Source organism: Neoarius graeffei, chromosome 1 (assembly GCF_027579695.1).
Source record: "Neoarius graeffei isolate fNeoGra1 chromosome 1, fNeoGra1.pri, whole genome shotgun sequence".
In the NCBI taxonomy this organism is placed as follows: Eukaryota; Metazoa; Chordata; class Actinopteri; order Siluriformes; family Ariidae; genus Neoarius; species Neoarius graeffei.
Genome location: NC_083569.1, coordinates 127557102 through 127701280, shown reverse-complemented (window position 1 = coordinate 127701280; position 144179 = coordinate 127557102). Strand labels below are relative to the sequence as shown.

The 144179-nt window shown below is 43.0% G+C and overlaps 2 protein-coding genes across 2 annotated transcripts; both read right to left on the bottom strand.

The window, feature by feature from the left end:
* Window positions 1–35181: 35181 nt before the first annotated feature.
* LOC132883462 (HIG1 domain family member 1A, mitochondrial-like) lies at window positions 35182–49068 on the bottom strand. The gene is made up of 3 exons (XM_060917133.1): window positions 49004–49068; window positions 35507–35655; window positions 35182–35325 (listed from the first exon to the last, which is right to left on the bottom strand). The coding sequence occupies exons 1-3, from the start codon at window positions 49066–49068 to the stop codon at window positions 35237–35239; spliced, it is 303 nt and encodes a 100-aa protein (XP_060773116.1). The 3' UTR covers window positions 35182–35236.
* A 6896-nt stretch (window positions 49069–55964) lies between these two features.
* Window positions 55965–95350, bottom strand: LOC132886253 (deoxynucleoside triphosphate triphosphohydrolase SAMHD1-like). The gene is made up of 10 exons (XM_060920814.1): window positions 95252–95350; window positions 94864–95024; window positions 94411–94526; window positions 93933–94003; window positions 76920–77077; window positions 76743–76838; window positions 76000–76114; window positions 72612–72703; window positions 66892–67007; window positions 55965–56182 (listed from the first exon to the last, which is right to left on the bottom strand). Exons 1-10 carry the CDS (start codon window positions 95348–95350, stop codon window positions 55965–55967), a joined length of 1242 nt encoding a protein of 413 aa, XP_060776797.1.
* Window positions 95351–144179: the final 48829 nt, after the last annotated feature.

The following is a 144179-nucleotide window of genomic DNA, read 5'->3' as shown; positions in this document are numbered from 1 at the left end:
TGTGTTGAGCCAAGCGCCTGTATAGCGGTTGTTTCATTTCCCCAATATAGGAGTCCACGCAATCCTCACTGCACTGAATTGCATACACTACGTTGTCCTGTTTGTGTCTGGGTATTCTGTCCTTAGGGTGGACCAGTTTCTGCTTCAGGGTGTTACTGGGTCTGAAATGTACCGGAATGTTGTGTTTGTAGAAGATCCTCCTGAGTTTCTCAGATGGACCAGAAATGTAGGGAATGACAATGTTCTTGCATTTGTTCCTGTTATCATCCTTATCAGTTATGTTCCTTTTTATGCTCTTTAGGAAAGCCCAGTTGGGATAACTGCAATTCTGATGTGCTTTCTTGATATGATTCTGCTCCTTCTCTTTTCCCTCTAACATTGTAGGAATGTTCTGAGCCCTGTGTTGCATGGTCCTAAAAACCCCCAATTTATGTTCCAGTGGGTGGTGAGAGTCGAAAAGTAGGTACTGGTCTGTGTGTGTGGGTTTCCAGTAGACCTCGATACTAAGGCTTCTGTCTTGTCGAATGTGTACATCACAACCCAAGAAGGCTAGATTATTCCCACTGACATCCTCCCGAGTGAAGTTGATGTTGCTATCCACTGCATTGATGTGTTTTGAGAAAGCTTCCACCTCATGGATTTTGATTTTAACCCAGGTATCATCCACGTATCTAAACCAATGGCTGGGAGCAACTCCTGAAAAAGTGGTCAAAGCTATATGTTCCACTTCCTCCATGTATAAATTGGCCACAATAGGGGACACCGGTGATCCCATGGCGCATCCATGCTTCTGTCTGTAGAAACTTTCATTAAACTGGAAATAAGTGGTAGTCAGGCAGAGGTCAAGCAGGGTGCAAATCTGATCCGTGGTGAGTTTCGTTCTATCCAGTAAGGAGCTATCCTGAAGGAGTCGTTTTCTTACAGATTCGACTGCTTCTGTGGTGGGAATGCAGGTGAATAGAGAAGTGACATTGTAGGAAACCATGGTTTCATCTGAATCTAGTTTGAGGTCTGCAACTTTAGTAGCAAAATCTTGAGAATTTTTGACATGATATGGTGAATTCCCAACCAGAGGAGCCAAGATGGTGGCTAGGTGTTTGGCAATGTTATATGTGACCGAGTTTATACTGCTGATAATAGGTCTGAGAGGAGCTCCTTCTTTGTGAATCTTGGGGAGTCTGTATATGAGAGGCACGGCTTCCCCAGGGTACAATCTGTAGTAAAGAGATCGGTTGATGGCTTGGTCCATTTCTAGTTGTTGCAAACAGCTAACAACTTTCCTTTTGTAACCACTTGTGGGGTCCCTCCTCAATGTTTCATAAGTGGTTGTATCACTGAGGAGACTGGTCATCCTGGAGTGGTAGTCCGCTGTGTTTAGCACCACTGTGCATCTCCCTTTGTCAGCAGGAAGGATGGTGATGTTCTGGTCTCTTTGAAGCACTGTAAGAGCCCTCCTTTCTTGGCTGGTGAGGTCGGAGGGGGGTGCTTTCACACTGGATAGAGCAGCTGATATCTTCAGTCTAAGTTGTTCTGACTCTGTGTTGGTCAGGTTGTTGTTCCTGATGGCTGTCTCTGTGGCTGTGATGAGTTCTACTACCGGTATCTGCTCAGGTGAAACTGCAAAGTTAAGACCCTTGGATAAGACATCTCTCTCTGGTTGGGTGAGTACCCTGTCGGATAAGTTCTTCACCCATTTCTCTTCTATGTCCTGTTGTTTAGCCTGGTCAGATTTCCTCCTCCAAGTCAGCCCTTCTGTCTTGCCAGAGGAGGTGGTTTTAGACAACAATTTTTGAAATTTACGCATCTGTCGTTCCTTACCTTTGGTGTGTTGTGAAAGCTGTGCCGTCTCAGTGAGATCAGAGACTTGTTCCAAAACTTCACTGGGAAGAAGGGCTGTCAACTCCTCAAACCTCAGTTTAGTCTTATTCTGGAGAGCATCGATGGTGAAATGTACTTGTTTCACTCTCTCAATGAGAAGCTGCTTTGGGCTTTCTGCAGGATTATCTCAGTTCTGTGTCCTTTAACTGTTGAAAATAGGCGTAGGCTAGTGGGGATAATGGTGGATTGTCGGCATCTCAGATTAAAACGCAGGTGGTTTCTGTAGTCTGCCAGTTTTCTGGAACACTTCTCATACTCCCGCAACAGTCAAAGTGTTCTCATCCCAAAATGCGTGGAAACATGTCTGTGAAGATTCTCAATCATCCAGGTCATAGTAAACTGTGGGTGGTAGAAAAGGGCAACTGGATTTGCTTGAAGATTCTTGAAAATTTTTCACCTCTCGTCCGAAAGGCTTCCTCAGTTCTGTCTGACTAATAGGGAGTATCAGATATTTATCCTCTCCTGGATCAGAATTGTCTAATAGATGAGCTGGTCATCAGAATTCTGATTCTGATTCTGATCCAGGAGAGGATAAATATCTGATACTCCCTATTAGTCAGACAGAACTGAGGAAGCCTTTTGGACGAGAGGTGAAATGTTTTCAAGAATCTTCAAGCAAGTCCAGTTGCCCTTTTCTACCACCCACAGTTTACTATGACCTGGATGATTGAGAATCGTCACAGACACATCGCCATTACTGTCATTACCATCACAATCATCACTGTTGTCATCACTGTCACCATCACCAATACTGCCATTACCATCACAATCACCATCGTCATCACTGTCACCATCACCAATACTGTCATTACCATCACAATCATCACTGTCACCATCACCAGTACTGTCATTACCATCACAATCACCATCGTCATCACTGTCACCATCATCAATACTGTCATTACCTTCACAATCATCATCACTGTCATCATCACTGTCACTATCACCAATACTGTCATTACCATCACAATCATCATCACCATCATAATCACTGTCACCATCACCAATACTGTCATTACCATCACAATCATCACTGTTGTCATCACTGTCAGCATCACCAATACTGTCATTACCATCACAATTATCTTCATCTTTGTCAGCATCACCAAAACTGTCATTACCATCACTGTCATCATCAGCAATACTGTCATTAAGATCACTGTCATCACCATCACCAATACTGTCATTGCCATCATCACTGTCATCATCATCATCATCATCATCATCATCATCATCACTGTCATCACCACCATCACTGTCATTACATCACCATCATCATTACCATCACAATCATCATCACCGTTGTCATCACTGTCACCATCACCAATACTGTCATTACCATTACAATCACTGTCGTCATCACTGTCACCATCACCAATACTGTCATTACCATCACAATCATCATCACCGTCATCATCACTGTCACCATCACTAATACTGTCATTACCATCACAATCATCACTGTCGTCATCACTGTCACCATCACCAGTACTGTCATTACCATCACAATCACCATCGTCATCACTGTCACCATCACAATCATCATCACCGACATCATCACTGTCACCATCGCCAATACTGTCATTACCATCACAATCATCATCATTGTCATCATCACTATCATCAGCAATACTGTCATGAACATCACAATCATCTTCATCTTTGTCAGCATCACCAACACTGTCATTACCATCACCGTCATAATCAGCAATACTGTCAATAAGATCACTGTCATTGCCATCATCATCACTGTCATCATCATCATCATCATCACCATCATCATCATCATCGTCATCATCATCACCACCATCACTGTCATTACCATCCCAATCATCATTACCATCATCATCACTGTCACCATCATCAATACTGTCATTACCATCACAATCACTGTCATCATCACTGTCACCATCACCAATACTGTCATTACCATCACAATCATCATCACCGTTGTCATCACTGTCACCATCTAATACTGTCATTACCATCACAATCATCACTGTCGTCATCACTGTCACCATCACCAGTACTGTCATTACCATCACAATCACCATCGTCATCACTGTCACCATCGCCAATACTGTCATTACCATCACAATCATCATCATTGTCATCATCACTATCATCAGCAATACTGTCATGAACATCACAATCATCTTCATCTTTGTCAGCATCACCAACACTGTCATTACCATCACCGTCATAATCAGCAATACTGTCAATAAGATCACTGTCATTGCCATCATCATCACTGTCATCATCATCATCATCATCACCATCATCATCATCATCGTCATCATCATCACCACCATCACTGTCATTACCATCCCAATCATCATTACCATCATCATCACTGTCACCATCATCAATACTGTCATTACCATCACAATCACTGTCATCATCACTGTCACCATCACCAATACTGTCATTACCATCACAATCATCATCACCGTTGTCATCACTGTCACCATCTAATACTGTCATTACCATCACAATCATCACTGTCGTCATCACTGTCACCATCACCAGTACTGTCATTACCATCACAATCACCATCGTCATCACTGTCACCATCACCAATACTGTCATTACCATCACAATCATCACTGTTGTCATCACTGTCACCATCACCAATACTGCCATTACCATCACAATCACCTTCGTCATCACTGTCACCATCACCAGTACTGTCATTACCATCACAATCACCATCGTCATCCCTGTCACCATCACCAATACTGTAATTACCATCACAATTACCATCACAATCATCATCATTGTCATCATCACCGTCGTCATCACCAACACTGTCCTTACCATCACCGTCATCATCAGCAATAGTCATTACGATCACTGTCATCACCATCACCAATACTGTCATTGCCATCATCACTGTCATCATCATCATCATCATCATCACTGTCATCACCACCATCACTGTCATTACATCACCATTGTCATTACCATCACTGTCACCATCATCATTGTCAGCATCACCATCACAGTCACCATCACTGTCATCATCAGCAATACTGTCATTACATCACTGTCATCACTATCAGCAATACTGTTATTACCATCACCATCACTACATTATCATGTCATCACCACATCACTGTGATTACCATCATCATCATCACTGTCATTACCATCACCATCATCACATCATCACTGTCATCATCATCACTGTCATCATCACCATGTTCATCGCCAATACTGCCATCACCATCATCACTGTCATCACTGTAATCCCCATGTTCATCATCCCTATCACCAATACTGTCATTACCATCACCACCACCATTAGTGCTGCCATCACCACCATCATTATCATTACCTTCACCATCATTATTACAGTCATAATCATCCTCATCACATCAATGTCATCACAATCATCACCCCTTTCAGTCCATCATCTTCAACATCACCACCACAGGAGGCAGTGTTTTGAAGTTCCTGCTGTGTTCCACACCCAGTTTTAACATGTTTATATTTCTGTGAGTGGAGTATCGTGGTATATCACTGACTCTCAACACCCTGCTGTGTGACACTGAATAAAACACATCCAGAGTCGAGTGTAATCTCACCAACGGGGACGAACGGGTTCTCCTTGGCCTTCCTGAGGAACTTGGATCCCTCGGACTCATCATACGATATGAAGGACATCTTGGTGGAATTGAAAGGAGACACATTAAGTCTTAGATTGAATGAACGCTGTTAAATACTGCTACGCTACAGTCAGATACCATGGAATGAAGTGAAGCGCAGAACTTCCTGGATTGTGTAAGTGTTAAAAAAAAAATAAATCACTTCTTTCCTGGTGTCCAGGTGACAAACACCAACATCTGATCTGATTTATCATTTCATCAGACACCAGGAAGTGCTCAGCGTCAGTACAAAACACTGTGGGTGCGTTTTACGGGAAGGTACGTGTGATGTAATGAAGCAGAGACACCATTACTACCCTGAAGTTGATTTTCCGAGAACAGCATGTTTTCCAGTGTTTTACTCCTTTAATACCACAGCAACCATCACCACTTCTTACCTTTATTACAGAATTGACTGTTACAAAGCACTGACACTGGAGACTCCTCTTACAACTGTTCATCATCTCAGAGCTGCTGTTAGAGAGAATTAATCAACTACTAACTGGAGAATTAATCACTAATCTTCTGGAATTATTTTGAGGAAATTAATTATACAGATGGAAGTCTTTTATTTTATCAGATGGAGAAATTTATTTTTCGGATTTTTCGCGTTCCTAGACGCGGCGTAATACTTCGCATCGTCCTTGCATGGGCGCAGTCCTTAAATAGCCCAAACATAGTTCATTGATTAAAGACAGGTGTTCTTTGTTAACGGTGCGTGTGCCGGAGCTCGTTAGCTGGTGCATGTGCACTATATATTCCTATGTAAATATGAACATAAATAAATATAGAGATAAAGGGGAGGTTTGATAGTGTCAAGTATAAGAATGTTGTTCACTCTCTTTCTTAAAAAAACTGCTTTGGGTTTTGGATTTGTACACACACACACACACACACACACACACACACACACACACACGCATGGCGCAAAATCATAGACAAATCCAAGAGCAAAGTACACTATATAGTACTACACCTTGGGTTAAAAACTGTTTACACTTTAAAACTCTTGCATTTAAAATATTAGTATGTCTTTAAAACAGCAGTAGAACATTCCATTCTAATTACTAAGCTTAGCCATTTAAATGAAGAAAGACCAGAAAGACCAGAAAGTTTGCATCTCATAGTTTGCATTTGAAAGCAAACTTCTGTAGAGGTCATGTTTGGATAGTGTTGGAACATACTTGAGAGACACCTTTTTCAGTGTCCCATAATTCCTTTAACCAGAGCCAACATGAGACTTTATGTAGTCGTAATGAGTCTATTTTAAGCATTGTTTACAAAGGACTTGTGCAAATATAAAATTTATTTAATATTTCCATATTCGGGGCGGCACGGTGGTGTAGTGGTTAGCGCTGTTGCCTCACAGCAAGAAGGTCCTGGGTTCGAGCCCCGGGGCTGGCGAGGGCCTTTCTGTGTGGAGTTTGCATGTTCTCCCCGTGTCCGCGTGGGTTTCCTCCGGGTGCTCCGGTTTCCCCCACAGTCCAAAGACATGCAGGTTAGGTTAACTGGTGACTCTAAATTGACCGTAGGTGTGAATGTGAGTGTGAATGGTTGTCTGTGTCTATGTGTCAGCCCTGTGATGACCTGGCGACTTGTCCAGGGTGTACCCCGCCTTTCGCCCGTAGTCAGCTGGGATAGGCTCCAGCTCGCCTGCGACCCTGTAGAAGGATAAAGCGGCTTGAGATAATGAGATGAGATGAGATTTCCATATTCCTCTTGTTAAAGTTATAAACATTGTCGTTGGCAGTGGCTGTCCATTGCTAGTGATGATGACTGCTTCATTTGGATGTGCAGAAATGCAGTTGGGCCATGAGGCCTGTACCAGAGCGACAGAGTTGCCTGCAGCAGTGGCACAAACGGCCTGGCTGAGCTGCCATGGAATGTCTGGCCTTGTGAGCTCTCGCATACTATTCTCCTCTCCTAACGAAATCCCTTGCACAGTAAGGTAAGACAAACGATGTCATGCCCCCATTGTGTTGTCTCTCTGGACCACCAGACATGATGCCAAGTGCTGCACAAAAGTGCCACAGACCTGATTGGTATGGAAGTTGCCCCACAACTGACAACTGACTTGCTGAGTGATGCCATCCATTGGCCATTTGAGTGGCACTTCTGTAGGCCATCTGGTGGTATGCCATTGACCCTGTTAGGTCCATCTGCCACAATGCCCTGAAAAGCGCCCTGCTGCCAGCACCTTATTGGTGATGCACTCTGTTTAATGCATTGCTGGAACCCAGGCAGGTGCTACCACTTTGGCTCAGAGCAGACCTTGGAACAATGGTGATTAAGGGGTAACTCCATTTTCCCCAATACTCAAGTCCTCCTGGACCTGAGACTCACCACTGGTTGCAGTTTAAAATCATACGCAGGACTCAAACATTAAACATCACTGCTTATCTAACCAGCATAGTAAACAGTTTAGTTGTGTTCACCAGCCAAAAAACAAAACAAAAAACAACCCCTACAGCATTAGTTTTCATTATCTTATTAACTCACTACCTAGTTGTCCAGCTAACATGAGCAATGAAAAGTGTTTATGGTCTGTAGACATTGCTGTCTGCAGCAGAGCTTCAATGGGGGCCGTGGGGGCCGCACCCTCACAGCCAAGCCCCACTGCTAGCAAAAATAAATTCTGCAAGCAGCAGTGTTTCAAAATATGTTCAACAAATGGGTTAATCAGAAAGTGTCTGGTGCATTTTAATCAAGGATTTTTTTTTTTATCAAGTGTTACTGTGTCCCTGTGTCCCTATAGGCCTTCTCCTGTCAGTGCATGGGCAGGTTGGGCTTACATGGGCAAATTAGTTAACTTGGCACACCTGTAGAAGGGTGTGGATATAAAAGGGGCTTTTCTTTCTTACCTGGAGGGACTTGCCTTTCTTCGTGTAGGCACACAATTTGATTTTGGCTTTTTACCAGCACAGTCTCATACTCTATTTATCCCTCTCCTCCTTTCTTTTGTTTCTGTTTCTCTCTCACATAGCTGACAGACTGACAATTTCATTTGCATCCATGCATGCATGCCATCTTTCACACCTTTACCCCTTGACCTGAGTAGTGATTATTGGCTCTTTTTAATAAACATTGCTTGTTTTACAATAGATTTTTAGTTGTAGAACTCATTTTATGTTGTGTTCTGCAAGCTGGCCATAACATGTGTTGGGGGCTCATCTGGGATAACAAAGACCGGTTGTGAGATTGGACCGCAATTCAGATGAGAACATCTTCTGTTTTTTTGTTTAAATACAGTCTGGAGGGGCACCCCCAGTTAATTTTAGCCATTACCCTACTAACAAGGCAGAGGTTATTGGCTTTTATTGTAAGATGGTCGGGCATAAGGTGTCTGAGTGTTCACAAGAAGCGTAAGCCTGCAAAAACTATGGCCTTGATATCATCTTGTGAGTCTGGCTTGTCTCCCAAAAGTGTTAATGAATATTGGGAAGACTCCTTTGTGACTACCAGTCGGTGTGGAGATGGCTGGGGTCAGCCTGATTATACTCCTTTTATTACAGAGGGCCTCATGTCTTTGCCTGATGGGTCACATGGTGTGTGTGTCTGTATTTTGCAAGACACAGGGGCTGCTCAGTCCTTTTTTTTGGCTGATGTTGTCCCACTATCAGACCGCACTGCGACAGGTTCCCATGTGCTAGTTCAAGGGTTTGATATGACCTCTGTTCCAGTTGCTTTACATGAAATCCATCTTACATCTAAGCTAGTCACCGGTACTGTCTTAGTTGGGGTGTGTCCCTTGCTCCCAGTGCCTGGGGTTTCTTTTATCTTGGTTAACAACGTAACTGGGGGGAATGTGGGGGGTAATTCTGTGGTATCTTCACTCATTGCGGTGGATGTGCCGGAGGCACTGCCGAAACCTGATGAGTGTTCACATAAGCATCCAGATGTGTTTCCAGCATGTACTGTCACACAGCTGATGGCAAAACTGCTTGATGCTAGTGTAGATTCAGAGTTTGTAGGGTTAAAAGACACCTTTCTTGCTGCACCTGAGGTCGAGGAGTCTAAATGGAGTAGTTCTCCAGATTCTCTTGTGGGGCAGGTAAATACAGGTCCTGTTCTCACAGCTAATTCCACTGAGGGTTTGGAAGCATCAGGGGTGGTGACTAAGCTTGTCAAGACACTACCTCCAGTGGAAATTGTTGATGGTGAGGTAAATTCCATCATAGTAGAGTTTGATAGAATTGACACCTATTCTTTGTCTGATCTATTTAAGATCACCGAGTGAGGATCTGATGAAGGAGCAACTAGTGGATAGCACTCTTAAGCCCTTGTGGGATCTAGCTTCATCGAAGTAAAATCGGGGGGTGAGTTACCTTACTACTTCATACAGGATGGCTTGTTGTGTAGGCAGTGGGTGACCAAGAAAGATGCCTTTTCCAACACTGTGGTACAGGTTGTGCTTTCTGAATTTGGAATCCGAGGACCTCAATGCCTGAAAGGTGGTGATTTCTGGAATCACTTGTGGAAGGGTGAACTCAGGCTGAAAGCCAGGTGTCCAAATGTTCTGTTGATTCCTGTGGCCAACGCAGACACATCCTCCCATCCTCCCAGGAACCATCATTGGAGGTACAGCTCCCCCCATCAGTCCTGGTCATGTGGCTCCCTTGCTTGCCACCTGGATCCCTGGTGGGGAGCCAAGTGGTGTGGATGAGGACTGTGCATCCTTCTCATCACCATTAACAACAGATCCTTTGTGCAGGCTATGTCCTCCCCCCTTTCATCTGACTCGTTCTTATTCTCTCTGAAAGCCATGTGGTGATGGACAATGTGTGACAGGGCAGCTGCTGGATGGCAGTGGAAGCCCTCAGCTCAGAATTGAGATCCTCACCAAGGACCGCGTGAACTGGAAGCAGACTGTATCCCAGGGAGTCCACCACTTCAAGGAAGAATGGACCAGGCTGTGGGATGAGAAATGAGCCCAGGTTGTGGTTCCCTGTCAGCTGAGGGGGTCTTTGTTGGAACTGGCCCATAATGGGATAGCTGGACATATTTGGGTACGTAAAACCTGTGACAGGATTGTGCAAAGGTTTTTCTGGCCAAGATTGAGGAGGGATGTTTCCTCTTGCATAAAATCATGCCATCTTTGCCAGTTAACTGGTAAACCTAATCAGAAGGTTCTTGTCACCCCTTTACAGCCCATCTCTGCCATCTCAAACCCATTTGAACATCTCCTTATTGACTGTGTTGGTCCATTGTCCCATTCCAAGGCTGAACATAGTTTCTGCTTGACTGTGATGTGTCAGTCAGCATGTTATCCAGCTGCCTATCCTTTGAGGTCCATTACTACTAAGGCAGTATTGAAAGTTCTTACAAATTTTGTCTATTTTTGGAATACCTAAGGTCATTCAGAGTGACCAAGAGTCTAATTTCATGTCAAAATAGTTCTTCAGGGTGTTGTGACAACTTAGAGCCAGGCATGACCTCTCAATTGTGAATCATTCACAAAGTCAGGGTGCCCTGGAATGTTTCCATCAGACCTTGAAGTCCTTATTAAGCACTTACTGTGTAGAGCTCAGATCTGATTGGGAAGAGGGTCTCTCATGGCTACTGCTAGCAATCAGGGAGGTTGCTCTGGAAAGCACTGGCTTTATTCCAAATGAACTGGTTTTTGGACATATAGTAAAGGGGCCAAATGCTGTCTTGGCAGATGGATGGTGCACTTCAGAGGGACCTGTCAATGTTTTAGACTATGTTAGCAGGCTATCGACTTTATGAGGCTAGGGCTGCTGGTAGATGCAGACTTGGTAAGTCTCAGTCAAGGATGTAGCATTTAAATGGAAAGCTGAACCGTGGAGTTTTAAACCAGGTGTCCTGGTGTTAGCATTGTTGCCCATCTTGAACAGTCCTTTCCAGGCAAAATTTAGTGGACCTTATGACATTGCTAAATGCCTCTCTGACCATAATTATCTAATTAATACCCCTGATTATAGGAAGAAGGTGCAGGTATGCCATGTTAATTTATTGAAACCATATTTTTCTTTGATGCAGCCTGCATCAGTTGGGTTAATAGCTTCCACTCCAGTTAATGAGAACCCTGGGTCTGACTGTGCCTTGTACCCTGTGGTTAAGAACTCCGAGGAGATAGATGCTGTTGATTAGGATTCAGAAGCTGGAGTGAATAGTCCCTCTCAGGGTATTGCAGAGGGTCAGCTTAGGAACTCAGAGGTTCTAGCAGATCTATTTTTACATCTCCATCACTTGATTTCTGTGGAGAAATCAGATATAATTGGGTTAGTGGTGTCTTTTCCTTCTCTCTTCCCTGATGTTCCTACTCATACATACTCATAGATAGACAAGCTCTCATTAGTTTTAAATGCAGCAGCAAGAATCCTTACTAGAACTAGAAAATATGACCATATCACCCCTGTCATATCCACACTGCATTGGCTCCCAATCAAATTTCATATTGTTTATAAAATACTATTACTGACCTTTAAAGCACTGAATGGTCTCGTGTCACAGTACCTGAGTGAACTTCTGATCCTTTATGACCTGCCACACCTACTTAGATCAAAAGGTGCAGGCTATCTGCTGGTACCTCATATAGTGAAGGCTACATTGGGGGCAGAGCCTTTTCTTACAAAGCCCCACAGTTATGGAATAGCCTTCCAAGTAGTGTTCGGGAATCAGACACAGTCTCAGTGCTTAAGTCTCAGCATGCCCGTGTTACCTTCTGGCTCTCCATTTTTAGTTATGCTGTCATAGTTAGTTTTGCCAGAGTCCCTGCTTGCACTCAGTGCAAAATGTATACTGTTCCTACTTATCAGGTGACATTGGGCATACCTAACAACCTGTGTCCCCCCTCCCCCCAAAATCTGTCCCTCTGAGTTACATGTCAATCCTGAGATTGAGATGCTGACCTCTTCTGCTCCTCGGACCTGACTGATTCATCCTGATGCCCTATGTCTGGTTGGAGTGTCATCACATCGCTCCTGTGGAGGATGGCCTCATATGGACAGTTGAAAGTCACACTTGGAAGATGCTCTGGACACTTACAGTAATGCTTTTATGGCTGAGGACAAAAGTTGACTTGCTAACTTTAGGACTGCAGTAGTCATGAACAGTTTTGCACTCAAGTTTCCATCAATGTAGAGTTTATAACATCAGTGAAACAGACTTCATGTTAAAACTGTTAATTTTATAATCCATTGTCTGTTATCACCCAAATGAGGATGGGGGTTCCCTTTTGAGTCTGGTTCCTCTCAAGATATCTTCCTCGTGCCATCTGAGGGAGTTTTTCCTTGCCACTGTCACCACAGGCTTTTCATTGGGGATAGGTTAGGGATAAAATTAGCTTGTGTTTAAAGTCCTTAAAATACTGTAAAGCTGCTTTGCGATAATGTCTATTATTAAAAGCGCTATAAAAATAAACTTGACTTGACATCCCTGATCAAACACAATACTTATGTTGATGGGGCACTGCCAAAAAAACCAGCATGCGTACCATATCAATCCCAGGAAGAGAGAACAAATAAGTAGGGAAGTTGACTTCCTCCTAATCCAGCTGAACCCAGTTTCAGTGCTTAGAGCACCTCTTGTCTGCTGGTAAACAAACCAGATGCAGAACATGTTGAATCAGCTCAGTTTACCAGTAAGTTCAACCTTCTTAAAGAATATTGGCAGGCACCTTTAACATCTAGGGCTAGGGAGTTGTCTTTTTACTCCTGACAATTTCCTACAATATGAGGTTATGCACTTTGGGCTACGAAATGCACCTGCCACCTTCCAGAGACTCATTAATCATGTCTTATCTGGGATGTGTGGTTGTGAGGCCTACCTTGATGATGTTGTCCTCTACAATGCTACCTGGACTGAACATACAGAGCAGATTAGAGAACTCTTTTCTCAGGTCACTGCAGCCAACTTTATGATCAATCTGGCTCAATGTGAGTTCGGGAAGGCCAGAATTGCATATCTTGGCAAGGTAGTTGGGGTGGACAAGCTCAACCAGTGGAAGTGAAAGTTGAGGCCATATGTGACTTCCCTGTGCCCAAAACTCACTGGGAACTCTGGAGGTTTCTTGGCATGGTAGGATATTACAGGGTATTTTGTAAGAATTTCGCTCCTGTAGTTGCACCATTAACTAATCTCCTCAGTCCCAAGATACAATTTGAATGATCCGAAAGATGTCGAGAAGCTTTTGACAATGCAAAAACAATGCTTGCAACTGTACCTGTATTGTTGGCTCCAAATTTTGACTGACATTTCAGTGTTCCCGTTGATGCCAGTGAGAGTGGCATAAGTGCTGTTTTATTACAGCTGAGTACTGATGGGGTGGGGCCATTACGTTGGTCTCTTATCTTGTAGACTTGTAAGACATCCCTGCCAAGGAGTAGGAGAATCTGCGCATCAGGGTCAAGTTCAGGTATGAGGTGAGCAATAGGCTTAAAGTGGGAGTGGTGTTTGGCAGCCTCAGGAATAGGTATTTCTGGCCTATCATCCGGCATATGGTCGCACTCTGAGTGTGGGAAGAGCCACGCTGAGACTTCCATCTAAGGGCTGAGCGATAAAGCCAGTTCCTCTTCTTCCAGACATCTCTGTGACTCCAGCACATGTGCACAGAGTGTAGGGAAAATCTGAGCCTGTGAGGTTGAACAGGTCAAAGAACTCGAACTGAGTAAGAGACCTATTGCTGTGGTCATTGAGTACAGCATAGACTTTTATCGATCTGTCTGGTTGTTCTTTTGAATGCACCTTTATGAGGCAGATTTTGTAGCAGGAATGGGAGGTGTTGAATTTACCACACACTTCTGTGCATTTGGAGATTAAGTCAGGAGAACCTTCTTCCCTTTCCTCCCTGCCATGCTCTGAGTTAGGCTCTTTAACGGTCCATGGAGCTGGTCCTGGGTGAAGAGCTGCCACATGTTTATTGCTGTCACACTCTTTGCACTTAATGACTGTTTTGCAGTCTTTAGCCATGTGATTTATTTTATATAAAATAAAATATAAATATTCACGAACACTTATCTATAAAGATGCAACATACAGTATAAACTCACGAACAAAGCTTCTCCAAGGCTTAACACTGGCAGATGTGATGGATTAAACAAAGCATGCTCTGGGGCACATTACTATGTAGATCACAAAAACAAGATGGCTGGTCTGAACTATAACCCCGACGGAGTGATCACAAATGACCAATAGCAAACCCTCTATACCAAACTGACATCAGTCTTCAAAACAACCACTAGGAGGCACTGCAATGCACTTCACCTATATATGTGACCTTACCTTATAGCTGACTGACTGGCACCTTCATTTGCATCCATACACACTCAGACCAACATTCACACCTTTACCCCTAAACTTGAGTAGTGATTATTTGCTTTATTTAATAAAGATCACTCATTTAACAAGAGATTTTTGGTTGGCCACCTCATTTTATGTTGTGGGCTATGAGTCAGCCATAACTATAGTCCCCTCTAAAACACACACACACACACACACACACACACACACACACACACACACACACAGGTGAAGTTAGATTGGCAGAATGGTCACCCAGCCAATTCAGCAGAGTCAGAGAAGACAGAACAAATTCAAAGTCCATTGATGTAGGCTACAGAACTAACCTTAAATATGTGAAAAAGCTTGAAGCCATCAACAAATTTAAGGCCAGAGATGATACTGTATCAGGCTGTGTAGACAGTAATGTTGAATTTACTTTGCAGTGTTTTGCTTCATGATTCCAGCTCACATCCATGGAAGGACACAAGTTCCAGAGGCTGAGGGGCAGCCTCTGGTCTACTGCCAGTGCCAGAGACTGACAGGTTGGCCTCTGCTCCACTGCCAGCTCCAGAGCCTAGGCCAGAGGCTGACAGGGCAATTCTCCCCCACTGCCAGCTCAAGAGCCTACACCATAGGTCAACAGGATGGCTTCTGCTCCACTGCCAGCTCTAGAACCTACACCAGAGGCAGGCAGGGCAGCCTCTGCTCCACTGTCAGCTCCTGCGGCAGCACCAGAGGACAACAGGGCAGCCTCTGGTCCAGATTTCAATGCAGATTCAAGTTTTGTCAAGTTTATTTTTAGAGCACTTTTAACAATAGACTTGTTGCAAAGCAGCTTCACAGAATTTTAATGACTTTAAACATGAGCTAATTTTATCCCTAATCTATCCCCAATGAGCAAGCCTGTGGTAACAGTGGCAAGGAAAAACTCCCTCAGATACACAAGGAAGAAGTGTCGAGAGGATCCAGACTCAAAAGGGAACCCATCTTCATCTGGATGACAACAGCCAATGTGATCATAACATTTTTAATATGAAATCTGTTTTGTTGAAGTTATAAACTGTTCACTGATGGAAACTTGAGTGCAAAACTGTTCATAGTAAATGCAGTCCTAAAGTTAGCAAATTAACTATAGTCCTCAGCCATAAAAGCATTACTGTAAATGTGCAGAGTGTCTTCCAAGTGTGACTTTCAACTGTCCATATGGGGCTGTCCTCCACACGAGCTATGTGATAAGACTCAAGTCAGACGTAGGGCATCAGGATGGATCAGGCAGGTCCGAGGAGCAGAAGTGGTCAGCATCTCGATCTCAGGGTTGACATGTAACTCAGAGGGACACATGGGGAAGAGAAAAGAAAGAGAGAGAAAACACAGGTTGTTAGGTATGCTCAATGTCACCTGATGAGTAGGAACAGTACACATTTTGCACTGAGCGCAAGCAGGGACTCTGGCAAAGCTAACTATGACAGCATAACTCAAAGGGGAGAGTCAGAAGGTAACACAGACATGAGGGCGCCCTGAGACATAAAGCAGCCAGCACCATCAACAAACTCGAGTGAGCAAGTGAGTGGGGGACTGACAGCATCCATACATCCCAGTTTACTAAAACACTCTTTGCCTGAGGACCCTCCAGAACTACTCCCTTACCTAATAAAATTAACAAAAGGCTTGACTAAACAGATAAGTTTTCAGCCTAGACTTAAATGATGAGACTGTGTCTGAGTCCCGAACACTACTTGGAAAGTTGTTCCATAACTGTGGGGCTTTGTAAGAAAAGGCTCTGCCCCCGATGTAGCCTTCATTATATGAGGTACCAGCAGATAGCCTACACCTTTCGATCTAAGTAGGCATGGCAGGTCATAAAGGACCAGAAGTTCACTCAGGTACTGTGGCGCTAGACCATTCAGTGCTTTAAAGGTCAATAGTAGTATTTTATAAACAATACGAAATTTATTGCCAGCATTGAGCTCTTCACCCAGCTGCCTGGCTTTGAAGATATCATCTCAACGTCTGGCTTTGAAGACGTCACCGCCATACCACCTAGCTTAGGCTTTGAGGAAGACGTCACTATCATGCTGCCCGACTTGAGCAAAGACAAGAGCATTGCTCAGACAAAGCCACAAAGCCAATGACTTTCCCTGAGCCCATGCCAACACCTGCACCCATGCTGATGTCAGTGTCCATGCTCAAGCCCATGTTTGAGTCCATGACTAGTCCTGAACCCAAGTTCATGCCTACCCCGGAGCCTGAGCCCATGTCCAAGCCAGAACCCAAATCCTATCTCGAGCTCAAATCTTATCCAGAGAACATGTCCATATTCAGTCCAGAGCCCAAGTCCTGTCCAAAGCCCAAGTCCAGTCTGGAGCCCAAGACCTGTCCAGAGCTTGAGCCCATGTCTAGGTCCTGTCCAGAACATGAATCCAAGTCTCGTCCAATACCCAGGCCTCCGTCTGAGTCCTTGCATCTATTCAAGGCTTGACCTTAGTCCAAGCCCCCACCTGAGCCAAGAATCCGGGGCCAGGTCCAGCCAGAGCCAGAGCGGAGCACTGATGGCACAGTGTCCAATGCCAGGCCCTCATCCCCAGGGCCATCAAAGATGGGTTTTATCTCCTTGAGGGAGCTCTTTGGGGGGGGGTTCTGTCACATCCACACACATTGGCGCACACAACAGACTTTCACTCACACACTCTCTGTACAGTGCATGCCTATAATGACTAACATCTGCCCGAGATTAAGGCACAATCAGCATGCACATAAAAGGACACTGCACACACCTAGACTTTGTGAAGTATTGCATTGTTGATCACCATTACCGAGCCTTTGTAATCTTACTGTCTTTTTGATTTCCTGACTCTTGCTCTGTTTTTTTTTTCCGATCTAGTCTTGCCGAATCTAGTCTGTTTGTGCCTTGCTCGACCTTTTTGCCTGTTCATCGATATTGATTCAGCCTGCCATTTTGGACTATATGCCTGTATGTTTATTTTATAATAATGACTCTCTTCCTGCATTTTCTTACAATAAGTCAATTGTCCAGTTACTTTTTAGTCTGTGAAAATATAGGGACTATGTAAAAAAAATGGCTGTAATTCCAAAAGGTTAATGTGATATTTCTGTTCAACCCAGTGAATTAGAGCTGAGAGGCTACACATCATTAACATATTAATTGTGAAAGACCTTGTGGTGGTGCACAGAGGCAACGTTACAAAACTTGTCACTGTTCAAACACTTATGAACCTGACTGTATTTGTGATGCAGATGACCTGTCTGCAGGCTATTTTGGAGTCTGATAGCCTGCAGGAAACACTGTTCTTTAGTTGGCTTTTCCATGACTGGATGCTCTGAAAATGGTTTACAGATGGCAATTCAAAGAATAGACTGTGTGGGTGACTGAGGTCTGAGGTGGTTTATTTTGTGCCTTCCTCAAGCACCATGACTGTTAAAGGTCCTGTAAAGTTAGGAGTTTGTTGGCTGTGATGTGTTCTGCTATTCTCACCACTCTCTGGAGAGCCTCGTGCTTGTGTATAGAGCAATTCCAATACCATACAGTAATACACCCAAGCAGGGTGCTCCCTGTGGTATACTGGTAGAAGCTGGTTAAAATTTGTAGGTTCCATCCAAACTTCTTCAGAAGTAGTGCCTCTAATGTGCTGGTCTTGTGATCCTCTCGGTGTGGAGAGACCAGCTGAGGTCATCAGCAGTGATGTGGACACTGAGGAAATTGAAGTTCTTGACAGTTTCCACAGCAGCTCTATTGATGTGAAAAGGGATCTGTATTCTGCTCTCGGACTTCCTGTAGTTGACTATCATTTCCTTAATTTTCTTGATATTAAGAGAGAGATCATTGTCATGGCACCATTCTGACACACCTCTGATCTCCTCTCTGTAGGCTGTCTCATCTCTGTTTGTGATGAGGCCCAGGATGGTTGTCTCACCAGTAACCTTGAAAATGATGCTGGAACTGTGATTGATAACACAGTCATGAGTGAACAGACAGTAGAGCTGGGGGCTGAGTACACATCCCTGTGGGGTGCCTGTGTTTAGCAGGCATTAAGTGTGGATCAGGTTGAGTTGCAGATTCTCACAATTTGGGGTCTGCCCATCAGCTGACAGCCTTAGGGACAGATTAAATATGTCTGGGAAGACCTCTGCTAACTGGCGCATGCTTTAAGGATCTGGCCATGGATGACATCAGGTCTTGGTGCCTTGTGTGGATTTACTACGGTGAAAGTGTTGACCATGCCCTCACTCCATTGGTAAACTGTGCAGGTAACCAGTTTATCCTGTTTGAGTGTTTATACAATTCTAAGCAACTGGCACCCAGTTTTTCCTTTGTTAATTATGGTACCAGTTATTCCTGCTTGGGTGCTAGGTTGTTAAAATATTCTTTTTCAATAACAATAATGGGCAGCATGATGGTGTAGTGGTTAGCACTGTCGCCTCACAGCAAAAAGATCCTGGGTTTGAGCCCAGGGGCTGGCAAGAGCCTTTCTGTGTGGAGTTTGCATGTTCTCCCTGTGTCCGCGTGGGTTTCCACCGGGTGCTCCGGTTTCCCCCACAGTCCAAAGACATGCAGGTTAGGTTAACTGGTGGCTCCAAATTGACCGTAGGTGTGAATGTGAGTGTGAATGGTTGTTTCTCTCTGTGTCAGCCCTGCGATGACCTGGTGACATGTCCAGGGTGTACCCCACCTCTCACCCATAGTCAGCTGGGATAGGCTTCAACTTGCCTCTGACCCTGTACAGGATAAGCGGCTACAGATAATGGATGGATGGATGGAATAACAATAATTGAGCTGACATCCAGAATTTTCAGCTGAATGGCTAACATGAATATTATAGACATATATGAATTTACCTAAAAAGTAGTTTTAAAATCCTGGCAAGTTAGCTACTTTTAGCAGTCAAGATTATAGATGTAGGAATATATTCTGAACATTATTTTAGAAATCCTGTCAGGTGAACTCAGGTACACATCATGGTACACATCAGGTACACTCCTTTTAAACCTGCTGAGAAATTATTTAAAAATTATTTGGGTTTAAAACAGTTTACACTTTGGGTTCAAAACCATTTACACTTTAAAACTGTTGAGTGTAAAATAGTATTATGTATTTTTAAAACAGCAGTAGAACATTCCACTCTAATTACTAAGCTTAGCAATTTAAATGAAGACTAGAAACACTAGAAAGACCAGAAAGTTTGCATCTCATAGTTTGCATTTGAAAGCAAACTTCTGTAGAGGTCATGTTTGAATAGTGTTGGAACATACTTGAGATTCACCTTATTCCCTTAAGGATTCCCATAATTCCTTTAACCAGAACCAACATGAGACTTTCTGCAGTTATAGTGAGTCTATATTAAGCATTGTTTACAAATGACTTGTGTGAACATAAAATCTCTCTCATATTTCTGGATTCTCATCTTATCTCATCTCATTATCTCTAGCCGCTTTATCCTGTTCTACAGGGTCGCAGGCAAGCTGGAGCCTATCCCAGCTGACTACGGGCGAGAGGCGGGGTACACCCTGGACAAGTCGCCAGGTCATCACAGGGCTGACACGTAGACACAGACAACCATTCACACTCACACCTACGGTCAATTTAGAGTCACCAGTTAACCTAACCTGCATGTCTTTGGACTGTGGGGGAAACCGGAGCACCCGGAGGAAACCCACGCGGACAAGATGCAAACTCTGCACAGAAAGGCCCTCGCCGGCCACGGGGCTCGAACCCAGACCTTCTTGCTGTGAGGCGACAGCACTAACCACTACACCACCGTGCCACCTATTTCTGGATTCCTGTAGTTAAAGTTACAAACATCACAGCTTATCTAGCCAGCATAGTAAACAGTCTAGTTGTGTTCACCAGCCACAAAATAAAAACCACCCCCCACAACATTCGTAATCAATATCTTATCAACTTGCTACCTAGTTGTCCAGCTAACATGAGCAATGAAAAGTGTTTATGGTTTAGAGACAGTGCTGTCTACAGCAAAGCTTCAATGGAGGCCATGCCCCCACAGCCGAGCCCTACTACTAGCAAAAATAAATTTTGCAATCAGCAGCATTGGTCTTTTTAAAAGATATGTTCAACAAATGGGTTAATCAGAGTGTCTGGTTTAGCACAGTTTCTGGTGCATTTTAATAAAATATTTTTGATTGCAGCAAGCACACTATTGTTCTTAAATATTCATTCATTCATTAATGATCACTTAATTTTTGTACCTGCTACTCCTCCTACAACTTTTGAGATAGCAACACACTCCAGATTTCCTATGCCTATGCACACTCCATTTCCTATGTCTATGCACACTCCAAATTTCTGTTTTTAATAATAATAATAATAATAATAATAATAATAATAAGTCCACCAAAAGAAGGTCAGGATGCCATTTCAATGGTGTAGCAGCCACAGTCCCACCAAAATGTGCATGAAAATAAGTCCCATACCGCCTGCACAGGTGCTGCGATGCTACTGGGCAACATAGCTCAGAACACTGTGCCAAGTACAAAAGCACTGCCACACACTGACAACCACGATGTTAAAAGAGCAATGATCTCACTGCAGTCCATAGTTAGGAGCACAGGCATCACCAACAGCGAACCAAGGCCTGGAGGGAACTGACACCCAAAACTGGGTCTGGAGCTACACCACAACCGGCGGACAAAACACTCAAACATAAACAAAAAACAAATGTCAAACTACACAAACACAAAAAAGAAAAACAAAAGGGAAAATAAAATAAAAAGCTCTGGTGAGAAGCGGCAACCAGAATGCGCAGTGTACTCTCAACAGGAAACGGGAACATGAACTGTTTTTTCATCTTAATTATTGTTTGTGTCACAATAAAACAATTTTCACCTTTAAAGTAGGAGGGATGTTGTATGTTTCAAATGGTGTTAACCCTCCAAAAATCCATTTTAATTCCAGCTTGTAATGCGACAGAACAGGACAAACACCAAGGGAGATGAATACTTTTGCAAGACACTGCATATGAATGATATTACTGTAATTGTTAGGACTAGGACTGTTTTGGCCTCTAGAGTCCGCTGTTATTTCCTTTTCGTGTCATGTTTGTTTTGGCCTCTAGAGGCCGCCACTGTTCCTGTGTTTTGTGTTTGTTAATTGCCTGTTTAGTCCTGATTATTTTCACCTGTGATCAATTTAGTTTGTGTATTTATACCCCCTGAGTTCAGTCCTCTTGTCACGGAGTCTTTGTGCTGTTATATGTTTATCTCCAGTTTCCTCTGTACCGTGTTCTTTGTTTTGCACTTTGGTTTTCTTTTGGACCTAGTAGTGACTGTGTTTTTGGATCTTCTGAGCTTTGGTATTTTTGCCTTTTCTTTTCTGGTTTTTTGGCTTTTGTTTTGTACTTTTGGATTTTTTTTTTCCCTTATATCTTCTGAGCGTTTTTGGATTATTACTTTTTGGATTTTTTGTGTATATATTGTAAACAAACCTTTTGATACTTTTTCTACTTCTGCCTCATGCCTCTGCATTTGAGTCATCCCCCTGGTGGCCTAGTGGGGGTTTGCTGGATTATCACACCAACGAACCAGGTTGTAATCCCAGCAAAACAGTAATCAGCAGATACACAAATTGGGGTTTGGAACTGATCCATTGTTCTAAGTTATTTACATTTTTATTGTTTGCCTCTGTTACTTCTTATTTTTGATTGTGTTTTGTGTTAAGTGGTTAAGGCTTTGGGTTACTGACCTGAAGGTTCAAGCCCCAGCACTGCCAAGCTGCCACTGTTGGGCCCTTGAACAAGGCTCTTGATCCTCTGCTAACCCTCTCTGTATTATGGTTGACCCCAACAAACTGGTGATATGAAAACAATTTTACTGAACTGTAATTTCCAGGGTGTCCCAAAAATCTCCATATATAGAGGAAATTTATTTATTTATTTATTTATTTATTTATTTATTTTTGCAGCAGCACGGTGGTGTAGTGGTTAGCATTGTTGCCTCACAGCAAGAATGTCCTGGGTTCGAGCCCCGTGGCCGGCGAGGGCCTTTCTGTGCGGAGTTTGCATGCTCTCCCCATGTCCGCGTGGGTTTCCTCCGGGTGCTCTGGTTTCCCCCACAGTCCAAAGACATGCAGGTTAGGTTAACTGGTGACTCTAAATTGACCATAGATGTGAATGTGAGTGTGAATGGTTGTCTGTGTCTGTGTCAGCCCTGTGATGACCTGGCGACTTGTCCAGGGTGTACCCCGCCTTTCGCCCGTAGTCAGCTGGTATAGGCTCCAGCTTGCCTGCCACCCTGTAGAACAGGATAAAGCGGCTAGAGATAATGAGATGAGATTTATTTTTACAAAACAGCAGGTGTGTGAAACCGAGTTCATCCTGAGTGGGAGAGATGATTCTTTGTGTATTTCCAAAGAAATAGCGATCATGTAGAGAGGAAGTTACCAATAAATTATATTTTGAAGACGCATTTATCTGTCACAAAGTCTTGCAAAAGTATTCACCCCCTTAGTGTTTGTCCTGGGTTTTTTTTTTTCGCATTACAAGATGGAATTAAAATGGATTTTTGGGGGGTTAGCACCATTTGGTTTACACAACATGCCTACAACTTTAAAGATGAAAATTGTTGTTTCATTGTGACACAAACAATAGTTAAAATGAAAAAACAAATCTGGAGTGTCAAGTTGTCAAGTTTATTTGTATAGTACTTTTAACAATAAACATTGTCGCAAAGCAGCTTTACAGAATTTGAATGACTTAAAACATGAGCTAATTTTATCCCTAATCTATCCCCAATGAGCAAGCCTGTGGTGATGGTGGCAAGGAAAAACTCCCTCAGACGACATGAGGAAGAAACCTCGAGAGGAACCAGACTCAAAAGGGAACCCATCCTCATTTGGGCAACAACAGACAACATGACTATAATATTAACAGTTTTAACATAAAGTCAGCTTCGTTGATGCTAGAAACCCCCCACCGATGGAAACCCGAGCGCAAAACTGTGCATGACAACTGCAGTCCCAAAGTCAGCAAGTCAACTGCAGTCCACAGCCACAAAAGCACCACTGCAAGAGTCCAGAGCGTCCTCCAGGTGCGACCCCCAACTGTCCACATGGGGCCGTCTTCCACAGGAGTGATGCAATGAGACTCCAGCCAGACACAGGGCACCAGGATGGATCAGGCAGGTCTGAGGAGCAGAAGAGGTCAGCATCTTGATCCCAGGACCGACATAACTCAGAGGGACAGATTTGGGGGGGGGGAAGAAAACACAGGTTGTTAGGTATGCCCAATGTCACCTGAATAAGTAGGAACAGTATACATATTGCACTGTGTTCGGTTATCCCACCAAAAGGGGGCATCAAGACGCAGTAGATCGTAATAACTCTTTGTGGTTCTTTATTCCTTTTCAATTCAAGTTTAGTTCCACGTTTTCTTTAGTGGTTTCACACTTTTTCATTAGCTGAATTCATGTTCATTTCCACATTTCTTTAGTTGAATTTAAGGTTTACTTCCACAATCTTTAGGTTATTAACCTATAAACACAAGAGGCCATAAGGCCATGATGTAAGTGAAAGCTAAGTCCACTAAACAACAACATCAGAGTACACAAACATATATAGCAATAGGCTAAAGATGAAATATGTACCCAGAATTATAAATATTAGTTAAATTAAATCGCATTATACTACATGTCTATAATGTCAACATATCAGTAAATGCACATTTAACTGAATAAGGAAAAGGCCACAATACAACAACAGCCTTGCTCTTTAACTCTAGCCACACAAGTTTAGCATTTCAAATAAACCACATAGCATAGCAGAGTTAGCACAGCATAGCAGTTAGCAATGTAAATAAACAGCATAGCACAGTTAGCACAACATAGCAGTTAGCACCATAACACATAGCCATAGCCAGTAAGTTTAACACTATATTTACACAAGACAAGCCCACAAATAATACTTATCTGCGCATCCAAGAACACAAAGCCATAAATGCAATTATCAGTAAACTAATTCATTGTCAACGCAAACGTCGGACCAAATCAGATACCGTGACCAGCGCCAAGCTTACAAACAGTGGATTTCACCCAGTGGACTAAAACAGTGGATTAAGGCCAAAAGTACAATTTAAAACCGCAGCTTGAATGGATGAAGGAGAGATGACTTACCAGTGGTGTACTGCTGTCTCGATGGAACGCCATCTTAAAACTTTGGATCTTGCGCCGGTTTAAAGCACATGTGCAGCTCCAATTGGATGCCAAATTGGCAGCTTCAGATCGCATTGGCTCGCGTCACAACAGTTAAATTTGCCCTGCACACCGACCAGGGAAGACATCTCTCTCGCTCATTTTCTTGCATTGCGTTGTTTTCAATTTCATTTGCCGCGTGCAACCTAGTGAACCCCACCCACTATCTCGGCCATGCACCGTGAGCAGAGCAAAACAAAACACACTGAGTACAAGCAGGGACTCCAGCAACTAACTATGACAGCATAACTAAATGGGGAGAGCCAGAAGGTACATAGGTATTCACCCCCCTAAAGTCAATACTTTGTAGAGCCACCTTTTGCTGCAGTTCCAGCTGCAAGTCTCTTGGGGTATGTCGCTCTCTTCGTTTAGCACATCAAGCCACTGGGATTTTTGCCCATTCCTCAAGGCACAACTGCTCCAACTCCTTCAAGTTAGATGGGTTGCATTGGTGTACAGCAATGTTCAAGTTATGCCACAGATTCTCAATTGGATTTAGGTCTGGGCTTTGAATAGGCCATTCCAAGACATTTAAATATTTAATAATAACAACAATAATAATAATCAGTTTAATTTATATAGCACCTTTCTCATACCCAAGGTCGCTTTACAATTAGGGAGAACAAAAAGCCCACCAAAATAAGGTCAGGATGTCATTCTAATGGTGTAGCTGCCACAGTCCCACCAAAAGGTGCACAAAGATAAATCCTAAACCACCTGCACAGCCGACACAACGCCACCGAGTAACATCGCTCGGAACACCACGCCAAGCACAAAAGCACCGCTGCATAGAGCACTGGACAACCACAATGTTAAAGGAGCAATGAGCTCACTGCAGTCCATAGTGAGGAGCACAGACATCATCAATGGCGAACCAAGGCCTGGAGGGAACCGACGCCCAAAACTGGGTCTGGAGCTACACCACAACCAGTGGACAAAACACTCAAACAAAAACAAAAAATAAACATCAAACTACACAGACACAAAAAAGAAAAACAAAATAAAATAAAATAAAAAGGTCTGGTGAGAAGCGGCAGCCAGAATGCGCACAGCATACTCTCAACTATTTCCCTTTAAACCACTTCAGTGTAGCTTTAGCAGTATGTTTAGGGTCATTGTCCTGCTGGAATGTGACCCTTCAGCCCAGTCACAAACCTCTGGCCAACTCAAATAGGTTTTCCTCCAGAATTGCCCTGTATTTAGTGCCAGCCCTCTTTCCTTCAGTCCTGACCAGCTTTCCTGTCCTTGCAGATGAAAAATATCCCCATAGTATGATGCTGCCACTATTGTGCTTCACTGTAAGAATGGTGTTCTCAGGGTGTTGGGTTTGTGCCACACATACCGTTTCCCATGATGGCCAAAAAGATCAATTTTTAGTCTCATTTGACCAGAGAATCCTCTTCCATGTGTTAGGGGAGTCTGCCACATGCTGTTGGGTAAATTCCAAACGTGTTTTCTTCAGCAGTGACTTTTTTCTGGCCACTCTTCATAAAGTCCTGCTCTGTGGAGTGTATGGCTTAAAGTGGTCCCATGGACAGTGTGGCAACAGGGGCATGGTCAAGTGGCAGTTTGTGAATGGAGGGCAGGGTTGGGGAAGGTAAGTGGCTCAGTCATTACACTTGGTGTCAATTAATGTGTGTGTGTGTGTGTGTGTGTGTGTGTGTGTGTGTTGCAGGGATGGAGCATAAAAGGAGAGGGAAAGCAGAGAAGAGCTGACTCCTGACCAGAACGTGTGTGACTGAGTGAGTGAGTGAGTGAATGAATAAATAAATAAATAGCACAAGTGAAGCTAAAAAGCTAAACAAAACAAAGTTTGCAAGAACTTCAGTTCCCACCTGCCGTGCTTCTGTACTCCACCCACATCAGGGATTTACTACAGTGGTGCCGAAACTTGGGAGTATGGAAGGGAACCACCCCATGGAGTCCTCCCCATTTATGGAGTTCGTCCATGCCCTTGCTGCTGCCCAGCAGAACCAGCATCAAGCGCTGACTGCCCTCCAGAAGGACCAAGAGCAGTGCTTTGAAGCTTTGATGCTGGCCCAGCGGGAAGCTCGCCAGGCATTCTGGCATCTGCTGGTGTCGGCGGGGCATCTACTGTCACCACCATGGACTCCCCTCACGTCACCCTCACGAAGATAGGCCCACATGACGAGTGGAAACCTTCATTGCTCTCTTAGAGCAAGCAGCCCAAGCGTGGGGGTGGCCACTTAAGCAGCGCATGGCCTGCCTCCTCCCACTCCTGACAGGCAATACGCAGCTCGTGGCACAGAAGCTCCCTGCTGACAGCTGGCTTATCTACACCAACCTCAAGAAGGCCATCTTGCAGCGGGTCGGCCACTCCCCGGAACAACATCGCCAGCAGTTCTGGAAGCTGACACTGGAAGAGGTCAGCCGACCATTCGCATTTGGCCAACAACTCCGGGACACCTGCCGGCGGTGGCTGAGGGCGGAAGACTGCGATGCCGACGGGATCATTGACCTGGTGGCACTGGAACAGTTCATCTCTTGGCTTCCAGAAGGAATGGCAGAATGGGTCCAGTGTCATCGCCTGGCATCACTCTAGTGAGCCATCGAGTTGGCAGGGGACCATCTGGCAGCGGTTCCGATGGCAGGCAGATGAGGCGAAGGCGCCTCTCCTCGTTTCTCTTCTCTCACCCTCGCCCCATTCCCCCACTGCAGAGGTGGGGGCTGGCTCCTCCCCAGCTGGCCCATCGCACCCATGGTGTCCTCCCGTCTTCCTCTTCTGTGTCTGTGTCCTTCCCCCCTCAGGTGAGTGATGCCCATAACACCAGTGCAGAGGGAAAGCCTGGGCCAGTATGCTGGCACGGCAGGGAGCCGGAGCATCTCCAGAGTCAGGGCTCCACAAGGGAGGTGGAAGCTGTGATCTGGATCCCCGATGCGCCAGAGACTGCCCCTGATCAGGCCGGAACATATCGCATACCAGTAAGTGTTCAAAGGGATACACATCACGCGTTGGTGGATTCCGGTTGTAATCAGACCTCAATTCACCAACACCTGGTGCAAGGTGAGGCACTGGGGATAGCACAAGATGTGAAAGTGTTGTGTGTGCAAGGGGATGTTCACAGTTATCCCTTAGTGTCTGTCTGTATTCTATTCCAGGGCCAAATGCATCGAATAAAGGCAACAGTTAATCCTCGTCTCACCCACTCACTGATTTTGGGGACTGATTGGCCAGGGTTTAAAAAGTTGATGAAACATTTATCACGTAGTGGGTCCTGCACTAGTAGGTTACAGGAAGATCCTGATGTGGCGTTGACTGGAGAAACTGTCACAGAGCCGTCTATGTCAACACTGCATTAGAGTGACATGAGGAGTGAGGAGCAGCCCGCTCCCCCTCCCTCTTTTGGGGATTCTCTTGAGGATTTCCTGTTTGAGCAGTTCCGAGACAAGACTCTGTGGCATGCGTTTGACCAAGTGAGAGTAATCGATGGTCAACCTCGTCAGCCCAGTGCAACCCTGACCTTCCCATATTTCACTATTATTAAAGATAGATTGTACCGAGTGACGCAGGACACTCAAACTAGTGAACAAATAACCCAGTCATTGATCCCAAAGAGCCATAGGGAACTCGTATTCCATGAGGCTCACTTTAATCCCATGGCTGGACATTTAGGGCAAGATAAAACACTAGCCTGAATAATGACCCAGTTCTATTGGCCAGGGATTCACGGGGATGTCTATCGGTGGTATGCGGTGTGCTGCGAATGCCAATTAGTAAATCCCGCGGCCACTCCAAAAGCACCTTTGTGCCCTCCCTCTAATCGAGACCCCATTTGAGAGAATTGGTCTGGATCTTGTTGGGCCATTAGATCGGTCAGCACGGGGATATCGCTTTATTTTAGTTATGGTGGACTATGCAATGCGATATCTGGAAGCAGTACCTCTCCACAATATCTCAGCACGCAGTATTGCGGAGGCACTCTTCCGTATTATCTCCCAGGTCAGGATTCCAAAAGAAATCCTGACAGATCAAGGCACTACATTTATGTTACACACACTATGCGAACTGTATGGGTTATTGGGGATTAATAACAGGGTTTTCACTATTCGAATTATTATATGGGTGTAAGCCGTGTGGCATTTTGGACATGCTATGGGAAAATTGGGAGGAGGGACCTTCGCCTAGCAAGAATGAAATTCAATACGTTCTCGACCTGCGCACAAAACCCTCACACACCTAACCCAGGAGAATTTATGGCAGGCACAAGAATGTCAAATCTGGCTGTATGACGGGGCATGCACCTTAGAGAGTTCACACTGGGAGACAAAGTGCTCATATTATTGCCCATGTCAAGCTCCAAATTAATCACCATGTGGCAAGGACCCTTCGAGGTCACACGACGAGTTGGGGATGTCGACTATGAGGTGAGGTGAATGGATAGGGGTAGGACATTGCAAATTTACCACCTCAACCTGTTAAAACGGAATGAGTGGATCCCTGTGGCATTGGTGTCGGTAGCCCTGGAGAAGGCGGAGCTGGGGCCGGAGGTAAAAAAGGTAACATCTCAAACCCCTCCAGTCCCTTGTGGAGACCGCCCAACTCACGGAAGTGGCCAAGTTGCAAAAGAAATTTTCCAATGTGTTCTCACCCCTTTGCGGTCATACCCACCTCATAGAACACCACATTGAAATGCCCCTGGAGGTGGTAGTGCGTAACCATCCTTACCACTTGCCCAAACACAAGAAAAAGGTGGTTTGGGATGAACTCAAGGCCATGCTCAAAATGGGCATAATTGAGGAGTCCCACATTGACTGGATCAGCCCAGTGGTCCTGGTTCCCAAGACCAACGGGTCAGTCCGGTTCTGTGGACTATAGAAAGGTCAATGCAGTGTCTAAATTTGATGCATACCCAGTGCCTCGCATTGATGAGTTGCTTGATTGGTTAGGTGCTGTTCGCTTTTATTCAACACTGGATCTAACAAAGGGATATTGGTAGATCCCCTTGACTCCTCTATCCCCGAGAGAAAACTGCCTTTTCCATGCCGTTTGGATTACACCAATTTGTCACACTCCCTTTTGGGTTATTTGAGGTTCCCACTACGTTCCAGTGGCTCATGGACAGAGTCCTCTGCCCTCACACTGCCTACGCGACCGTATACCTAGATGACATAATAATCTACAGCCATGATATGCAGCACCTGGAACATCTGAGGGCCATTCTAAAGTCACTGAAGTGCACGGGTCTCACAGCTAATCTGAAGAAGTGTGCAATTGGGTGGGTGGAAGTACGGTATCTGGGGTTCCACTTGGGTCATGGGCAGGCGTGGCCCCAAATTAAAAAGACTGCAGTGATTGCGGCCTGCCCGAGGCCCAAGACCAAAAAGGGGGTGAGACAGTTCATGGGGCTGGCTGGATATTATCGTAGGTTTATACCTAATTATTCAGATGTCACCAGCCCATTAACCAATCTCACTAAAAAGGGGGCTCCAGATCTGGTCCAGTGGACAAAGCAGTGCCAACAGGCTTTCTCTGAGGTAAAAGCTGCACTGTGTGGGGGGCCACTTTTGCACTCCCCTGACTTCTCTCTCCCCTTTATTTTGCAGACTGATGCATCAGAGTGCTGGGGGCAGTTTGGTTCCAGAAGGTGGAGGGTGAGGAGTGCCCCGTGCTGTACATCAGCCGTAAACTCTCGATGTGTGAAAGCAAGTACAGCACCATCGAAAAAGAGTGTCTTGCCATCAAGTGGGCAGTCCTTGCCCTCTGATACTACCCACTGGGGCACCCTTTCACTCTCTGTTCAGACCACGTGCCCCTCTAGTGACTCCACCGCATGAAGGATGCCAATGCACAGATCACCTGTTGGTATCTCGCCCTCCAGCCATTTAAGTTCGAGGTGGTCCACAGGCCGGGGGCACAGATGGTGGTGGCGGACTTCCTGTCCTGTCAGGGGGGGGGAGTCTGTTTCAGGCCAGATGCCTCCCCAGCCTGAGTCAGGCAGTAGGGGTATGTGGCAATGGCAGTGTGGCCAAGCAGCAGTTTGTGAATGGAGAGCAGGGTTGGGGAAGATAAGTGGCTCAGTCATTACACCTGGTGTCAATTAATGTGTGTGTGTGTGTGTGTGTTTGTTGCAGGGATCCAGCATAAAAGGAGGGCGAAAGCAGAGAAGAGCTGACTCCTGACCAGAACGTGTGAGAGAGAGAGAAAAAAAAAAGAGATTGAGAGTGTGAGTGAATAAAGAAATAGCACGAGTGAAGCTGAAAATCTAAACAGAATAAAGTTTGCAAGATCTTCAGTTCCCACCTGCTGTGCTTCTGTACTCCACCCACATCAGGTATTTACTACAGACAGGTACTCCCATCTCTGGATACACCCGCTGTGGATCTCTGCAGCTCCTTCAGTGTTATCTTTGGTGTCTTTGTTGAATCTCTGATTAATGCCCTCCTTGCCCGGTCTGTGAGTTTTGGTGGGCAGGGCCTTCTCTTGTCAGGTTTGTAGTGGTGCCATATCCTTTCCATTTTGCTATAATGGATTTAATGGAGCTCCATGGGATATTCAAAGTTTGGGATATTTTTTTATAACCCAACCCTGATCTATACTTCTCCACAACTTTGTCTCTGACCTGTTTGGAGGCTCCTTAGTTTTCATGTTGCTTGCTTAGTTGTGTTGCAGAGTCAGGATCCTTCCAGAACAGGTTGATTTATACAGACATCATGTGACAGATCATGTGACACTTTGATTGCATACAGGTGGATCTTAATCAACTAATTATGTGATTTATAAAGTGAATTTCTTGGACGAGCTCTTATTTAGGGGTTTCATACAAAAGGGGGTAAATACCTATGCACACTCCAGATTTCTGTTTTTTTATCTTAATTATTGTTTGTGTCACAATTAAACAACAAATTGCACCTTTAAAGTGGTAGGTATGTTGTGTAAATCAAATGGTCCGACCCCCCCCCCCCCCCCCCAGTTCATTTTAATTGCAGCTTATAATGTGACAAAACAGGACAAACACCAAGGGGGATGATTACTTTTGCAAGACACTGTATATATTAGAGCACAGTGAAATTTGTTTTCTGCAGTTAACCAGTCTGAAGCAGTGGACACACACACACACACACACACACACACACACACACAAGTGAATACATACATACCCAAATCATTACATTACATTACTGTCATTTAGCAGGTTAGAGAAGCAGCTTTGGGACCAAAAGGTTGCTTGTTCGATTCCTTGGGCCAATAGGAAAATGTGTGGGTGGGGGAGTGAATGAACAGCACTTTTCCCTCCATCTGTATGAGCAAAGCAAGCACTGAATCTTATCCAGAGCAACATACCCAGGGCAGCCCAGGGAGCAGTTGGGGGTTTGGTGCTTTGCTCAAGGGCACTTCAGCTATTCCTGGTGGTCCAGGAAATCAAACCAGCAACCTTTTGGTCCCAAAGCTGCTTCTCTTACCATTAGACCATGGCTGCCCAAAACAAACAAACAAACAAACAAACAAACAAACAAACATTTTGATAAAAAGCATGAATTTCCCAGCATATGGAATCTTTTGGGACACTGTGAAAATGTGACAAATAAAGGCTTCCTCGTTTTCTTCAGGCTCAAAAAAAAAAAAAACATTCGGAGTAGGCATCTTTGAATTTTAAATAATTAAGAAACAAATGTATTTCGTTCACCAAAAACGTTAAAGCAGATTTTTTACTGACTGAAAATTTCAACAACTGAAAATTTCAACAACCTCCAACATTTAGGAAATCATCACATAGCAATTCATTTGGGTTTATTTACATGTGTTATTGATAGTAACAGTACAGTACACAATGAAATTAAAATGCTAAATTGTTTTAATAAGCATTTTTTCACACCTGAAAATTACTTAAAATGACAAACTCATCTGGCTCAAATGATCTTCACATAAATAGGATTTTATCCCCTTTAAAGTGCCTGAAGTAACCTAAAGCACTGAGGAAATTTAATCCTTGAAAGTCTACTGGTCCAGAAGGTTTAGATGCTCAGTTCTTTAAACACTCTTCTGACTTTAGTGCAGAGCCTTTAACTTACACATCTCATCTAACAATCAGAAGAAGAACCCCAATAAAATGCGAAAAATCTCTCCAGCTGTTAAAAGGTGGAAAACTTCATCTTTCTTTCAAGCACGAGGGACCTGATTTATTAACTGTACATATACATGGCTGTGTGTGTAAACAATGCAAATATACTTTCTATCCTCTGATCAGGTTTTGCTTCTGCCTGTGGATGTGTATATACAGGAACCCCTAGTGGTACAAAGGTGTAGTAGCAAGTAAACTGAGATGAAGCAATGCATCATCAGTCCATTAGTTGATCTCGATTGCAGGGCTTTTAGCTCTGAGGGCATTTCCAGTAGACTTTGGAGATGGATCTGGCAACCAACTGTGTGTTAAATAATGACATGTCTTACCTTCATTCATGTTTCTAAGACTCTCTGTATACAATACAACTCAGGAATAGTTTGTCAAATGCAAAAATACATATATTGGTACAATACATTTTTGGCAAAAAAAAAAAAGTCTGACAGTTTCCTTCACTGGGTGGAACTGGGGTGATTTCTTGATAATTATTTAATTTCTGTGAACAAAATTTATTCTGTTCTGAGGTGAGGGTTGTGTGTGTTTTGGTTTATTTACCTCATGGTTGGCATGCGTTTTCTAACTGTCTACAATCTTATTAATTCTGAAAAAGAAATGTAGAAATGTTACCGAGTTCATCAGGTAGTTCAACTAAGCTCATTCAAACAAAGCAGACAGCTAAAAACAGCCACCAGCCACAAAGCTTTCATCAAACTCTCAGAGACCACACCAAGTCATAATACTGACCTGCTATAATTCAGCCAGTAATTCAGTCAGATCACTCTTGTCTTTTCAGTTTATGGGAAACAAAACCTAATCTAGACTATTTAAAACCATCATGGTGCTAGCATGCTCCTTTAGCTAACAGGAACATTTATTTGTAGACTCTGATAATCAGATGATCTTATATAATATTGATCATTTTATAAAGAAATGTCAACATATCTGACCTCAAGGCAATGTTAACGTTAACATGTTCATGTTTTGTTATTGCTGTTGTCCATTTTCGGTTCTTCATGCAATGAAGTGTTTTTCTTGTTTAATTGCGTTTTGGATTTATTAAAACATTTTTATTTACATCCTGATGTTTTTATAATCTTTACAGGAAAAAAAATACATTTCCTTATCTTTTTGACCAATGACAGTTGAATTGGACTTCAGTCTTGTTTGTTTTTGTAAATAATATTCTAAAAAGTTTTAAACAAAGAAATAAAAGTACTTTACCCTGTGGGGGTAAGAGAGTCCAGGGATTTGTGATCAGTAAGTGGGTGAATGTGAACATGAGAACCATGATTTGGAGTCTATGGCAGCTATTATCTCCATTCACACCTACGGTCAATTTAGAGTCACCAGTTAACCTAACCTGCATGTCTTTGGACTGTGGGGGAAACCAGAGCAAACCCACGCAGACACAGGGAGAACATGCAAACTCCGCACAGAAAGGCCCTCGCCGGCCACGGGGCTCGAACCCGGACCTTCTTGTTGTGAGGCGACAGTGCTAACCACTACACCACCATGCCACCCGCTATTATTATTACTGATTGTGAACCATCACTTTACCTCTGTGATTCTGAATCATGAGCAGTCAGACAATGGTGGTGGACATTTGTTTGAAACGGACTTGAATATGATTTGCACCTGTTTGGTGTAGAATGCCGAACGATCAGGGCATCTTGTCACTTGTGGATGTCGCCACATTTGGAAATTAAACTTTTGAAGATATACTGTACTTCCTCATGGTAATGAACTTTAATCTGAGGCCACGTGCCTCGTGAAACAAATCTCAGTTCTGAATCACACGTCATATCCCTTCATAGTTTATCAAAGACGTGTACAGGGTGTATTTTATTCTCCAAATGTTCCTTAAAGTACAGTTTCTCATTAACCAACAGGATATACAAACACAAAAAAATATTAATCTCAATCTCACACATACACACTTAGGAACGCTGAATCAGGACTAGCAGTGATGCTTTTATGTTTTGCTTTTCAAGATCTGAGTTCTTTAAAGTGCTGTGGCTTGAGAAAAATGTTACTGCAGATGGATGCTGATGATTTCTTAAGGCAGAGCCAGTGGAACACACACACACACACACACACAATGATGATATCATCACCAGGGTGCAAAACTAAAACTGAATTAAAGTAAAGTCAGTCTTGGTGCCGTTGCTGTGATCAGTTGTTCTCGTGCGCTTTCTGTTCCAGTGCTCTCTGGGCTTCAGCCGGCTCCAGAACATACTCCTTATACATGGAGTACACCACACCTGCAATGACAGCGCAGACTGATACACACCGATACTTATGATCATACCGTTAACATGGGCAGACAGTGATGTCACCACGACAATCTGAATGTCTCTGGAGCACTGTATCAGGAACGTGGTGTATTGTTCCTATTTCAGACAGTGTTAATGTGTGTGTTCAGGTTCTTGTGTAGAACCGTACCTAAGGTCATGGCTCCCACCAAGAAGCCCTGCGCTGCCACACGCATGTGGATTAGGTGCACCAACATCTTCATACTGCCTCTGTGCTTCATCTTATACAGCCTGTGGGCCACAATGGCAAAGAACCCAGCCATCCCTGTGGACACAACAACACTAATGTCATAACTGTTGTCATTATCATCACTGTCACCATCACCAAGACTGTCATTACCATCACAATCATCATCATTGTCATCATCACTGTCACCATCACCAATACTGTCATTACTATCACCGTCACCATCACCAATACTGTCATTACCATCACAATCATTATCACTGTTGTCATCAACGTCACCATCACCAATACTGTCATTACCATCACAATCATCATCACCATCATCATCACTGTCACAATCATCAACACTATCATTACTATCACTGTCACCATCACCAATACTGTCATTACCAACACAATCATCATCCCTGTCGTCATCACTGTCACCATCACCAATACTGTGATTACATCACAATCGTCATCACTGTCACCATTGCCAATAATGTCATTACCATCACAATCATCATCACCGTCACCATCACTGTCACCATCACCAATACTCTCATTACCATCACAATCATCATCACTGTCACCACCACCAATACTGTCATTACCGTCACAATCATCACCATCGTCATCACTGTCACCATCGAATACTGTCATTACCATCACAATCATCATCATTGTCATCACCATCACCAATACTGTCATTGCCATCACAATCACCATCACTGTCGTCATCACTGTCACCATCACCAATACTGTCATTACCATCATGAACATCATTGTCACCATCGCCAATACTGTCATTACAATCACAATCAAAATCACCGTCATCACTTTCACCATCACCAATACTGCCATTACCATCACAATCATCATCACCGTCATCACAGTCACCATCACCAATACTGTCATTAAAATCACAATCACCATCACTGTCGTCATCACTGTCACCATCACCAATACTGTCATTACCATCACGAACATCACTGTCACCATCAACAATACTGTCATTACCATCACAATCACCATCACTGTCGTCATCACTGTCACCATCACCAATACTGTCATTACCATCACAATCATCATCACTGTCACCATCGCCAATACTGTCATTGCCATCACAATCACCGCCATCATCACTGTCACCATCACCAATACTGTCATTACCATCACAATCATCATCACTGTCACCATTGCCAATATTGCCATTACCATCACAATCATCATCACGATCACTGTCACCATCACCAATGCTCTCATTACCATCACAATCATCATCACTGTCAACATCACCAATACTGTCATTACCATCACAATTATCATCACCATCATCACTGTCACATTGCCAATACTGTCATTACCATCACAATCACAGTCATCATCACTGTCACCATCACCAATACTGTCATTACCATCACAATCATCATCACTGTCACCATTGCCAATATTGTCATTACCATCACAACCATCATCACTGTCACATCACTGTCACCATCACCAATACTCTCATTACCATCACAATCATCATCACTGTCACCATCACCAATACTGTCACTACCATCACAATTATCATCACCATCATCACTGTCACATTGCCAATACTGTCATTACCATCACAATCATCACCATCGTCATCACTGTCACATCAAAATACTGTCATTACCATCACAATAATCATCACTGTCACCATCACCAATACAGTCATTACCATCACAATCATCATCACTGTCGTCATCACTGTCACCATCACCAATAATGTCATTACAATCACAATCACTGTCGTCATCACTGTCACCATCACCAATACTGTCACTACCATCACAATTATCATCACCATCATCACTGTCACATTGCCAATACTGTCATTACCATCACAATCATCACCATCGTCATCACCATCACCAATACTGTCATTACCATCACAATCACCGTCACTGTCATCATCACTGTCACCATCAGCAATACTGTCATTACATCACAATTATCATCACTGTCACCATCGCCAATACTGTCATTACCATCACAATCATAATCAACGTCATCATCACTGTCACCATCAACAATACTCTCATTACCATCACAATCATCATCACTGTCACCATTGCCAATACTGTCATTACCATCACAATCATCATCACTGTCATCACCGTCACCATCGCCTATACTGTCATTGCCATCACAATCACCGTCATCATCACTGTCACCATCACCAATACTGTCATTACCATCACAATCATCATTACTGTCACCATTGCCAATATTGCCATTACCATCACAATCATCATCACCATCACTGTCACCATCACCAATACTCTCATTACCATCACAATCATCATCACTGTCACCATCACCAATACTGTCATTACCATCACAATTATCATCACCATCATCACTGTCACATTGCCAATACTGTCATTACCATCACAATCATCACCATCGTCATCACTGTCACATCACAATACTTTCATTACCATCACAAACACCATCACTGTCATCACTGTCACCATCACCAATACTGTCATTACCATCACAATCACCATCACTGTCATCATCACTGTCACCATCACCAATACTGACTTTAGCATCACAATTATCATGACTGTCACCATTGCCAATATTGCCATTACCATCACAATCATCACCATCACTGTCACCATCACCAATACTGTCATAACCATCACAATTATCATCACCATCATCACTGTCACATTGCCAATACTGTCATTACCATCACAATCATCACCATCGTCATCACTGTCACATCACAATACTGTCATTACCATCACAATCATCATCACTGTCATCATCACTGTCACAATCGCCAATACTTTCATTACCATCACAATCACCATCACTGTCATCATCACTGTCACCATCACCAATACTGTCATTACCATCACAATCATCATCACCGTCATCACAGTCACCATCAACAATACTGTCATTACCATCACAATCATCATCACTGTCACCATCGCCAATACTGTCATTGCCATCACAATCACCGTCATCATCACTGTCACCATCACTAATACTGTCATTACCATCACAATCATCATCACTGTCACCATTGCCAATATTGCCATTACCATCCCAATCATCATCACCATCACCGTCGCCATCACCAATACTCTCATTACCATCACAATCATCATCACTGTCACCATCACCAATACTGTCATTACCATCACAATCATCACCATCGTCATCACCATCACCAATACTGTCATTACCATCACAATCACCGTCACTGTCATCATCACTGTCACCATCAGCAATACTGTCATTACATCACAATTATCATCACTGTCACCATCGCCAATACTGTCATTACCATCAAGAATCACCGTCAGCATCACTGTCACCATCACCAATACTGTCATTACCATCACAATCATCATCACCGTCACCATCACCAATACTGTCATTACCATCACAATAATCATCACTGTCATCATCACTGTCACCATCACCAATACTGTCATTACAATCACAATCACTGTCGTCATCACTGTCACCATCACCAATACTGTCATTACCATCACAATAATCATCACTGTCATCATCACTGTCACCATCACCAATACTGTCATTACAATCACAATCACTGTCGTCATCACTGTCACCATCACCAATACTGTCAATACCATCACAATCATCTTCACTGTCACCATAGCCAATACTGTCATTGCCATCACAATCACAGTCATCATCACCATCACCATCACCAATACTCTCATTACCATCACAATCATCATCACTGTCACCATCACCAATACTGTCATTACCATCACAATCATCATCATTGTCATCATCACTGTCACCATTACCAATACTGTCATTACCATCACAATCAGCATCACTGTCATCATCACTGTCACCATCACCACTACTGTCATTACCATCACAATTATCATCACTGTCACCATCACCAATACTGTCATTACCATCACAATCACCATTATCATCACTGTCACATCACAATACTGTCATTACCATCACAATCATCATCACCATCATCACCGTCACCATCACCAATACTGTCATTACCATCACAATCATCATCACTGTCGTCATCACTGTCACCATCACCAATAATGTCATTACAATCACAATCACTGTCGTCCTCACTGTCACCATCACCAATACTGTCATTACCATCACAATCATCATCACTGTCACCATTGCCAATATTGCCATTACCATCACAATCATCATCACCATCACTGTCACCATCACCAATACTCTCATTACCATCACAATCATCATCACTGTCACATTGCCAATACTGTCGTTACCATCACAATCATCACCATCACGATCACCAATACTGTCATTACCATCACTGTCATCATCACTGTCACCATCGCCAATACTTTCATTACCATCAAGAATCACCATCATCATCACTGTCACCATCGCCAATACTTATTACCATCAAGAATCACCATCATCATCACTGTCACCATCACCAATACTGTCATTACCATCACAATCATCATCACTGTCACCATCACCAATACTGTCATTACCATCACAATTATCATCACTGTCACCATCACCAATACTGTCATTACCATCACAATCACCGTCATCATCACTGTCACATCACAATACTGTCATTACCATCACAATCATCATCACCACCATCACCGTCACCATCACCAATACTGTCATTACCATCACAATCATCATCCCTGTCATCACTGTCACCATCACCAATAATGTCATTACAATCACAATCACTGTCGTCATCACTGTCACCATCACCAATACTGTCATTACCATCACAATCATCATCACTGTCACCATCGCCAATACTGTCATTGCCATCACAATCACCGTCATCATCACTGTCACCATGACCAATACTGTCATTACCATCACAATCATCACTGTCACCATCGTCAATACTGTCATTACCATCGCAATCATAATCACCGTCATCATCACTGTCACCATCACCAATACTGTCATTACCATCACAATCATCATCACTGTCGTCATCACTGTCACCATCACCAATACTGTCATTAACATCACAATCACCATCACTGTCGTCATCACTGTCACCATCACCAATACTCTCATTACCATCACAATCATCATCATCATCATCACTGTCATCACCACCATCACTGTCATTACATCACCATCATTACCATCACTGTCACCATCATCATTGTCAGCATCCCCATCACTGTCACCATCACTGTCATCATGATCAGCAATACTGTTATTACCATCACCGTCACTGTCATTACCATCATCATGCCATCACCACATCACTTTGATTACCATAATCACCATCACCATCATCATCATCATGTCATCACTGTCATTACCATCAGCATCATCACATCACTGTCACCATCACCAATACTGTCTCATTACCATCACAATTATCATCACAGTCACCATCGCCAATACTGTCATTACCATCACAATCACCGTCATCATCACTGTCACCATCACCAATACTGTCATTACCATCACAATCATCATCACTGTCACCATCACCAATACTGTCATTACCATCACAATCATCATCACTGTCACCATCACCAATACTCTCATTACCATCACAATTATCATCACTGTCACCATCGCCAATACTGTCATTACCATCACAATCACCATCATCATCACTGTCACCATCACCAATACTGTCATTACCATCACAATCATCACTGTCACCATCGTCAATACTGTCATTACCATCGCAATCATAATCACCGTCATCATCACTGTCACCATCACCAATACTGTCATTACCATCACAATCATCATCACTGTCGTCATCACTGTCACCATCACCAATACTGTCATTAACATCACAATCACCATCACTGTCGTCATCACTGTCACCATCATCAATACTCTCATTACCATCACAATCATCATCATCACTGTCATCACCACCATCACTGTCATTACATCACCATCATTACCATCACTGTCACCATCATCATTGTCAGCATCCCCATCACTGTCACCATCACTGTCATCACGATCAGCAATACTGTTATTACCATCACCGTCACTGTCATTACCATCATCATGCCATCACCACACCACTTTGATTACCATAATCACCATCACCATCATCATCATGTCATCACTGTCATTACCATCAGCATCATCACATCATCACTGTCACCATCACCAATACTGTCTCATTACCATCACAATTATCATCACGGTCACCATTGCCAATACTGTCATTACCATCACAATCATCGTCACTGTCACCATCGCCAATACTGTCATTACTGTCACAATCACCGTCACCAATACTGTCATTACCATCACAATCACCATCATCATCACTGTCACCATCACCAATACTGTCATTACCATCACAATCATCATCACTGTCACCATCACCAATACTGTCATTACCATCACAATCATAGTCACTGTCACCATCACCAATACTGTCATTACCATCACAATCATCGTCACTGTCACCATCACCAATACTGTCATTACCATCACAATCATCATCACTGTCACCATCACCAATACTGTCATTATCATCACAATCATCGTCACTGTCACCATCACCAATACTGTCATTACCATCACAATCACCATCATCATCATCATCACTGTCACCATCACCAATACTGTCATTACCATCACAATCATCATCACTGTCACCATCACCAATACTGTCATTACCATCACAATCATCATCACTGTCACCATCACCAATACTGTCATTAACATCACAATCATCGTCACTGTCACCATCACCAATACTGTCATTACCATCACAATCATCATCACTGTCACCATCACCAATACTGTCTCATTACCATCACAATTATCATCACGGTCACCATTGCCAATACTGTCATTACCATCACAATCATCGTCACTGTCACCATCGCCAATACTGTCATTACTGTCACAATCACCGTCACCAATACTGTCATTACCATCACAATCACCATCACGGTCACCATCACCAATACTGTCATTACCATCACAATCATCATCACTGTCGTCATCACTGTCACCATCACCAATACTGTCATTAACATCACAATCACCATCACTGTCGTCATCACTGTCACCATCATCAATACTCTCATTACCATCACAATCATCATCATCACTGTCATCACCACCATCACTGTCATTACATCACCATCATTACCATCACTGTCACCATCATCATTGTCAGCATCCCCATCACTGTCACCATCACTGTCATCACGATCAGCAATACTGTTATTACCATCACCGTCACTGTCATTACCATCATCATGCCATCACCACACCACTTTGATTACCATAATCACCATCACCATCATCATCATGTCATCACTGTCATTACCATCAGCATCATCACATCATCACTGTCACCATCACCAATACTGTCTCATTACCATCACAATTATCATCACGGTCACCATTGCCAATACTGTCATTACCATCACAATCATCGTCACTGTCACCATCGCCAATACTGTCATTACTGTCACAATCACCGTCACCAATACTGTCATTACCATCACAATCACCATCACGGTCACCATCACCAATACTGTCATTACCATCACAATCATCATCACTGTCACCATCACCAATACTGTCATTAACATCACAATCATCGTCACTGTCACCATCACCAATACTGTCATTACCATCACAATCATCATCACTGTCACCATCACCAATACTGTCTCATTACCATCACAATTATCATCACGGTCACCATTGCCAATACTGTCATTACCATCACAATCATCGTCACTGTCACCATCGCCAATACTGTCATTACTGTCACAATCACCGTCACCAATACTGTCATTACCATCACAATCACCATCACGGTCACCATCACCAATACTGTCATTACCATCACAATCATCATCACTGTCGTCATCACTGTCACCATCACCAATACTGTCATTACCATCACAATCATCACCATCATCACTGTCACCATTGCCAATACTGTCATTACATCACAATCACATCATCATCACTGTCACCATAATACTGTAATAACCATCACAATCATCATCACTATCACTGTCACCATTGCCAATACTGTAATTACCATCACAATCATCATCATTGTCATCATCACCATCGTCATCAGCAATACTGTCATTACCATCACAGTCATCTTCATCTTTGTCAGCATCACCAACAATGTCATTACCATCACCGTCATCAGCAATACTGTCATTAAGATCACTGTCATCACCAATACTGTCATTGCCATCATCATCACTATCATCATCATCATCATCATCATCATCCTCACGGTCATCACCACCATCACTGTCATTACATCACCATCATTACCATCACTGTCACAATCATCATTGTCAGCATCCCCATCACTGTCACCATCACTGTCATCACGATCAGCAATACTGTTATTACCATCACCGTCACTGTCATTACCATCATCATGCCATCACCACATCACTTTGATTACCATAATCACCATCACCATCATGCCATCACTGTCATTACCATCAGCATCATCACATCATCACTGTCACCATCACCAATACTGTCTCAATACCATCACAATTATCATCACGGTCACCATCGCCAATACTGTCATTACCATCACAATCACCGTCATCATCACTGTCAACATCACCAATACTGTCATTACCATCACAATCATCATCACTGTCACCATCACCAATACTGTCATTACCATCACAATCATCATCACTGTCACCATCGCCAATACTGTCATTACCGTCACAATCACCGTCACCAATACTGTCATTACCATCACAATCACCATCATCACTGTCACCATCACCAATACTGTCATTACCATCACAATCACTGTCACCATCGCCAATACTGTCATTACCATCGCAATCATAATCACCATCATCATCACTGTCACCATCACCAATACTGTCATTACCATCACAATCATCATCACTGTCACCATCACCAATACTGTCTCATTACCATCACAATTATCATCACTGTCACCATCGCCAATACTGTCATTACCATCACAATCACCATCATCATCACTGTCACCATTGCCAATACTGTCATTACATCACAATCACCACGTCATCATCACTGTCACCATAACAATACTGTAATAACCATCACAATCATCATCACTATCATCACTGTCACCATTGCCAATACTGTCATTACCATCACAATCATCATCATTGTCATCATCACCATCGTCATCAGCAATACTGTCATTACCATCACAGTCATCTTCATCTTTGTCAGCATCACCAACACTGTCATTACCATCACCGTCATCAGCAATACTGTCATTAAGATCACTGTCATCACCAATACTGTCATTGCCATCATCATCATCATCATCACTGTCATCACCACCATCACTGTCATTACATCACCATCATTACCATCACTGTCACCATCATCATTGTCAGCATCCCCATCACTGTCACCATCACTGTCATCACCATCAGCAATACTGTTATTACCATCACCGTCACTGTCATTACCATCATCATGCCATCACCACATCACTGTGATTACCTTAATCACCATCACCATCATCATCATGTCATCACTGTCATTACCATCACCATCATCACATCATCACTGTCATCATCAGCAATACTGTCATTACCATCACTGTCATCATCACTGTCAATCACCATGTTCATCGCCAATCACTGTCATCATCACTGTAATCCTCATGTTCATCATCCCTATCACCAATACTGTCATTACCATCACCACCACCACCATTAGTGCTGGCATCACCACCATCATTACCTTCACCATCATTATTACAGTCATAATCATCGTCATCCTCATTACATCATCAATGTCATCACAATCATCACCCCTTTCAGTCCATCATCTTCAACATCACCACCACAGGAGGCAGTGTTTTGAAGTTCCTGCTGTGTTCCACACCCAGTTTTAACATGTTTATATTTCTGTGAGTGGAGTATCGTGGTATATCACTGACTCTCAGCACCCTGCTGTGTGACACTGAATAAAACACATCCAGAGTCGAGTGTAATCTCACCGATGGGACGGTCAAGATGGCGGTGCTCATGGTTGCACTGGCTTACGGCTCTCCTTTTCAGTGCTCTTTCTTTTGTTTGTTTTTGTATTTCTTTCTTGCTTGTTTGTGCAACATCGTTTCTGCAAACATCCAGTACACCCACCAGACACTTTTAGCCATCGGTGACCAACATCAGGTATCTGTTTCGAGTGAATTTCTCTTCACGCATAACATCCCAGATGACAAAGCGAGACCGCCGGGCTCTCCGTGGATTGTTGTCGGGTCTAGGAGGTGGAGCAGATGAAGGAGGGAGAGGAAGCAGAAGCGGGGCTGCTGGTCCAGTGCTATGCTAAGGCTAAGAAAACAACCACACAAGCCACCTCTACTGAGCCTGTATCTCTCCAATGCCAGATCCCTGTTACATAAAACAGATGATCTGTAATTACAACTCGCTGGAAATCGCTATGTTCGGGACTGCTGTGTTTTTAATTATCACGGAAACCTAGCTTCATCCGGAAATACCCGATGCTAGCTTACAGCTAGCAGGCCGCACTCTGCTCCGCTGGGGCAGGACTGAGAATTCTGGTAAGAGCAGAGGGGGAGGGCTCTGCATGATAATTGGTGTAACAACGGAACAATTATAGATAAACACTGTTCCCCAGACCTCGAGTACATGTCCGTAAGATGCCGGTCTTTTTTTCTACCGAGAGAGCTAATTGTAGTGATTGTCACAGCTATGTATATTCCACCTGATGCCAGTGTAAACACAGCGCTCTCTCTCCTGCTGAACACCGTAAACAAACAGCAGCGGGCTCACCCTGACGGTGTTCACATAATCGCAGGAGACTTTAATAAGGCCAACTTGAAGACTGTACTGCCGAAGTTTTACCAACATGTTAAGTGTTCTACTAGAGGGGAGAACACTCTGGATCATGTTTATTCTAACATCAAGCACGCGTACAGAGACATACCCCTCCCCCACCTCGGCCAGTCAGACCATATTTCCCTCCTGCTCTCCCCAGCCTACACCCCCCCTCAGACGCAGAGCCAGGCCCACCACAAGGACTATCACAACCTGGCCTGACAACGCACTCGCCAAACTACAGGACTGCTTTAAACAGACAGATTGGGACTTATTTGAACATCAGGAGCTGGAGACATTCACAGGAACGGTGCTGGACTATATCAAGTTCTGCATCGGAAATGTGACAGTGGATAAAAACATCCGGGTCTTCCCAAACCAGAAACCCTGGATGACCAGCCAGGTCCGCTCACTCCTCAGGGCTCGCGATGCTGCCTTCAGGTCAGGTGATAGAGCTCTGTACAGAGCTGCTCGAGCTGACCTGAAAAGAGGAATAAATAAAGCCAAAGCGGACCACAGGCTGCGCATAGAGTCCCACCTGTCCAGCAACAACACACGGGAGGTGTGGCAGGGCATTCAGGACACCACAAACTTCAGAGACTGTGATGCGCCAACAGGAGACTGGAGTGTGCCGCTAGCAGAGGAGCTAAATCGCTTCTTTGCTCGCTTTGAAACATCTGAGCAGCACTCATCTGCTCCTGCCCTGCCCCCACCACCACACAGTTCCCACACCACTCCTTTCACTGTACAGGAGCATAATGTCAGACCGGTGCTCCTGGCAGTGAACCCCAAGAAAGCTGCCGGCCCTGATGGTGTACCTGGTAAGGTGCTCAGAGCGTGTGCCCACCAGCTTGCCCCTACCTTCACTAGGATCTTTAACCTCTCCCTGGCTCAGGCAGTCATCCTGCCCTGCCTAAAATCTGCAACAATAATCCCAGTGCCAAAGAAGTCTCCCGTCACCAGCCTGAATGATTACCATCCTGTGGCCCTCACCCCGGTAATCATGAAGTGCTTCGAGAGACTAGTTCTTCAGCACATCAAGGACCACCTCCCCCCAGACTTCGACCCCTACCAGTTCGCATATCGCACAAACAGATCCACAGAGGAGGCCATTGCCGTAGCTCTCCACTCTGCGCTTAATCACCTGGAGCAGCAGCAGAGCTACGTCCGCATACTCTTTGTGGATTACAGTTCAGCTTTTAATACAATAATCCTGGACATCCTTATTAGTAAACTGGACACTCTCGGCCTCCCCCCTCTCACATGTGCCTGGTTAAAAGACTTTCTTACTAACCGGCCCCAGACTGTGAGACTTGGCCCCCACTTCTCCTCCACCCGCACATTGAGCACCGGCTCTCCACAGGGCTGTGTGCTGAGCCCCCTCCTATACTGCCTCTACACCCACGACTGTAGTCCGACCCACAACAACGACAACCTTATCGTCAAGTTTGCTGATGACACCACAGTGGTCGGACTCATCTCAAAGGGAGACGAGGCAGCCTACAGAGAGGAGGTCCTGAAGTTCGCAGCCTGGTGTTCAGAAAATAACCTCGCTCTGAACACCAAGAAAACCAAAGAGCTCATTGTTGACTTCAGGAAGCACAGCACCGACCTAGCCCCCCTCTACATCAACAACGTGTGTGTGGAGAGGGTCCACACCTTCCAGTTTCTTGGTGTCCTCATCTCCGCCAACATCTCCTGGTCAGCAAACATTACAGCAGTCGTTAAGAAGGCTCAGAAGCGGCTACACTTCCTGAGAGTCCTCAGGAAGTACAACTTAAGCTCCAACCTGCTGCTGACCTTCTACTGCTCATCCATCGAGAGCCTGCTGAGGTACTGTATCACAGTATGGTATGGCAGCTGCACTGCTGTAGACAAGGAGAGGCTCCAGAGGGTAGTTAAGGCAGCACAGAAGATCATTGGCTGCCCTCTCCCCTCCCTGATGGACATTTACACCTCTCGCTGCCTTAGCAGAGCTAAGAACATTATCAAGGACAGCTCCCACCCTGGCTTTGATCTGTTCGACCTGTTGCCCTCAGGGAGGCGCTACAGGTGCATCAGGACAAAGACAAATAGATTAAAAAACAGCTCCTTTCCAAAAGCCATAACCGCCCTGAACTCAGATATGCTCTGACTTTATAGTCCATTTTATTTTACTATTTTACTAATTTATAAATGTGCAGTACTTTATAAGGTGACTCTCTATGCAATACTTTCACAATGTGCAATACCACACTCCATAATGGGAAACGCAATACATGCACCTCTGGACTGTGCACCTTACACACAACACATATGTCTCAAGTCTGTGCACCTTACCTTACCTTGCAATAATTCATAATGTGTAATATTTTATCTTATAATGTGACTCTCTCGTGCAATAATTTACAATGTGACTGTCTCTGTGCAATACTTTATATGTGCAATACCTCACTCCATAATGTGTAACACATCACATACACCTCAGACTGTGCACCTTCCCCCCCTTTTTTCCCCCTTCCCCTCTCTCTACACGCTGTTTGCACTGTTATTGGAGATGCTTTAATCTCATTGTACATGTGTATAGTGACAATAAAGGCATTCTATTCTATTCTCCTTGGCCTTCCTGAGGAACTTGGATCCCTCGGACTCATCATACGATATGAAGGACATCTTGGTGGAACTGAAAGGAGACACATTAAGTCTTAGATTGAATGAACACTGTTAAATACTCCTACGCTACAGTCAGATACCGTGGAACGAAGTGAAGCGCAGAACTTCCTGGATTGTGTAAGTGTGAAAAAATAAATAAATCACTTCCTTCCTGGTGTCCAGGTGACAAACACCAACATCTGATCTGATTTATCATTTCATCAGACACCAGGAAGTGCTCAGTGTCAGTACAAAACACTGTGGGTGTGTTTTACAGGGAGGTACGTGTGATGTAATGAAGCAGAGACACCATTACTACCCTGAAGTTGATTATTTTCCAAGAACAGCATGTTCTTCAGTATTTTACTCCTTTAATACCACAGCCACCATCACCACTTCTTACCTTTATTACAGAAAGCACTGATACTGGAGACTCCTCTCACAACTGTTCATCATCTCAGAGCTGCTGTTAGAGAGAATTAATCAACTACTAACTGGAGAATTAATCATTAATCTTCTGGAATTATTTTGAGGAAATTAATTATATAGATGAAAGTCTTCCGGATTTACCCAGAAATCCGGATATTTGACAAAACTCTTGAAAATCTCCGGTTTTCCGAATGGAGAAATTTATTTTTCGGATTTTTCGCGTTCCGAGACGTGGCGTAAATCTTCGCATCATCCTTGCATGGGCGCAGTCCTTAAAAAGCCCAAACATAGTTCATTGATTAAAGACAGGTGTTCTTTGTTAACAGCGCACTTGCCGGAGCTCTTTTGTCGCGCGTGCCCACGGCGCGCCTTCAGGTGCACGAGCTAAGGCGCTCAGGACTGACACAGTTCTGCGCAAGCACAACACAATCACACTAGAAAGCATGTTCAAGCTGCTAGTGTAGCTGCAGTCTTTTTAGTTGCAAATTACAAGTATTTCCAGAGCTGACTGACTGATTTCTCTTTCTAATTAAAAAAAAAAATATATATATATATATATATATATATATATATATATATATATATATATAAGTAGAGTAAAAAGTCTCTGTCAGCCAACAATTTATTCTTGAAACGTTTGTAGAGAATAAATTTTTAATAATGTTCAAAAGTTGGGTGTCAGAGTGAAATTTTTCTATTATATATATATATATATATATATATATATATATATATATATGGGCGGCACGGTGGTGTAGTGGTTAACGCTGTCGCCTCACAGCAAGAAGGTCCTGGGTTCGAGCCCCGGGGCCGGCGAGGGCCTTTCTGTGTGGAGTTTGCATGTTCTCCCCGTGTCCGCGTGGGTTTCCTCCGGGTGCTCCGGTTTCCCCCAAAGACATGCAGGTTAGGTTGACTGGTGACTCTAAATTGACCGTAGGTGTGAATGTGAGTGTGAATGGTTGTCTGTGTCAGCCCAGTGATGACCTGGCGACTTGTCCAGGGTGTACCCCGCCTTTCGCCCGTAGTCAGCTGGGATAGGCTCCAGCTTGCCTGCGACCCTGTAGAAGGATAAAGTGGCTAGAGATAATGAGATGAGATGATCACCTGAGAACCACAGATCACACTTCCACATCTCATCTCATCTCATTATCTCTAGCCGCTTTATCCTGTTCTACAGGGTCGCAGGCAAGCTGGAGCCGATCCCAGCTGACTACGGGCAAAAGGCAGGGTACACCCTGGACAAGTCACCAGGTCATCACAGGGCTGACACATAGACACAGACAACCATTCACACTCATGGTCAACTTAGTCACCAGTTAACCTTACCTGCATGTCTTTGGGGGAAACCAGAGCACCCAGAGGAAACCCAAGCAGACACGGGGAGAAAATGCAAACTCCGCCCAGAAAGGCCCTCATCGGCCACGGGGCTCGAACCCGGACCTTCTTGCTGTGAGGCGACAGCACTAACCACTACACCACCGTGCCGCCCCAGGCAGCACTCAACATTTAAAATGAGGTTGTCTTGTATGAGATTGTGGCAAATAAGAGAACCGGTATTGATGTGGATAAATGGGATTATTTCGCCAGGTGAGTCTGTCTTTAAGACAGTGTTAGCAATATTCTACAGCAAAATAACCACTGATCCAATTATAGCCTACACTAAATCCCTATCAGAAGGAGTTTAAGTACCTTGGGGTCTTGTTCAGGAGTGATGGCAAAATGGAGCGTGAGATGGACAGGCAGATTGGGGTGGAGTCAGCAGTAATGCAGGCATTGTACTGGACCGTCATGGTGAAGAGGGAGCTGAGCCAGAAGGCAAAGCTTTCGATTTACCAGTCAGTCTATGTTCCGATCCTCACCTATGGTCATGAGCTTTGGGTAGTGACCGAAAGGATGAGATCGCAGATACAGGTGGCTGAAATGAGCTTTCTCCGTAGGGTGGCTGGGCTCACCCTTAAAGATAGGGTGAGGAACTCAGACATCCAGAGGGATCTTGGAGTTGAGCCACTGCTCCTTCATGTTGAAAGGAATTGGCTGAGGTGGTTCGGGTATCTGATTAGGATGCCTCCTGGACACCTTCCTTTAGAGGTTTTCCAGGCACCTCCAACTGGCAGGAGACCCCGGGGTCGACCCAGAACACGCTGGAGAGATTATATATTTCATCTGGCCTGGGAGTGCTTTGGAATCCCCCAGGAGGAACTGGAAAGCATTGCTGGGGAGAGGGACACCTGAAATACCCTGCTTAGCCTGCTGCCACCATGACCTGACTTCAGAAAAGCGGAAGAAAATGGATGTATGGGTGGAAAAATGGATAAAACCCAATCACAAATACCTCTATACCACTATACTACACCATTTTAGCTTGGTAAATTAGCTATCTAGTTAGTAATGTAGCTCATATTAGTGGGATTTCAGTCTCAAATTGTATTTAATAAAAATAATATATTTTACTGTAACCATGACAACCATCATTGCTGAAGTTAGCCAAGTTACCTCATTAGTTATAGATTTGTTGTCTGAACAATTTGAGGTCAAACACAAAATCCTCCGATCTTCGTGTGATTTGATATAGTCTTACATTTTTTAAAAGTATAAATATAGCAAATATCAGCTAACAAGTTTGAGTAAAATACTCACATGTACTCAGACTCAAAGTCAGCAGGAATTTACATTTACACATCGCACTATGAAGTTTAGAGATATTTGTTTGATTATTTTTTATGTTATTTTTAAAATCTGGAATGTTTAATGTGAATAACCTGGGAGTCGGAGCCGAGGGTGTTGATGCAATGTGCGGTCACTATCAGGTGGAATTGGAGAAATCTGTGAAACATCTGAAGCTCCTTGAGGTATCAAACCTGTTCATTATCTCACAGAATACCAACATGGTTTTAGCAAATAAATTACTGTTACTAAAGGAATATTTAGCATGCAGTTATCTTACTGCTGTACAGTGATTGTACAGTACCTTTAAATATTCTTAAGCATCATTATTTAATGTGCTGACTCCAGTAAACAAGTAAAAATTATCAAACTTGAGAATTTATTAGCCTTTAATTAAACAGCTTTAAAACACCTCATTAAATACACCCAATAAAAAGTCTTACAGGTCAGAAAGTCAGTACAGGAAAATAAATGAAGTTACATGAGGAGGTGAAATGTGGAAAGGAAACAAAAAACAAAGAAAAATTAATTTTGTAAAGCAGTATTTTGACTATAACTAAAGTTTCCTCTTTACCCTAAACACAGTGGAGATACGAGGTTAATGCAGCTAACAGGTAATGAAAGTGTGTGTATTCACCATCACGCATGTCTGTGTAATTTTACATGTACAGTGGAGTCCAAAATTCTCATAAAAAATGCTTCTATTTTACAAGGTTTACAAATTTGCAAAAAAAAAGTTCAAATGCAAAATGTTTAAATGCAAATTTTAGTAATAACCTGAGTGAAAGTAAAATTTTGTTTTGGGAAATTTATTCAGTTTGGTACTTCTCCCTTTCGCTTTAATGACAGTTTACACATGAGCTGGCATGGAGTCCAAAAGTTTGTGTAAAACCTGATGATTTATGTTCGATCAGAATCATGGGAGTGTCATCTGAACATGTTCTTCAGTGGAAGGGATAAATCTCAAGGCATATCTGACCTTCAGTATCACCATATCGCAAATTTGCTGAAATTTAAACAGTGACCAACAAATCATGCTGAATGTTGAACACTGTGAATATTTAAGACTTTTAACATTTCCTTTTCTTTCTTTTATTTGTTTCTTTAAAATTTTGCTTATTTCCAATTTTTAATGAAACAAACACCAATGTAATTTCAGTGTGGGCTCAGACTTTAGGACCCCACTGTATATGAACCCAGTTCATGCAGCTGCAGTTTGACATGACGATAAAACACAAAACCAAAATAAGATAATGCTATGATAAGTTTAAAAGTCCTGATTAAAATGTCCCAAAATTCCACCAACACACACAGACACACAAACAAAATCAAATAAAAAGTGTAATCAGTGCCAGATTCTTCATATAAAACTTGAGATATTTTAATGATTATTAAATACTTAGCTACCTACTTTAAGAGTGATTAGTTATTCAAACCCTGGTTAGATACACCTCCCAAACCTTCACCAAGCTCTGGTTTATAATCTGGATAAACTAACACATAAAAACGCTTTTTAATGCTCATCTACTAAACTCAGAAAAAGGACAAAACAAAAGATGCTTCCACATGATTTCTGTTCTTAAAGGAACAGTTTGGGATTTGACCCCTGAATCACTGCTGTGATACGATATGATTTCATATCCTCTGACTGATATGTGACCAAAGTTTTTTTCAGAATCTGGGATACACACCAGTTGTTTGTCCTTAAAAAAAATCGCTTTATAAGCAGGTTAAATGCCTAACAGGAGGATTGTTTGATAAATAACATATAGATCCATTTGCTCTGCCAGCAGGGGGCGATGATGCTTCAATGCTGTTTTTACCAGATGTCTGGTTTCTCCAGCTCCTCCACTCCCCTTGGCTTGAGAATCAGTCATGAGTTACATCAGTTATTTGTGGCTCCAGAACCCTACACACACACACAGAGTCATTTTCCAAGACTGGAACAGTGTGCACGTCTTTAAGCCACTACATGAAGACACTTCCTGTTTCTAACAGGGGCTCAGGAGTCATTTTAAGAGTAACTGACCAGAATAAATTACTTTCACGTTCCAGAAAGATTAGTTCAACATTCACCAAAAATATGAGCACAAATACAAGTTCACGCACGACACTGCTTAACACAATACTAACTTTAACATTCACATAAACAAGAGTAGGGTGTACACACACACACACACACTGCAGGAGGTGAGTGTTACCTGAGCGCTCAAGTTCTTACACCACTCATCAAAGTATTTCTTTGCATCTTTCAGTTTATCTGGTTCTTTGCAATAAACTCTGATGCGTTTCTCAGAAAAGGTTTCAGGCAGCAGGATGGACACCTGCAAAAAGCACATAAGACGTCAAACATGAACCCGATCTTAAATTAACTTGTCCAAGAACGTGAGTCCAGGAACTTTAGTCCAGTAGCTTCAGCCTGACTAATTGAACCAAGGAACCTGAACCCATGAATTACAGCCTAAGATCTTGTGTTCAAGAACCTCAACCCAGGAAACTGAGCCCATGAAGTGTAGTCCAGGAACTTAAGCCTCAGAACTTAAGCCAAGGTGCTCAAGACCAGTAACTTGGATCCAGCTATGGGTGATTGCTTTAATACTGCATGATGAGAAGCCTGGGTTCAGAATCTGAATCCACCAACACATACCACTGATTGGAATCCAGTGATACATGGCTTTTATGGCAGATTCAAGTAGAATATATTTTGATGGTACAAAGATTCGCACTCGTTGGACATGAATATGACTGATATCAATAACATATAAATGAAATATTTTAAAGATAAAGAAAATGAGTCCTGTGTTAGTAAAGTATTTTACTTTTCTCCTGATTAGTCTCACTAACGAGAGGGTTTCTGATGGACACACAGCTGTTTCGTCCCAATCCTGTGAGTTTTCATCCCACTGTGAGTGGAAATGATCTTAATTTCACTATTAAACATCGCCATGAGTTCTACTGTTGAAATTTTTTTTCAACGATTTGAATTCACCAAGTGTTTAAGCGATCTCTGATCATGCTCAGTCAGGAGTTTTTTCCGACCACATTTCTCCCATGAAGTTGACAGTTCACCTCTATCCCTCCAGGGTTTTTTCATGTGTTGATCAGTTCTTAACCCAATTCCAGTCATTTCAGCTCAAACCTCCTTCACTGTTCACTTTGCTTGATGCAGGCCAATAAGTTGACCTTCTGAAACACAGGAACATCTTTTCCATGAGCACGGGATACACCTTTGACATGTTTGTTTAAGAAATGAGAAGCAACTCACTGCATCAGTTAGAGTTAAAAGAATTGTTACAGCTGAAACACATTAATCACTGCAGTAATTATCCAATCAAAGGTTCTTATGTATTTGCTTATTTAAATCCAAATGCTGACTTTAGTTTTGGCCAGGCAGTGTATGTTTATGATTTATTGATTGATTTAATATTCCATTCACTAACTGTCATTACTGCTGAAATGTACACTCCCTCATGCACTGAGAATAATATCATGAACACTCCAACATCAAATAGCCACAATCAAGAAAGTCCAATTAAAATGCATTCTGTTTGTTTGGGCCTGGAAATATCCAACATTCTAACTCAATTAAAGAAAGAGAGCCTTAAAATATTTTGCTCAACTATATAAGGAAAGCAGTAGAATACATGTAAAATTGTGGACATTAGCTCATTAGTCCAATAAGATGTTTGTTTTTTTGTTATTTTTTGGGATATTACTTCATTTTTCTTCTAATTTAGCCACTGCTTATTATCAGTTAAGGGCAAAGGTGAACATGCTGATTTATGTTGTAAGCTATTCGTCTAAGCTAACTGCAGATTGGGCCATTAACCCATAAAAATGAAGGTTTTATTATGTACAGCTCTGACTGAACTGATAATGGTAAATACATAACTGAAGGCTGTGACCTCTGACCCTGGAATTTGATCTTGAGGTCTTTCTCCCACAAACTTATAGAATTTTCTGTGGATGATGTTCTCCAGGATGGACTGCGCATCAAGCAGGTTTTCATCAGAGGAGTACAGAATCTGCTCAAAAATGTGATCTGTGGAAGGGTAAGGAGGACACATTGATAAGTCATTGTAAACTTACACACCATAGCAAATTAAAGTTATGTGTGTGCAGGAGTTATGCTTGTACGGATAATCAGTTATACAATATTTGAGAAACTTCAACCAAAACTTTGTGAGTTTGTGAACACTTAAAATAACATCATTAGAGGTGTACGTCACAAGAGCAGTTAGCATTTTGTTCATTAACCAGATTGAGGTGCAAGTGTTGTACTTAACTGCAAAACTATTATATGCAATTCAAACAAAAATATTTTGGGAATAAAATAAGATCTGCTATAGTTTGCAATACCACTATGATGTTAACAGAATGTTTATTTGGAATTGTTCACATCTGTCAGTATTTTAGCTGTTAACAAACCTTGGCCACTTCTCAGGTGTAATTGATGATATACTTTATATCAATATATTACTTATATCATTATGGAATGGTTTGTTGGTGTGACAGTGGGGGCATGGTTATGCGCTGGTCTGTGACAGGAGGGCGGAGTCAGGGAAGGTAAGTGGCAGAATCACTACACCTGACGGCAATTAACCTGTGTTTGTGTGTCTTCCCAGTGACCGCGCCCTACTTAAGGAGGGAGAGCGAGAGCAGAGGGGCATCTCCGGACTAGACGCTGGCTGTGTGTCTAAGCAATACCGAATTGTTCACTGAAAAGTGTGGCAATAAAGCCTTTTTGCAAACCTGATCTCTGTCCTGCCATCCTCTGTGCTCCAACCACCCCTAGTGAACTGTTACAGTGGTGCCAAAACCCGGGATCAGAGTGGAGCACCAGCAGATCAGCCCCATGGAGTCCTCTCCATTCGCTGACCTGGTCCACGCCCTTGCCACGGCCCAGCAAAGCCAGCACCAGGCGCTCGTCACCCTCCGGAAGGAACAGGAGCGACGCTTCGAAGCCCTGGTGCTGGCCCAGCAGGAAGACCGCGAGGTGTTCCGGCACCTCCTCGCGTCAGCAGGGTCCACCAGCGCTCCGGCCGCGGGCCCGTCTCCCCTCACTGTTACCAAGATGGGTCCGCAGGATGACCCCGAGGCGTTCATCACGTTGTTCGAACAAGTCGCAGAAGCCTCGGGGTGGCCGATGGAGCAGCGCGCGGTGCGCCTTCTCCCCCTCCTAACAGGAGAGGCGCAGCTGGCCGCGCTACAGCTCCCCGCCGACCGCCGGCTGGCCTACGCGGACCTCCGCCGGGCCGTCCTCCAGTGCGTGGGGCACACGCCAGAGCAACAGAGCCAGCGCTTCCACGCTTTGCGCTTGGAGGAAGTCGGCTGGCCGTTCGCATTTGGCCAGCAGCTCTGGGTCGCCTGCTGGTGGTGGCTGAGGGCCGGCAACCGCGACGCCGAGGGGATCATTGACCAGGTGGTGCTGGAACAATTCATCGCTCGCCTACCAGCAGGAACCGTGGAGTGGGTCCAGTGCCACCGCCCGGCATCGCTGGATCAGGCAGTCGAGCTGGCGGAGGATCATTTGGCAGCTGTTCCGGCAGCAGGACAGCAGATGGCGTCTTCTCTTCTTTCCTCTTCTCTCTCTCTCTCCCCCTCCTTCTGTGTCCCGTCCTCGCCCCATTCCCCCACTGCAGAGACAGGGGCCGGCGCCACCCCAGCCGGCCCGCCGCACCCGCGGTGCCCTCCCATTTCTCCCTTCTGTGTCTGTCTCTCCCCCACCTCAGGTGAGTGAGCCCCAGAACACCGGTGCAGAGGGAAAGCCCGGGCCGGTTTGCTGGCGCTGCGGGGAGCCGGGCCATCTTCAACAGCAGTGCACGGCAATGGAAGTGGGCGCGGTGGTTCGGATCCCCGACGTGCCAGAGGCCGCCCTCGATTGGGCCGGAGCGTATCGCATACCGGTGAGTATCCAAGGGGCTACATATCAGGCGTTGGTGGACTCTGGGTGTAATCAGACCTCAATTCGCCAAAGCCTGGTTCAAAACGAGGCATTGGGGGGAGCACAGGGGGTGAAGGTGTTGTGTGTGCACGGGATGTTCACTGCTACCCTTTGGTGTCGGTCCACATTTTTTCTTGCTCCTCCTACTCAAGCGAGTAGGACGCTTCTTTGCTTTGCTCCTGCTTTCTTAATCTTTATTTCTATACTTTACTTTCTCATTGAATTTCCACTTTTTTTTTCTTTTCTTCATCTTTATAAGCCTCATCTCATCTCATTATCTCTAGCCGCCCCATCCTTCTACAGGGTCGCAGGCAAGCTGGAGCCTATCCCAGCTGACTATGGGCGAAAGGCGGGGTACACCCTGGACAAGTCGCCAGGTCATCACAGGGCTGACACATAGACACAGACAACCATTCACACTCACATTCACACCTATGGTCAATTTAGAGTCACCAGTTAACCTAACCTGCATGTCTTTGGACTGTGGGGGAAACCGGAGCACCCGGAGGAAACCCACGCGGACACGGGGAGAACATGCAAACTCCACACAGAAAGGCCCTCGCCGGCCCCGGGGCTCGAACCCAGGACCTTCTTGCTGTGAGGCAACAGCGCTAACCACTACACCACCGTGCCGCCCATCTTTATAAGCTTTTAATTTAATTTTAATTTCCACTTTTTTTTTTTTTAAATGCCAGGAAGCAAAAAGTCCTGCAGAAAATGCATGGAATTAGAACAGAGGATTTCTATTCTGGAATGAAAGATTAATGCTCTGCCAAAGACGGATGAATTAAAAGTGATATCTCAGGAAAGGAGTACAGAAACAGTGGCTGAGAATGCAGAGATTGCGCTCCGACAGACTGAGGACACTGCAGACCAAGTGGAAGAATTCATAACTCAAGCTGTACAAAATGTGAGTACTGAAAACTGGCAAATGATGGGTGCTAAGCCCAAAAACAAAAACAGAAGAGTAATTACTTCAACACCAGCTCGTTCTACAAATTACAATAGGATCTACAATCCTATGGAAAATCCACAGCCCATAAAGCTTCAGAATAAATTTGAATGCCTCAGGGATGTGGAAGAGGATTTGTCAAGCGGACAAACACATAGTAAAAAGAGATCGCACCAAGATCGAAGAGCTGTGAGAAGAGGTAAAAAGCAGCTCGTAACACCACCTGATCCCACAACCCTTGTTCTTGGTGATTCCACTGTAAGACAATTAAAAGGTTATGAGATGATTATTTGTTGTCTTCCAAATGCATCCATCTCTGACACCAAAGACAGCATTTTGAAACTCATGTCCGAGCATAAAACTATTAAGCGTATCGTTGTGCATGTGGGAGCAAACGATGTTTTCAGAGAACAGCTGTTTGTCCAAGATGATTTCAGAAAACTTTTTTCTGAGCTCTACAAGACTGGAATTCAATCTTTTATCAGTGGCCCACTCCCAGCGAGAGGAAGTTTTGCTTTTTCTCGACTCTTCAGTCTTAACACCTGGCTTGGAAAAACTTGTTCTTCATTTGGTATGAATTTCATAGACAATTTTAATCTTTTTTGGAATCGCAAAGAATTCTACAAGCCAAATAGCACTGAACTCAGCTGGATTGGAGCCAAAGTCTTAGCAAACCACTACAAACTTGCAATCTTTTCTCAGCCAGCACCGAGGAAAACAGTTGATAAGATGTCGCAGACTGACATAGTTACAAAGCCTAAACAATCATCTTTGCAAGTCGTCATCAAGGACACACAAACATCTGACTTGCAGGCCTCCCAACATTCAAGGACAGACGACTCCACTTCTCCTCGGATGGATTTCCCAAATAGCATGAAAAAATTGCTCCCAATGGCTACACTCTCTTTTTCCAGCCCAAATTTGTCGCGACAAGCAGTGTACCCAGTTCATCAAAATTGTTTTCGTCCAGGACTTTCAGCTGGCTACAAATCTTTTTCACCATCCAAAAGATACATGTCATCTCCAGTCCTTTCACCCTCAAACCAAATGGAACATTTAGAAAGTCTTGTTTGATGTACTCTGGGTCCCTGCAAATGGATGTAGAAAAAAGCTGGGATCCGATGTTGACACTATTCCTGTGTTGATAAGAAACAGAAAACATAGAGCACATTTAACCCTGGGGGTGAACCAATCTAATCTCCTTCCTGTTTTAAAACAGCATCAGAGTGCACAACCAAATATTACTGTAAAACTAGCCCTTCTGAACATTAGATCACTTTTAAACAAGTCATTTTTAATTAATGATCTTATTTGTAAACACAATCTTGATTTTTTGCTTCTAACTGAAACCTGGCTGGATCAAGCAAATAGTGCTACCACCCTTATCGAAGCAGCTCCCCCAAATTTTAATTTTTTGAATGTTACCCGACAAGGGAAAGGTGGAGGGATCGCAAATATATTCAAAGTCTCTTTTCAATGTAAACAATCCTCACTTGGTGATTTTATGTCCTTTGAACACTTATGTGCACTTGTTACATGCTCTCCTAACATATTATTATTAACTATTTACAGGCCTCCAAGACATTCAGCCAAAGTCTTTCTTGAAGAGTTTGTGAACTGTTGTCAGTCATTTGCTTAGAGTTTGATTGTCTTATTATATCTGGGGATTTTAACTTGCATGTAGATAATACTGATAACATTTATGCCAAAGAACTATTTGCAATTATTGATAACTTTAACCTAGTACAACATGTACAGGGACCGACCCACTCTCGTGGTCATACTCTTGACCTCGTCATCACAAAGGGTCTTACTGTTTCTTATACTGTTGTTGACCTGGCCTTATCTGATCATTTCTGTGTTTTCTTTGAAGTTTCTATGTCTCCTCACATTCAGAATAGCTCAACGACTATAGGCAGGAGAGTCATAAACGACAACACATGTGCTCTTTTTAAGCAAGCTCTCTCTCAGAACTCAACCAAAATGTCAGACTCTGTAGATGATTTACTGGAATTTTTTAATTTAAATATGACCCAAATTATGGAAGATATTGCTCCATTCAAAATAAAAAGAGTCAGTGATAAGCAGAAAGCACCATGGAAGCAGTACCCGGCTGTTAAACTGCTAAAGAGAGAATGTAGAAAGACTGAAAGAAAATGGCACAAATCTAAACTTCACATCCATTATCAAATCCATAAAGAGACGCTTTGTAATTATAATTATGAAATTCGTAAAGCAAGACAGTCTTTCTTCTCCAATATCATCAGCAGGAATATGAACAATGCCCGTGTGCTATTTTCAACAGTTGAGAAGCTAACTAATCCCCCACCACAATTAGCACCTGAACTTCTCTCAGTTAATAAATGCAATGAGTTTGCATCTTTCTTCAAAGGTAAAATTGATAAAATATGGCAGAATATTTCTCATAATATATCTCAGTTGCAAAAAATTGAAAAACTGCAATCACCAATGACACAGATAGATAACTTTAACACAATGTCAGAATTTTGTTTAATTGATTATGAGACTCTTGAAAAAACTGTACAAAATCTCAGTTCCTCAACATCTGAACTGGACATTCTGCCCACCAACTTTTTTAAGTCTGTTCTTCATCTTATAATTACAGATGTGCTTCAAATTATAAATACATCCTTGGAGACTGGTGTTGTTCCTGTGTCCCTAAAAAAAGCTGTTGTAAAGCCCTTTCTTAAAAAAAAATAATCTGGATCCTTCAGCGTTAAATAATTACAGGCCAATTTCAAATCTACCATTCATCGGGAAAATCCTGGAAAAAATTGTCTTCAATCAATTAACTGCCTTCTTGATATCAAACAGCCGTTTTGATAATTTTCAGTCAGGATTTCGTGCCAATCATAGCACTGAAACAGTGCTGATTAAAGTTATAAATGACATACGTCTTAATACTGATGCAGGCAAAACATCGGTCCTGGTATTACTGGACCTCAGTGCAGCTTTTGATACTGTTGATCACAACATACTGCTATATCGACTTGAACACTGGGTTGGATTGACTGGTAAAGTTATCAATTGGTTAAAATCATACTTAAAAGATAGAAGCTTCTTTGTTACCCTGGGAAATTGTTCCTCAATGTCAATGCCCTTGACCTGTGGTGTCCCCCAGGGGTCGATTCTTGGACCATTACTTTTCAACCTTTATATGCTCCCACTTGGGCAAATTATCAATAACAATTCAATTTTGTATCACTGCTATGCAGATGATACCCAAATTTATTTTGCTCTATCACCTAATGATTATGCCCCCCTTGAATGTCTCTATCAGTGTATCGATCAAATCAATAGCTGGATATCACAATTTTCTTCAGCTGAACACAGATAAAACAGAAGTAATTCTATTTGGAAAAAAAGATGAAAGACTCAGGATTACCACTATTCTTGACACAAAAGGGATTAAAACTAAAGAAATGGTTAAAAATCTTGGTGTTTTCATTGACAGCGAGCTAAACTTTGACAGTCACATGAAAGCAATCACTAAAACGGCATTTTATCACCTAAAAAACATTTCCAAACTAAGAGGACTTATGTCAAAAAATGATCTGGAAAAACTAATACATGCCTTCATCTCTAGTAGGGTTGATTACTGCAATGGCCTTTTCACAGGCCTGCCAAAAAAGACCATCAAACGACTTCAGCTGGTTCAAAATGCAGCGGCGAGGGTTCTCACACGAACAAAAAGAACAGAGCACATTACTCCAATTCTAAGGTCCCTTCACTGTCTTCCAGTAAGCTACAGAATTGACTTTAAAGCATTGCTGCTGGTGTACAAATCTCTAAATGGTACAGGGCCCAATTACCTCTCTGATATGTTGCAGCGGCCTAACCCAATCAGATCTACCAGATCGCAACAGAAAAATTTACTATTAAAACCAGTTGTTAAAACAAAGTGTGGTGAAGCAGCTTTTAGCTACTATGCAGTACAGTTATGGAACCAACTGCCAGAGGACATTAAAAATGCTCCTGCTGTTGGCAGCTTCAAATCTAGGTTAAAGACCAAGCTGTTTTCAGATGCTTTCTGTTAAATAATTAATATTTTTACATTTTTTATAATCTTTACTTTCTCTGCATGTTTTAAATTTACTTTAACTTTATTCTATTTTATTCTGCTAGTTTTTTCTTGCTTTCTCTCCTTTTTCTTTTTGGCATTTTAATATTTTATTTCTACTATTGTTTAATTCTTATTATTTTCTTTTAATTCTTTTAATTCTTTTAATTAATTCTTTTAGAATAAAGATAAAATTATTTTATGTAATTTTATTTCTCTATTGTTTACTGTTTTTGTTTTTACTTCTGTAAAGCACATTGAACTGCCATTGTGTATGAAATGTGCTATATAAATAAACTTGCCTTGCCTTGCCTTGCCTTGCCTTTCAGAGGGGAAAAAGCTATAGTGAAGGCGGCGGTTAATCCTCGCCTTACCCACTCTTTAATTTTGGGGACTGATTGACAGGGGTTTCGGGATTTAATGACACATCTAGTGAAGAGTGGGTCCTGCCATTTAACAGGGGGAGGTCCCGGTGTCGCTTTGACGGGAGCAGCTGTCACAGAGCCGTCTACGTCATCTCTGCGTCAGAGTGAGGAGCCGCCGGCTCCTCCTCTCTCTATTGGGGAATCCCTCACGGATTTCCCATTAGAGCAGTCGCGAGACGAGACTCTGAGGCATGCGTTTGACCAAGTGAGAGTAATCGATGGTCAAACGCTCCAGCCGAACGCCACCCCATCCTCCCCCTTACTTCACGATTATGAAGGATAGGTTATACCGAGTGACACAGGACACTCAAACTAAAGAGTGAGTCATGCAGCTTTTAATTCCAAAGAGCCGCCGGGAATTGGTATTCCAGGCAGCTCACTTTAATCCCATGGCTGGACACTTAGGGCAGGATAAAACACTAGCCCGAATAATGGCCCGGTTCTATTGGCCGGGGATTCGCAGCGATGTCCGTAGGTGGTGTACGGCGTGCCGCGAATGCCAGTTAGTAAATCCAGCAGCAAGTCCAAAAGTGCCTTTGCGCCCTCTCCCGTTAATCGAGACCCCGTTCGAAAGAATTGGGATGGATCTCGTCGGGCCATTAGATCGGTCAACACGAGGGTACCGCTTTATATTAGTTCTAGTGGACTATGCAACGCGATACCCAGAAGCAGTGCCTCTTCGCAATATCTCAGCACGCAGTATTGCGGAGGCACTCTTCCACGTTATCTCCCGAGTTGGAATCCTGAAAGAGATTCTGACTGACCAAGGCACCTCGTTTATGTCATGTACACTGAACGAACTGTATGGGTTATTGGGTATTAAGCCGATCCGCACCAGCGTGTATCACCCACAAACGGACGGTTTAGTTGAACGGTTCAACTGCACCCTCAAGAACATAATTAAAAAATTCGTAAGTGAGGACGCACATAATTGGGATAGATGGCTCGAACCCTTGCTCTTTGCAGTGCGAGAGGTCCCCCAAGCCTCCACGGGGTTCTCCCCGTTCGAATTGTTATACGGGCGAAAGCTGCGCGGCATCCTAGACGTGCTGCGGGAAAATTGGGAGGAGGGACCTTAACCAAGTAAAAACGAAATCCAATACGTTATTGACTTGCGCACAAAACTCCACACGCTCACGCACCTAACTCAGGAGAATTTGCGGCAGGCCCAAGAACGACAAGCCCGCCTGTATGACAAGGGTACGCGCCTTAGGGAGTTTGCACCAGGAGAGAAAGTACTCGTACTGTTGCCCACATCGAGCTCCAAATTAGTCGCCAAGTGGCAAGGACCCTTTGAGGTCACACGGCGAGTCGGGGACGTTGACTATGAGGTGAGGTGAACGGATAGGGGCGGGGCACTACAGATTTACCACCTCAATCTACTCAAACTCTGGAATGAGGAGGTCCCCGTGGCGTTTGTGTCGGTGGTTCCGGAGAAGGCGGAGCTGGGGCCAGAGGTGCAAAAGGGAACATTGGCATCGTGTACCTCTCCAGTCCCCTGTGGAGACCACCTCTCCCCGACCCAACTCGCGGAGGTTGCCCAGTTGCAGACCAAGTTTTCGGACATGTTCTCGCCCCTGCCTGGCCGCACCAACCTCATAGAGCACCACACTGAGACGCCCCCGGGGGTGGTAGTGCGTAGCCGCCCTTACAGGTTACCCGAGCACAAGAAAAAGGTGGTTCGGGAAGAACTCGAGGCCATGCTCAAAATGGGCATCGTCGAGGAGTCCCACAGTGTCTGGAGCAGCCCGGTGGTCTTGGTACCCAAGGCCGACGGGTCGGTCCGGTTCTGTGTGGACTATAGAAAAGTCAATGCGGTGTCTAAATTTGATGTGTACCCAATGATGAGTATTGATGAGTTGCTCGATCGGCTAGGCACGGCTCGTTTTTACTTGACGCTGGATTTAACAAAGGGTTATTGGCAGATCCCCTTGACTCCATTATCCCAGGAAAAATGGCCTTTTCCACACCGTTCGGCTTGCACCAATTCGTCACACTTCCGTTTGGGCTGTTTGGGGCGCCTGCTACGTTTCAGCGGCTGATGGACAGGGTCCTCCGCCCCCATGCCACCTATGTGGCCGCATACCTCGACGATATCATCATTTATAGTAATGACTGGCAGCGGCACTTACAACACCTGAGGGCTGTCCTTAAGTCGCTGAGGCGAGCGGGTCTCACAGGCAACCTAAAGAAGTGTGCGATTGGGCGGGTGGAAGTACGGTATCTGGGGTTCCACTTGGGCAACGGGCAGGTGCGTCCCCAAATTAACAAGACAGCAGCAATTGCGGCCTGCCCAAGGCCCAAGACCAAAAAGGGGGTGAGACAGTTCCTGGGGCTGGCTGGCTACTATCGTAGGTTTATACCTAATTATTTGGACGTCACCAGCCCGCTGACTGATCTCACTAAAAAGGGGGCACCAGATCTGGTCCAGTGGACGGAGCAATGCCAGCGGGCTTTCTCTGAGGTAAAGGCTGCACTGTGTGGGGGGCCACTATTACACTCCCCTGGCTTTTCTCTCCCTTTTATGTTGCAGACCGATGCGTCAGACAGAGGGCAGAGGAGGAGGATCGCCCCGTCCTGTACATTAGCAGGAAGCTGTCAGTGCATGAGGGGCGCTACAGCACTATCGAGAAAGAGTGTCTGGCGATCAAGTGGGCGGTCCTCGCCCTCCGCTACTACCTGCTGGGGCGCCCTTTCACCCTCTGTTCGGACCACACGCCCCTCCAGTGGCTCCACCGCATGAAGGATGCCAACGCATGGATCACCCGTTGGTATCTGGCACTCCAACCCTTCAATTTTAAGGTGGTCCACAGGCCGGGGGCGCAGATGGTCGTGGCGGACTTCCTCTCCCATTGGGGGGGGGAAGTCGGCTGCAGGCCGGACGGTCGCCCGGCCTGAGTCGGGCGGTGGGGGTATGTTGCAGCGGGGGCGTGGTCATGCACCGGTCTGTGACAGGAGGGCGGAGTCAGGGAAGGTAAGTGGCAGAATCACTACACCTGACGGCAATTAACCTGTGTTTGTGTGTCTTCCCAGTGACTGCGCCCTACTTAAGGAGGGAGAGCGAGAGCAGAGGGACATCTCCGGACTAAACGCTGGCTGTGTGTCTAAGCAATACCGAATTGTTCACTGAAAAGTGTGGCAATATAGCCTTTTTGCAAACCTGATCTCTGTCCTGCTGTCCTCTGTGCTCCACCCACCCCTAGTGAAGTGTTACAGTTGGCTTCTCAATTTAGATCCAATTATGGCTTGGATTTTCAAACACTTTGGTCTTGATTGACTAACACGAATAACTGTATATAATTGTGCAACTGATAATCAGAACATGTCAATTAAAGGCTAATTAACTGACCTGTGAGCTTGGTGTAGGCCTCCATGTCATCTATGGTCTCTGATATTTTACACATCCTTCCGGAGGAACCCTTGATCTCAATGTGAGGATTGGCCTTCTCCAAGGCTTCTGTTATCCTACAATGTGGTTATTTTGTAGTTTATATCTCAGCTATATGGAAATTGCAGCTGCATGTGTGACAGTAAAATCTGACCATACCTCTATAGTTCTATGACATCACAAAAAATCAGAGATCCATCACCGGAGTAAGATGATATATCGGTACAAAGGTACATGCACAAACTGATTTAAGCAGCAAAGGTGAAGTTCAAGTTAAATTGGATCAGCCAATTTTAAGCACCTGACAACTTTTTTGTAAAATAACCTACATACCAGTATCAACCATCATTTGGACATATTGGAACAGACATGATGAGGCCATGGCTACATTTGGCCTGAGGGACATGAATTTAAAGATCTGTTTCAGAATGTCTTTATTGCTGTTTATGGCTGTGGCAGCGGGGGCGTGGCCAAGCATCAGTCTGTGAATGGAGGGCAGAGTCAGGGAAGGTGAGTGGTCATATTGCTACACCTGTTGTCAATTAACATGTGTTTGTGTGTCTCTTACAGTGACGGTGCCCTGTAAAAGGAGAGAGAGAGGAATAGAGGAGGGGAGATCGGGGACCAGAACATGACCAGTATGAGTGTGTGTGTATAAGTGTGTCCCCAATGGACAGAGTTGTGCTGAAAAGCAAAATAAAGAAAACTCACAAACAAATAACAGCCTGCCGTACTTCTGTGCTCCACCCACATCCGGGCCGTTTCCACACTGGTGCTGAAACCTGGGAGTGCAGAAGGGAACAGCCCCATGGAGTCCTCGCTGTTTAAAGATCTTATCCATGCCCTCGCCACAGCACAGCAGAACCAGCATCAAGCACTGATCGCCCTCTGGAAGGAGCAGAAACAACGGTTCGAAGCCTTGATGCTGGCCTAACAAGAAGACCGCCAGGCGTTCTGGCACCTGCTCGCGTCTGCGGGGTCCACAACCACCACCGGAGCAGACCCTCCCCACCTCACCCTAACAAAGATGGGTTCGCATGACGATCCAGAAGCCTGCCTCATGCTCTTTGAGCAAGCAGCGGAGGCGTGGGGTTGGCTGGTCAAACATAGTGCAGTGCACCTCCTTCCCCTGCTAATGGGCGAGGCACAGCTTGCTATGCTGCAGCTCCCCGCTGACAGCCGGCTCGTGTACATGGACCTCCAAAGAGCCATCCTCCAGCATATTGGCTGCTCCCTAGAGCAACAACGGCAGCGCTTCCGCTCACTGTGCTTGGAGGACGTTGGTCGACCATTCGCGTTCGGGCAACAACTCCAGGATGCCTGCCGGCGGTGGCTGAGGGCAGACGACCGTGACGCCGAGAGAATTATTGACTTGGTGACACAGGAACAGTTCATCGCGTGACTTCCGGAAGGAACGGCAGAGTGGGTCCAGTGTCATCGCCTGGCGTCGCTGGATCAAGCTATCGAGCTGGCAGAGGACCACATGGCGGCAGTTCAGACAGCAGGAAGACATGCTTCTCCTTCGCCTCTTTCCTCTCTCTCTTCCTTTCCCATCCTCGCCCCATTCCCCCCCAGCCGGCCTGGTGCACCCGTGGTGTCCTCCCGTTTTCCCCTTCCTTGTCTGTGTCTTCTCCCCCCCAGGTGAGTGATGTCCATAACACTGGTGCAGAGGGAGAGCCTGGGCTGGTGTGCTGGTGCTGTGGGGAGCCGGGACATCTCCAAAATCAGTGCTCCGCGATGGAGGTGGGCGCGGTGGTCCGGGTCCCCGACGCACCAGAAACTGCCCTCGATCGGGCCGGAGTGTATTGTATACCGGTAAGTGTCCAAGGGAATACGTACCAGGCTTTGGTGGATTCCGGCTGTAACCAGACCTCAATCCACCAAAGCCTGGTGCAAGGTGAGGCACTGGGGAGAGCATGAGTGGTGAAGGTGTTGTGTGTGCATGGGGATGTTCACAACTACTCTTTAGTGTCTGTCCACATTCTATTTTGGGGAGAAAAGCATAGTGTAAAGGTAGCAGTTAACCCTTGTCTCACCCACTCACTGATTTTGGGAACTGATTGACCAGGATTTAAGGAGTTAATGACACACACAGTAAGGAGTGGGTCCTGCAGTAATCTGTCTGGGGAAGACCCCAGACTGGCATTGGTGGGAGAAGCTGTCACAGAGCCGTCTATGTCAGCACCGCGTCAGGGCAATATGCGGCGTGAGGAGCACCCCACCCCTCCTCCCTCTTTCGGGGATTCCCTTGTGGATTTTCCATTAAAGCAGTCGCAAGACGGGACTCTGTGGCATGCATTTGACCAAGTGAGAGTAATTAATAGTCAAATTCTCCAGCCAAATGCAACACCGGCCTTCCCCTACTTTTCTATTATTAAGGATAGGTTAGACTGAGTGACGCAGGACACTCAAACTAGTGAAAAGATAACACAGTTATTCATCCCAAAGAGCTGTCGGGAACTCATATTCCAGGCAGCTCACTTTAATCCCATGGCCAGACTCTTAGGGCAGGATAAAACATGAGCCTGAATAATGGCCCGGTTCTATTGGCCAGGGATTTGTGGGGATGTCTGTTGGTGGTGTGCGGCATGCTGTGAATGCCAATTAGTAAATCCCGCAGCCACTCCAAAAGCGCCTTTGCACCCTCTCCCCTTAACTGAGACCCCTTTTGAAAGAATTGGGATGGATCTCCTCGGGTCATTAGATTGGTCAACACGGTTATATCACTTTATTTGAGCTCTGGTGGACTATACAACACTATATCCGGAAGCAGTGCCTCTCCACAATATCTCAGCATGCAGTATAGCAGAAGCACTCTTCCACTTTATCTCCCGGGTCGGGATTCTGAAAGAAATTCTGACAGACCAAGGCACTACATTTATGTCACTCACACTGCGCGAACTGTATGGGTTACTGGGGATTAAGCCTATCCGCACCAGTGTCTATCACCCACAAACTGATAGCTTCATGGAATGTTTTAATCGAACTCTCAAAAACATAATTCAGAAGTTTGTAAGCAAAGATGCACGTAATTGGGATAAGTGGTTTGAGCCCCTGTTATGTGCAGTATGAGGCTGCAAGCCTCCACAGGTTTTTCACCATTTGAATTATTATATGGGTGTAAGCCACGTGGCATTTTGGACATGCTACGTGAAAATTGGAAGGAGGGACCTTCATCTAGTAAGAACGAAATTCAATACATTCTCGACCTGCACGCCAAACTCCACACACTCACACACTTAACCCAGGAGAATTTGCGGCAGTTGCAAGAACGTCAAATCTGACTGTATGACAGGGGCACATGCCTTAGAGAGTTCAAACCAGGAGACAAAGTACTCATATTATTGCCCACATTGAGCTCCAAATTGATTGCCAAGTGGCAAGGGCCCTTTGAGGTCACACGGCGAGTCAGGGACGTCGACTATGAGGTGAGGCGAACGGACAGGGGTGGGGCATTGCAAATTTACCACCTCAATCTGTTAAAACGTTGGAATGAGGAGGTCCACATGGCATCGGTGTCAGTAATCCTGGAGAAGGCAGAGCTGGGGCCAGAGGTTCAAAAAAGAAAATTGACATTGCCAACCCTTGTGGAAACCACCTCTCCCTGGCCCAATTCATGGAGGTAGCCCAGTTGCAGAAGGAATTTTCTGACATGTTTTCGCCCCTGCCCGGCCACACCCACATCATAGAACACCACATTGAGATGCCCCTGGGGGTGGTAGTGCACAGCCACCCTGACTGCCTGCCCGAACACAAGAAAAAGGTGGTCCAGGATGAACTCAAGGCCATGCTCAAAATGGGCATAATTGAGGAGTCCTACAGTGACTGGAGCAGCCCAATGGTCCTGGTCCCCAAGACTGATGGGTCGGTCCAGTTCTGTGTGGACTATAGAAAAGTCAACATGGTGTCTAAATTTGATGCTTACCCAATGCCTCGCATTGACAAGCTGCTCGATCAATTAGGCACTGCTCATTTTCATTCGACACTGGATTTAATGAAGGGATATTGGCAGATCCCCTTGACTCCTCTATTCTGAGAGAAAACGACCTTTTCCACACCGTTTGGCTTACACCAATTCGTCACACTTGCTTTTGGGTTATTTGGGGCTCCCGCAACGTTCCAGCGGCTCATGGACAGGGTTCTCAACCCCACACCACCTACGCAGCTGCATATCTCGATGATATTATCGTCTATAGCAATGACTGGCCACGGCACCTCAAACACCTTAGGGCTGTCCTAAAGTCGCTGAGGCATGCGGGTCTCACAGCTAAACCAAAGAAGTGTGCAATTGGGTGGGTGGAAGTATGGTATCTGAGTTTTCACTTGGGCCATGGGCAGATGCGTCCCCAAATTAACAAGACTGCAGCGATTGTGGCCTGCCCAAGGCCAAAGACCAGAAAGGGGGTTCCTGGGGCTGGCTGGCTACTATTGTAGGTTCATACCTAATTATTCGGATGTCACCAGCCCGCTGACTGATCTCACTAAAAAGGAAGCACCAGATCCGGTCCAGTGGACGAAGCAATCCCAACAGGCTTTCTCTAGGGTAAAGGCTGCACTGTGTGGGGGGCCACTGTTACACTCCCCTGACTTTTCTCTCCCCTTTATTTTACAGACAGACACATTGGACAGAGGGCTGGGGGCCGTTCTGTCCCAGAAGGTGGAGGGAGAGGAGCATCCTGTGCTGTACCTTAGTCACAGAGCACCAGCAACCTTCAGTAGCTCACAGATATCATGAGTCACTCCATTGCTTTCTGATATGTATCTGGACAATGTTGTGGTTCAAAGGACTTGGCAAAACACAGTGTGGCAGCGGGGGCGTGGTCAAGCGTCGGTCTGTGACCAGAGGGCGGAGTCAGGGAAGGTAAGTGGCAGAATCACTACACCTGATGTTAATTAATGTGTGTTTGTGTGTCTTCCCCAGTGACCATGCCCTATTTAAGGAGAGAGCGAGAGCAGAGGAGAGCTCTCTCCTGATCCAGACACCAGATGTGTGTGCGTGCGTGAGTGTCTGTATGTTAGTCTGAAAAGACCACTGAAAAGTGTATAAAATAAAAAAAAGGATTTTAAACTTAGTTCTGTCCTGCCATCTTCTGTGCTCCGCCCACTCTTACGAACTGCCACACACAGCCTATTAATAAGACCAAGGTACAAGTTTTTCTTGGGTTGGCAAGGCAGGAAAAGATAGAAGTGGAGCAACAATGCTGATGCAGTTTTTCAGCAGCTGCCTTTTATTTTCCACATCAAGGTATCAAAGGTTGGGCTGAGAGGAGTGCTTTACCAACAGGAAGGGGTTTTAATTGTTGTAAACTATTGCCCACAACACAAAAATCTGCAGCAGTAGAGCAGCAGGCATTAGCTGTGAAGTGAAATATTGAAGACATCCTCTAACACCTTCAATCCTTCACATAGTCCATATCTTCTCCAGTAGACAGGGGTAAAGAACTTCAACCCCCTCATTATCAGGAATTACAGGTCATGTTATGTCAGGTTTAACGTCATCCTCTTTGAAAACAGGAAGCTTTAAGTCACTACTGTGACACACTGAAAACCATCATACCAGACCTGGCAGATATCATACTGGGAATTAATTATATCCTTCCAACTCTCTTTGCAAATTGACAAAGGCTATACCAATATATTAGTCCTGGTTTAATTCAAATATTGACGGTAACAATCCTCACATTTTCTCAATGATCGTGGCCACAGGGTGCTGATAGGCTCTGCGGTGTAGACAGTATCTTGTATGAAACATCTCATATAAATCATGGACTTCCTGGAAAAAAGAGAATGTGCATTAAATGTACAATTTGCTAAATATTAAATGATCTACTTAGACTTGAAAAACAAATCTATTCCTACATGCAAATGTACTCTCTTCAAGCTATTCAAATACTGATGGTAATGATACTCACATTTCCTCAATGATCTGTGTCATTGGCTAACCAGCTATTCTGGAAATGTTTGGATGGCTCTCTGAGTTTACAAAGCACTGCACTCCCTTCTTCTTCTTTTGGCTGCTCCCATTATAGACCACTTGCATGTGATGTCACAGCCGATCGAGATTGTAAACAGATGCCATCTTGTCGGTCAAATGCCATATTTCTGCCATCGCAATTTACCGACAATACCCAATCTTATAAAGATCATCCAAGTCAAGCAACACTAGCATCTTTAAGATCAGCTAGGAACACCGTTAAACACACAGTGAGAAAATGCGCGAACGAGTTCTGGATCAACCTTAGTAGCACAGTTCAACAAGCGTCAGACACAGGAAAAGTGGTCATAACGTGTGTGTTTAGTGACACAACATGGGACAGAATTTTGAAATTTCATAGGCTTTGCAAACAAATGAGATGCTACCAACAAAATAAACACACACATTCTGTTAGGCTTTGCACCTAAACCCACAGAGCATTGTTCTAGAGTACGTGTGCACACACACACACACACACACACACAAAAAAAAAACCACTACACGTTCTGCCAAATATCACAAAGCAGCCATTTTAATAGTAGACTTGCTGTGGCTTTTCAGAACATGGAGTTCTGCCATGTAGTTTCTGCACTAAAACTGAACTCAAGCTGGCAGACATCAACAATGTACAGCAGGCAGGAAAGACAGTGATACGCTTCACACACTTTACACTACATCTGCACTAAAGCTGTCTGTACACACCTCTCCGATTACCTTGATATATCTAGTATCAGTACTAGTACTCAATACTTAAGTGACTTACCCGTCTAATGAGGATTGTTATTTTCTTGTTTACAAGATGCCACATCTGAGGGGGGCTGACAAATCCTGAATTTCTGTAAAGATAACTGTCCAGAGATTTATAAGCACGCAGTGCTTCACCACTGAACAGCGACACGGTCGTACAAACTATGTCCGGTAATCGATAAGGGTCACTAATCTGTAAGTCGTTTATTTTAGACATATATCTAGTTATCTGTTCATTAGAAAAATGAGCCGTGTAGTCTGTCGGTTGAAATTGATCCATTTTGTATACGAGTGCAACAATATTCAGCTGTGTTGTTGACCGACAAGATGGAGGCTGCTCACACTCCAGCCGGGATTCGGTCATGTGACTGCAAGAGGTCTATAGGGCACCAAAGCAGATCATCTGGCTCCACATATTTGATTTGGCTTTTATTTTTTTAAACACAAAATGCCCTTCCTGATGCAACCCTTCCCAATATATCCAGGCTTGATGCCAGCACTAAGTATGCACTGGCTTGTGCAACCCCAGTGGCTGGGTATTTTACCTAATCTGCATGTCTTTGAACTGTGGGGGAAACCAGTGCACCCAGAGGAAACCCATGCAGACACAGGGAGAACATACAAACTCCACATAGAAAGGCCCCTGTCAGCTGTGAGATTCAAACTTGGAACCTTTCTTTTGTGAGGTGACAGTGCTAAATACTGCAACAGTGTGCCGCCCCAAAGGACTGTGCTACCAACATTCATAAATTCATAAATTTAGGCCATGGGCAGTGATTCCCTGGACCACTATCAGTTTAGCTTTATGTCAGCTGCATGTTATAATCATATAAAATATTTGGACATCAGAATACATTTTAAAATTCTTCAAAATCTGAATGTATTTTTAAGACAAAAGCACGGCCATAGCTAAAAGGTTAGATAAGCTGGTTTGGGACCAAAAGATTTGATTCCTGGAACAGCAGGAAAATGTGTGGGCGGGGAGAGTGAATGAGCAGCACTTTCCCCTCCATTTGATGAATGAATGAACCCTTTATCACTGTTACCAGCAAAATTGACCATCAACCTGTCTTTACATACACACATACACACACTTGACAGAGGGGGAATAGACAGGACAGGAAGACAGGGATAAAAGAAAAATACAGAGTAACATGAGGAGAAAAAAGCAACCCCCACACTATACTCCTGTGAGAAGTACAGTGTGGGAACATTAAAAAACCTCAGCACATGAGCACAAAACAACACAAAGCACAAAATAACACAAGTACACTTTACAACATGAAAACTTGGGACGTTAGGGGGGGAAGGGGGAAGGGGGGGCGATCCGGGGTGGGGGGTAAGGGGAGGGGATGGGATGGGGGGAGGTAGAGATAACCCAGCACAAGCAAGCAGCCGTCCGCTCCTGCAGCCATGATGGTGCTGGTCACGCACCCACTTGTCACACTGGGGGTAAAAGCAGCAACCGCGGGAAGTGGGGGAAGGAATACAAGAGTGTCTCACAGCAGTGACCTTCAGGGGGAGATGTTGTCCCAGCAACGGTCTTGGCCGAGGCCAGTGCTGTCTGAGGGAGCTAAAAGCAGATAAGATTGGGATTGTTTGGTCTTGGAGCAAGCAGCCGCATTCTTTTACACGACCACTCTTCTGTCCATTTCTGTCCATTCTGGTCTCCGAAATCCATTTCCTTTGCAAAGCCGAAAGCTTCTCCATGATGTCATCCATGTTGCAGTTCAAGTTCTGAATAGCCACAGTCTGAGTGCCGACAGCTCTGCCCACTGCTTCAATCATGTCGGGCAGCTTTATGGGGCTTTGAACAGCTGTCACCGTTGTCTGATTTCCTCGATAAACCAGGGCAATGCCTAATCCAATCAGCAAAAGTCCTGTAATCATAGTTCCAAATAGGTAGATATCTTCAATGTCCTCCACAGAAAAACGTTCCGGCAGGACAGGAGGGTTCACCCGAACCCAGGCTTCTCGTCGAGAAACTGTGTCAATTTCGTTAGGAGACCAGTTTATCAATTCCATGATTTTTTAGTTTAGAGAGCAGTGCGGAGAGAGTCTCTCAAAAGTATAGACAGACGAGACGAGACAAAGAAGCACAAGCAGGGAAAAAAGGGAGAGGAGAGGAGAGCAGAGGAATGCGACCACCTTCCGTGAGAGCACGGAGAAAAAAAAATGCTATGCTATTTGCATAGCATCACAGAGCAAGGTACCAAACCCCCAACTGCCCCCCGGGTGTGTGCATGTGTGCTCACTGCTTTGGATGGGTTAAATGCAGAATAATTTCCTCTCGGGTATAAAAAATACAAAATACAGTGCATCACGGGTGAGGATACCCATAAGCATACCTTGTCTCTGGCACAGATGAGCTTCTTCCAAAGCTCTTTGACCTCACACACTCGGGCAAATTTGATGAAACGGTTGTGGTCTGAGCTGGTCGGGATGCCCAGGTGATATGAGTCTCTGTTCAGGTGGAAAATATATTACAATGCTTTGTAAATATAAAATTTGTCCCATATAGAGGTTATTTATTTGCAAAGAAAATGTCATATGTTGATATAGAAGTCAACGCTGTAACTCAAAACTCCTTGTGTAAGTCAAGTTTATTTTTATAGCACTTATAACAATAAACATTGTCACAAAGCAGCTTTACAGAATTTGAATGACTTTAAACCTGAGTGAATTTTATCCCAAATCTATCCCCAGTGAGCAAGCCTGTGGCGATGGTGGCAAGGAAAAACTCCCTCAGACGAGTAAGTATCAAGGAAACCACCATGCTCACTACTCAGATGACTCCTGTGTATAACTCGAGTCATATTTAATACTTTGTTTTCAGGACCCTTCAGATGGCTAGCTAATTTATGTCAATTGATTGTATTTTAGTGACTGTTGCCCGTTGTTGCCCAGAGCTAGTTAACTTTAGTAAACAGTTACTTTTGTTCCTTTTTTAAATTGTGTATAAATTTTCTTTATTCATGTCAATATGGTACAAGTATACTTATGTAATTCCACTCTAGGTTAATGTTAATATACATTAATATTAGTACCTTAACTTTAATACACCTTCCAAGTGTCTTAAAGACAGACTCACCTGGTGAAATAATCCCATTTATCCACATCAATACCGGTTCTCTTATTTGCCACAATCTCAAAAAAAAAAATCCTTTCTATGTTCATCTTTGTACGTCTGTTAATGGAAGAAGAGATTATAAAATCAGTTTCAACATATTCAGTAAATGAAAATGAAAAACAAACAAACAAAAAGAACTCTACTGTATCTTGTGAGCCAGTGGAGTCAATTAGTGCTTTGATAAAGTTGAGGTCATCATCATTCTTCTCAACATGGAGGTTATATTTCTTCATCACAGCCTGCAGATTATTCTTCTCCACCAGGTGGTCAAACATCTGCACTGACGCAGTCTCATGCTGCAGGGAAACACAGGGGTAACACTGAAAATAATAAACAAGCATTATGTGGTACACATGCAGGTGGTTTCCGTGCTTTATAGGTTTTCTGACACAGGCATCATCCAAATGATGTTTCACTGATGAAAAGAGAATAAAAACAACAGCTGTCTAGAAGGGCACTCAGTAAAATGCACACCTCCACCAAACCACGTACTTGGATTTTCATCAAAATCTCATAAATTGTTCCTTGGCCCATGGCCCACCTTTCCTCAGAATTTTCTCAAAATCTGTTCACTACTTTTAGAGTTATGTTGGGAAGAAGAAAACAAACAAACAACAGAGGAGGAAACATAACCTCCAACAAAGTTGGTGGAGGTAATAATGCTGCAAAGCCCTGTTTGTCTGACTCATCTGCCACATATTATATCAGCAAAAGGGCAGAGATTGTTACAAGTTTTTATCAAGATGGATATGAATAGTTTAGTTTATAAGTCATTCATATGAGCATTTACACAAGAAGAGAAATCTTTGGAAATGATAATGCAGACACCCACATTTGGCTCCTGAATGGGTCTTACTGGGATTTTTTTTTTTTGTGTGTGTGTATATATGTGTCCTTTCCTGATTCTTTTCAGTCCTATCATGTGACCCTTTTCCAGAAGAAGGCAAACTAGCTGTCAGAATGCAGGCACTCATGGATATACAGTGCTCAGCGTAAATGAGTACACCCCCTTTGAAAAGTAACATTTTAAATGATATCTCAATGAACACAAACAATTTCCAAAATGTTGACAAGACAAAGGTTAATATAACATCTGTTTAACTTATAATGTGAAAGTAAGGTTAATAATATAACTTAGATTACACACTTTTCAGTTTAACTCAAATTAGGGTGGTGCAAAAATGAGTACACCCCACAACAACAACTACTACATCTAGTACTTTGTATGGCCTCCATGATTTTTAATGACAGCACCAAGTCTTCTAGGCATGGAATGAATAATTTGGCGACATTTTGTAACATCAATCTTTTTCCATTCTTCAACAACGACCTCGTTTAGTGACACTACATTTTGAGTTCTGTTGGAGGCAAACAAACAAACAAACAAACAAACAAACAAACAAACAAACAAACAAACAGAGGAGAAAACATAATCTCCAACAACGTTGGTGGAGGTAATAATGCTGCAAAGCCCTGTTTGTCTGACACATCTGCCACATATTATATCAGCAAAAGGGCAGAGATTGTTACAAGTTTTTATCAAGATGGATATGAATAGTTTAGTTCATAAGTCATTCATATGAGCATTTACACAAGAAGAGAAATCTTTGGAAATGACGATGTAGATACCCATGTTTGGCTCCTGATTGGGTCTTCCTGGGAATTTTTTTTTTTTGAGGGGGTGTCTTTCCCTGATTCGGTCCTATCACATGACCCTTTTCCAGAAGAAAACAAACTAGTGTACATTTACTGGCACGCACATGCCCGGTACGTATATGTGAATGGACATGTGTTCTGCGTTTTCAGGCGTGTGGACAGAGGTTGTTTATGGAGCTAAAACACTCATCTAGACAGAGATCATGTTTGTTTTAAAATGTTATTTTAAAACTAAAATGTATGAATGTGGCCTCATATATAATCTGATTTTCTCAGATTTCGCAAAAAGTAGTGCATGGGACTGTGATAAATCCTAATGCAGATCCCACTGTTCTGATTGCATTAAAAAAGTAAACTTCTTTTGCTCAGATTTTATGCATATAGTGGTGTGTTCTTTATATGATGACAGTGTTCTTCAAAATTAGATTTTAAAAGTTGCAGTATATCACCTTGCTTACAGTATCGCAGTAAACTGAATCGTAACCCCTGTAAGATGATACATAACATATCACAAGATTCTTGCTAATATTAGACTCATTAACACTCGACTCCTATTAGATTTATTTCAACACTCACCATCTTCTCATTCATATATCATCATATTAGTCTTCAGTATTATTCTTCAGTATTATGGTCTCTTGCTTTTACAGTGGTGCTTGAAAGTTTGTGAACCCTTTAGAATTTTCTATATTTCTGCATAAATATGAACTAAAACATCATCAGATTTTCACACAAGTCCTAAAAGTAGATGTTTGGAGAAAGGAAAACACTGCATTCCAGCATAAGAACCTTATCCCATCTGTGAAACATGGTGGTGGTAGTATCATGGTTTGGGCCTGTTTTGCTGCATCTGGGCCAGGACGGCTTGCCATCATTGATGGAACAATGAATTCTGAATTATACCAGCGAATTCTAAAGGAAAATGTCAGGACATCTGTCCATGAACTGAATCTCAAGAGAAGGTGGGTCATGCAGCAAGACAACGACCCTAAGCACACAAGTCGTTCTACCAAAGAATGGTTAAAGAAGAATAAAGTTAATGTTTTGGAATGGCCAAGTCAAAGTCCTGACCTTAATCCAATGAAAATGTTGTGGAAGGACCTGAAGCGAGCAGTTCATGTGAGGAAACCCACCAACATCCCAGAGTTGAAGCTGTTCTGTATGGAGGAATGGGCTAAAATTCCTCCAAGCCGATGTGCAGGACTGATCAACAGTTACCGCAAACGTTTAGTTGCAGTTATTGCTGCACAAGGGGGTCACACCAGACACTGAAAACAAAGGTTCACATACTTTTGCCACTCACAGATATGTAATATTGGATCATTTTCCTCAATAAATAAATGACCAAGTATAATATTTTGTCTCATTTGTTGAACTGGGTTCTCTTTTAGGACTTGTGTGAATATCTGATTATGTTTTAGATCATATTTATGCAGAAATATAGAACATTCTCAAGTGTTCACAAACTTTCAAACTGTATGTTACATCATAAAACATTTCACAGTGAAGGTGCCCCCCCCACTAAGTTTGTTCTTCAGTCTGTATTTTTCCAGGTTTAAAGGTGTGATTATGTTTAAAGGTGGTGGTCTAAATGCTATTGAAAACTCCATCTCAGACACTTCTCCTGAAGAAAAATCTGGCAACCTCAGAGACATGAGACACTTTGGGTTGCACATGCGCATTTTGTGCTATGCACCTCCTGGTTCCCGAGTTGTTTGCAACCAGTCATTTTTCCGTAAGTGTTGGTGTTAATTACGAATCTTTTTTATTTTTTCTACAAATAATATTCCAGTATCCTCTTCATTTTTTTATTGCACTTTTACTTTCCTTTTTGTACTTTCCACTTTCGCTTTCCTTTTTCCATTTTTTCTCTCTCTTTTTCCGGAAGAACGCCAAGACTGGAAGCTTTCTTTTTTCTCCTCCTGTGTAAAGACCACAAGCGGAGGCCATCCACAGCAGATCTGCTTTAATATCAACAGATCTTTGATTAAGGCACATGAATCCTTTCATCATGGCACACCTTCAGCCTGTTCAGTGTGCTGAGTGCAGGATGTTTAGTCATTCTTCCTCCATCGCTAGCGATAGCTTTATTTGTGATAAGTGCAGATTAGTTAGCCCTCTGACAGAGAAGATTACAGTGCTAGAAGCGCGTATCCAGGCTTTAGAGAAGGCCAGTGAGCGTGAGAACAGTGTAGTTTCTGTAGGGGAAAGTCTGGATGCCCTAGGTGGAGTTAGTAATCCCCCAACTCTGGCATTAGAGCCCTTACAGCGGGGCGAATGGGTGACGACTCGGCGGCATAAGCGTAGAGCCAAAGCTACTGCTGAGGCTTGCCCATGGGAGCACCGCATCACGTGTCGAACAGGTTTGCTCTCCTTAATGATGCACCCACTGAGAAACCTGAAAGAGCTCTGGTTATAGGGGACTCTATCATACGGCACGTGAAATTAGCTAGGCCTTTAGGGGCACCAGCAGATTTGGTCAGGTGTATACCGGTAGCCAGGGCACCGGACATAGCAGGTAATCTTAGGGTCTTAGGCAAGCACAGGTTCTCAAAGATAGTTATCCATGCAGGAGCTAATGATATACGCCTTCATCAGTCTGAGGTTACTAAGAGTAACTTTGTAGAGGTGTTTAAATTAGCGAAGGCGATGTCCGATGCTGTAGTATGCTCTGGCCCCATCCCAATGCGGCGTGGTGATGTAGCTTACAGTAGGTTATGGTTGCTGAACTGCTGGTTGTCCAGGTGGTGCTCTGAAAACAGTGTGGGCTTTATAGATAATTGGGCTAATTTTGAGGGCACTGCTGGCCTGTTAGGGTGGGACGGTATCCATCCCACTCGGGAAGGTACTGCTCTCATTTCCTGCAGCATAGGTCATAGTCTCAGAACAGGCCTAGTTAATTTCTGACAATCCAGAGCCAAGGCCAGGGAGCAGACGAACAGGCTAAACTGACTGTCTGCTAGCTGCACAGAGTTGTCACTCAGGGTCCACTATGTCGAGACTGTGTCTGTTCCCTGAGCTCAACAAAAAAGTAGAAATATTCAGAGAGTTTGTTCCAGTAACCTAATCAATATAAAATTAAATCATACTGACTGTCCAGCCGCTGCCAGCACCTTTGATCTATATTAAATATTAGATCTCTTACATCTAAAGCGCTAATGGTTAATGAACTCATTACTGATCAGGAGTTTAATGTACTTTGTTTAACTGAAACATGGATTAAGCCAAATGAATATATAGCATTAAATGAAGCGAGTCCCCCTGGATACAGTTATATACACCAGCCTCGTCTAACTGGCAGAGGAGGAGGCGTCGCGGTTATTTATAATGATTATCTAGGTGTAACACAAAAACCTGGTTATAAATTTAATACATTTGAAGTTCTTCACACTAATATAATGTATGTAGCCTCGAAAAATAAGTCTACCCAGTTATTTCCGTTACTTATTATTTACAGGCCGCCGGGGCCATATTCTGAGTTTCTTTCTGAATTTGGAGATTTTATCTCAGATCTGGTTATTTCCTTAGACAAAACTGTAGTTGTCAGAGATTTTAATATTCACTTCAATAACCCAGAAGACCCTTTGAAAACCACGTTTGTGTCCATTTTAGATTCAGTAGGGATTAATCAGAATGTCATAGGACAGACCCATAATGGTGGTCACACCCTCGATCTAATACTAACATTCGGGTTAAACGTAGAAAATATAGTCATACTTCCACAGTCTGAAGTTATCTCAGATCATTAGCTCATCTCATTCAAAATATATCTGAGTAATTGTATTTATATATGATTATATTATAGTAATAATATGTCTGAGTAATAAACTTTATTAAAAGGTGCAGGCTATCTGCTGGTACCTCGTATAGTGAAGGCTACATCAGGGGGCAGAGCCTTTTCTTACAAAGCCCCACAGTTATGAAACAGCCTTCCAAGTAATGTTCGGGAATCAGACACAGTCTCAGTGTTTAAGTCGAGGCTGAAAACATATCTGTTTAGTCAAGCCTTGTGTTAATGGTGTTTATGAGGTAAAGGTGTAGATCTGGAGGGTCCTCAGACAGAGTGTTTTGGTAAACTAGGATGTATGGATGCTGTCAGTCCCCACTCGTTTGCTCACTCGAGTTTGTTGACGGTGTAGTGGCTGCTGCTTTATGTCCTGGGGCTCCCTCATGCCTGTGTTACCTTCTGGCTCTCCCCTTTTAGTTATGCTGTCATAGTTAGTTGCCGGAGTCCCTGCTTGTACTCAGTGCAATATCTACACCGTTCCTACTTATTCAGGTGACATTGGGCATACCTAACAACCTGTGTTTTCTCTCTCTCTCTCTCTCCCCCTCCCCCCAAATCTGTCCCTCTAAGTTACATGTTGGTCCTGGGATTGAGATGCTGACCTCTTCTGCTCCTTGGACCTGCCTGATCCATCCTGGTGCCCTGTGTCTGGTTGGAGTCTCATCGCATCGCTCCTGTGGAGGACGGCCCCATGAGGACAGTTGAAAGTCACATTTGGAGGACGCTCTGGACTCTTACAGTAATGCTTTTATGGCTGAGGACTACAGTTGACTTGCTAACTTTAGGACTGCAGTTGTCATTAACAGTTTTGCACTCAAGTTTCCATCAATGAAGAGTTTATAACATCAACAAAACTGACTTCTTGATAAAACTGTTTATATTATAGTCATACTGTCTGTTGTTGCCCAAATGAGGATGGGTTCCCTTAGAGTTCTGGTTCCTCTCAAGGTTTCTTCCTCATGTCATCTGAGGGAGTTTTTCCTTGCCACCGTCGCCACGGGCTTGCTTATTGGGGATAGATTAGGGAAAAAATTAGCTCATGTTTTAAGTCGTTCAAATTGTGTAAAGCTGCTTTGTGACAATGTTTATTGTTAAAAGCGTTATACAAATAAACTTGACTTTACTTGACTTAATAATATATGCACCTCACCACACTACTGTATTAAACATACATTCACGTCAACTACTGCACAGAGCTTTATAAATGATCTCCCAGAGTTCTCAACTTTGATTGGGTCACTGTCAGCCCCTTCAGAACTTGATCAGGCAACTGAATGCTTAGAGTCAATGTTCCGCCATACTTTAGATAATGTAGCTCCTCTTAAAAGGAAAATGGTCAGAGACAAAAAATTAGCACCCTGGTATAATGATGACACTCACACTTTAAAACAGACCACTCAAAAGTTGGAATGTAAATGGCGTCACACAAAATTGGTAGTGTTCAAATTAGCATGGAAGGAGAGCTTCCTGAAGTATAGAAAAGCTCTTAGTGCTGCTAGATCAACATATATCTCCTCCCTAATAGAAGATAACAAAAATAATCCTAGATTCCTATTTAATATTGTCACAAAATTAACCAGGAATAAGTCCACTATAGACATGCACACCTGCAGTATGTAGTAGCAATGACTTCATGAATTTTTTTAATGACAAAATTGAGAATATCTGACAAAAAATAAACTACTAATTTAAGGTCAGACAATGTAAGTGACCCTGTAGTTAACAATATAACTATCAGATCAGCAATTAGAATGTTTTACTCCCCTAAAAGAAACTGAATTACTTTCATTAATCTTGGCATCAAAAGCCTCAACTTGGGTACTAGATCCCTTACCTACACATCTATTCAAACAGATAATACCTGGAGTAATTGAACCACTTCTAAAAATAATAAATTCTGCTCTTATGATTGGCTATATACCCAGATCCTTTAAACTAGCAGTTATCAAACCCCTGATTAAAAAACCTGACCTTGATCCCTGTCAGCTGTCCAATTATCGGCCAATATCAAACCTCCCCTTTATCTCCAAGATCCTTGAAAAAGCTGTGGCACAGCAATTATGCTCATATTTACATAGGAATAACATCCATGAAATGTATCAGTCAGGATTTAGACCTCATCATAGCACAGAGACAGCTCTGGTTAAAGTAGTAAATGACCTACTGTTGGTGTCTGATCAGGGCTGTGTCTTGCTGCTTGTGTTGCTTGACCTTAGTGCAGCATTTGATACCATTGATCATTCCATTCTTCTGGATAGACTAGAAAATGTTGTGGGAGTTAAGGGAATGGCCCTCTCCTGGTTCAGGTCTCAGGTCTTATTTAACCGATCGCTATCAGTATGTTGATGTAAATGGTGATTTTTCTAGACATACTGAGGTAAAGTTTGGTGTTCCACAAGGCTCTGTCTTGGGTCCACTGCTTTTTTCTTTTTCTATATGTTACCTCTGGGTGATATTATTCGTAAACATTGTATTAGTTTCCACTGTTATGGTGATGACACACAGTTGTATGTTTCTGCAAAGCCTGATGAGAGACACCAGCTTAATAGAATTGAGGAATGTGTAAAGGACATTAGACACTGGATGCTTATTAACTCCCTTCTGCTTAACACTGTGAAAGAGTTCCCCCAGCTGGAACGGTCAACTTCTTGAGACCAATGCGAGAATTAAGGAGGCGTGCGAGAGCGTGACCTACAGTATCAAAAGAGGATGTGGCACGAATTTCGAGATTGTTAGTAGAACAGAGAATAAACAATCATATGTTAATTTAATTATCTATTAAATTACTGATAAATTAATTTAATGGGTCTGTAAATTTTGCAACACCTGTTTAACTTGATGTGACGAGTGCAAGATCAGTGGGTGAGACAAAACCAATTTTTCCGCATCTACAACCATCAAAGCACATGCGGAGACAGCCCCTAGACATGCAGGTAAGCCTTGAGCAACAGTGTCTAATGTTTTGGATAAAAACGCACATGGACACATCCCACCCCCATGCTCCCGGGCCAAAACAGCAGACGCTGTGCCTTGGTGTTCACAGGCATAGAGATGGAAGGGCTTTGAGTAGTCAGGTAAACCCAGAGCCGGGGCTGAACAGACAGCGCTTTTGAGGGAGTGATAAGCGTCCATCATAGTATCAGTCCAGGTCAAAGGCTGTTGCAGTGGATCGTGATGAGAGATTGCAGAACGGAGAATCTTGTCATATAAAGAGCATTCAGGGATCCATTGTCTGCAGTAATTGATAAGACCCAGAAAAGACATCAGTGCATGTTTAGTTGCAGGGCGTTTTGGCGTTTTGTGTCTAGAATGACAGCCTTGAGAAAGTTCAAAACTTCAAAAGTTCAAATACTTAAGTGTCCATGCAATATTACGACTTGGTCCTGGAAACCTTAAAGCTCTTGTGCTCCAGATGTTGGAGCAGGCATAAGGAAGTGTCTTGGCAGATTTCTGGTGACTCAGCAGATACCAGAAGATTGTCTGTGCACTGCAGGACCACAGAGTCCTGAGGGAGGGAGAGGTCACAGAGTGCGTTATGAATTTGAATTACGGCTGAAAAAAAAAAACAGCAGGAGAGTTAATAAAACCTTGAGGCAAAAATGTGTCCAAGAATACTGTTTCCTCTTGTGCATGAAAAAGGCAGAACAGAGATCAATAGATTAATATATTAATCCATATTGATTAATATAGAGATCAATAACGGAAAAACAGCAATGATGAGAAATATCAGGTACAATGGGTGCAACAAGGACGATCAATTCATTAATCTTCCGTAAATCCTGCGTAAAACGCCAGGTGCCATCAGGTTTAGGTAGGATGACACTGTAGGATGACATCGATCCAGAGAGAGGTACTGCTTAACATAAACAGGATGCACATGAATATTGAATCATATTTTGTGTAGTTTCATGTCCATTTAATTCCATTTAAGTTCCAGGTTGCAGTGAAACAAAATGCGGAAAGGTTCAAGGACACTGAATACTTTTCAAGGCAATGTATCATAATCATGATAATTTATGGCATTTTTTTCTTAATGGTTAAATAAAGATAAACCCAAGTCTCTGATTTATAAACACCACTGGAAGGACAAAAAGTTATTCAAGTAAACGTTTGTTAACTCTGTTTCTTGCTGAAAAAGAATTATGGTTAACTAAATACATTAAAGGCCTATCCATTCCATATCTTCTGTGGTTTTTAAAGGCAAAAATATGGAGGTTTAAAACTCAGCAAACAGTTAATCAGAACATTTCATATCAATAGTTTGAAATTAGGAGGAACATGGTTAAGCTTAGCCTCATAAGGAGCAATAAGTTTAAAAAATGAAAAGGAGATATAAAACAGGGCAAATTGAAATGACAAACAATTTCACTGAATGTAATTTGAATAAAATTGAATAGCTGATAAGCACCTTTTGTTGGATTCGATATGTGACAGAGACTCAAAATACATTTTTAATTCAATTAACAGTATTAATGGGAATGAGAATTGGTTGTCTTGGACATTTTGACTTTATGTATATGGAATTTACCTAGTAATATAAAGAGATTAATTATATTAAATTTATTATTGTGAGAAAGTGCCAAGTGCAGATATCTGTGTGTCCTTGTCTGCCATGCTTGCATGGATGGTTGTTTGTTTATATTATTGCTATCTATCTGGGTCAGTCTTGTCTCAATGTTGACTGAGAAAAGAGACAGAGCATATTGCTACGGAACAATTATTCAAAATATTATATTTATAATAGGATGACAATTATTCAAAAAATGTCAAAAATGAAGTAAAAAGCGGGTTAGCTCGCTGTTGATCTAATTTCCCAGACAAGTCCACGTCTCGCTAAAACGCATCAGAAACTTTTTGGCATTTCCATTCACAAGTAGGGTAAATATATTTGATGCCTTTTATTATGCCTTTAAACAGGAAGTGGTATACTACTCAATATTTTAAAAATGATTCCTGATAAATATCTTCAAATCTGAAAGTGATATTTGATTTGGCTGAATTAATCAAACTCTAAGCGTTAAATATATTTCTTCTGTTTTTACCATGTCTGTTTAATTTAAGTGAATGTTTTAAAAATGGTTTTTGTGTTGTATTTGCTTGTACAGTTATTTCATTATTTAAGGTCTGAACGTATAGAATTACTGCCCAAATCTGATGAGACGAGAGTTTTGGCCTAAAGAGCTGCTTTTTCTTTTATCCAGTGCGCATGCCCAGCTCACAAGCATCATGGGAACTGGAGTTCTAATGTCATCAACACATAACATCACAATTTTGCCGTCACATACTTCTGTCCTACTTCGTATTCATCATTTATAGGATCTAGACCACGGGCGATTGCTCTAAGACAACGAGAGAGGCTCAGCCTCCTCTAAAAATGCCCTTATAATTTTAATGTGTGCGTGAGTTTTTCCCCCTCGTGACAGCGCGATGCAGCGCAGCCTCAGTGGGCTTCAATGGCATTTGGGAGCTCTGCGCTTTCAATCTCAAAATGCAAGACGGTTATTGGACAAATACTGCGAAAACGCCGCCCATGGACTCCCAGCCTCACAGTGGGAGGGACATGGCAGTTTCCGCGAGGAGACTGGTGATTGGTGAAAGTGGCTGGATATTTTCTTTGATTGACAGCTCGTTTCAACTATAGACAGGCAGCGGTGAATTTCAGTTCAGTCCCATGCAGATTCGCAAGTGCCGTGGTGTATTGTAAGAGATCAGCTTACATTTCGATTTCATTCATTACATACGGTTTCTACCAGCTTTTTTAGTTTGTATATATTTTCATTGTAAATAAAGTGTAAATGTAGTGTTGTCAAGTTTGCTATCTTAGTTCCAGAAATTTCGTTTATTTGAGTGACTGAACTTGAACTTGAGGGGGCTAGTCAGCTAGCAAGAAAGCTGCGCACGGAGGCCAAGCATGATTTAATTTTGGCGAAGCCATTTGCCAGTCTTCCTTTCGAGGAAAAAATAAAAATTAAAGAGGAGGGTAGACCAACGCCTCAAACTGACTTGGTGAAAAAGGTAGGGAATAATACTCGTTCCTTTCAGCTCTCCTGGTACGAGAAAGTGAATTGGCTAACCGCAAGTGACCCACATCAACAACAGTAAATAGGCTACTTTAGTAATATGTCATGGATGGACCAAAAATATAGAATCTATTTAAAATGTTTATGCTGAGTATATTATATTGGAATATATATTTTTCTGGATATGAATTAAACACAGCTACAATTTGGAAAACATTTTTAAACAAAAACACAGCCGAGAACATTTCACACTACAGACCTGGATTAAAAGTGAAGGGCTATCAAAATTGTCAATAAAACATTTCTCAGTCAAAATAAGTAAAATATAGGGAAAGTGTCATTGAATGAAATGTGTGGCACCCAGCTCTACTGCTGAGGTTCCTGACAAAGAACTGCTTTCAATAATGATCAATTTTTAAACAATATGCCACAATTTTAAAATATAAAATGTTAAAATATACCCCCCCCCCCCCCCCCCAACACCACCATCATGTATATTGGACAGTAGGCTAATGGGCCAAAAGAACCTGTTATTTCACAGTTTGTGACCCTGCCAACAATCAGCCAGATCAGATGCAAGAGTATGGGCAAAATTAATGTGTTTTTTCTTTTAAAATCTGGAAATATCGTAACCGACCAGCCTCCCCTGTTTGAAAGACTACCAGCCGACACTGATCTAGACTATAAAGCATCATGAAACTGCATTAATAGCTGCGCTATTAATTATTAAAACACATTAATAGTCTTATAGACTACTCAGGGGTCCTGTTCAGAGATCACCTCACGGACCACTCGTGACTTTACTGGTAACTTTCCAGTTACAAGTTTCGGACTATCAACACACAATGAATATAAAATAAAATAAAATGCTGAAACTAATTGATTAAGAAGCAGCCATTCTGTGTTGAGGGAAAAGGATCTCTTCTCTCTTTCCGTAACAGTGATAAGATTCACAAACGATTAGGGTCTTTTTCGAGACGAAACATAAAAATGACTCGACCGAGCGAATCGATACAGACGCATGGACTGCATTTGTTGAGTTCATGCACGCGTAATGGTTTGAGGAAAGTTCATACTTTAATTTCATGCAGCATGAAAGTGTGATTATTGTTTACAATTTGAAAACAGGAATACAAATAAGGTTTCCGTAGATTCTGAGTCAAGAATCAAGTAAATTGATTCACACGCATGCGAGTTTGTTCTAAAGAATCGATTCAGTGAAGCTTTTGTTGAGATTATAATGAATATACAGAATGTCCGTATTTTATACGGATTTGATTCAATAAACATAGTATACGGGCATACAAATAAAGTTATACGGATTCTTTTTAACAAAAAAACACTTCAATATTTATTTAGAGCTATAATCAATTCCCACAATGATAAAAGAGCGCATAACATTTACACTTTGTGTTTTGTCAAACACTGGAGCTTTGTATTCATTCTGAAAAAGTAACTGGGATATATCATTGTTAATTATCATTCACATTTTAGGTAAATTATTTTAATTTGCATCTTATAAGGATTTTAATTGCCAAATTGTCTAGAATGCTAAACCACAGCAATTCATCCAATCCCGTGGGGTTTTCTTGGGGTCCGGGTACCTTAATACAATTTTCCCCCCATGGTGGCATGAAGGAATCAGTCCTGAGATTAATTATTGTGGGTAATTATTATGGGTTTAACTCATAAAGCGCGCTCTTCCTGTGACAGCTCATTCACTTCACGAGGATAACCTTCCCGTAAACAAATTACGAGGATAACCAGAAAATCTTCCTGTAAACCAATTACAAGGATAACCAGAAAATCTTCCCGTAAACCAATTACAAGGATAACCAAACAAAAATCTTCCCGTAAGCCAATTACGAGGATAACCAAACAAAAATCTTCCTGTAAACCAATTACAAGGATAACCAAACAAAAATCTTACCGTAAACCAATTACGAGGATAACCAAACAAAAATCTTCCCGTAAACCAATTACGAGGATAACCAAACTAAAATCTTCCCGTAAACCAATTACGAGGATAACCAGAAAATCTTCCCGTAAACCAATTACGAGGATAACCAAACAAAAATCTTCCTGTAAACCAATTACGAGGATAACCAAACAAAATCTTCCCGTAAACCAATTACGAGGATAACCAAACTAAAATCTTCCTGTAAACCAATTACGAGGATAACCAAACAAAATCTTCCCGTAAACCAATTACGAGGATAACCAAACAAAAATCTTCCTGTAAACCAATTACGAGGATAACCAAACAAAATCTTCCCGTAAACCAATTACGAGGATAACCAAACAAAAATCTTCCCATAAACCAATTACGAGGATAACCAAACTAAAATCTTCCCGTAAACCAATTACGAGGATAACCAGAAAATCTTCCCGTAAACCAATTACGAGGATAACCAAACAAAAATCTTCCCGTAAACCAATTACGAGGATAACCAAACAAAATCTTCCCGTAAACCAATTACGAGGATAACCAAACAAAAATCTTCCCGTAAACCAATTATGAGGATAACCAAACAAAAATCTTCCTGTAAACCAATTACGAGGATAACCAAACAAAAATCTTCTAAATAGATAACTGGGTTTTTCTGATACTACCAACCAGGCGGAAGTCCCCCCCAACTAATCAATTAAAAGAGACCCCTTACCTGGTTGGAAGTATCCCTGTACAGGCCACCAAATTGAAAGGGTTCCCCCAGATGGAACGGTCAACTTCTCGAGACCAATGCCCTCGTGCCACCTGCAGAATTCTGGGGCGAAAAAACACCGCGAAAAAACAGAGAACCAGAGATCGGTTTCACTGCTGTTTATTCACAGTTTTCTCGCCAAAGATGAAATTTTACAAACAACCTTTTATAACAAATTATGATCTCTCTAAACGGCCTATTGTGTCTGTCGAATATGTGTGTGTGTGCGTGTGTGTATGAAAAGGATGTGTGTAAAGTGTGTGTGTGTGTGTGTGTGTGTGTGTGTGTGACCTCAGAAAGGGGTGGGTGTAAGATGTGTGTGTGTGTTATGTGTGCGTGTGGATATCTTGTGCTAAGTCAGCAAATCACATCTTAATTCCAATTCCTTAATTCCATTATTATGTATGTGTGTAAGTGAAAATATATCCTGTATACATTTCAGATGTTCTAACAGATCAACATTTACCTCATGTTCTGATAGAATGTTCCAAAACACGTCTCGAGCAATGTGTCTAGCTTAGACAGAAGGTCACACAGTAACTTACAAGTTACACAGAATTCAATGCCTTCTAGCTGGCATTCTAACTACAATATTAAGAATAAGTATTAAGAATTACTGCCTTCTTGGTCAAGAATAAATATTTACAATTATTTATCCTTACAAAGGAATAAAATCTTACAATATGTGTGTGAATGAAACCTTCAATCATAAGCAAAATAATATTCATATCAGCGATTCAGCAATTTCAGCATTTATGCACGTCAAAGCGTGCGAGATATTTTCACAACAATTTTAAACAAGACACCATGTTTATGTCTAGCAAAGAGGAAGGTCAGGTTAGTCTAAAATAATAAAGGATCTTAAAAGCTCTAAAATATTAAATCATAAAGTCTAACAATCCTAAATCACGTGTAGCTATAAAACTAACTTAAATCATGGCTTTAAATCTAACACACTGACAAGACTGAAGTACTTGTACTGGGACCACATGCAGCTAGAAGTACATTTTCTGATTACACAGTCACTCTGGATGGCCTTTCTGTTTCTTCACATGCAGCAGTAAAAGACCTCGGAGTGATTATTGACCCCAGTCTTTCATTCGAAACTCACATTGATAACGTTACCCGGATAGCTTTCTTTCATCTCAGAAATATTGCTAAGATAAGAAATTTAATGTCACTACATGACGCGGAAAACCTAGTTCATGCTTTCGTTACCTCCAGGTTGGATTATTGTAATGCATTACTGTCTGGATGTTCTAATAAGTGCATAAACAAGCTCCAGTTAGTTCAAAATGCAGCAACAAGAGTCCTTACTAGAACTAGAAAATATGACCCCATCACCCCTGTCTTATTCACACTGCATTGGCTCCCAATCAAATTTCGTATTGATTATAAAATACTACTATTGACCTTTAAAGCACTGAATGTTCTTGCACCACAGTACCTGAGTGAACTTCTGGTCCTCTATGACCCGCCACGCCTACTTAGATCAAAAGGTGCAGGCTATCTGCTGGTACCTCGTACAGTGAAGGCTACATCAGGGGGTGGAGCCTTTTCTTACAAAGCCCCACAGTTATGAAACAGCCTTCCAAGTAATGTTCGGGAATCAGACACAGTCTCAGTGTTTAAGTCTCGGCTGAAAACATATCTGTTTAGTCAAGCCTTGTGTTAATGGTGTTTATGAGGTAAAGGTGTAGATCTGGAGGGTCCTCAGACAGAGTGTTTTGGTAAACTGGGATGTATGGATGCTGTCAGTCCCACTTGCTTGCTCACTCGAGTTTGTTGACGGTGTAGTGGCTGCTGCTTTATGTCCTGGGGCTCCCTCATGCCTGTGTTACCTTCTGGCTCTCCCCTTTTAGTTATGCTGTCATAGTTAGTTGCCGGAGTCCCTGCTTGTACTCAGTGCAATATGTATACTGTTCCTACTTACTTATTCAGGTGACATTGGGCATACCTAACAAGCTGAGTTTTCTACCCCCCCCAAATCTGTCCCTCTGAGTTACATGTCGGTCCTGGGATCGAGATGCTGAACCTCTTCTGCCCCTCGGACCTGCCTGATCCATCCTGGTGCCCTGTGTCTGGTTGGAGTCTCATCGCATCGCTCCTGTGGAGGACGGCCCCATGAGGACAGTTGAAAGTCACACCTGGAGGACGTGCTGGACTCTTACAGTAATGCTTTTATGGCTGAGGACTACAGTTGACTTGTTAACTTTAGGACTGCAGTTGTCATGAACAGTTTTGCACTCAAGTTTCCATCAATGAAGAGTTTATAACATCAACGAAACTGACTTCATGTTAAAACTGTTAATGTTATAGTCATGCTGTCTGTTGTTGCCCAAATGAGGATGGGTTCCCTTTTGAGTCTGGTTCCTCTCGAGGTTTCTTCCTCATGTTGTCTGAGGGAGTTTTTCCTTGCCACCTTCGCCAAGGCTTGCTCATTGGGGATAGATTAGGGATAAAATTAGCTCATGTTTTAAGTCATTTAATTTGTGTAAAGCTGCTTTGTGACAATGTTTATTGTTAAAAGCGCTATACAAATAAACTTGACTTGACTTGACATGAACTACATTCAACCACTCTAAATCCGAGGAACTTTCCACACATACGTATTGCTGTAAATTGATGTAACAAAATAGTGTGCATGTGTGAGTATGTTGACTAGATAACCTTTTTGAGCAGAGATAAAGTCTGTTCCATTGGGAAGACGGAGCTGTATTTACGGGCTCCTGTTTTGGACAAAGGAGAATCGCCTGTTACTCCGTCTTGTAGCAAACATTTTCATGACTGTTCTTATTAACAGTCAGATCCATCGTCTGAGAGAAGCTGTTGCCATGGTTGCCCAAACTGACAGGCAGCATGTGTGGCTCACATTTTCTTGCTCCAAGAGCAAAATCTATCTTTAAAAACAGAGTTGTTTTTGTCTCTATCCTGAGAGGCAGGAATGATGCTGTGGTCAGCGTTTATGCACCGCTTCAGTTCTTACCTTCCATTTCCGTTCAGGACGGACCTTTGCTATAAACAAGCTGTCAAACAGATGAGAAAATGGGCCGTGACCTGTGGAAAATTGTAAACAATTTTAAAAGTATTTCTTATTCTTGTTTTTCTGTGAAATTAATGATGTGTGTTCTTTAACATGAAGTACCGAAACTACAGCTCGTCCCTACACTATGAACTATATTCCTGAATTCTTATATTCTTACACTCGACTCTGAGATGTGCTTGAAATGAACAGTAATGTTTTACACTAAACAGACTCACTTTTTTCATGCTTTACTTACAGTATATTACAGACAGAAACAGAAGAGGAACACAAATGAGTTTGTCAATGTGAAAACACAACTGCACTAAAAGTGGCGCATTATGAAACATAAATATACTCTGTAGAAAAGAACAGAAAGAGAGAGAGAGAGAGAGAGAGAGAGAGAGAGAGAGAGAGTGTGTGTGTGTGTGTGTGTTTTCACCCAAGTCATGGCACAAGCCAGCGATTTGAACACACAGGATGTCTCTTTCGGTGATCTCTAGCTCTGGTTGTTTGTCCCTCAGAGATTTAAGGAGACAGCCTGCTAAATGCGCAACACTGAAAAACACACAAGAGTCAACATTTTAATTTCATCAAATATATACAACTGTCTGACTTCTTTATCACATTTACTACTTTGTCTCATTTAGTCCCCACATCACGTGGGACATTATCACTCTCTCACTTCTTGTCTTAAATTCTCTAACGAGCTGAATAACAAATGAACTAACAGTCGTAAACACCACAGGGGCGTGTCCCTGTTTCAATGATACAACACCTGATTCAGAGGGATTGATGTTATCTTGTGCATGTGTCCAGCATACAGTGAATTTATGAGTGAAGGAAAAACTACAGGTCACAGTAATATCATAGATTCTCTCTCTCACACACACACCCTATGGAGTGTTCAAAGCGGTTGTGTGAAGCTCCAGGAAACACAAAGTATGCTCCTCCCAGCTGTTTAATGTATCGTAGTCTCTGGAACTGAGGAGTGTCGATGATCTTCACCAGCAGGGGGTGGAGCTCAATGTGACCATGGATCGGGTCATTAAACACCTGAGCAAGAGAACAGACATTATTATTATTATTATTATTGAGTATTAGTTAAGATCCTGACTCATTTCCATCATCATTAAACTTTCATGAATTTCCACACTGCGCACACTCAGTTTCAGAATCAATTATTTCAGTTGAGCTGACAGCTCATCCACAGGATGGCATTTATAAAATTTTCTCTATATTTTGGTCATTTGGCTCATTTCCAGTTCTTCCCTGCAACATACGTCATGTACTTCCTCCAAGACACGTGAAGTCAGCCAATTGCATCTCGGAGGAAGGCACTGTCTGCCCTTTTCCACATACAGGAGCTCACAGATACCCATGACTGGTTACTAGTGTCATTGTGATTGACAGGGGGAGAATATGTAGAGATGACACAGTCACAGCCAATTTTGCTCACTTAGCTTTGGGATAGCTGTGTCATTGTCAGAGTTTGAACTCATCATTGGGATTTGGATCACCCAAAGTTAGGGTGAATGCTTTTCTGTTGCACCACTCAGAAGACCAACACAAGTGCACTTTAACAACTGGTATATTATTAAACTGATGTATTTTATGTTATGCAAAGATTTAAAGAGTAACTTCATTCCCAGCTCTGAAACTAAGTCCACCCACTGCATAATTTTGAAAAATGCTAAAAAGTGGCCAAAGGACTGGGGAAGGGGACATGTGAAAACTCCAGTGAATGAAGATGTCATGATCTGGCCCAGAACTTCCAAATTCTGACCTGTGCCTTTGCGCTCCACTCAGCATTTTCCCCGTTTTCTCTCTGATGCATTAGCACACCTGCTACGCATTTGCTATTAGCCACTCTATATCAACACACCAAGGAGAATTAGTCAATGGGGATAAATACTCACTGTAAGTTTTGTTAAGTTCATATTCACATTCTGTTTCCCAACTTGGATTTGGACTTGGTTTTTTGGACTAAGATTTTTGCCTGCCAATTTTTGGGATTTGTGACTGGGACTTTGACTCAGGACTCTGTTTTTCTGGTTCCATTTTCTCCTGGAATTATTATCATCTGTTACTCTGCCCTCATTCCATCTTCCCAGGATTTCGCTGAGAGATTTTTGGACTGTGCAGCTATGCCTGCTTCCTGCCTGTTCTCCTCACAAGCCTACTCATCAGGTATGCCTCAGTTCATTTCTAGTAGTTGCTCGTTGGGTCCAATCTGTTCCTGTGGCCTCTGGGTCGTGACAGAAATTTTTTGTCACATCATAGACCCAGCAGACTACGATGTTCTCAAATCTGCATTTGCTAAGCAGGGCTCGGTTCTCACATCCCATCAGCAAGAAATCATAGCTGTCCAACAGAGCATGTCCTCCATCACCGATACCCAACAAAGACTCTCCTCACAGATGGAGAGGCTTCAATCATGGGCCAACCAGCACCAGCTTCAACCAGTCAACCAGCCGCTCTGCCCCCCGAGCCTCGACTACCTTATCCACAGCCGTATTATGGTGCACCCAGGACCTGCCATTCATTCTTCTCACAGTGCTGCTTAGTCATGGAACTTCAGGCATCTGCCTTCCCATCCAAGAGCTCCCATGTAGCTTATGTCATCACGCTCTTAACACGAAAGGCATAGGAGTGGGGAACAGCTGTTTGGGATGCCAGGGCACCCTGCCCTTTGAGTTTCATTGAGTTCACTGAAGAGATGCAGAAAGTTTTTGACTGTTCCACCAAAGGCAGGGAGGCAGCAAGACAGTTGATGGGGCTGAAGCAAGGTGCTCATTCAGTTCATGATTACACCATCGAATTCCAGACTCTTGTCGCAGCAGTTGACTGGTACATGAGCACCTTGTATGCTAACTCTTCTTTCATGGGCTAAATCATGCCATCTTGTATGAGATTGCACCTCGTGACCTTTCTGACAGCCTGGATGGCTTGGTAGACCTGGCTGGTTGGGTGGATGCACGTTTCCTGCTGCACAATCAGAGAAGGGCTCAGAGGTGGAGCTGAAGGGTTGAACCCAGGACCATCACCTCTCCATCAGAAGGTGCCACCCCCAGTGAGTGGGAGCACAATTTGGCAGAACCTGGGTAACCCCAGAGGAGAGAAGATGCCATTGGGAAAGTAGTTCCTGTTTTTACTGTGGACAGTCTGGACATTTCATCTCCCATTGCCCAGTAAAAGGGGTTGCCCACCAGTAGATTTGGGGATATGGGTGGGCATCTCTACACATACTTCCCCTGCTGCTAGGTCAACATTGACCATGGAGAGATCATTCCAAAACAAGGTCCAGTCTGTTCAAGCCCTCATTGATTCCAGTGCCGACCAGAGCTTTATCATTACTTTCTGGACAGAAGAATTGGGCATCTCCTTGCATCAGCTAGATTTCCCCCTTGTGACCAGAGCTCTGAATGGGGCTGAACTCAGTCCCATTTCCCATGTCTCTGACCCTGTTACTTTGAAGGTTTCGGGTAATGGCATCAAATCAATTTCGTTCTATGCCATGAATGACTCCCTTGAGTTTATTGTCCTTGACCTTTCCTGGTTATGCCTCCACAACCCCCATATTAATTGGAGTGATGGGACCATTCTCTCTTGGAGTACTCACTGCTTGACCTCCTGCCTATCTTTTGCTCAGAATCCTCTGGCCCCTCTTGTCATCAATCCTGATGAGACAATGGATCTTTCCAATTTGCCCCCTGAATATCTAGACCTTCATTTGATGTTCAGTAAGGTTCATGTTGACTATCAGGTACTTAATGCTATCACTGCCAAGAACCAATATCCCCTACTAACCATGTCCCCTGCCTTCAAGTTACTTCAGGGTTTCAGTTTTTTACCAAGCTGGACCTCCGCAAGACCTACCACCTGGTGAGAATAAGAGAAAGAGACGAGTGGAAGATGGCATTTAACACTCCAACAGGCCACTACAAATATCTAGTTCTTCCATTTGGGGTCACTAATGCCCTCTCTGTCTTTCAAGCCCTGATCAATGATGTCTTACAAGATTTCATTAACTACTTCACTTTTGATTATCTTGACGATATACTCATCTTCTCCCCCACATTGGAGATCCATTGGTCCCACATCAGACAGGTCCTGTAACGACTCCTAGAGAACCAACTCTTTGTCAAAGTAGATAAGTGTGAGTTTCAGAAGTGCACCATGTCCTTCTTGGACTTTGTGATTCCCCCTGGGGTGGTCCAAATAGACTCTGACAAGTCAAGGCTGTCTCTGAGTGGCTTGTTCCCTCAGCGCTTTTTGGAGTTTTCTAACTTTTATTGGAGGTTTATCAAGAACTATAACACCATTGCCACTCCCCTGACTGAAATTACATCTTCCAAGTACCCCTTCTTGTGGACCAACCATGCTGAGAGTGCCTTCTCTTCTCTTAAGAGCAGATTCACCATGGTGCCAGGTCTCATCATGCCTGACCCTGCCATTCAGTTCATCCTCAAAGTGGATGCCTCAGTCACAGGCATTGGGGCTGTCCTGTCTCAAAGGTCAGCCAAGGATAACAAGGTGCACCCCTGTGCATTTTTCTCTTGTCGCATGACTCCAGCAGAATGGAACAATGGCATTGGTGATTGAGAACTACCAGCTATCAATCTGGCCCTGGAAGAGTGGAGGCATTGGTTGGAGGGGACTGAGATTCCATTCATCATATGGACTGATCATAAGAACCCCAAGTACCTCAGGTCTGCTAAATGCCTCAATGCACATCAAGCCAGATGGTCATTGTTTTTCTCCCGCTTCAACTTTGTGCTCTCCTTTAGAAGAGACTATAAGAACATCAAGCCAAATGCTCTTTCCAGGCAGTTTTCTCTGGATGCTCAGCAAGGCACTGCCAAGCCCATCCTCCCTGCCCATTGTCTCATGGCCATCACCTGGCTCAACATAGAAACTGCTGTCAAAAATGCCCTGCCCAGTGATCCAGGGCCAGGGAATGGCTCACCCAACTGTCTGTATGTGCCTCCTTGCATGTGCTCCCAGGTGCTTCAGTGGGGGTGCAGCTTCCTCCTAGACTGTCACCCTGTGGCAGCCTGGACTCTTGCCATCCTTAGGCAATGCTTCTGGTGGATGACCATGCGGCAAGACATTAGGACCTTTGTGGCAGCCTGTGATGTCTGCTCCAGAAACAAGATTGCAACCAAGCTGATGCCAGACTATTAAGACCCTTACCTGTACCTTGCTGTCCATGGTCGCACATTGCAGTGGATTTTGTCTCTGGCCTCCCCAGCTCCAAGGGTAATACCTGACGATCAGCTTCTCTAAGGCTGCTCACTTCGTTCTCCTCCCTAAGCTGCCTTCAACTAAAGAGACAACAGAACTGTTTATCAGCCATGTGTTCTGGATTCATGGTCTGCCTATGGACATTGTGTCTGACAGAGGCCCCCAGTTCTCCACTCACTTCTGGAGGAGTTCTGCAAGCTCATTGGGGCCACTCCTAGCCTTTCCTCAAGTTACCACCCCCAGACTAATGGGCAGACAGAGCCTACCAATCAGAAGCTAGAGGTTGCTCTACGATGTCTAATGTCCGGTGATTCTTCCTCCTGGAGCATCTTTGGATTGAATATGCAGATTAGGGATAAAATTAGCTCATGTTTTAAGTCGTTCAAATTCTGTAAAGCTGCTTTGCGACAATGTTTATTGTTAAAAGCGCTGTACAAATAAACTTGATTTGATTTGATTTGAATATGCCCACAACAGCCTTCCCTTATCATCCACCAGACTGACTCCCTTCCAGTGTTGCCTTCGTTACCAGCACCCTCTTTTCCCCAAAACAGGAGGAGGTGGCATCTGTCCCTTCAGCTCATGCCTTTATTCAACACTGTCGCAGAGTTTAGGTGTGTGCCAGACATCACCTGTTATGCACCAATAACGTATACAAGAGGATGGCAGATCGACATTGCAGGCTGGCTCCTGTCTACCACCTGGGACAAAGGGTCATGTTGTCCACAGCCAATTTCCCTCTCAGGGTTCCCTCACAGAAGCTGGCCCCCAGGTTTGTTGGCCCCTTTCCTATTTCTAAGGTCATTAACCCCACGACTGTGAGACTGGAATTAACCAAGTCTATGTGGCGCCTCCACCCATTTTTTCATGTCTCCCAACTGAGACCCCTGGTCTCCAGTCCCTTCTCTCCCCCTTCTAAGGCCACTCCCCCTCCCAGGATCATTGATGGAGGGGAGGCCTACACAGTCAGGAAACTACTAAAGGTCTGTCAACAAGGTCGGGGTTACAGTATCTGGTCAACTGGGAGGGCTATGGCCTGGATGAGAGGTGTTGGGTGCAAATGTGTTTCATCCTTGACACTGTGCTCATCAGGAAATTCCACCACAAGAACCTGGGAGCTGTCTAGGATGCCCAGCGGCATCTGTACTATCATGATCTGGCTCAGAACTTCCAAATCCTGACCTGTGCCTTTGTGCTCCACTCTGCATTTTCCCCATTCTCCCTGTGCTTCATTAGCATGCCTGCTACACATTTGCTATTAGCCTCTGTATTTTAACACACAAAAGAGAATTACACAACATGGAAAAATACTCACTGTAAGTTTTTTTAAGTCATGTTCACATTCATGTTCTGTTTCTTGACTTGGATTATACTTTTTGGGACTGAGCTTTTTGCCTGCCGATTTTTGGGATTTGTGACTGGGACGTTCACTCAGGAGTCTGTTTTTCTGGCTCGCTTTTCTCCTGGGATTATTATCATCTGTTATTCTGCCCTTGCTCCATCTTCCTGGGATTTTGCTGAGAGATTTCCAGACTGTGCAGCTGTGCCTGCTTCCTGCCTGCTCTTGTCATGAGCCTACTCATCAGGTACTGTATGCCTCAGTTAATTTCGAGCAGTTGCTCATTGGGTCCAATCTCTTCCAGTGGCCTCTGGGTCATGATAGAAAAGTCTCATTCAGGTTATATTTGAAAATTAGTGAGGTTTCACAGACTCCCACTCAAGGGCAAGGGTTGGGGGAGTTGGCCCACTTACTTCTGATTAGTGGGCATTAACATTCTTTTTTTATAAAAAAATTTTGTGATGTTGAGAAGTACCAAACAGTCAACTCTATGTCAGTATCAGCCTTGCAAGGTTCAGAATGATTTTAACCAGTAGATGGTGCTTTGATCCATTTTCAACCCATAAAATGCTGATTTTTATAAAAATAGTAATTTTGTCAATATTAACACAAATGTTGATGTGCTTCATCACAGTACTGTAGGTGCATTTGGGTAATTGAGTGATCAATCTCATTAAATCTGAAGGTTAATAATTAAAATTGAATCAGTCTCATTTGAATCAATCTCATATTATCATTAAATCACTCATGGAATCAGTCTCATTAATTAATACCATTAATTTTGGTGCTTAATAATAAATTACCAAACAGCTAAATTATGGTATATTCCAAATTATTATGATCACTTACCATATTGCATAAATCATATGCACCTTTGAATTCTTGGAGATTGGGGACTTCAAAGATATTGTTAGACACAACAAATAAAGACACACAGTTTCAGTAATAAATGAATTTATTATAACAAAGAAAAAAAATGGATAATGGCAGTTGAAATATATGCAAACAGTGAAATATACTTGATGAGCATGTGTGTGTGTGTGTGTGTGTGTGTGAAAACAAAAGATTAGCTTTGTGTGTTAATTAAGATGTGTTTGTGTGTGTTAGGCCTGGTGTGTGAAAGGCCCTATGGCCTGAGCAGAAGGCTAGCGTGGGATGCTAGCTAGGTATGTCTGTGTGTGTGTGTGTGTGTCAGGCCTGGTGGGGCCTGGTGACCACATGTTTGTGTGTGCTTAGATTAACCTCGTGTGGCTAAGCTAAGACAAAGGAATGCTAGCTAAGGAGGGTGTGTCACCATGTGGGGTTTGAGAACAAAGGATTTAGCTCTGGTTGCTAGCTAAAGGTGTGTTTGTGAGAGGCCACGTGTTTGTGTAGGCCTAGATTAGCTCTGTGTAGCTAACTCCACGTGGTGGAGGCCTTGTGATCCCTTGAGACAATACAATTAGCTCTGGATGCTAATAAGATAGAAGAATTAGCCGTAGCAGCTAATCCACTAGCTTTATAACATTACCAAATTCACTGAAATCTTGATACAATCAAAATGTATAAGGAAATTAAGTATGTTAGTACGGAATAAAGAGAAGCATGCACAGCCTATCTATTAAACAATTGAGAGATTAAAACAAAACAGAACAATCAACAATTCAACATGCTGCATGTCTATAGTGTAACAATTAAACGTGAGTTTAAATTCACACTACTTCAATAAAAGGTAATTCCTAAGACTAGGTTTTGCCCAAAATTTGCCAGTCTTACTTAGTATCTTGCCTCTAGCAAGATTATGAAGAGATGTTCCGAGACTTGGAGTTTCGCCACTGTGGAACACGTAAGGCTTCCGTGAGGAGATTCCGTGGAGCAGAGAACTTCTTGATCCGATGACGGTTGCTCGTGATGAAAAGAAAGTCTCTGATTAAATACTGTGCACAGCTTTTGAGTTAAAAAGGATTCAATCGCTTCTTAACTTTAAAATAACTGCCTGGTTGCAGTGTTGTACGTACTTATAAGGAACAAATGAAAAACTAGTTGTAACTCGAGCTGAGTTTAAAATTGTGCGATCTTAGAGTCTACCGTGGCCAAAGGTAAACAAAGAGAAGCATGAAACTCTCATTCTTGCAAGAAAGAAAAGAAAAGACGTCTTTTTGGGTTTGCTCGCGGAGCGAGCGATTCCTCCTTGTGTCCGTGTTGAATCATGGCGCCAAAAGAGAAGGAAGCGGAATCGTGTTCCATTACTTATGCTTTCCTGTAGGATGTGACGTTGGTGATCCCGCCCCCGCGGCTCCATCCAAACACACCCCCACACAATGGGTCCAGTCCAATACGTTAGACTCAATGTAATCGTCCAAAACATGAAAAATGTCTTTCCCAGTAGTTCTTCTTTCAAGTGCTTTACAAAATGGTATTTTCTCCACAAATCTTTCCTGTGAAATAAATCTGATGTACACAAGCAGTTGGGCCTCATTGGATAAATCTGTGCTCTCATCCAGCTGAAGTGCGAAGTATTTGCTGGCTCTCACCTGCTCCAACAGCTGAGCAGATACGTCTTGAGCCATGTCACCAATCCATCGGCTCACGGTGTTATCAGAGAGTGGGACAGCATCGATTTTTTTTGGCAGCATCCTCACCAAGCAATTCTCGGACAATGTCTTTGGTGGCTGGTAAAATCAAATCTTCTCCAATTGAGTGAGGTTTTTTAGCATGAGCAATGTGGTACGAGGCTAAAAATGATGCCTTCAGGGCCCGCTCGGGGACAGTAGCTTGCTGGGTGAATGCAGCAGATTGCCTGACCAAATGCTCTTCTTTGAGTCTGAAGAAATCTACTGTTTTTTCAGCATCTGTCGGATGTTTTTGTACCAAGTGATGCTGAAGTTTCAAAGGTTTTAAACACTTGTTTGACAGGGTCTCCAGACAGAGGACACATTTCGGGCAATCATGGCCATTTTTCTGTACAGCTGTAAAGCCATACTTAATGTATGCTGCCTCATATTTTCAGATTTTAATTGGCCAGGACTTCTTAGTTTTTTTCACAGCAGTGTCTCCACAGCAGGGCTGTTGGTTTGTTCCTTCGGTCTCTTCTTCAAAAACCTGCCCATTTTGTGCTAGCAATATGCTAGCTTGAGGAGCAAAGCAGCTTGGTAAATGGCGCAAACCGCAATGTCACAGGCAATCGGAGAGATGAGCATGGCAAACAACGTTTCAATTGACTCCCATTATAATCCTGACAGTGCTTTTACTACAAAATCAGAAATGTCACTTGTTTTCAACTTGCTCTATTGTCCACAATTTTTACACTAGGGACAAAAAAATTACATTTATGTGTTCATGGGAGCCTTGTAGCGCTCAATGTCAAAGCATTTTGTGAATAGCTCCTTTCGTTTCTGTGTAAATCACCATTGTTCGAGGAGAGGGAACTCTGAGAAAAAGCGCTCTTTGCTTGTCATATTGTGTGTCTTCCCTGCACCTGAGCACTGTTACCAAGGTGATGAGCTCCACTCAGGGAGCAGAGAGGGGAGGGGCTGCTCTCTCACACACACACACACACACACATGAGGGAGGGGCTGCTCGCTCTCACACACACACACACACACACACACACAGGAGGGAGGGGCTGCTCTCTCTCTCTTACACACACACGGGGGGGGGGGGGGGGGGGGGGGGGGGCTGCTTGCTCTCACACACACACACACACACACAGGAGGGAGGGGCTGCTCCCTCTCAGAGAGACACATGCTTGTAGCATCATGGCAAGTCACACATTCACACAGTACAGTGCAGCTCCTGCAATAGCGGCTGCTACAGCCACTGCATCACTCTCACAATTTCCTACAGGGGAATTGTCTCTAGTTAATAATTCTATTTTATAATAATGATTAAAAAAACTAATTACAATATCACATTCACACATCACATTATCTCTAGCCGCTTTATCCTTCTACAGGGTCGCAGGCAAGCTGGAGCCTATCCCAGCTGACTATGGGCGAAAGGCGAGGTACACCCTGGACAAGTCACCAGGTCATCACAGGGCTGACACATAGACACAGACAACCATTCACACTCACACCTACGGTCAATTTAGAGTCACCAGTTAACCTAACCTGCATGTCTTTGGACTGTGGGGGAAACCGGAGCACCCGGAGGAAACCCACGCGGACACGGGGAGAACATGCAAACTCCGCACAGAAAGGCCCTCGCCGGCCCCGGGGCTCGAACCCAGGACCTTCTTGCTGTGAGGCGACAGCGCTAACCACTACACCACCGTGCCGCCCCTAATTACAATATATTTAATAATAATTATTTTTAAAAAGTATATTTTTTTCCGCAATTTTTTTGTTATCATCCCTCCAACTTTCTGAGGCCCCCCTAGCACCCCCTAGTGGCCCCGCAGGGGGCCGCGGCCTCCACTTTGAAAACCACTGGTCTATTTAGAGCCACCAGTTAGCCTAACCTGCATGTCTTTGCAAACTCCACACAGAAAGGCCCCCCGTCAGCTGCTGTGCTTGAACCCGGAACCTTCTTGCTGTGAGGTGACAGTGCTAATGGTTACATCATCATGCCGCCCTGATTTATTTAAGCACAACTTTATTCATCACACACTTGTGAAATTCCTATCTGCATTTAACCCATGTGAAGCAGTGAACACACACATGCATACACGTGAGCAATGACCACACACACAATGAGCACCCGGGGAGCAGTTGGGAGTTAGGTGTCTCGCTCAAGGGCACCTTAGCCCAAGGCCGTCCCATATTAACTTAACCTGCATGTCTTTGGACTTTGGGAGAAACCAGAGCACCCACAGGAAACCCATGCAGACATGGGGAGAACATGCAAACTCCACACAAAAAGGCCCCCGGTGGCCACTGGGCTCAAACCCAGAACCTTCTTGTTGTGAGGCAACTGTGCTAACTACTTACACCACCGTGCCGCCCATGGTGATGTAAGTGGTTAGCACGGTCATTATGAACTTTCATTACTTTCATTATGAACAGTGTGTGACTGTTAAATGAAGTGTAGTTTGCCGTATTCTTTACTTCAAAAATAAAATAGCCTACAGAATTATTGTTCTGAAAATTATTTTGCTTTATCTATGGAAAAGATGACTGGTTGTCTAAGTTGATTAGAAATTCAACTAAGACACAATAACAAGTCTGTGATATGCCCACAATAGACTGGTACCAAAATCCAGAATTGTGACACCCAAAGGCATTTCTGAGACAAAGTCGGCAAACAGTCTTATTTTGTCAATTTGGGTGTGCCGAATTCAAATCTGCAATATGCCGAGCTCTATCTGACCTCTGTTGACCTCTAGAGGTCATTGAACTTTGGGCCTGTAAACGTCTCAGCTGAACCCAGTTTCTCAGCTTTCTAAGGAATTAAATGTACTAAAATGATTAATGAAGTTAGCAAATGGCCTTGTTTGTTAAATGTTTGGGTGCTGAATTCATTTTTCATTTGTAAAATGACATATGACCTCTGATAACCTCAAGGTCATTAAACTTGGTCTATAGGCCTATGCATTTAACGGCATTTTTAAACTGACTTTACTCCCCCAAAAAGAATATGAACAGACAAAAAACAAATAGAAAGGAACAAATACAACATTAAATGCCAGTCCATGTACATGTGACTTACTTTTCACAATGAGAATGCCTAGGCGATCACCTTACATAACATTGCATTACATTTAGCGGTTATTGTTTATACAAAGCTACTGAAAAAAGGACAGATTCAGCAGCATACAAAATGTGGGGGCATACAGGGCATACAGGTTAATCAGGGTTAGTATATATGAGAGTTTTTTTCTTTGTTGTTTGTTTTGTTTTAAACGGGGTAAAGCCTTTACAAAAAACAAACAACAAAGAAAAAAACTCTCATATATACTAACCCTGATTAACCTGTATACCCTGTACGCCCCCACATTTTGTATGTTGCTGAATCTGTCCTTTTTTCAGTAGCTTTGCATAAACAATAATGTAATGCAGTGTTATATAAGGTGATCACCTAGGCATTCTCATTGTGAAAAGTAAGTCACATGTACATGGACTGTCATTTAATGTTGTATTTGTTCCTTTCTATTTGTTTTTTGTCTGTTCATATTCTTTTTGGGGGAGTAAAGTCAGTTTAAAAATGCCGTTAAATGCATAGGCCTATAGACCAAGTTTAATGACCTTGAGGTTATCAGAGGTCATATGTCATTTTACACATGAAAAATGAATTCAGCACCCAAACATTTAACAAACAAAGCCATTTGCTAACTTTATTAATCATTTTAGTACATTTCATTCCTTAGAAAGCTGAGAAACTGGGTTCAGCTGAGACGTTTACAGGCCCAAAGTTCAATGACCTCTAGAGGTCAACAGAGGTCAGATAGAGCTCGGCATATTGCAGATTTGAATTCGGCACACCCAAATTGACAAAATAAGACTGTTTGCCGACTTTGTCTCAAAAATGCCTTTAAATAAGCACTTTTTTGAATTTTGGTACCAGTCTACAACAGCCTTCTCTCATTGTTCACTGGACTGACTCCCTTCCAGTGTTGCCTCAGTTACCATCCCCCTCTTTTCCCCAATCAGGAGGAGGAGGAGGCATCTGTCCCTTCAGCCCATGCCTTTATCCGACGCTGTCACAGAGTTTGGGCCCATGCCAGATGTCATCTGTTGCACGCCAATCATGCATACAAGAGGATGGCAGACTGGCATTGCAGGCTGGCTCCTGTCTACCGCCTAGGACAAAGCATCATGTTGTCCATGGCCAATCTCCTTCTCAGGGTTCCCTCATGGAAGCTGCCCCCAGGTTTGTTGGCCCTTTTCCTATTTCTAAGGCCATTAACCCCATGACTGTGAGACTGGCATTGCCCAAGTCTATGCAGTGCCTCCACCTATTTTTTCATGTCTCTCAAATGAGACCCCTGGTCTCCAGCCCCTTCTCCCCACCTTCCAAGGCCCCTCCCCATCCCAGGATCATCAATGGAGGGGAGGACTACACAGTCAGGAAACTACTAAAGTTGCAATGAAGAGGTCAGGGGTTACAGTATCTGGTCAACTGGCTATGGCCCAGAGGAAAGGTGATGGGTGCTGGTGTGTTTCATCCTCAAGCCTGCTTTCATCAGGAATTTCCACCACAAGAATCCAAGAGCTCTGTCTGGGATGACCAGAGGTGCCTGTAAAGGATGGATGGGTGGGGGGGGGTACTGTCACAATTCAGCCTGGAACTTCTAAATCCTGACCTGTGCCTTTGCGCTTCACTCTGTGCTTTCCCTGTTCTCCCCACACAGTGCTAACACACTTGCTACACATTGGCTATTAGCCACGCTATACAAACACACTGAGGAGAATTATTCAACATGGGTAAATACTTGCTGTAAGTTTTGTTAAGTTCACATTCATGCTCACACTCTGTTCCCTGACTTGGATTACATTTTTGGAGTACGATTTTTGCCTGCTGATTATTTGGGTTTTGTTACTGGGACTTTGATCCAGGACTCTGTTATTTTTCTGGTGCTGTTTTTCCTGGGATTATTATCATCTGTCACTCTGCCCTCGCTCTGTCTTCCTGGATTTCACTAAGTGAGTTTGGGACTGTGCTGCTGCACCTGCTTCCTGCCTGTTCTCTTCATGAGCCTACTCATCAGGTATGCCTCAGTTCATTTCCAGTAGTTGCATATTAGGTCCAGTCTGTTCCCATGGCCTCTGGATTGTGACAGATATGGACGTGGAACTATAAATAGTGCAGATCAGGGATTGGTCAAATACAATGAATGGAGAAATGCTATTTATACACTAATGTTACATCGCACACTATGTACAAAGTCGTCCACATACAGCATTAGTGTTAGCTATTAAAACCAGCATTCTGTGGAAAACAGTGTCACCCCACAACACCTATTTTAAAGAAACTCTGCCCACATTCACAGGTACTGTTGTGTGATGCAAAACAGACAGAAATTCTGACTATATGGTTTTGGATCTGGATTAGTGTCTGTACCATACCATGGTGAAAGTGGAAAAGAAATGTACATTACTTACAGTATATCAGTCAGTCAGAACACAGTGAAGAGTGATGGTTCAAGATTTATGATTTAATAAAGACTTGTATAGTCCTTAGTAGTTCAGAGCTGACTGTAGGATACACACCTTGTATTCAGTTGGAAGCTTAGAAGAGGTGCCTGAAAAAAATAAAATAATATTTGTGTTAAAATATTTTGGCTCCCTCTGGGCAGACATAACATTTTTCTGACTCATTGAACCCTTTCCTCAATCACCAAAGATATGAATGCATTCTTGATATTTGTTAGTCTGAAGATTTCAACCAACTTGGCATGTAAATCTTGAATATCTATAGTACAACCCCGATTCCAAAAAAGTTGGGACAAAGTACAAATTGTAAATAAAAATGAAATGCAATAATTTACAAATCTCAAAAACTGATATTGTATTTACAATGGAGCACTTGCATGTGATGTCACAGCCGATCCAGATTGTGACAGACGCTATCGTGTCGGTCAAACGCCATATTCCGCCTTCTACTTCTACTTCTGCTTTTACTTCTACCTTTTCTTCTGGAAAACCCTACTATATACAATTCTACTACAACGGCTGCGGCTACAAGCTCTCCCTACCTGTGCACGTTTATGTTTTTTGTGTGTATTTTTACGTGTTGTTCATCTGTACTGGACTTCAATATCCACTACAACCGTATGGACTTACTGGACATTGGTTTCCAGCAGAAAATGACGGTTTGTAGTGATTTCCATCGCATGCACAACATTCCGGATGAGAAAAAAAAAAAAAAACATTCCGGACGAGATAGCGAGACCAGTGGGGTCTCCGTGGATTGTTATCGGAAGGAAAGCGAAGGAGGCGGCGCCGGGAGCGGAAGCAAAAGCGAGGCTGCAGGCAGAGCTGGCCTGTTGACTAAGCTCAGAAAACAGCCACTCAAATCTCCACTGCCAAGCATCTACCTCTCCAACGCCAGATCCATGTAAACAAGACGGACAATTTGGAATTACCTTATTCTATTCTATAATCGGCTGGTCAGTGCTATACTCAATACTTAAGTGACTTACCCATCCAATGAGGATTCTTGTTTACAAGATGCCACATCTGAGTCGCTGACAAATCCTGAATTTCTGTAGAGATAACTGTCCAGAGATTTATAAGCACGCAGTGCTTCACCACTGAAAAGCGAGGGAAAGTTAATGAGGTAATTACACACGTCCGGATATTCCGCTGGCAGTTCAAAATCCGGTCGTGAAAACTCCGTCCGATAAGCCATAAGGGTCACAAATCTGTAGATCATTTATTTTAGACATATATCTAGTTATCTGTTCATTAGAAAAATGAGCCGTGTAGTCCGTCGGTTGAAATTGATCCATTCTGTACACGAGTGCAGCAGTATTCAGCGGTGTTTTTGACCGACAAGATGGCGGTTGTGTACTTTCTGGTCACGTGACTGTAAGATCTCTATAGAACCTAGACAACATATTAAATGTCAAAAGTGAGATATTTTGAAATTTCATGCCAAATATTGGCTTATTTGAAATTTCATGACAGCAACACATCTCAAAAAAGTTGGGACAGGGGCAATAAGAGGCTGGAAAAGTTAAACGTACAAAAAAGGAACAGCTGGAGGACCAAATTGCAACTCATTAGGTCAATTGGCAATAGGTCATTAACATGACTGGGTATAAAAAGAGCATCTTGGAGTGACAGTGGCTCTCAGAAGTAAAGATGGGAAGAGGATCACCAATCCCCCTGATTCTGCACCGACAAATAGTGGAGCAATATCAGAAAGGAGTTCGACAGTGTAAAATTGCAAAGAGTTTGAACATATCATCATCTACAGTGCATAATATCATCAAAAGATTCAGAGAATCTGGAAGAATCTCTGTGCGTAAGGGTCAAGGCCGGAAAACCATACTGGGTGCCCGTGATCTTCGGGCCCTTAGACGGCACTGCATCACATACAGGCATGCTTCTGTATTGGAAATTACAAAATGGGCTCAAGAATAATTCCAGAGAACATTATCTGTGAACACAATTCACCATGCCATCCGCCGTTGCCAGCTAAAACTCTATAGTTCAAAGAAGAAGCCGTATCTAAATATGATCCAGAAGCGCAGACGTCTTCTCTGGGCCAAGGCTCATTTAAAATGGACTGTGGCAAAGTGGAAAACTGTTCTGTGGTCAGACGAATCAAAATTTGAAGTTCTTTATGGAAATCAGGGACGCCATGTCATTTGTACTAAAGAGGAGAAGGACGGCCCAAGTTGTTATCAGCGCTCGGTTCAGAAGCCTGCATCTCTGATGGTATGGGGTTGCATCAGTGCGTGTGGCATGGGCAGCTTACACATCTGGAAAGACACCATCAATCCTGAAAGGTATAATCCAGGTTCTAGAGCAACATATGCTCCCATCCAGACGACGTCTCTTTCAGGGAAGACCTTGCATTTTCCAACATGACAATGCCAAACCACATACTGCATCAATTACAGCATCATGGCTGCGTAGAAGAAGGGTCCGGGTACTGAACTGGCCAGCCTGCAGTCCAGATCTTTCACCCATAGAAAACATTTGGCGCATCATAAAATGGAAGATACGACAAAAAAGACCTAAGACAGTTGAGCAACTAGAATCCTACATTAGACAAGAATGGGTTAACATTCCTATCCCTAAACTTGAGCAACTTGTCTCCTCAGTCCCCAGACGTTTACAGACTGTTGTAAAGAGAAAAGGGGATGTCTCACAGTGGGAAACATGGCCTTGTCCCAACTTTTTTGAGATGTGTTGTTGTCATGAAATTTAAAATCACCTAATTTTTCTCTTTAAATGATACATTTTCTCAGTTTAAACATTTGATATGTCATCTATGTTCTATTCTGAATAAAACATGGAATTCTGAAACTTCCACATCATTGGATTCTGTTTTTATTTACAATTTGTACTTTGTCCCAACTTTTTTGGAATCGGGGTTGTATTAGCCACTAATGTTTTAATTTGAACCATGGCTGGAAGTAAGGAAAAGGACATAAAAACTAAAGTCAGCTAGCTAGCATTTTGTAAGCAGTGATTTCTGCCTTTTTTTTCTTTGCTTGCATTTTCTTTGTTTGTTTCTCTTCATTTCTGTGTTTTCTATGATGTTTCTGGCACTTCCTGTTTCCTGAGTTGTTCGCGCCGAGTCCTTTTTCCCGCGAGTGCCGGCGTTAATTACTAATCCTTTTTTAACTTTTTTTCTATAAATAAATTTCCAGTATCGTCTTCATTTTTATTATACTGTCGCTTTCATTTTTGTACTTTTCACTTTCGCTTTCCTTTTTCCGTTTTTTTTCCCGGTTTTTTCGGAAGAACGCCGAGACCGGAAGCTTTCTTTTTTTCTCCTCCTGTGTAAAGTCCACAAGCGGAGGCCATCTGATCTGCTTTAATATCAACAGATCTTCATTTAAGGTACGTGAATCTTTTCATCATGGCACACCTTCAGCCTGTTCAGTGTGCTGAGTGCAGGATGTTTAGTCATTCTTCCTCCGTCACTAGCGATAGCTCTATTAGCTTTACTTGTGATAAGTGCAGATTAGTTAGCTCTCTGACGGAGAAGATTTCAGTGCTAGAAGCGCGTGTCCAGGCTTTAGAGCAGGTTAGTGAGCGTGAGAACAGTGTAGTTTCCGTTAGGGAAAGTCTGGACGCCCTAGGTGGAGTTAGCAATCCTCCAACTCCGGCATTAGAGCCCTTACAGCAGGGCGAATGGGTGACGGCTCGGCGGCATAAGCGTAGAGCCAAAGCTACCGCTGAGGCTCGCCCACGGGAGCACCACTCCTCTCCGCGTCACGTGTCGAACAGGTTTGCTCTCCTTAGTGATGCACCCACTGAGAAACCTGAAAGAGCTCTGGTTATAGGGGACTCTATCATACGGCACGTGAAATTAGCTCAGCCTTTAGGGGCACCAGCAGCTTTAGTCAGGTGTATACCGGGAGCCAGGGCGCCGGACATAGCAGGTAATCTTAGGGTCCTAGGCAAGCACAGGTTCTCAAAGATAGTTATCCATGCAGGAGCTAATGATATACGCCTTCGTCAGTCTGAGGTTACTAAGAGTAACTTTGTAGAGGTGTTTAAATTAGCGAAGGCGATGTCCGATGCTGTAGTATGCTCTGGCCCCATCCCAATGCGGCGTGGCGATGTGGCTTACAGCAGGTTATGGTCGCTGAACTGCTGGCTGTCCAGGTGGTGCTCTGAAAACAGTGTGGGCTTTATAGATAATTGGGCTAATTTTGAGGGCACTGCTGGCCTGTTAGGGCGGGACGGTATCCATCCCACTCGGGAAGGTGCTGCTCTCATTTCCTGCAGCATAGGTTATAGTCTCAGAACAGGCCTAGTTAATTTCTGACAATCCAGAGCCAAGGCCAGGGAGCAGATGAACAGGCTAAACCGACTGTCTGCTAGCTGCACAGAGTCGTCACTCAGGGCCCACTACATCGAGACTGTGTCTGTTCCCCGAGCTCAACAAAAAGGTAGAAATTTTCAGAGAGTTTGTTCCAGTAACCTAATCAATATAAAATTAGATCAGACTGACTGTACAGCTGCTGCCAGCACCTTTGATCTAAAGGTGGGGCTATTAAATATTAGATCTCTTACATCTAAAGCGCTAATGGTTAATGAACTCATTACTGATCAGGAGTTTAATGTACTGTGTTTAACAGAAACATGGATTAAGCCAAATGAATATATAGCATTAAATGAAGCGAGTCCTCCTGGATACAGTTATATACACCAGCCTCGTCTAACTGGCAGAGGAGGAGGCGTCGCGGTTATTTATAACGATTATCTAGGTGTAACACACAAACCAGGTTATAAATTTAATACATTTGAAGTTCTTCATACTCATATAATGTATGTAGCCTCGAAAAATAAGTCTACCCAGTTAATTCCATTGCTTATTATTTACAGGCCCCCGGGGCCATATTCTGAGTTTCTTTCTGAATTTGCAGATTTTATCTCAGATATGGTTATTTCCTTAGACAAAGCTTTAGTTGTCGGAGATTTTAATATTCACTTTGATAACCCAGAAGACCCTTTAAAAACAGCGTTTGTGTCCATCTTAGATTCAGTCGGGATTAAGCAGAATGTCATAGGACCGACCCATAATGGTGGTCACACCCTTGATCTAATACTAACATTCAGATTAAACGTAGACAATATAGTCATACTTCCACAGTCTGAAGTTATCTCAGATCATTGTCTCATCTCATTCAAAATATGTCTGAGTAATAATATATGCACCTCACCACGCTACTGTATTAAACGTACTTTCACGTCAACTACTGCACAGAGCTTTATAAATGATCTCCCAGAGCTGTCAACTTTGATTGGGTCACTGTCGGCCCCTACAGAACTCGATCAGGCAACTGAATGCTTAGAGTCAACATTCCGCCATACTTTAGATAATGTAGCTCCTCTAAAAAGGAAAATGGTCAGAGACAAAAAATTAGCACCCTGGTATAATGATGACACTCGCACATTAAAACAGACCACTCGAAAACTGGAACGTAAATGGCGTCAAACAAAATTGGTAGTGTTCAAATTAGCTTGGAAGGAGAGCTTCCTGAAGTATAGAAAAGCTCTTAGTGCTGCGAGATCAACATATCTCTCCTCCCTAATAGAAGATAACAAAAATAATCCTAGATTCCTATTTAATACTGTTGCAAAATTAACCAGGAATAAGTCCACTATCAACACATGCACACCTGCAGTATGTAGTAGCAACGACTTCATTAATTTTTTTAATGACAAAATTGAGAATATCCGACAAAAAATTCAAACTACTAATTTAAGGTTAGACAATGAAAGTGACCTTGTAGTTAACAATATAACTGTATCAGAATCATCAGTTAGAATGTTTTACTCCCCTAAAAGAAACTGAATTACTCTCATTAATCTCTACATCAAAAGCCTCAACTTGCGTACTAGATCCCTTACCGACACATCTATTCAAACAGATAATGCCTGGAGTAATCGAACCGCTTCTAAAAATAATAAATTCTTCTCTTACGATTGGCTATGTACCCAAATCCTTTAAACTAGCAGTTATCAAACCCCTGATTAAAAAACCTGACCTTGATCCCTGTCAGCTGTCCAATTATCGGCCAATATCAAACCTCCCCTTTATCTCCAAGATCCTTGAAAAAGCTGTGGCACAGCAGTTATGCTCATATTTACATAGGAATAACATCCATGAAATGTATCAGTCAGGATTTAGACCTCATCATAGCACAGAGACAGCACTGGTTAAAGTAGTAAACGACCTACTGTTGGCGTCTGATCAGGGCTGTGTCTCGCTACTTGTGTTGCTTGACCTTAGTGCAGCATTTGATACCATTGATCATTCCATTCTTCTGGATAGACTAGAAAATGTTGTGGGAGTTAAGGGAATGGCCCTCTCCTGGCTCAGGTCTTATCTAACTGATTGTTATCAGTATGTCGATATAAATGGTGATATTTCTAGACGTACCGAGGTAAAGTTTGGTGTTCCACAAGGTTCTGTCTTGGGTCCACTGCTTTTTTCTCTATATATGTTACCTCTGGGCGATATTATTCGTAAACATTGTATTAGTTTCCACTGTTATGCTGATGACACACAGTTGTATGTTTCTGCAAAACCTGATGAGAGACACCAGCTTAATAAAATTGAGGAATGTGTTAAGGACATTAGACACTGGATGCTTATAAATTTCCTTCTGCTTAACTCTGACAAGACTGAAGTACTTGTGCTAGGACCACATACAGCTAGAAGTAAGTTTTCTGATTACACAGTAACTCTGGATGGCCTTTCTGTTTCTTCACGTGCAGCAGTAAAAGACCTCGGAGTGATTATTGACCCCAGTCTTTCATTCGAAACTCACATTGATAACATCACCCGGATAGCTTTCTTTCATCTCAGAAATATTGCAAAGATAAGAAATTTAATGTCATTGCATGATGCAGAAAAACTAGTCCATGCTTTCGTTACCTCCAGGTTGGATTATTGTAATGCCTTACTGTCTGGATCTTCCAATAAGTGCATAAACAAGCTCCAGTTAGTTCAAAATGCCGCAGCAAGAGTCCTTACTAGAACTAGAAAATATGACCACATCACGCCTGTCTTATCCACACTGCATTGGCTCCCAATCAAATTTCGTATTGATTATAAAATACTACTATTGACCTTTAAAGCACTAAATGGTCTCGCACCACAGTACCTGAGTGAACTTCTGCTCCTCTATGACCCGCCACGCCTACTTAGATCAAAAGGTGCAGGCTATCTGCTGGTACCTCGTATAGTGAAGGCTACATCAGGGGGCAGAGCCTTTTCTTACAAAGCCCCACTGTTATGGAACAGCCTTCCAAGTAATGTTCGGGAATCAGACACAGTCTCAGCATTTAAGTCTAGGCTGAAAACATATCTGTTTAGTCAAGCCTTGTGTTAATGGTGTTTATGAGGTAAAGGTGTAGATCTGGAGGGTCCTCAGACAGAGTGTTTTGGTAAACTGGGATGTATGGATGCTGTCAGTCCCCACTCGCTTGCTCACTCGAGTTTGTTGACGGTGCAGTGGCTGGCTGCTTTATGTCCCGGGGCTCCCTCATGCCTGTGTTACCTTCTGGCTCTCTCCTTTTAGTTATGCTGTCATAGTTAGTTGCCGGAGTCCCTGCTTGTACTCGGTGCAATATGTATACTGTTCCTACTTATTCAGGTGACATTGGGCATACCTAACCACCTGTGTTTTCTTTCTCTCCCCCCCCCCCCCCAAATCTGTCCCTCTGAGTTACATGGAGTCAACAGGAAATCTTTTGGTGGAGACGGTGGGGACCTCGACTGGCTATCGTAGCCTGCAGGGAATCGGCCGTCAGACATTCTGTCGCATGTCCCAGACCCGGTTAAATGTAACTGAATTGTCTTGGCCAGGCCTAACGGTCCCATCTGCATCTCATCATTGCTGAGGAGTGTGCTCCCATCACCCAATCAAGCATCCAGCCAGAGCAGGTCATGATATATTTTTTACCATATAAACATGCCATTGTGCGTCATGCATGATGTCAAGACTCTCGTCTCTGCGAGCCTACCACACAGATTTAATACTTGTCATTTTTAGGGCATACCTAACAACGTGTTTTCTTTCTCTCTCTCCCCCCCCCCCCGCCCCCCCATCTGTCCCTCTGAGTTACATATTGATCCTGGGATTGAGATGCTGGCCTCTTCTGCCCCTCGGACCTGCTTGATCCATCCTGGTGCCCTGTGTCTGGTCGGAGTTTTATCGCCCCACTCCTGTGAAGGACGGCCCCATGAGGACAGTTGAGGGTTATACCTGTTAAAACTGTTAATATTATAGTCAGGCTGTCTGTTGTTGCCCAAATGAGGATGGGTTCCCTTTTGAGTCTGGTTCCTCTCGAGGTTTCTTCCTCATGTCGTCTGAGGGAGTTTTTCCTTGCCACCGTCGCCACAGGCTTGCTCATTGGGGATAGATTAGGGATAAAATTAGCTCATGTTTTAAGTCGTTCAAATTCTGTAAAGCTGCTTTGCGACAATGTTTATTGTTAAAAGCGCTGTACAAATAAACTTGATTTGATTTGATGATATGTCTCCTCACATTCAGAACAGCTCAACGACTATAGGTAGGAGAGTCATAAAAGACAACACATGTGCTCACTTTGAGCAAGCTCTCTCTCAGAACTCAACCAAAATGTCAGACTCTGTAGATGATTTACTGGAAATTTTTAATTTAAATATGACCCAAATTATGGATGATATTGCTCCATTCAAAATCAAAAGAGTCAATGATAAGCAGAAAGCACCATGGAAGCAGTACCCGGCTGTTAAACTGCTAAAGAGAGAATGTAGAAAGACTGAAAGAAAATGGCGCAAATCTAAACTTCACATCCATTATCAAATCCATAAAGAGATGCTTTGTAATTATAATTATGAAATTTGTAAAGCAAGACAGTCTTTCTTCTCCAATATCATCAGCAGGAATATGAACAATGCCCGTGTGCTATTTTCAACAGTAGAGAAGCTAACTAATCCCCCACCACAATTAGCACCTGAACTTCTCTCAGTTAATAAATGCAATGAGTTTGCATCCTTTTTCAAAGGTAAAATTGATAAAATACGGCAGAATATTCCTCATAATATATCTCAGTTGCAAAAAATTGAAAAACTGCAATCACCAATGACACAGATAGATAACTTCAACACAATGTCAGAATTTTGTTTAATTGATTATGAGACTCTTGAAAAAACTGTACAAAATCTCAGTTCCTCAACATCTGAATTGGACATTCTGCCCACCAACTTTTTTAAGTCTGTTCTTCATCTTATAATTACAGATGTGCTTCAAATTATAAATACATCCCTAGAGACTGGCGTTGTTCCTGTGTCCCTAAAAAAAGCCGTTGTAAAGCCCCTACTTAAAAAAAATAATCTGGATCCTTCAGTATTAAATAACTACAGGCCAATATCAAATTTACCATTCATTGGGAAAATCCTTGAAAAAATTGTCTTCAATCAATTAACTGCCTTCTTGATATCAAACAGCCGTTTTGATAATTTTCAGTCAGGATTTCGTGCCAATCATAGCACTGAAACAGCGCTGATCAAAGTTATAAATGACATACGTCTTAATACTGATGCAGGCAAAACATCGGTCCTGGTATTACTGGACCTCAGTGCAGCTTTTGATACTGTTGATCACAACATACTGCTATATCGACTTGAACACTGGGTTGGATTGACTGGTAAAGTTATCAATTGGTTAAATTCATACTTAAAAGATAGAAGCTTCTTTGTTACCATGGGAAATTGTTCCTCAACGTCAATGTCCTTGACCTGTGGTGTCCCCCAGGGGTCGATTCTTGGACCATTACTTTTCAATCTTTATATGCTCCCACTTGGGCAAATTATCAATAAAAATTCAACTTTGTATCACTGCTATGCAGATGACACCCAAATTTATTTTGCTCTATCACCTAATGATTATGCCCCCCTTGAATGTCTCTACCAGTGTATCGATCAAATCAACAACTGGATGTCAAAAAATTTTCTTCAGCTGAACACAGATAAAACAGAAGTAATTCTATTTGGAAAAAAAGATGAAAGACTCAGGATTACCACTATTCTTGACACAAAAGGGATTAAAACTAAAGAAATGGTGAAAAATCTTGGTGTTTTCATTGACAGCGAGCTAAACTTTGACAGTCACATGAAAGCAATCACTAAAACGGCATTTTATCACCTAAAAAACATTTCCAAACTAAGAGGACTTATGTCAAAAAATGATCTGGAAAAACTAATACATGCCTTCATCTCTAGTAGGGTTGATTACTGCAATGGCCTTTTCACAGGCCTGCCAAAAAAGACCATCAAACGACTTCAGCTGGTTCAAAATGCAGCGGCTAGGGTTCTCACATGAACAAAAAGAACAGAGCACATTACTCTAATTCTAAGGTCCCTTCACTGGCTTCCAGTAAGCTACAGAATTGACTTTAAAGCATTGCTGCTGGTGTACAAATCTCTAAATGGTACAGGGCCCAATTACCTCTCTGATATGTTGCAGCGGCCTAACCCAATCAGATCTACCAGGTCGAAACAGAAAAATTTACTATTAAAACCAGTTGTTAAAACAAAGTATGGTGAAGCAGCTTTTAGCTACTATGCAGTACAGCTATGGAACCAACTGCCAGAGGACATTAAAAATGCTCCTGCTGTTGGCAGCATCAAATCTAGGTTAAAGACCAAGCTGTTTTCAGATGCTTTCTGTTAAATAATTAATATTGTCTTCTTTACATTTTTTATAATCTTTACTTTCTCTGCATGTTTTAAATTTACTTTAACTTTAACTTTATTTTATTTTATTCTGCTGGTTTCTTTTTTTTTCTCCTCCTATTTGAACTACTACTTCATTTTATTATTTTATTTCTACTATTGTTTAATTCTTATTATTTTCTTTTAATTCTTTTAATTAATTGTTTTAGAATAAAAATAAAATTATTTTATGTAATTTTATTTCTCTATTGTTGACTGTTTTTGTTTTTACTTCTGTAAAGCACATTGAACTGCCATTGTGTATGAAATGTGCTATATAAATAAACTTGCCTTGCCTTGCCTTCATATAGACTTTGACCTTCATTATGATCCACCCATGGAAAATTGTTAACCAGGATACTTTTTAGTTGGATTCTCTTTTCTTTTCAGACCACAAAGGGGTGCCCTGAGACTTCCATCACCCTCATCTCACTGGGCTCTTAGTTATAAACAACTGCTTCAAGAAAATGAACCACCACCCAAATGCATATCTGTTCATTAATTCTCCTGAGGTGGATGGTACTGCCTCTAACTCCACTGACCCTCATTATCTCTTTTGGAACTGTCCCCTTCCCCCACCTCCAGCACAACTGTACTTCCCCATTCCTTTTTTCACTGTGCCACTCAGTAAAGATTCTAGACATAAATATACTCTAAAATTACTTCAGATATCCTGTCTGCTGAACTCAGAGTATGAACATTTACAAACAGGACCTGAACATTGATTGTATGAGTAGATATGATTCTCAAAAGAGTTATTAAAAATACATTGTTTCTTGACAGGATTTATGTGCTTAATTATTGTTGTGAATCATTGCTGAGATTTAAACTCAGTGGTTTACCTTTCTGTTGATTGTCTGAGGCCTGATTGTCTCCTTGCTGTCTCTTGGCTTCCGTTGTGTCCTGGGTGGGCTCAAGGTTACCAGGGTCTCCCACATCCTCTCTGCAGCGCTTTTGGCTCATCGTGGTGCTGAAATTCTGATTCTGGAGATCAGTATCAGGAGGTTAGCTCTTTGCACTCTTTTAATTCTGCCAATAAAAGGTGAAAGTTAAAACCTGGAGAGGAAAGAGCAGAGCATGGAAACAGTGATGCTTCATTAGTGACTATTGCTGGCTGTACTTCAGCTTTAATTCCTCAAGAGGTGGAGCCAGTAGTAGTGTGTTGCTATGAGCAACATCAGCAGTTTTACAGGGTGGCACACTTGAACTGGTATGGCGTGTCTCTGCATATAGTGTATCACCCCAGAGATGTGATTGGTAGCTCAGTAGTTAAGACATTGGACTACTGGTCCTGGGTTCAAATCCCAGAACAACCAAGCTGCTACTGGTGGGCCCTTGAGCAAGGCCTATACCTTTCAGCTGCTCAGTTGTATAAATGTAAGTCACCCTGGATAAAGGTGAATGCTGGTAATGTGAGGGATGCCACTGAGGCCCCTTTTCCTCTGACCCAACTACAGTACAGAGAATGGTGTGACAGGTTTTTTTTAACTTTTGTATGTGTGTAATTTTGAATAAGAAATATTATGTTTTACAGCTAGTGAGCCCTTGCCCTTCAAAGAGAAAGAGGAAGCACCACAGAGGCAGAAAGAGCAAACAGAGATGGGAGAGACAGAAGAGGAACTACCACCATAAATTTATTCTGTTGAATAAATTTATGGTGGTAGTTCAAACACACCCACAACACAGACTATTCATGCTCCTACCATCCGGCAGACGCTATAGGAGTGTGAAAGCAAGGACTACTAGACTGACAAACAGTTTTCACCCCCAGGCCATCAGGCTTTTGAACCACGGATTATAATCACCATCTACCTCTATATTTCCATCAGGCTTTGAACACGAATTATATTAGCAATTTTGCACAAGATGTTCCACGGTATATCTACCTCTATGTTTGCACATTGTTTGTTTGCCTTTTTTTAAAAAGACATTGCACAGTATATCGACCTCTATATTTGCACACTGTTTTGTTTGCCTTTTTTTAATGTTATCTTCATTTTCACTCTATCTTTATATTTTGCATTCCATATGCACTTTATATTTTATATTTCATATTTTGTATTTAAATATTTCTTTTTATATTGGTAAGCGTAGTTTGGTCGGGCAGTTGCAAAATAAGAATTTCATTACTCACTAATAATCGTGCAATAGTGTCATGGCGTCGGGTGCGGATGGCGCTGCAGCTCGGCGTGCTGTGGGAGAGATCTCTCATGAGTTCTCTCGGATTAAGCCAGAAATTTATCGTACAGAGGATGGTAGAGTTATTGTTGAAGATGAACTTCTGAACTTTATTGTGGTTAAAATGCGGACTTTAAGCCACGATGACATTGTAACTGTAGTCACAAGCAGTTTCAGCTCTGATCGGATTGAATCGTCAAAGGCTGTTTTATCACAGCTCTTTCCACATAACAAACGGTGGATCTCCCACAGGGGGCAAAAGAAGGACATCAATAATGTCAAATTGTGCCTACAAGTGTTAAATGAATGTGGGGAAGATATTCCTCGATTTGTGTCGCACTTCTTGGATGAATTACCCCCAGTCTCATTTAAACACATAGACGTGTCCACGCTTCTCGGGAAAATGCAGCAAATTAATATGGACATAGACTTATTAAAAAGAACTATGGTCGATCAGGTGGCTGCTTGTGAAACTCTGCGGGAAGTTTCTGCTGAACTGAATAATCGTTTGACTGCTGTGGAGGGGCCATGGCGGCTGAACGCCGCTTCTTTGGGGGCCTGTCCAACTAGGCCTACTTTGGAATCATCAGGCCCTTCGCTTAGTGCGACGGGTCTGTTTTCGATTGTGGAGAAGCCGCTAGGTCCTGATCCTGCCCCTTGTAGTCCGTATGGGGAAAATGGACGGAGGACTGAGATGGAGGATTTAGCCGTGGAAGCGCACTCGCAGCCACCCGCTTGGAGTACGGTGGTGAAGGAAGGACGCCGCTTGAAGCAGGTACCTGAGAATTTTGCTCAGAGACGTGCTACCCCCCGCTCTGGTAGAGCTTCTGCTAGACATGTGAAAAAGAAGCCTGGCATTGTTGGAACTGGCGTTGTTAGCAACATTTCGGCTGTCAAAACAAAGATGGTAAAGGTATTTGCTCCTAAGTTCGATCTCAGTGTGGATGCCAACACTCTCAGGGATTACTTAAAAATGAAGCTGGACAGGGAAGTAACCTGTAAGAAAATAGAGACGACACAGAGTAGATTTAACTCTTTCTGTGTGATTGCTGAATGTAATGATGTGGGAGAGCTGTATGATCCACAGCTTTGGCCCGACGGGATCTTTATCCGACGTTATTATGAGCCTCGTCTCGCTAGGACTGCAGGCAGTGTTCAATCTAAGGATACCCCTTGCACTAAAGATGAGAGGTTGCAATATAGTGCTACTACTATCGGGATGCCTGTTGCGCCTGTGGGCGAGGATGTGATGAAGGCTAGCTACTCTGCGGGGAACGCCAAAAGTAACTAAATGCATCTTGCTTCATATAACATTCGTGGCCTGCGAGTAGGCCATACCGCTACTGATAAAGCACGCCGTCTGGTGGTTGACATGCTGTTGGACAAATGTGATATTTTGTGTTTGCAAGAAACGTGGTTACCGATACAAGATCTGGATAAACTGAACTCTCTGCACATGAACTTCCATGGGGCTGGTGAGTCCACTACCGACCTCAGCACTAGGCTGGTGCGAGGTAGGATAGCTGGTGGAGTAGCCATATTGTGGAACATTAAATATGACCCTATGGTAAAAGTGGTCAGACTAAATGTTGACTGGGCCATAGGGCTAGAGTTCAATTACAATGAAAAGAAATTCACTGTTTTGAATGTCTATACACCATATGAAGCATATGAGCATGAGGATGAATTTTTGAATAGATTAGCTCTTATCCAGTCTTTTGTAGAGGATAACAGCTCATCCTGTGTTTATGTTGTGGGCGATTTTAATGCTGACATGTCAGACAGCAAGTCTCTGTTTGCTAAACACCTGCAGAAGTTTTGTAATGAGTCTAAATTAATACTATCAAGTACATCTATGTTGCCTAGTACTAGTTTTACCTATATAAGTGAAGCTTGGCACACAACATCATGGTTAGACCACATTGTGACAACAGCTGATGCCCATGCCTCTCTGGAAAATGTGGAGATTTGTTATGATCTTGCCACTACTGATCACATACCTTTAGTTGCACTGTTAAATGTTGAGAATGTCCCCCTGCTGGCCAGCAATAATAATACTGCTCCCTCAAGTAAACTGGACTGGTCAAAACTGTGTGAGGAGGATATGGCTGGGTACTTAAACCTTACAGATAGTTGTCTAAATAATATTGTCTTGCCCAAAGAGGCCTTGATGTGCACAGATATCAACTGTAAGAATGTACAACATACTGATGAACTGTGTGTTATGTATGATGATATTGTAAAATGTCTTAATACTTCCAGTGTTTCTTTGTTTAATAGTAAGTGTAAAGTTCCAAACATTAGACCTGGGTGGAATGAGTTTGTGGCTGAACAGCATGCTGAGGCAAGAAAGGCATTTAGAAATTGGGTTGAGGCTGGTAGACCTAGACAGGGAGATTTGTTAGAGTTGAAAAAACGTATCAATGCTAGATTTAAATATGCCCTCCATTTTATTAAGAAAAATGAGGACACAATGAGAGCAGATTCACTTGCTAGAAAGCTACAAAGTAGTAACCCTACTGAATTCTGGAAAGAAGTAAAAGTCATGTACAATAGTAAAATGCTCTTGCCCTCAGACATTGAAGATGTCAGTGGTCCAGAAAAAATAGCTGATCTTTGGCGTGAGCATTATTGTAACCTTTTTAACTGTGTGAAAAGTAACTCTGTTCATATCCATCTTGAACATGGCATCTCTGCTGATATGGTAGTAAGGGCAGCTGATGTCGCTGATGCCATTAACATTCTGGATAATAATAAGGCCTGTGGTTTGGACTGCATTACTGCAGAGCATTTAAAATTTGCCAGTTATAAGCTCTGTCACTTATTGTCTATGTGCTTTACTGGCTGTATAGTTCATGGAGTCCTACCCAAATCTATTATGGCCGTAATGTTAGTGCCTGTACTTAAGGATAAAGCTGGTAAGCTTAATAGTATTAGCAATTACAGACCTATTGCACTAGCCAGTATCTTGTCCAAAGTCTTGGAGAGAATACTGCTAGCTAAGACAGAAATGTATGTGTATACTCATGATAATCAGTTTGGTTTTAAAAGAAAGCATGGGACTGACCTATGTATATATGCTCTTAAGGAGATTGTAGCAAGATATATTAGCCTGAACTCAACTGTTTTCCTGTGCTTCATTGACGCATCTAAAGCATTTGATAGAATCAATCATGAAAAATTATTCCTAAAGTTGTTAGATCGAGGTGTCCCTAAGCCTTTAGTGAGAATATTAGTGTTTTGGTATGCTCATCAAATGTTTCAGGTTAAATGGGATAATGTTGTGTCGGCTCCATTTCCTGTCAGTAATGGAGTGCGTCAAGGTGGGATTTTGTCTCCTATTTTATTTAATGTGTATATGGATTATCTCACTGATCAGTTAAATGGATTAAAAACTGGCTGCCTTGTGGGCAACACTATTGTTAACCATTTGATGTATGCAGATGACTTGGTTCTGCTGTGTCCTTATAGTGCTGGGCGACAGCAGATGTTAAAGGTGTGCTCTCAGTATGGCTTGGATCATGATATACAGTATAATGCTAAGAAGAGCCAAATAATGATAGTTAGAAGCGTTGGGGATAGGAAATCAAATTTTCCCACGTTTTCCTTGGCAGGCGGTACTCTTGCTGTATGTGATGAAATAAAATATCTTGGACATGTCATATCTGATGACTGGTCAGATGATAAGGACATCTATCGACAGAGATGTAAAATTTACTCCCAAGCTAATATGCTTTTACGTAAGTTTTCTATGTGTTCCAATGATGTGAAATGTTCCTTGTTTAGAACGTACATCACACCTTTATACACTTCTCAATTGTGGTCCTGTTTTAAAAAGGGTAGTATGCAGCGACTCAAGGTTGCATATAATGATGCAATGAGGCTGCTACTCAGGGTCCCTAGGTGGCATAGTGCCAGTGAATTATTTGTGTCCTCTGCAGTGCCAACTTTTGAGGCACTTTTAAGACATTTAATGTATAGTTTTATGTGTCGTATAGATAGGTCTGAGAATGCTATAATTGAGGCCTTGGCCAGTCCGCTAAAAAGCTGCTACCGTTTTACGTCCAGGCTTAGGAGGCATTGGTGCAAGAGTTTATATTTTTTATAATTGTTTTTACGTATGTGCTTGTTATTTCTTTGCTTTTATTTTTTTGTCTTAATTTATCATTTATATTGCTTTTAATATATTTAAATGTCATATGGACTTCTGGTGTCTGAAATAAAGTTTTATTATTATTATAATCCGCTGTGTCTGTTATTGTGTATATGACAAATAAAAATCTTGACTCTTGAATCTTGAATTCTGTTGAGCTGTTGACATAGCCACTCCATTTGGAAGCTTCCACTCAGCTGGGCTATGCTGAAGTCACTTCAGAAAATCCACTTGAGTGGGAACAAATGCAGATTGTGTATACACACAATCAGTGAGGAAGTGTGAAGTGTGCATTTATGTTTTAGACTTTTAGAACATTTCTGCGTACCACATGAGTGAGGAAATGAGGAGTTTGCATGTTCTCCCCGTGTCTGCATGGGTTTCCTCTGGGTGCTCCGGTTTCCTCCCGCAGTTCAAAGACATGTAGATTAGGCAAAATACCCAGCCCCTGGGGTTGCACAAGCCAGTGCATACTTTGCGCCGGACACAAGCCTGGCTAGACTGGGGAGGGTTACCTGAGGAAGGGCATCCGGTGCAAAACATGTGCCAAATCAAACATGTGGATCATAAATTGGAAAGGATTATCCACTGTGGTGATCCCTGATGGGAGCAACAGGAGGAAGACATGGGTGAAGAAATGTAATTTTTTTTACAGACAATACATATTTGGGTATTTTTGTTTGCTTGCTCTTACTGATATAAAGAGTAGAATGTCACAGAGACAGTGTTAATGTGTTCATGTCTTGAAGCTTTAGTTAGCTCCAGGCTTTTGTTCATGTGGTCCAGGTTGAAACCAAAGGCAAAGAAAAGCCACAGTCTTTCTTTGGTACATGGTAAGGTAAAGGATATCCATTTTTACATTGGTCATGGCAACATTCCCACCATTAGAGAGGAACTAGTAAATAGCCTGGGCCAGTGGTATTCTATCCTATTGACAGATTGCCGTCGTGGAGTGGAAGTAGAGAAACAGAGAAGGATAGTTCTAAAAGTGATAGACAATACCCTTTTACCAGGTAAGCTGAAAGCTTGGTGCTTCCAGTTTGGTCTTCTCCTATGGGTTATGTGGCCTTTACAAGTGTATGAAGTATCTCGTTCTCGATTGGAAATCATTCAGCATCATACAGTATTAGCAAGCACCTGCATATCTGGCTAGGAGTTCTTCCCTGCTTTTCAACTGCAGAGCTGTATATGAAGAAAGGTAAATCAAGTTTACCTTTTCCTTCCGTCACTGAAGAATTCAAAATTGGCAAAGCTCAACTACATCTGATGTTGCGGGATTTCTCTGATCCAATTATATGGGATGTCCAGCCTGAGTTGTGGACTGCTAGAAAATGGGCAGCTAAGGATACCGTGGAAGTGGCGGAAGCAAGTCTGCAGACAAAAGATGTTGCCAGCGCTGTACAGACAGGAAGGGTTGGTCTTGGAAATGTATGCCATAGGTGGTTCTCTCATGAGAATGCATTAGGGTGCTGAGAGATGGTGTTGAGTGAGCTCTGTTCTCTTGAGGAAGAATCCCATCTTACAACTCCTGCAGGGCATGGAAAACAGGGTGTATGGATCAGATGGGATTAAGTTGAGTCTAGATCTGTTTCCTGGCCAGAACTTTGGTTGATGGACCAACCTGCAATATCATCTAATGATGACCTCCATCAGCTAAAAGTGACACATTATCTTCCCTATCATCTGTGCTCTCTGAAATCGTCGGCCAGAAAGAAGTTATTCTACTAGGTGATTTAAATTGAGATTGGATGAAAGATGACTCTAGAGACTTCAAGGCATACTGTCACTCCGTCAATTTAACCCAAGTAATAAATGCCCCAACACGCCTAAATATAAAAAATCCTAGCAAATCTACTCTAATTGATATAATTTTAATAAACAAACCTGATAAATGTCTTTATGTTGGTATATTCCCAAATGATGTGAGCGACCATTGTGCAGTAGCAATGATCTGAAACTGTAAACTTTTAAAATCAGCTTCACAAATTATAGAGAAATGGTATTTTAAACATTTTGATCAACAGGCATTTTTGCAAGACTTATATCATTGTGACTGGCATAGGGTGCCCTTAATTCCAGAGGTCGAGTTGGCATGGACTTTTTTTAAGGATCTCTTTTTGAGAGTTGTAAATAAACACGCCCCCTTGAGACGATTTAGGGTTAAAGGGAGAGACAATCCATGGTTTTCTGAAGAACTGTCCTGTCTGGTTAGGGACAGAGATCTTGCCTGGGCAAAGGCAAGAAAATCTGGTTTAGATACGGATTGGACTATTTTCAGGTGTCTAAGAAATAAATGCACGGCACAGATACGTAAAGCTAAATCTCAGTTTTATCTAGACGAAATGACTAGGAATCTACAGAACCCGGCTAAATTTTGGAAAATAATTAAGTCATTAAAGTCTAATTCTATAACATCTGCATTACCCCAACAAATATGCTTAGATTCCACATAAATTACTGACAAAAAAGAGATAGTGGATTCCTTTAACCAACACTTCGCTTCGGCAGGGCTTCTTTTTAATTCACTACCGAGGCAAACGCAGTCTTATTTTCAGTCTCCTAGTATGAGACAGGTAAATAGGCCTACTTTTGCTCTTGAACCAATTCACAGGGAGTCAGTGTTATCAGCTCTAAAAAGTAGAAAGTAGAAAGTCAGCTGGTCCTGATGGTCTTGACCCATCACTTTTAAAACTTTCTGCTGAAATTATCACTGACCCTTTAACATACATTTTTAATTTATCTCTGGAACAAAACTGTATTCCAGATTCCTGGAAATTAGCACATGTAGTACCTTTATTAAAGAGTGGTGATCCAACTTTGCTAGATAACTGCCATCCAATCTCAAAGCTTTCAGTGTTAGCTAAAATCTTTGAGTCTCTAATTAGTGATCAACTAAAAGAGTTTTTAACTAATAACAGTATTCTTAGCCCAGTTCAATCAGGCTTTAGGAAGAGACATAGCACCATCACAGCAGCCGTAAAAGTAGTCAATGACATCATTAGTGTTATTGATAGTAAAAACTCTTGTGCAGCGTTGTTTATTGATCTTTCTAAAGCTTTTGATACAGTAAATCATAGTATTTTATTATATTCTCTGTATAATATTGGGATGTCTGAAAAAGCTTTACTTTGGTTTAAAGATTATTTTACAAACAGATATCAATGTGTTTCCTGTGACGGTATAACATCAGGAAGAGCTCAGATCAAAATTGGCGTTCCACAAGGTTCCATCTTAGGTCCATTATTATTCACCATCTACATAAATGACATCTGTGCATATGTAAACAATGCCAATGTACACCTATATGCAGATGACACCATTCTATACTGCTCAGCCCCATCTCCTTCTGAGGCATTAGCAAAACTCCAAGAAGCTTTCACAAAAATACAAGAAAACTTACTTAAGTTACATCTGGTACTAAACTCAAACAAAACCAAATATATGTTATTTACTAATTCTCAAACTCAAACTTTGCCTCAAATAATTACTCTTCAGGGACAGGTTATAGAGAGGGTGTCAAGCTACAAATACTTAGGATTTTTATTGGACAAAGAGCTGTCTTTTAATTCTCATGTTACCAGCTTAGTGCAGAAACTAAAAGTAAAATTAGGGTTTTATTATAGAAATAAGGCATGTTTTAATCTTAAAGCCAGAAAGGAACTGGTAACATCTACATTTTTTTCTGCATTAGACTATGATAACATATGCATGCATCAAAGTCTGTGCTACGGTCGCTAGATTCAATTTATCACTCTGCGCTACGTTTTATTACTGGGGCTAGATATTCAACACACCATTGTGACCTGTACAGCCTGTCTGGTTGTCACCCGCTGTCAGTACGCAGGCAGCTTCATTGGCTGACTTTCATTTATAAGGCAGTTATTGGTTTGCTACCATCCTATCTATCACTGTTTTCTTGGTCCTCAAATAATAGATATAACCTCAGATCAAACAATATTATTCTTTTTAACATACCAACTCCTAGAACCAATTTTGGAAAATTAGCCTTTCAATACAATGCCCCCTCAACCTGGAATGAACTCCAGAAACAGTTAAAGCTAGATTTGTTCATTCCATTGACTGATTTTAAGTTACGCATTGCTGACATACTAAAATATCAATGCAAGTGTTTTTAAGGTTGAGGCTATTCTATTGAACGCATTCAGTGCATTATCTTTTATGTTCATGTTGTAAGTATGCCAGCTTTGGTCTATGTTACCTGTTATGTGCTTGTTTGTGTTCTTATTATTTCATTGTGTACCTATCTCTTATGGTAATTTCTGCTCTCTTGCTGTCTAGCATGCTATGTTTATGTTCTGCTTGTCTCAACCTGTGTGTATTTTAAGCTATGTGTCTCTTGTCCAACATGTTATTTATGTGTCCTGCCTGTCTTTTAACCTATTGTGTGTTTTAAGCTGTGTGTATCTTGTTGCCCTGCATGGTATGTTTTTGTCCTGCTTGTTTTATTAAGTTGTGTGTGTTGTCCAGTATGATGTGCTCACGCCCTGCCATTCTTCTAAGCTATGCATATCTTGCTTATGTCCTGCATGTTTTGATTATGTCCTGCATGTTTTCATGTCTTAATCTTTTATGTCTTTGCTTTTAATGTTTGCTATGCTTTGCTGCTGTGTTTGTCTGCATGTCTGTTTTATGTTGTCTGTTTTATCTTATTGCTGCTTTCTTGGCCAGGGCTCACTTGAAAAAGAGGCAACAGCCTCAATGTGACTACCCTGGTTAAATAAAGGAGAATAAATAAATAAATAAATACCTACCTCCGCCAAGGAGGTTATGTTTTCGGAAGCGTTGGTTTGTTTGTTTGTTGGTTTGTCTGTTAGCAACATTATGGAAAAAGTTATGAATGGATTGCTCTGAAAATTTTTCCAGAGGTGTGACTGGGCACAAGTAACAATCCATTAAATTTTGGCGGTGATCCGGATCACCGTCTGGATCCCAGAATTTTTTAAAGGATTCTTGGCAGAGGTTTGCGCTCTCCGAGTGCTTTTCTAGTTCCTTCTGCAATCAGTGCATGATCTCCTACCATCACCAGTTAACCTCAAGCTGTGGGGTTATTCTCAGTCTGATGTATGCCTTTGTTGTGGTGTGGAATGAGGCACACTTAGCCCATGTTTACATTAGACCGTATCAGCAGATCATCAGATTAACGTTTTTAAAACGATTAGTGTGCACACAGCAACACCAATACACGATTTGCGTGCACACAGCAATGCCAATACACGGATACGCTCGGCTCCGCAGGCATCCTGCGCTCCAAATCACTCCGCCCTGAACAGCGAGTGCCCTCTGGAGGGTGCGCACTCCGGCCCTGCGCAGCTCACAGAGCGCTCGAGTGAAGTGAACAAGCCATGATTCGGGACTGAGCCGCTGTGTGTGTGATCCCAGCGCATATCACTTACCACTTGCAAGTGGAAGGATGGCAAGCCTAAAGACAATCAAAGCTACACAATGGGCAGTATTTGCATCAGTATTTGCAGTATTTTCATACTTTTATACTCTTTAATGAAAGGTGATACAAGGCGGAAGTCCGCGCCGTTTTTCAGCAGTCGCGTCACATGACCAACGCCAGCAAATCAGGAAGGTGGATGTCACAGTGACGTTGTCCAATGACGACGCCAGCTAGAGCTCAGCACAGCGTATCCGCGTATTCTCAATGTTTACACAGCACCGGAGCTGACACGATCTAGATTGAATATGTGGACGCTGGCGGATTCCCGTTTCCCGGCGTTTCCAGGCGGTTTAATGTAAACGGACAGTGCATCCGCGAAGAAAACGAGACAGATACGGTCTAATGTAAACGTAGCCTTAGTCATGTGCTGTTGCTGTGTAAATAACTTTTAAGTCTCTACACTTGGTGTCACAAACAGGTGTTGGTAGTGTTAGTGGACATAGTGAAAAAGCAGTGGAAATACATCAATGAGAATCCTATGCAGAAAACATCTCTTAAAATGATGTTCTCCTGAGAAGGTGAATGTCCAGCCGGTTATGGAAAACCAACTAAACAGTCAAGGTTGCTTGTGGGTGCTCGGGATTGGCAAGTCATTGTTGATTTGGGTGAGAACCTAATCTTTCCAACACATATTGCTGTAACTAATGAGTGACCAGATGTGATCATGTGGTCCACATCAGTAAGACATGTACATCTCATAGAAATGACTGTCCCCTGGGAGGACAATATGGAGGAGGCATTTGAACATAAGAGAATGCAGTATCAGCAGTTGCTTATTACTTGTAGTTGTGAGGACAATGGGTGGGTGTGCTCAGTATGGCCAGTAGATGTTGGCTGTTGTGGATTCCTGGGGAGGTCCATGACAGCCTTCCTATCCAAACTTGGACTTGGCACATGTGCCATAACATCTGCCTCCAAGTAGCTTCATGCAGCAGCTGAAAAATCATCAAGGTGGATCTGGCTCAAAGCAAGTAACTTGTCAATGTGATGGTCAATTTATAACTATCATAGCCACCGAAACTGTGCATTTATGCCTGGTTGGTGACTGATGAGAGAGTGTCAAGCAGCTGTAGGCTGTATGTTTTTTCTCATCTCATCTCATTATCTGTAGCCGCTTTATCCTGTTCTACAGGGTCGCAGGCAAGCTGGAGCCTATCCCAGCTGACTATGGGCGAAAGGCGGGGTACACCCTGGACAAGTCGCCAGGTCATCACAGGGCTGACACATAGACACAGACAACCATTCACACTCACATTCACACCTACGGTCAATTTAGAGTCACCAGTTAACCTAACCTGCATGTCTTTGGACTGTGGGGGGAAAACGGAGCACCCGGAGGAAACCCACGCGGACATGGGGAAAACATGCAAACTCCGCACAGAAAGGCCCTCGCCGGCCACGGGGCTCGAACCCAGGACCTTCTTGCTGTGAGGGGACAGCGCTAACCACTACACCACCGTGCCGCCTATGTTTTTTCTTTTAACCATAAATTAGCTTCACACTGTCTCTGCTGATATTACGAGGCTTGCAGCTACTATTTGATACCTTTTGATACATGATTGTACTTTTTTATCTTATTTTTCTTTCTTCTAACTGTTATTGTCTTGGCAAATCTTAATCAAATAAGCCTAAACCCCTCGAGAGGGTGATTTGTGTACCTTATGTCTGGCTTGGGTTTGGTTTTTCTCAGAAAAAAGTTCTCATGGGCTTTACACAGGACCATCAAGAGTAAGTGGGCACATACACTTATAATTCTGGAGTAAAACTTCTTGATTGTGATGTAATGAATTCAAAGCCAGAAATAAAACTTAAATTAGCAGTAATTTAAGGGTTAGCCTTGGGCTGAGGTGCCCTTGAGCGAGGCACCTAACTCCCAACTGCTCCCCGGGTGCTGTTATGGCTGCCCACTGCTCTGGGTATGCCTGTGTGCTCATTGCTCACATGTGTGTGCATGTGTGTGTTCACTGCTTCAGATGGGTTAAATGCAGAGAGGAAATTTCACAAGTGAGTGATGAATAAAGTTGTGCTTTCTTTCTTTCTTTCTTTCTTTAATTTAGGGTTTTATGAGTACACTAGTTACGTCTGTTAAATATTAGATCTCTTACATCTAAAGTGCTTATTTTTAATAAAATTATAACTAATCAGGAGTTTAATGTACTGTATTTAACAGAAACATGGATAAAACCAAACCAAACCAAACTAAACCCTGTGATTATGCTCTGGCTCCATCCCAATGCGGCGTGGCGATGTAGCTTACAGCAGGTTATGGTCGCTGAACTGCTGGTTGTCCAGGTGGTGCTCTGAAAACAATGTGGGCTTTAGAGATAATTGGGCTAATTTTGAGGGCACTGCTGGCCTGTTAGGGCGGGATGGTATCCATCCCACTCGGGAAGGTGCTGCTCTCATTTCCTGCAGCATAGGTCATAGTCTCAAAACAGGCCTAGTTAATTTCTGACAATCCAGAGCCAAGGCCAGGGAGCAGACGAACAGGCTAAACCGACTGTCTGCTAGCTGCACAGAGTCGTCACTCAGGGTCCACTACATCGAGACTGTGTCTGTTCCCCGAGCTCAACAAAAGGTAGAAATATTCAGAGACTTTTTTCCAGTAACCTAATCAATATAAAATTAGATCATACTGACTGTACAGCTACTGCCAGCATGTTTGATCTAAAGGTGGGGCTATTGAATATTAGATCTCTTACATCTAAAGCGCTAATGGTTAATGAACTCATTACTGATCAGGAGTTTAATGTACTTTGTTTAACTGAAACATGGATTAAGCCAAATGAATCTATAGCATTAAATGAAGCGAGTCCTCCTGGATACAGTTATATACACCAGCCTCGTCTCACTGGCAGAGGAGGAGGCGTTACGGTTATTTATAATGATTATCTAGGTGTAACACAAAAACCTGGTTATAAATTTAATACATTTGAAGTTCTTCATACTAATATAATGTACTGTATGTAGCTTCAAAAAATAAGTCTACCCAGTTAATCTCATCTCATCTCATTATCTCTAGCCACTTTATCCTGTTCTACAGGGTCGCAGGCAAGCTGGAGCCTGTCCCAGCTGACTATGGGTGAAAGGCGGGGTACACCCTGGACAAGTCGCCAGGTCATCACAGGGATGCCACATAGACACAGACAACCATTCACACTCACATTCACACCTACGGTCAATTAAGAGCCACCAGTTAACCTAACCTGCATGTCTTTGGACTGTGGGGGAAACCGGAGCACCCGGAGGAAACCCACACAGACACGGGGAGAACATGCAAACTCCACACAGAAAGGCCCTCGCCAGCCATGGGGCTCGAACCCGGACCTTCTTGCTATGAGGTGACAGCGCTAACCACTACACCACCGTGCCACCCCCTGGGTGATATTATTCGTAAACATTGTATTAGTTTCCACTCTTATGCTGATAACACACAGTTGTATGTTTCTGCAAAACTTAATGAGAGACACCAGCTTAATAGAATTGAGGAATGTGTAAAGGACATTAGACACTGGATGCTTATTAAGTTCCTTCTGCTTAACTCTGACAAGACTGAAGTACTTGTACTTGGACCACATGCAGCTAGAAGTAAGTTTTCTGATTACACAGTAACTCTGGATGGCCTTTCTGTTTCTTCACGTGCAGCAGTAAAAGACCTCGGAGTGATTATTGACCCCAGTCTTTCGTTCAAAACTCACATTGATAACATTACCTGGATAGCTTTCTTTCATCTCAGAAATATTGCTAAGATAAGAAATTTAATGTCACTACGTGATGCAGAAAAACTAGTTCATGCTTTCGTTACCTCCAGGTTGGATTATTGTAATGCCTTACTGTCTGGATGTTCCAATAAGTGCATAAACAAGCTCCAGTTAGTTCAAAATGCAGCAGCAAGAGTCCTTACTAGAACTAGAAAATATGACCCCATCACCCCTGTCTTATCCACACTGCATTGGCTCCCAATCAAATTTTGTATTGATTATAAAGTACTACAGTTGACCTTTAAAGCACTGAATGGTCTCGCACCACAGTACCTGAGTGAACTTCTGCTCCTCCATGACCCGCCACGCCTACTTAGATCAAAAGGTGCAGGCTATGTGCTGGTACCTCGTATAGTGAAGGTGACATCAGGGGGCAGAGCCTTTTCTTACAAAGCCCCACAGTTATGGAACAGCCTTACAAGTAGTGTTCAGGAATCAGACAGTCTCAGTGTTTAAGTCTTGGCTGAAAACCTATCTGTTTAGTCAAGCCTTTTATTAATGGTGTTAATGAGATAAAGGTGTAGATCTGGAGGGTCCTCAGACATAGAGTGTTTTGGTAAACTGGGATGTATGGATGCTGTCAGTCCCCACTCGCTTGCTCACTCGAGTTTGTTGATGGTGTAGTGGCTGCTGTTTTATGTCCCGAGGCTCCCTCATGCCTGTGTTACTTTCTGGCTCTCCCCTTTTAGTTATGCTGTCATAGTTAGTTGCTGGAGTCCCTGCTTGTACTCAGTGCAATATAGAAAAGCCCCAGGTCCTGATAACATTCCTGGTCATGTCCTGAGAGACTGTGCCGAGGACCTCACAGATGTCTTTACAGACATCTTCAACATCTTGTTGAGCCAGGCTGTTGTCCCCATGTGCCTCAAAGCCACCACCATCATCCCAGTCCCGAAGAAGCCATCTCCCTCCTGCTTCAATGACTACCACCCTGTCACACTCACTCCCATCCTCATGAAGTGCTTCGAGCAGCTAGTCATGCGGCATATCAAGTCTGCCTTCCCCCCTGCCATGGACCCTTTCCAGTTTGCATATCGGTCCAACCGTTCGACCGATGACGCCATCTCCACTGCCCTCCACTCAGCCCTCACCCACCTGGAGACAAAAGACTCGTATGTCACAATGCTGTTTATAGACTTTAGCTCAGCATTCGACACAATCATTCCTCAGCAGCTCATTCAGAAACTGGACCAGCTGGGACTCAACACCTCCCTGTCCAACTGGCTGCTGGACTTCCTGATGGGGAGACCACAGACTGTACAGGTCGGCAGCAACTCCTCCAGCACCATCACATTGAACACGGGGGCCCCCCAAGGATGTGTGCTAAGCCCCCTCCTCTTCACTCTGCTGACCCACGACTGCACACCAACATCCAGCTCTAATCTCTTCATTAAGTTTGCAGATGACAGGACTGTGGTGGGTCTCATCAACAATGGTGATGAGACAATCTACAGGAGTGAGGTGAGCTGCTGGACAACAATCTCCGCCTGAACGTGGAGAAGACGAAGGAGATTGTTGTGGACTTCAGGAGAGCACACACCCAGCATACTCCACTATCTATCGATGGTGCTGCAGTGGAGAGAATGAGCAGCACCAAGTTTCTGGGTGTGCACATCTCTGAAGACCTGTCCTGGAGCAACAACACTGCATCACTGGCCAAAAAAGCCCAACAGCATCTGTACTTCCTCCGCAAACTGAGGAGAGCAAGAGTCCTGGCCCCCATCATGCACACATTCTACAGAGGCACCATCAAGAACATCCTGACCAGCTGCATCACCGTGTGGTACGGCGCCTGCACCGTGTCCTGCTGCAAGACTCTGCAGCGCATCGTGAGAGCAGCTGAGAGGATCATTGGTGTCTCTCTCCCTTCTCTAATGGATATTTATAACTCCCGCCTCACCCGCAAAGCCATCAGGATTGCAGGTGACCCCACCTACCCATCTCACAGCCTCTTCAGCCTGCTGCCATCGGGGAGGAGACTGCGGAGTCTCCGGGCCAAAACCAGCAGGCTCAAGGACAGTTTCTTTCACCAGGCAGTCAGGAGGCTCAACTCCCTCCCTGTTCTGCCCCTCCTCCCCCCTCTGCCCCCTGCCACAGATTCTGCTCGCACACCCCCCTGCCCCCCCTTCAGCATCTGACATCATGTCACCCTCACAGTTCTCCCCCCCAACACACACACACACACACACACACACACACACACACACGTACATACATACATACAGTACATACTCTCAATGTTCATTAACACACTGAACTCAGGGACCGCACATTTCACTTTACCTCGCTCATTTGCACTATTCCGCACTACCTCACCTTAACAGCCATTAGTTTATTGTTTATACTGCTTATTTCATGTTTACCTGCTATATCTCAAGTGCCCTTGACTGGTTATTTGCAACAATTTACGTGTGTGTGTTTAGTCTATGTCTAGTTCTTATCTAGAGTGTTTATACTGTTTGTTTTTTTCAATTATTCTATTTTTATTTATTGCATTGCCTGTTTGCACCATGGGTCAGAGAGGACTGAAATTTCATCTGTGTTGTATGTCGAGCATGTATAGCATATTTGACAATAAAGTTGACTTGACTATACTGTTCCTACTTATTCAGGTGACATTGGGCATACCTAACAATCTGTGTTTTCTCCCCCCCCCCCCCCCCAAATCTGTCCCTCTGAGATACATGTTGGGCCTGGGATGGAGATGCTGAACCTCTTCTGCTCCTTGGACCTGCTTGATCCATCCTGGTGCCCTGTGTCTGGTTGGAGTCTCATCGCATCACTCCTGTGGAGGACGGCCCCATGAGGACAGTTGAAAGTCACACCTGGAGGACGCTCTGGACTCTTACAGTAATGCTTTTATGGCTGAGGACTACAGTTGACTTGTTCACTTTAGGACTGCAGTTGTCATGAATAGTTTTGCACTCAAGTTTCCATCAATGAAGAGTGTAGAACCAGAGCAGGTGGGTGAGCACAGAAGCACGGCAGGCCAGAACTGAGTTCTCAGAAACTTTTATTTTTTCCGATGTATGTGTGGCTTTTCAACTCATTCACTCTCTCACACGCACACACACATGCATTCTGGTTGGGAGAGAGCCCCCTTTCTCTGCTCTCTCTCTCCTTTTATAGGGCGCAGTCACTGGGGGAGACACACAAACAGGTTAATTCATGTCAGGTGCAGTGATTCTGCCACTTACCTTCCCTGACTCCGCCCTCCATTCACAAACTGATGCTTGACCACACCCCCACTGCCACAAAGAGTTTATAACATCAAGGAAACTGACTTCATGTCAAAACTGTTAATGTTATAGTCATGTTGTCTGTTGTTGCCCAAATGAGGATGGGTTCCCTTAGAGTCTGGTTCCTCTCGAGGTTTCTTCCTCATGTCGTCTGAGGGAGTTTTTCCTTGCCATCGTCACCACAGGCTTGCTCACTGGGGATAGATTAGGGATAAAATTAGCTCATGTTTTAAGTCATTCAAATTCTGTAATGCTGCTTTGCGACAATGTTTATTGTTAAAAGCGATATACAAATAAACTTGACTTGACTTGATTATGAGACACATACAGTGGTGCTTAAAAATTTGTGAACCCTTTAGAATTTTCTATATTTCTGCATAAATATGACCTAAAACATCATGAGATTTTCACACAAGTCCTAAAAGTAGATAAAGAGAACCCAGTTAAACAAATGAGACAAAATATTATACTTGGTCATTTATTTATTGAGGAAAATGATCCAATATTGCATATCTGTGAGTGGCAAAAGTATGTGAACCTCTTCTTGAGTTCAACATCCGGGCTCTAGATGCACTCCTTCATGGTGATGTGAGCTGGGTTACACCACCGGTTGTTCACAAGAATGGCAAGCCCTCTCCCTTTGTACTTACCGCTCCTCGTGCAGGTTTTGTCCACACGCACCATGTGAAAGCCCTTGACTGTAGTGTTGTTGTCGGGAACATCCTGGTGCAGTCATATCTCCACGAAGCACATTAAACTACACTCCCGATACTCCGTCTGACTCTGGGCCAGTGTCGTCAGCTCGTCCACTTTATTTCCAAGGGCCCTCACGTTCCCCATGATGATAGAGGGGAAACACGGCTTATAAGATTTTTCAGTAAGCTTCCATTTTCTCAAAGCCACCCTCTTCCTCCGTAGCTTCTTATTTCCTCTGCATCCTCTGTGTGTTTTCTGCCAAATTACCACAGGGATCTCATCCGGTCTTGTCGCTAGAGCAGCCGGCTTTAGTTTGATCAGCTGATCCCTGGTGTAAACAATGCACGTGGTGTGGAGTTGTTGCATCGCTGCGCTGAAAAAAAAAAGTTTTGTGACTGTGAGCAAAAACACCAAAACTCTTGCAACCCTCTTAGTGGCTTGATTACAGTGTTATGGTAACAGAGAAAAATAGCAAAAAAAAAAAAAAAAAAGATAAGACAATTAGTAAAAATAGAGAAAAGGGATCAGGAGCATTCGTCACAGGCTGCACGCGAGCTGACGCATGCGCACAAAGCACTCACACTGCAATCTCTGCACCGTGAACAATAATGCACTATTGCCTTACAATGTTTACAATGTCTCTCTCACACACAAGGTTTACATTTATTTATTCCCTGTCATATACTACCTCAATATGCACACTCAACTCTGCACTTTATGTTGTTTGTGTTGTTTATTGTCCGTTTATTGTTTGTCTATTGTGTCATTTATTGTCTGCAATGTTGCACTCATTGCACTCTTGCACTTTATGTTGATGTAGATTTGTAGTCCTGTGATGTTTTATGTAGCACCATGGTCCTGGAGAAACATAGTGTTAACTGTGTACTATAGCAAATGTATGTGGTTGAAATAACAAATAAAAAGACCTTGACCTTGAAATAGATAGTGATGGTCATCAGCTGATATTTGTGTATATCACCGTGCACACACTTAACCTTCACCAAACATGCATTTCCCAGTGCCCTGCACCGAGTCAGGCTTTGATGTATGGAGGTCTGATTATAACTTGAATCCACCAAAGCCTGATGTGTACCCCCGTGAATACTCACAGCTCTCCTGTACACCCCTGCAAGATCAGGGGAAGCCTGAAGTGCACTGGGGACATGAATCAATAGCCCCGCCTCCTTGTGGGAGCACTGATTCCCCACATTCCCTCCACGCTAACCGACCTGCCTGGGCTCGCTCACAGTTCTGGTGGGTATGGCTGAGTTCATCTGTGGAGAGAGAGAGGGGGTTAATGGTGGCACTGACATTCATGTTGACATTAGTTGCTCCCTTACTGATGAGCTCTTGACTGTCTTTGAATGTTTTGGTTTAACTCAGCATGTTGACTTTCCCACACATAATCATGGTCATATACTTGACTTGCTTTGCTCTACTGGTACAAAAATTGTATCTGTATCGGGTTCTGATGTAGGTTTTACTGACCACAAGTTGATTGAGTGTTGTCTCAGTGTGCCTTCTTCTAATCTTCCTCTGCGTTCTACTGTCTCTTTCCGTAATCTTTCTTCTATTAATGTGCATTATTTCTCTGCCTCTCTCCTTTCTTCTTTTTGTAAATTTGCTGAGGTTTCCTCTCCTGATGATACAGTTGCTATTTACAATAATACTATATCTAACACACTTAACACTTTCACTCCCCTTAAAACTAGACAGGCCTCTGCAAATTGCGCCTCTCCTTGGTTCACCTCTGAGCTTAGGGTCATGAAGGCCAAGGGAAGGCGGCTAGAGCGCCTTTATAAGAAACTTGGCCTTACTATTCATCTTTCACTCTTCTCTGAACACATCACAAAGTATAAGGATGCTCTTAATGCTGCTCGATCCTCCTACTATGCTAATATCATTAAGAGTGGCAATCATAGACCCAAAACTCTGTTTAATACAATAAATAAACTTCTTCAGCCTCCTTCCTCAACCACTCCCAGTTCTCCTGCTCAGTGTCAGGCTTTTTTGGATTTTTTCAATGATAAAATTGCCAGTATTTACCATCACTTTCATTCTGAAATTCATTCTTCTGTCCCGCTAGTAGCTCTTCCTCATAAAGCTGACTGCTGTCTCTCTGCTTTCTCTCCTGTTGATTCTTCTAAAGTATCGGAAATTATGACTAAGTCCTCCTCCTCCTCATGTTTGTTGGACCTTGCACCCACTGCACTTCTTAAATCTTGTGTATCTGCTATCTCCCCTTATATTGCTCATATGATTAATCAGTGTTTTGCTTTAGGCACTGTTCCAATCTCCCTCAAAATTGCTTCAGTTACACCAATACTAAAGAAACCTGGTCTAGATTCTCTTTCACTGTCCAATTACAGACCCATTTCTAATCTCCCTTTTCTAGCTAAAGTAATGGAGCGAGTTGTAGCCTCTCAGCTTCATACTTTCCTTGCTCATAATGATCTCTATGAACCCTTTCAGTCAGGCTTTCGCAATATGCATAGCACTGAATCTGCTCTCTTAAGAGTTGTTAATGACCTCCTGCTCTCAACTGATGCTGGTCATCTCAATGTCCTTGTTCTCTTGGACCTCACAGCTGCCTTTGACACTGTACATCATGAGAGACTCGTTTCCAGACTATCTTCTTTTGGTATTACTTAGCTTTATCCTGGTTTCAGTTATATCTAGCAAACATGCAACAGTTTATTTCTATTGGTGTTCATAAATCATCCACTGCTACTGTTGCTCAAGGTGTGCCTCAGGGTTCTGTCCTTGGTCCCCTTCTTTTTATATGTTTCTCCTATAGGCCAGATTATTTGTAACCATGGCCTTAACTTTCATTGTTATGCTGATGATATTCAAATCTACATCACTATCACCCCTTCCATAGCCTCTGTTCAGCTGCTAAGGACTTGCATCACTGACCTTAAGCAATGGCTGCATAAGAACTGCCTTAAACTTAATGCTGGCAAAACGGAGGTTCTATTAGTAGGTACCAAAAGACGGGTTCAGAATTTCTCCAGTTTTACTATTGATGTTGATGGTGTGTCTATTCATCCTTCCCAAGTTATAAAAAACCTTGGAGTTATCTTTGACTCCACCCTTACGTTTGAACCCCATCTTAAACTAATTACTAAGAATGCTTTCTTTCACCTCCGCAATATTGCACGTCTACACCCTTTTCTCTTGGAAACTGATGCCAATATGTTGGTCAATGCGTTTATTTTTTCTCGCCTTGACTATTGCAGTTCTCTCTTTTATGGTCTCCCTGCCACATTGCTCAATCACCTACAGTACATCCAAAACTCAGCAGCAAGAGTCCTCACACTCACCAAGCACACTGCTCACATCACTCCTGTTTTACAGCAACTGCACTGGTTGCCAGTTATCTCTCGGATCAAATACAAAATCTTGCTTTTAACCTATAAAGCTCTTCATGGTTTCGCTCCTTCCTATCTCTGTGAGCTAATTCATTTGTACTGTCCCTCCCGCTCCCTCAGATCTTCTGTCTGTGGACTTCTGACTGTTCCACATTTTAAATTGGCATCTATGGGTGGCAGATCATTCAGTGTTGCTGCTCCTAAACTTTGGAACTCATTACCACAATCGCTTCGTGACTGTTCCACTCTCTCTTCCTTCAAAGCCAATTTGAAAACTTTTCTCTTTACCTCACACTATTCTTTCTAGGTTTTTTTTTTGGTGGTAACTCTTTTGTAAAGCATCCTTGGGTTTGTGAAAGGCGTTATATAAATTGAACTTATTATTATTATATTATTATTACTGACACAGAAGGAGAAGTGAGAGTAGAAACATGGGGACATACACAGGTGCAGGGATCGGGTTTCAGGGGAGTTGGCCTCCCATTTCCTTGGGACTGGGGTAGGGGAGGGGTGAGGAAAGGGAGGGGGAGAAGGAGAAAGTGAAAGAGAGAGAGGAAGTTGTAGCACAGCCTGCTTCTGGATACGCCATCAGATGCTCCTTGTTTAGTCGGACCGCCTCCTCCAGCGATATCAGTCGATGACACCAGATCCACGCTGATGTCCTGTTCGGCAGCTTGGCAATGAACTGCTTCAGTGTCACTCGCTCAACAGTGGATTCGATGTCGCACTTACCTGCCAACAGCCACCGCCAGCAGGCATCTCGGAGTTGTTGTGCGAATGCGAATGGCTGTCTCACTTCATCGTAAGCCAGTGAGAGGAAGCACTGGCGCTGCTCTTCAGGGCTGCGACCAATACGCTGTATGATGGCTTGCTTCAGGTGGGGGTACTCCAGCCTGATGGTGGCCAGGAGCTGTCAAGCCATGAGCTGGGCTTCCCCTGACAGGAGCGGCAGTAAGCAAGCCACCCACTGAGAGATTGGCCATGAGCTCACCTCCACGACATGCTCAAACAGCTTGAGGAAGGTGTTGTGGTTATCCTACGGCCTCATCTTCACCAGCTGGATGGTCACACTGGCTGCAGGAATGACCACTGGAGCACCCACGAACTGGATCCAGTCCCGTGTCACCAGCCGATCCTCTGCCTGGACTTCGAGCAGAGCCTGGAAGTGCCAACCCTGATCTGCCGTCAGCATGACTAAGGTGTGCTACTGGCACTGGAGGTTGTCAGCGAGCATTTGGAGGAGCTCTCTGACTGGTTCGGATCCCACGGTGGCGTTTGTTCCTCAGTCCGGATTTCAGCACCAGTGTAACAACTCTTGGACTTGTGGGCAAACAGAGAAACTGGAAGCAGGCTTCAGAACAGGTGAGTTATTTTATTTTGCACACTTTTCAGTGACAGCTCAACACAAACATGCACACATATGGTGTGAGGCTGCTCTCTCTCTCGTTCCTGACTGTTTGAAAGACACACAGAGACACAGGTTAATAGACAGCCAGTAATTTGACACAGGTGCACCTCATCACATGCAACCTGCTGGTTCAACGTGCCTCCTTGCCATTCACAGCTGACACTCAACCACACCCCCACTGCCACAGTTGTCTTCTGTGGTCTTCCAAGACTTTGTGTTACTGAGCTCACCAGTGCATTCCTTCTTTTTAAGAATGTACCAGATTTTTGAATTGGCCACTGTTAAAATTTCTGCTCTCTCTGATAGGCCTGTTTTTTTTTTTAACCTAATGATAGCCTCCTTCAATTGCATCAACTCCTCTTTGGATCCCATATTGAGAGTTCCCATGAACAGCTACTAAATGCAAATTCAAGTCAAGTCAATTTATTTTTATAGCGCTTTTAACAATAGACATTGTCTCAAAGCAGCTTTACAGAATTTGAATTACTTTAACATGAGCTAATTTTATCCCTAATTTATCCCCAATGTGCAAGCCTGTG

What these genes read in the sequence shown, in the direction of transcription:
- LOC132886253 (XM_060920814.1), bottom strand. Translation starts at nt 95,350, where the DNA reads ATGGGTATCTGTGAGCTCCTGTATGTGGAAAAGGGCAGACAGTGCCTT. An exon ending in GCCACGATCATTGAGAAAAT is followed by an intron (nt 67,008 to 72,611) that starts GTGAGGATTGTT and finishes ACCACATTGTAG; the next exon opens with GATAACAGAAGCCTTGGAGA. An exon ending in GGCCTACACCAAGCTCACAG is followed by an intron (nt 56,183 to 66,891) that starts GTCAGTTAATTA and finishes ACCCTTCCACAG; the next exon opens with ATCACATTTTTGAGCAGATT.
- LOC132883462 (XM_060917133.1), bottom strand. Translation starts at nt 49,068, where the DNA reads ATGTCCTTCATATCGTATGATGAGTCCGAGGGATCCAAGTTCCTCAGG. An exon ending in AGGAAGGCCAAGGAGAATAG is followed by an intron (nt 35,656 to 49,003) that starts AATAGAATGCCT and finishes TGACATTAGTGT; the next exon opens with TGTTGTGTCCACAGGGATGG. An exon ending in GGTGGGAGCCATGACCTTAG is followed by an intron (nt 35,326 to 35,506) that starts GTACGGTTCTAC and finishes CTGTCATTGCAG; the next exon opens with GTGTGGTGTACTCCATGTAT.